We start from the raw sequence: 144,179 nt of genomic DNA, 5'->3' as shown, positions 1-144,179 counted from the left end.
TTGAGTTGTTGTGTGTGTATAATCTGTGTTGAATGTGGGGAGTGTATGATGTGTGTGGAGTGCTTTGAGTATGTAGAGAGAGCATTGCATGTTTTTTTTTAGAGTGTATATTGTGTGTGGTGTGTGTGTTGTGTTCAGTCTATGACGGTGACATGGATTGTCCAAAACCCTCGGCCACATAGTGTATACTGACTGAGGAGTGATCCAAAAACTATCCAAAAACATTTGGCTACAGACTGTTTATTGATAGTTGTCTGTGGTGTATGGTCATGATTGAAGAGCAGTGTCCAAAAACCTTTGGTTACAGAGTGTATACTGACTACTGTATACTGCGGCTGCTATGGTATTATGGTTGCTGCTGCTTTGCAATCCGTATTCACTTATTACTGGGCTGTTTGAGTTAACCTTACTTTGCTGCAAAAGTGCAGATCACTGAAAATTTGAATAAAATTAAACTTATATATAGTTATTTAGGCTTGAACCTGGTAAATAACTTAATTTTTTTTCTAAGTAATAATTTGCATAATTTTAAGCAAAGTCAACTAATTTAAGTTTACCGGTCTGTAGTTAACCCTTTAATTCCTTCTTATTGTGAGATCATACATGACTGTCATCCGGAGTTACGAAGTTATGAAAAGGGTTTGAGAAACTTGTCATCTGTCTTTCACCATGATTGGTGGATTTTTGTGTCCATCTACAATTTAAGTGAAATTGACTAATGGACACTGAGGAAATTACTAAGGATTTACCTATTACGTTGGAAACCCTCCATGCTTTGTTTCGTGGATATCATAGACACATGAGACCACAATTGCTCTCCCTGTGGTCAGCTCGCCCTTTCTGCAGGCACAGTCACCTCCCTCCACCAGTGAACATCCAGGGAAGGGACATTGAGAGAGTGGACTCTTATAAGTACCTGGGATTTCACCTCAACAATAGACTGGACTGGTCAGATAACACTAGTGCACTTTATAGGAAAGGCCAGAGCAGACTCTACCTGCTGAGGAGACTGAGGTCGTTTGGAGTGCAGCGGGCACTCCTGAGGACCTTTATCAACACAGTGGTGGCATCAGTCATTTTTTATGGAGTGGTCTGCTGAGGTAGCAGCATCTCAACTGCGGACAGCAAGAGAATTGACAGACTCATTAAGAGGGCTAGCTCTGTCCTGGAAAGCCCCTAGACCCAGTGCAGGCGGTGGGAGACAGGAGGATGTTAGCCAGACTAGCATCCATGCTGGAGAACAGCTCCCAGCCCATGCATGAGACTCTGGCAGCACTGGGCAGCTCCTTCAGTGACAGGCTGCTTCACCCCAAGTGTCTGAAGGAGTGCTATCGCAGGTTCTTCCTTCCTGCTGCTATTAGACTGTACAACCAGCACTGCTCCCAGTAGACCCCCCCCCATTAGACCTCACACACCCACAGAACATAAACTGTGGAATTCATCACCATTTCCTGTGTACAATATAATTCCATGTGCAATCTCCATGTGAGATTTTAAAATATCTCTATAGTGTAAAGACTTTTTGCTTTTCTATTTTAATGTTTATAATGTTAACTCTTCAGCATTCCCATTTATAATATAAATCAGAAATTCGCTATACTCGTGAATTTCGGATAAAATATCCTTACAGTGTAAAGTTTATATTTTTCATCTTATTTTTTACTTTTAGTATTATATATATTGTCTATAAAGTAACAAGTAACAAACTGTATAAACCTTGTTAAGGAATTAACGAGGTTCATTTTCATAAATTTCAGAAATTGCAGAGGCAGAAGAGAGCAGAGCGAGGAGAGCAGAGGCACGATCTAGCACAGCAGACTGTGAAAACGTTGGCACCTGAAAGCAGCAGAATAGGTTCGTAAGTTGAGTCATTTTCAAGACAAGTGTAAGCCAGCCATTGGTCAGGAGTAATGAATGAATGACATATCATTAGAGTTTTCAGAGTCTTACATTTTGCACAGCTTTTTTAGAAATGAGGTTGTGCAGTAAACAGAAATAACAAATTAAGCTGTAACAGCCATAAAATATCTAAATCAATAAAACAACTAGAAAAAGCAAAATATATAAAACAAGCCCGAAATAACAGAGAATTACACTTACAAGTCTTACCTACCAAATATTCAAAAGTATTTTGAATGGACTAAAAGGTAAGAGTTGTTGTATTATAGCACAGTTAAGAGTTATTACAGACTATCAGGTTCCAATGCATAGTTCATTTGTTCTAGCTGTAAGGAAAGAAGGAAAGATGTAATATGTATATATTGATACACTTATGCATGACGGTAAGCTTGTCATCAATACTTATAGCTTGGAACACAGGCAACAATTATACTATTAAAAGTGTTTACTGTTATATTATTAAAACTATTGAGACCTGGAAAACAACATACATTTTATCTTACCTTCGCTCAGCACTAGTTTCAAAATACGTAAATATTTCTGTAACTAATAACATTTTTTCTGCAAATATTCCATTGCTAATGTTACAGAGGAGGTACAAGAACATATGACAGTATCATCTGCATAAAAAATTCTAGAGGTTTCAATGTGTTTTGCAACTTCCTTAAATTGTAATGTAAAAAGCACTAGCTCAAGCACAAAGCCCTGTGGAACTCAATTAGCAATTTAATTTTTTTTCCCTGAGCAACAACACATTTGTTCAACATGAGTTCTATTATTAGAATACTTGCAAAACCAGCTGAATGCCTCCTGATCAAAGCCAATAGAAAACAGCCTTTGTATAAGCAAATCATGATCAACTGTATCAAAGAATTTGAAAGGTCTATAAAAAAAGCAACACAATGCTGCCCTTTCTCAATACCATTTACAAAAGGAGTTGCTGCAGAAATAGTACTATGGCCTGGTCTAGACTCAACTTAAAATTATTTAAAACATAAACTGATACAAATTGTGCAACTTAGTATTGATAAGAGAGACTTTTTGAGACTTTTTGCTAGACAAGGAAGGAATTTAGGAAGCTTAGAAATTGGTCTATAATTCTTTAAATCATTAATGAAGAGGTGTAACACAGGCTGCTTACCAAGCTCCAGGGATGATACCAGTCTTTATAGTAGAATTATATACTTCACAAAAAAGTGAAGTTATAATAAAAATGGATCTAATTTGCAGTACTAGATTGTTTTGCACTCATATTAATCAGAATGTTTTAAAACATCTATGGCATCTAATCATACAAGCCTGAAAGTACCCGCTCTTTCTGCCATTTGATCAGCAGAACCCAACACATTATCTGCATGGTCTATACAAAATGCATTATTTTTATAACCCTTTACACTGTCATAAAGATAAGAAATCAAGATAAAATTCTTGTGAAAAACCTCACAAATTATTCACTGTCCCCGGATTTTAACACAATCTCATTTGTAAGACCTGTATTGCATGTTCCTTTAAGCTCTCATCAGCTTCCAAAAAGTTGCAGGATTGTGTGCAGAATTTATCATATTATGTAGTAATCAGACTTAGCCTTTATTACAATCAAGCAATCAAATCTGTCTGAAAGAGGTTGAGTCTGAGATAGGCCCAGACCCTCTAGCCTTTGCCCAGGCAGCATTCCTCATTAAAAGAGCTTCTTTAACTCTGAACTAAACCAAGGACTAGTTCTTTTTTTATTCTGTTTCTTAGGAGGAGCATGTTTGTCAGCAGCTCTATTAAACATGAAAATAAATCTTTCCAAAGCTAATTTGGGATCAGGAATAAGAAAAATCCAAGTTAAATCACAATCACGAACATCATGCAGAAAAGCTTGGTCATAAAAATGTTTAAAATTCCTCTTCTTAATAATACTGGAGCCAGATTTTTTTATATCTTTGTGTTTCTAACACAAACGATTGGGCAATGATCGCTTATATCATGTGACAGTATGCCACTGAAGGTATATTTTTGAGGTGTAATAGTAAGTATTATGTCAATTAAAGTAGGTTTCAAATCATATGTGATTTAAATCCACACAGAGTGCCTTAAAATGATCCACCTCAGGTTCAAATTAAAATCACCCATAATCTAAATTTCTGAAGATGCAAAACAGGATAATAAACCAATAAAATTTTCCACAGAGCTAGGAAGGGCTGAGGTGGCCGATAAACTCTTATTTAGTACTAAACCAAAAGTCTGGTTGCAGCAATAAGTTTGTTTTATGCCCTCTTTTAGGACCGTTTTTGATGTCCTTCTCAATTGACAATGATTACAGCTTTATAACCTTTTATGAGTACAGGTTGAACAAATGCTCAATTCCAAGGAAAGGCCCCTGGCTGTGCAACACACTTCCAGTGCTAACCTTGAGTAAGCTGTGCACAAAGGCATGGCACAAATACAGACCGAGTCTTGCTACAACAATTGTTAGCTGTACTAAGTTATTATAAAGTAAAGGAGAACATCTTAGTTTTGCAAGTCCCTATTGATTTTCTGGTCTTATTTTAAAAGCAGTATAGAACCCTCATTGATGCTGTAAATGGACAATTTCGGTAATGGCAAGTTAACCTGCACTGTGTAAATCATAGTTTGTCAATGTTTTTCCTTTAGCCAAACTGAGAATGTGAATTGTGTTCTAAATTTTGGAGTGTATAATGTAAGAAATTCACATTCAAAAAATGAGTTAACACACATTCACCATATGACCAAAAATAATTTGATGCCTGACCATCACACCTATATGAACATTCCATTCCATAACCATGGGCATTAATATGGAGTTGGCCATCCATTTGCAGCCAAATCAACTCCACTCTTCTGGGAAGGCTTTCCACAAGATTTTGGAGTGGGTCTGTAGGAATTCATGCATTTTCAGTCGACTTGAGTTCCTCCACACCAAAGTCATCAAACCAGGTCTTTATGGACTGTGCTTTGGGCCTTTCCAATTTCTTCTATGCTTGCATGCTTGTCACACTTGAATATTTCAAGCTTCAAACTACTTTTAGTATTAGACAAGGATAAACACAAAATCCTGTTTTTAAATAATGATTTCATTTATTGAAGAAACAATTCTATGCAGCCTACCTGCCTCTATGTGAAAACATAATCGCCCCCTTAGCTACTAAATCAGTTAACCAAATTCAATTAACCGTTTAGTTCAGTTTCATTAGCCGCTCCAGTTTCATTAGCCCAGGCATGATTACTACCAGACGTGTTGAATCTAAACATCACTTATTTAGAACCTGTCTGGCAATGTCAAGCAGGCTAGAAGGTCTCAAAATGCAGCACATAATGCCATGTTCTAAAGAGATTCAAATACAGATGTGAAACAAAATCTTTGAAATCTACCAGTCCGGAAGGGATTACAAAGCCATTGCTAAGGCTCCAGGACTCCAGCAAACCATAGTGAGAGCGATTACCCACAAATGGAGAAAACTTGTAACAGTGGCAAACCTATCCAGGAGTGGCCGGCCTACCAAAATTTCACACAGGAGTACCTCAACAACTCATACAGGAGGTCACAAACAGACAAACACTTAGAAGCTGCATTTTGCATTTACTTCTGTTGTCTATTTTATTTTAAAATTAGTTGTATTATCTGAAACATTTAAATGTGACAAATTAGCAAAACTACAAGAAATTGGGTGCGAGGCAAATACTTTTTCACATCACAGCACTGTATATATACATCGAAACTGCAAGGCTATGTGCTTAATTTTATCTATCTCTTAGCAGTGTGTTTGGCTGAAACACCTGAACTCAATAATTAGTAGGGGTGTCCCAATACTTTTGTCCATATAGTGTTTAGAAATATTTTAAAGCTTTCCTCTGTTCTGACAGCTCGTTCTGTGACTCTCTCTCTCTCTCTCTCTCTCTCTCTCTCTCTCTCTCTCTCTCTCTCTCTCTCTCTCTCTCTCTCTCTCTCTCTCTCTCTCTGTCAGTTCACACACCCACACACACAACCTTGGGCAGTCCCTAGCCCTGCTTTCTACAATAAGAGTTAGCAAACTGAACTAAGTGCAATTAAACCTTGAGAACACATAACCTATAACAAACATGCAAAACATTTCCAGAACACACTATATTAAACATCATTTTGTGTAAGCAAAATTTTGTCATGCTAAAAACAAATCTTCTGTTTCTCTACATGTCTTTTCTTTCCTCTGTGCACTTTTGTCTTATTTATGATTATCTGTGCATCTTTTGGATGAAGCTTTCAGACACATTTAATCACTTTATTTTTGGAAATTGCTCTGCGTCCAGTGTTTTGGTCTAACTACCTTTGTGTGTGTAGATAAAAAGTCCATTGTTTCTTCTGTAAGACTGATTGCAGGCTGATTGTATTGGAGAATACATGCATGCAACAGTCCATTTCAGACTGTTCTTCATGCTAATATTCCCACGGGTTTATTCTCAGAGGGTAAGTGGGCACGTTTGGAGAGAATGAGACAAAATGTTATATAGGCACTAACAGACATTATGTGTGAACTAGACATACTCATGAACGTGAACAGACAAACTTGAACAAAACGAAGCTGTTTATTTAGAAATTCTGTAGGCTATCATTATTTGTCACTGCTGCTGCCACTGTGGTAGATAAGGTGAGTAATGAGAAAACAGATGAGTTTAAAAGATTATATATAATATACACATTATGATTTCATATTGATTTTTTTGCCAGTAGCTTTATTGTGAGAGACGAGTTTTTCTTGCACACAAGGGAATGTATTTAATTAATAATCAACTTATCGTCATAATCAAGAAGTTACACTTACTTCCTGGGTTTTGCAGCTAATTATTTACTGTACTCCCAGCAGCAGTACAGTACCCCTGGGAACCAGGTGGTAGTGAGCGCATCTCTGAAAGTAGTCTGGTTTACTTAGCTGACTGAGTGCACTGTGGTGGTGGTGACAGTGATGGATTCACCTGTAGTAGAATGGAAAAGTCAGTGTATACTTGATTATGATTTTCTGAAGAACCATGCTAATTATAATCCTAAATCTGTAGTGAATAAAAGTGATAATTACCTGTGCCTGGAGTCCTGTGGAGAGAAGAGGAGTAGGGAAATGAGTTATTATCATAATAAAACACAAGGCTCAGATGTGACCAGTAACATTTAGCATTTAATTTTCTGATTAGCAAAGCATACTAGTTTCATGTAAATGGCCTTATCTGGACTCCTCCTTTTCCAGGAGGCTCCTGTAGGTTGCGATTTCCTGCTCCAGACGGCTCTTGACATCCAGCAACAAGACATAGTCCTGACCCTGCTGCTCGATGTTGGCTCGCACCTGGGCCAACTTTTCGTCTTGCATGTTAATCTGGTTCTGGTAACCTGCTAGCATAGCACTGTGCTCTGCCTCTATCTCTGCTAGCATGATCCCCAGTACTGCTTTCTCTTTGAAAAAAAAAGGTGGAGAGGTTATGAAAACGGCTAACCTTCTGGTGCTTCCCACTATGCTCATTTTTCATAAACTCACCCAGAGTCCTCAATTCAACATGACTCCAATGTAATCCTACTCCTGTTATACACAGAGAGGAGTGCTTATAAAATTGTCTCCACTCAGATTCCAACACCTCAGTGATTCTATCCTCAGCCTATGTGTCAACTTTCAGAACTCAAGTATCAACATACATGTGACAGACTTCCAAAAGACTTCCAAAGGCCTTTTTTTAACCATTTGGCAAATTTATACTGACAGAGAGCTACTTTGTACTCCAGCAAGGTATTGCAAATCCACACCCAGGTGTCAGAGGCCTTTAGAAATTCTGCCCACTTTCACCTCGTAATTCCTCCTCCACATTCCTTTCTCCTTGACTCTATCAGTTTCTTTTGGAATCTGGACAACTGCATAAAACACAGACAAATTACTCTTGGTTTTACCTCTCATCCCTCACCCATATGCCTGGGTGATCCTCCTCTCATCCATTTCATCATCATTTCCTTTTCTCTCCCTTTCTTTGCCTATTTTGACCTATGTAGCAGTTTTCTTTTGCTTACATATTCCTATGAGCTGCTTTACCCTCATTTTCCACCCTTTTCCTGCCCTGTTCTTCCTTTTCCAATTTCTCACCCTGCTCAGCTGAGACTGCAGTTCGAACTCCAGGTCCTGCAGTGCTTGTCTCTGGTCTTTGATATCTGTCTTGGATGTCTGGATAGTCTCTGTGCTGGTGGCCACCTCCTTATTCAGTGCTGCCAACTGAGAGAGAGGTACAGGTATACATGTGAAGAACAATCCTCTGTGATGAAAGTGATCACATTCTAATAGTCATGAAAAATAAGATTTAGTGCCAACGGTCAGCAGTCTCACCTTGTCATTGAACCATTCCTCTTGCTCTCTGCGGTATTTTTCTGTTATGGCCTTGTACTGGGCACAGATTTCATCTAGAACCTTTGTCAGGTCCTGCTGAGGAGGAGCATCAACCTCCACGTTCACAGTGCCAGTCAGCTGAGACCTCAGAGCTGCCAATTCCTACAAACATAGAAATTCCAAAGACTGAAGAAGAAATTGCATAACTATGCAACCAAATAAGTAGAATTTAGTAACACTATACTGCAGGGGACTGTTCGTAAGGCAACATGACACCTAGATAAGCTTGACAACTGACATAATCCTACATAAATGTTTGTAAATGCTTAATCCAAGAGGCATCATCTGTCATAAAGGCTACTTCAGCTAACTTTGATCAAAATTGGCAAATGTAAATTTTCTAGTTAATGATGCCTGTAGGAATAAATGTTTATAAACATTTATGTAGAGTTATGTTAGTTGTCATGACAAGCTTATGTATCTGTCATGTAACCTTAAGAACAGCACCCTACAGTAATGGCTTTTCCATCTACTTACTGGTCACATTATTGGAGTTTCTGTACTTGGACTGGTCCACAAAACTATTTGTCTCAAGCAAAGTCAGCGTTCTTGCCAAATCCAGAAGTTCAAGTACACTATACATTACTTCTAACTTCAATGGTTTTGCACACATGATTTTGGCAATTGGCTTAAAGGAAAAAATGTAGCCTAATTCATTGCTGCTGTGGTAAGTCATAATAAGGATAATGCTAAGAACCTCCTGATGGTTCTTCTTCAGGTAGGCCAGCTCATCCTGCAGACCTTCAATCTGCAACTCCAGGTCGGCCTTGGTCAGGGTGGCCTTGTCCAAAAGGCGTCGCAAGTTGGCAGTGTCAGCCTCCTCAGATGTCCGCATCATCAACTCATGCTCATATCTGGTCAGTGGAGAAAGAAGACTGGTGGCAATTTATCTGCCAATTACCTGGATTGAATCAGATATTCTGCCCTAGAATAACTAGCTACACTTGTTTATAAAGGTAGAAGAAACCTTTAACCTTCTTTTCATGATTTGGGACCACTTACTTTGTCCTGAAGTCATCAGCAGCCAGCTTTGAATTGTCAATCTATATGATGATGTTGGCGTTGCTGATGGTGGCATTTTTGACCTAAATCAAAGAACATTATTGACTGAGCATACATCAAAAAGTGTATAAAAGGCAATAAAAGTGCCACACCCCATGTCCATAAAGCATCTTGGTTTCACCTTTGATTTCCCCACATGAATTGCTTCTCACTATACCTTGTCTTTCAAGTCATTGATGGTAGCCCAGTAGTGGCTGTAATCTTTCAGGCCAGTTGGTCCTTTCTTCTCATAGTACTTATGAATCTGTAGCTCCAGTTTAGCATTGGCGGCCTCCAGTGAGCGCACCTTTTCCAGGTAGGAGGCCAGACGATCATTCAGGTTCTGCATGGTGACCCTTTCATTCAAATGGATAGTACTGTTCTGCGGGGCACCACACACGATCAATCTGAAGACGCATGCACCGCCGCATACAGTGCCACATCTACCACAGTCAACCATCACTCCTTTGAACTACTAAGGCAGATCAATAGATTTATTCATTGGTAAAGACACCCTTTTCACATATGATATATATTATCAGTGAGTCACAATAGTTTCTTACTGTGACAATGCCATTGCAAAGTCCTGCCCCATTTATTGCAGCTTCCTGCATATTGCCTGTCTTATCTCTAGGAGCTTTATCAGGCATTATTGTTCTCTGGTAGTACCTGTTTCTGCGTCAGCGAGCTTTGAAGGAATGTAAAGAGATAAACACTGCAGTTCTGTTTAAGGATGAATAACACCTTTCATAATAATAATTTAATTATACTCTGTTTTTAAAACTCTTCCAGTACATGATAACCACACTTAGGATTGTTTAAAAGAAGAACAAAGGTTAACACAAAGTCAGCACTGCAGTCAATCAGGGCTTGATTAAGGTTTGTTGCAATCTGTGTCATGGAATCCAAATGTTGATCTCAAGCTCTAACAGTGACAACTATTAAAAAGAAAAAAAAGTCATACAAAGATCTTTAAAACTCTGCTGAAGTTTATGTAAGCATCTGTCTACTGTGTTAATTCATTAGTACAATGAGTTAAATGTAGCCCATGTAGTGTACTGCAGTCTAATGGAAGAAATGGAGAAAGATGCACTGAGTAACAGCCTTGCCAGCTTGAAGGTTTCAGCTTTTTCAAAACATACAGTGGGTTGTAAAAGCCTAAGACTACTATTTAAAATGTATGTATTTTGCACTGTTTTCTAATTTCATACAAATGTCTTAACCACATATTATATTATTAGCATGACAATTGGAGTACAATCTTTAAAATATTGATATGAATTTCAGCATTTCATAGTGTTTGCTCTGTCTCCCTTTTGCTTTAATCACAGCATGCAGTTGAGCTGGCATGGAATCCACAAGATTTTGCAAAAGCCTCTGGTAAGTCAATCAAATCCACCTGACAGTCGTCAGAACATGTGCTTTAATATAAGGGATATAACTAAAAAGAATCAGACCTTTTATGTGTTAAGGCCTTACCAAAGTTAATGTCACACATTTGATTAAATTTAAAAATCCATTTTTTGTCACTTGTCATAACCTTTATTTATTTATTTCATTTTATTTTTTTTTTCAAAAATCCAGGTTTAAATAAAAAATGCCAGACTGACTGGTTGAAGGCCAGAGATGATCTAGCATCAATATTGTTACACTTTTATGCTAAATGTATTACAGAGTGGGTTTTAAAGCACAAGCATTTCCCTCCAATATATGTGTAAATTATAACTATCATCGAACAGCAGAGTAAGACCGTAAGAGACTCTTCTGGTGTCTGTAGTTTCTCCCTTGTCCACCAGAGGGCGGTGAGTGTCTTCAGTCTGCTGCTTAAAGGCTCTTCAACTCCGCTCTGCTCTCGCCGGGCGCAGTGGCGTGCGCCTGTAATCCAAGCTACTGGGAGGCTGAGGCTGGCGGGACCGTTTGAGCTCAGGGGTTCTGGGCTGTAGTGGACTATGCCGATCGGGTGTCCGCACTAAGTTCGGTATCGATATGGTGCTCCTGAGGGAGCTCGGGACCACCAGGTCGCCTAAGGAGGGGTGAACCGGCCCAGGTCGGAGACGGAGCAGGTCAAAGCCCCCGTGCCGATCAGTAGTGGGATCGCGCCTGTGAATAGACACTGCAGTGCAGCCTGAGCAATACAGCGGGACTCAGCCTTTTGTATTCACATCTGTCTCACACTTCATGTTAAACTATATTATATCTTTTAATAATACTAATTTTAAAAACAATACCTGAGTATTTGCTTATGGATCTGTGATATGAGAAGCCTCGACACGTTACTACTGAAAGTTTCTATTGCAGTATTCTGAAAGCAGCGATTTATTAGTCCTCGTGATTTGGTGCCTCAAAAACGCCTTTTATAAACAGGAAAGTCATCACTGCCTCCCCGTGGACAAATACAGAAACTACACTACATGTTCCAACAGTTCACTTCTTCGCCAGAGGGAGGCGCGTTGGGACAGACCTTAGGCTACTGATATTGCTTTTACGTTTGTCCGTATTTGTGAGGGAAATAATTTAGTTTTTACTCAGTTATATTTTTGTCAATAACATTTAGTCACTAATTCCTTTTCTAATTAAATTGTTTTATTTTAGACCAAAAGTGTAACAAAAAAGAGAAGAATAAAACCTTACAAACTTCATTTCTTATTCTGATAGATGCTGGATGCACAAACCCAGTTTCAAAAAAAGTTTGGACTGTATGTGAAATGATAATAAAAACAGAAAGCAGGGGTTTGTAAATTCTATTTGAAGGTCAAAACATTACTCTTTTAACAACAATAATCAAACCAAACACGAATCGTTTGGGGACTGAAGACACCTGACTGATTATGCGGCCATGCTGTAACACGTGTTGTCATTTTGAAATAAGAGTGTCAGATGTGCAAGTTACCAACGTAAACCCCCCCACAGCATGATAGATCCTGGCATTTGAACACTGTGTTCATCAGTTCATTTTAGATGAGCTTAAGCCTAGAGAAGTCGACAGCGTTTCTGGACATTGTTGAAACCTTCACTGTGCATAGCACAGTCTTAAGTTGAATTTGTGGATGCAGCGGTGAACAGTGTGTACTGACATAAAGTATTTCCGAGTTCATGTGTAATATCAATAACTGAAAAATGGTTTTCAATGCAGGGGTCAAAGGTCACAGACATTCAGTTGAGTTTTCGGCCTTGTCTGAGATTTCTCCAGATTCCCTGAATCTTTTGATGATATTATGAGCTGTAGATGATGAAATACTTAAAATCCTTGCAGTCCCTCACTGAGGAAAATTACTTTTAAACTGTTGGATTTTTGCTGATGCATTTGTGGCAAAGGAGTGAGCCTCGACCCACACTCACTCAGAAAGGACTCAGCCTTTCCTGGATGCTTCTTTTATGTCCAAGCCTGATTGTATCACCCGTTTAAGATGTTTTTGAACATTTCACAATGTTCCTAGTCTTAAATTACCGCTGTCTCAACGTTTTTGGAACCTGTTTCAGCATCAGTTTCAGGATTAACTTATAATTACAAACAGATAATGAATTTGATGAGGTAAAACATTACATACCTTATCTTTGTACTGTTTTCATAAAAATACAGGTCAGAGTGATTTTATCTGCATTTTACCTTTACCTACTGTTCCAACATTTTTGAAACTGGATTTGTAGTAAGAAATTCCACTATAGTGCTATAGGTTATTGAGTATATATATATATATATATATATATATATATATATATATATATATATATATATTATTTATTTATTTTTTTTTAAATACTTTCATATTTATTTGAGTCATTATTTCACTTGACTATTAGTTTAGGCTACTCTTCCCACCACGGCTGTTTCTGCAAGATTCAAGATTTACAGCTGGACCACGACAACAATTTCATCTGCATTTCAGATGGGGTTGAAATTCATGATATTTTCTGATGAAAGACACAGATTCTGTCTTAAGAACTTTGCCCTGGCATTTATAAATGTAGTCTGTCTGCTGATGTTGTAATTTATAATCATGGGCAGTTACGACTTTAGTTTCAGGATCTTCACTGCCTTTAAGTCAATCTTTAAAACTCAACAAAACCTTCTTCAGTGGCTTTAACTGAACGGCTTTAAAGTTCTATTTTTAGTCAAAATAAAATGCTATTGAGAGTTTATCAATTGTTCCAGCTACTGTTCCAAATGTTAAGATTAGTAAAAGTGCTAGCATTTAACAGTACTTATTGAAATGACCCTTCAGACATGGAAGAACTCATACCCATCTACAGACTCTAGTAATAGTCCCAGGTTGGAATGTCTACTTAAAATTCAGGCTAACGCCTTCCCAATACTACTATAGTACCATAATTCACTTTTCAGACTTTATGTGGTTTGTCTAAACTGTCCTACACTGTAAGTATATCTTCCCCACTCTTCTGGACACTGCTGTAGGACTGTGTTTGATGTCTCTCTGAACTGACACTGATTACTGGTTTATGACCTTTCTTGAGTCCTCACGGGTTGAACAAATACGCAATACCAAAAAAGCCCTCTGTGAACACACACCCAATGCCAGCTTTTGCCCTTGAGTCAACAGTGCAGTCACACCTAGGCTAGCCATGCCACCTGCAAAATCTTATTAAGTTAATTTTTATTAAGTTAGTGTAATGAAGTTATGACTGAACTGCTATTAGATGCTACCTTCATAGCAGCAACAAACTACTTAAAAGGCATGCCATGTTATCTAAACACAAATGTAAGCACACAGAGCTTGCTTGATGTTACTGGATCTTTGGGACCGGGTTCTACAATCGCATGAGACAAAAATAGTGTTTTTGGGCAACAAACAGTCAGTGTGGGTTTGGCAAAAAAGACGAATGGTTATACAGAAAAGAATCTCATCCCCACTGTTAGGTATGATGAATGACTGGTTATAGTTGGGTCTTCCAGCAGAACAATGTTTCAGTACATACAGCCAAAGCCAAAAAAAGGGTTCAATGACCACAGAATCACGCTTCTAACATGGCCACCCCAGTCCCCTGACCTAAACCCCATCGTTGAAAAGAGGAATCCAAAAGGGAGGACCTAGGACCCTGAAGGATCTGGAGAGATTCTGTATTGAGGAGGGGTCTCAGGTTCCTTGCTCTATATTTTTCCATCTCATCAAGCATGACAGAACACTCATCCCTGTAATGTTGGCAAAGGGAGGCCTGTACAAAGTATGAAATGCAGGGGTGCCAATAACTGTGATATATGTGGTCTGTGATGCATTTTTAATGAGGGTTTCTGTATTGTTTTTGTAATGTTTCTTCTATTGTCAGTGTGAGATTTAGTTAATTCAGTAAAAAGACAATTTTCATTGCCCTTTTTTACCCATGTTTACCAAGAGTAGCAATAAATATGGAGCTGAATACAGACATACTTCAACAAAAGTAACATTTAATTACTTTTAAGGGAAAAAAGCCAGAACGCTCAGAAGTAGAAGAGGAAATGTGAAAATTCAATGTAGATATGATAGAATGAAATAAAAAGAAAGAAAGGAGTATGAAATAATACACAAAAAAGACTGAGTCAGAGAGGAAGTTTCACCTGCAGAGCAAGAAACACACTGAAGTTCATCGTTCAAAGGAACTTGTTTTTACTAATTTTAATCCAGTTCAGTTCATTATTGTTAATTTTGTCAGATGTAATAAACTTTTTGCTATTCTCCATAAGATTTTACTGGACTGCTATTAGACTACAGCGAACCACTTTTCTATAAGCTTAATGCACTGTCCATTGTGAAGACACAGAACTCCACACTGTATCTTCGTGCTGAATATTTACAAACTGATGATGAAGGTAACTCTTCTGTGATGAGGAAGAGAACTCTGTGAAAGAGATGTGTAGCATCTGGAAAACACCAAGCGTTTTCTGAAAAAAAAACTGTCAGAACTAATTCTTTCGTCATACAGCGGAGGGTGCTCTCTGTAAGAGACTCTCCTGTTGTCTGTAATTTTTCCTTTGTCCACCAGAGGGCGGTGAGTGTGTTCAGTCTGATGGTTAAAAGCTCTTCAGATCCGCTCTGCTCTCGCCGGGCGCAGTGGCGTGCGCCTGTAATCCAAGCTACCGGGAGGCTGAGGCTGGCGGACCGTTTGAGCTCAGGGGTTCTGGGCTGTAGTGGACTATGCCGATCGGGTGTCCGCACTAAGTTCGGTATCGATATGGTGCTCCTGAGGGAGCTCGGGACCACCAGGTCGCCTAAGGAGGGGTGAACCGGCCCAGGTCGGAGACGGAGCAGGTCAAAGCCCCCGTGTCGATCAGTAGTGGGATCGCGCCTGTGAATAGACACTGCAGTGCAGCCTGAGCAATACAGCGGGACTCAGCCTTTTACTCTCACACTTTATGTTAAATTAAAACTTATGACTTTTTGTTTGTGAGTTTGTGATTTCAGAAACACATTACACAGCCTAAACGTGACGGTTATAGCCCACCTCTAAACAACACTAGAATTTGTCTATTTTAAAAGATGATTGGTGGGTCAGTGAAAAACTATATATTCAAAGTTATATTTCATTATTTGATGAAGTGGGTTTTAGTTCTGTCCTACTTTTGCTGAACCTGGTAGATAAAGTAGAACACTGATAAAGTTATCTTGGTATATTATAATCATTTATTATCACAATTTTAATTTCTAACATGTAACACGTATCAATGTATTTAAACAACGACATTTCATAAGAGACCACATTATAAATGTATATTTGTACCAACATTAGGCTATTAGTGGTACCTGACTTTTTGTGTCTGTTTTGTGCAGAGAAGCCTACAGGTACTTACATGAACAAAGATCTTTCTTTATATATCTGCAAGCTTTGTATTAAGTTATTGTGTGGAATAATATTGCATATAGACCTGATTTTAAAATATCTAATATTTTATCACTTTTAGCAAAATGGCTCCCAAACCAGAACAGTCAAGGAAAGGCAGAAAAGACAAAGAGAGAGAAAAGACAGCATAAAAAGGAGAGGGTGGAAAATTGATGTAAAAAGGACAGAATGACAGGAATATAGAGGAATGAAGAGAAGAGACTGGGTCAGAAAAGAAGCCTCAGCTGTGCTTCCCCACCAGAGCACAGAACATGCTGAAGTTCACACTTCAAAGTTGCTTGTTTTAAAAGTATTAATCCAGTTCAGCTCATGATTGTTATTCTCCCAGTCAAATACAATGAATTGTATTTGTTGTTCTATGTAAGATTTTACTGCATAGCCAAAAATCTGAATTAAATAAATTTCTGTTTAGCTTAAAGCACTGTCCCACTGTTGCAGACAAAGTGTCCCATTTTACCTGAAAAACCTATCTAAAAGAAATTCACATGATTTTGCAAAATTTCTGTATCATTAAATCATTAACATGAAAAGAAAAAAATAATTTAGTGTGGTTTGTTGTGACATACACTGTTTTAGAGAAACTTTGCAAGTCAGAATTGTTCACAGTGATAGTGATAGGAATCAGACATCTGAAGCGATTAAAGTGGAATTCCACCATTTTTTCACATTTTCTGCATATTTAAATTGTAAAAATGTAAACAAAGTCATGGGTTTATATAAAAGGCTGTGTTCTAGAGAAAATTACAGAGTCAGAGTTGTTCACAGTGGTGCTGACAGGAACAAGATATCTGAAGAGTTTAAAGCCTCTGAAAGCTCCAACACAGGAAGCTGTTACATGAAATGATTACATATACACTGCCTGATGCCTAAGACATTAGTTACAAGTTTTGAGAAAGCTTTGGCCTAAATCATATTTAAAAAAAAAAAAGCAAAATAGTTTCCATAGAAGCCTTTTTTAGTTACCACAATTTTATCATTATTAACATTATACATAAAACACTGAAGACACATGTAGGATCATGAGTCATTTTGGATAATAAAGAATGGCTGTACTTGTGTTGTAGAGATCATGACCCCTGCTTCCTATCATCATTTCAAAGAAATCTGAGTCTGTACGTTTTTGTAAACTGAACCATTTCACATCAAACTACTCTGAAATACTTACATCTCAACAAAGTAGTTGTAGAAATTTTGAAAAATTGGCAACATTCCTCTTTAATGCCTGTTAAAGCCACCATACTGAAATATTATATAAAAATGGTTATAAATGTGCTGTCTGATGCCTGAGACATTGTCCAATAAATGTTTTGAGAAACCTTTGCTTTTAATGTGTTTAAACTACATATAGAGATGAGAGGTACATGCAGAGCACTTTAAAGAAAAACAGAACCCAAATAAAGTTTTCTATCTATCTGTCTGTCTGTCTGTCTATCTATCTATCTATCTATCTATCTATTAAATGATTCATTTATTTATTATGTATTCATTTATTTTTACCAATTTTTTTTACATTATTAACATTACATTAAAAAACTCACATGTGTAGGTTCACAAGCCATTTTGGATAGTAAATATAATGGCTATATTTGTGCTTTAGATGTACAAAAGTAACCATTTCACATCAAACCTTTCTAAATTAATTTACTTACATCTAAATGACTGAATTATGCAGAAATTTGAAACATAAGTGGAATTCCCCTTGCAGTGTAAAAGGGTCCAACAGTGTTCCAGGGTCTATAATATCCAACATTATAATATTCAATAGTTTCTATACACACAAATGTAACACTTTTACATTTAGGAGGCTTGTGCATTTACCAGACTGCCCCATTTTCAGCCTGAGTGCACCCTGTCAGGTCAAAGCATTACTCAAGTTCTAAGCTACCATAAACCACTATAAAAATACATAACTCCACACTGTATCTGCGAATTGAACACTCACTCACTGATAATGAGGAAGGTAGCTCAAAATATGTTAGTCAATAATAATTATATTATCAAACAGCAGAGGGCGCTCACTGTAAGAGACTCTCCTTATGTCTGTAATTCCTCCGTTTCAGGTCAAAAAAGCCGAGTGCTAAGTTACCTTTTACCACTCTGAAAAACAGAAGCTCCACACTGTATCTGCAAGCTGAAGACCATCTCACTGATAAGAAAGGTAACTCTTCTGGAATGAGGAAGAGAACTCTGAAACACGTGTAGTTTCTGAAAAAAAACATCACACTGAAGGGCCTGTAGCGGGACTCAATGTTTTTCAATGGGGCTCTCTGTAATAGACGCTTCTGGTCTGTGATTCCTCTTTTGTCCACCAGAGGGCGGTGAGTGTCTTCAGTCTGATGGTTAAAAGCTCTTCAAATCCACTCTGCTTCCGCCGGGCGCAGTGGCGTGCGCCTGTAATCCAAGCTACCGGGAGGCTGAGGCTGGCGGACCGTTTGAGCTCAGGGGTTCTGGGCTGTAGTGGACTATGCCGATCGGGTGTCCGCACTAAGTTCGGTATCGATATGGTGCTCCTGAGGGAGCTCGGGACCACCAGGTCGCCTAAGGAGGGGTGAACCGGCCCAGGTCGGAGACGGAGCAGGTCAAAGCCCCCGTGCCGATCAGTAGTGGGATCGCGCCTGTGAATAGACACTGCAGTGCAGCCTGAGCAATACAGCGGGACTCAGTCTTTTATATTCACATCTGTCTCACACTTCATGTTAAACTATATTATATCTTTTAATAATACTAATTTTAAAAGCAATACCTGAGCATTTGCTTATGGATCTGTGATATGAGAAGCCTCTATATACAGCAAATGTAAAGGTAGTCTAAACGCTACAACTGATAGTTTCTATTGCAGTTCTGTTGTATTCTGAAAGCAGCGATTTATTAGTCCTCGTGATTTTGGTGCCCCAAAAACGCCTTTTATAAACAGGAAAGTCTGTTGTTTCTTTCCACTTCCGCTGTTAGAAGTTAAACATCGGTGAGCACATCACTGCCTCCCCGTGGACAAAAAGAGAAACTACACTCCATATTCAAACAGTTCACTTCTTCGCCAGAGGGAGGCGTTTTGGGTCAGACCTTAGACAACTGGTAATGCTTTTACGTCTGTCCATGTTTGTAAAGAAAATAATCAACTTTTTAGTGAGTTATATTTATTTCATTAACATTTACTCACTATTTCCTTTTTTAATTCAGTTATGTAATACTTGTTACCGCATCGGGACTGCCTAACACCACATTTTATGTTCATCATTTTATTTTAGACCAAAAGTGTATCAAACAAGAGACGAATAAAACCTTACAAACTTCATTTCTTATTCTGATAGATGCTGGATGCAGAAACCCACTTGCAAAAAAGTTGGGACCGTATGTGAAATGAAAATAGAAACAGAAAGCAGTGGTTAGTAAATTCTACACTATATTGCCAAAAGTTTTCGCTCGTCTGCCTTCACACGCATATGAACTTGAGTGACATCCCATTTTTAATCCATAAGGTTTAATATGATGTCGGCCCACCCTTTGCAGCTATAACAGCTTCAACTCTTCTGGGAAGGCTTTCCACAAGGTTTAGAAGTGTGTTTATGGGAATTTTTGACCATTCTTCCAGAAGCGCATTTGTGAGGTCAGACACTGATGTTGGACGAGAAGGCCTGGCTCGCATTCTTTCCCATGTGCTCTAATTCATCCCAAAGGTGTTCTGTCGGGTTGAGGTCAGGACTCTGTGCAGGCCAATCAAGTTCTTCCACCCCAAACTCGCTCATCCATGTCTTTATGGACCTTGCTGAAAAACAGAAGCTCCACACAGTATCTGCAAGCTGAAGACCATCTGACTGATGAGAAAGGTGACTCTTCTGGAATGAAGAAGAAAACTCTGAGACAGATGTGTAGTTTCTGAAAAAAATTCGCAATAAAGGGCCTGTAGCGGGACTCAATGTTTTTCAATGGGGCTCTCTGTAAGGGACTCTTCTGGTCTGTAATTCCTCCTTTGTCCACCAGAGGGCGGCGAGTGTTCAGTCTGATGGTTAAAAGCTCTTCAGATCCGCTCTGCTCTCGCCGGGCGCAGTGGCGTGCGCCTGTAATCCAAGCTACCGGGAGGCTGAGGCTGGCGGACCGTTTGAGCTCAGGGGTTCTGGGCTGTAGTGGACTATGCCGATCGGGTGTCCGCACTAAGTTCGGTATCGATATGGTGCTCCTGAGGGAGCTCGGGGCCACCAGGTCGCCTAAGGAGGGGTGAACCGGCCCAGGTCGGAAACGGAGCAGGTCAAAGCCCCCGTGCCGATCAGTAGTGGGATCGCGCCTGTGAATAGACACTGCAGTGCAGCCTGAGCAATACAGCGGGACTCAGTCTTTTACTCTCACACTTCATGTTAAACTAAATTATATCTTTTAATAATACTGATTTTAAACATAATACCTGAGTGATTGCGTATGGATCTGAGATGTGAGAAGCCTCGACATACAGCAAATGTAAAGGTAGTCTAAACACTACAACTTTCTGTTGCAGTTCTATTGTATTCTATTGCAAGTTACCCACTAATACCCCTCCCCTCAATACCATGACAGGCCCTGGCCTTAGACCTTCATGCTGGTCACAATCTGAATGATCTTTTTCTTCTTTGGCCTGGAGAAAACAACGTTCCTTATTTCCACAAACAATCTGAAAGGCTGACTCATCACAGCACAATACACACTGTGTATCAGTTCATGTCAGATGAGCTCCAGCCTACAGAAGCTGACAGCGTTTCTGGACATTGTTGAAATATGACTTCCACTGTGCATAGTACAGTCTTAACTTGCATTTGTGGATGCAGCAATGAACAGTGTTTACTGACATAAAGTATTTCCGAGTTCATGTGTAATATCAATAACTGAAAAATGGTTTTCAATGCAGGGGTCAAAGGTCACAGACATTCAGTTGAGTTTTCGGCCTTGTCTGAGATTTCTCCAGATTCCCTGAATCTTTTGATGATATTATGAACTGTGGATGATGAAATACTTAAAATCCTTGCAGTCCCTCACTGAGGAAAATTATTTTTAAACTGTTGGATTTTTGCTGATGCATTTGTGGCAAAGGAGTGAGCCTCGACCCACCCTCACTCAGAAAGGACTCAGCCTTTCCTGGATGCTTCTTTTATATCCAAGCCTGATTGTATCACCCGTTTAAGATGTTTTTGAACATTTCACAATGTTCCTAGTCTTAAATTACTACCGTCTCAACTTTTTTGGAACGTGTTGCAGCATTAGTTTCAGGATTAGCTTATAATTACAAACGAATAATGAATTTGATGAGGTAAAACATTACATCTTATCTTTGTACTGTTTTCATAAAAAATACAGGTCAAAGTAGAATTATCTATCACTCTTCCCACCTCTGCTGTTTGTGCGGGATGCAAGATTTACAGAAGGACCGTAACAGTGATGTCATCTGCATTTCAGATGGTGATGAAATTCATGATATTTTCTGATGAAAGACACAGATTCTGTCTTAAGAACTTTGCCCTGGCATTTATAAATGTAGTCTGTCTGCTGATGTTGTAATTTATAATCATGGGCAGTTATGACATTGGTTTCAGGCTCTTCACTGCCTTTAAATCAGTCTTTAAAACTCAACAAAACCTTCTTCAGTGGCTTTAACTGAACGGCTTTAAAGTTCTATTTTTAGCCAAAATAAAATGCTATTGAGAGTTTATCAACTGTTCCAGCTACTGTTCCAAATGTTAAGATTAGCAGAAGTGCTAGCACAGTACAAGTGCTTTAACAGTACTTATTGAAATGACTAATATTCCCACCCTTCAGACACGGAAGAACTCATACCCATCTACAGACTCTAGTAATAGTTCCAGGTTGGAATGTCTACTTAAAATTCAGGCTTACTGTAATTCCCTCGTAGCACAGGCCGACACAAATGGTTGTCTTGCTACTGATTTATTTGAAGGCGTTTCTCCAAATCCACCGTGAAAACTAAACACAGTATTGACGTGAAAATATAGACCATGTTAGCTTAACATAAACAATAGCATACACAGCATGTGAAATAACATTTTACTAAGTAAAATACGGACAAACAAACAAACAAATACCTCGTTGGCTGCATGCTACAAAAAGAGAATAGGCTTTGAGTCTTCAGAGGTTCCCTTTTAACCGTTCACATCAAATTAAAGTCCACTGTGACTATAAACTTTCACCGGGGCTTGTATGAAGTCATGCTTGCTGTTAACTTGGAGGTATTGATGAAAAGTCGTACTAACGTGAGAGCTGCACAGCGAGGCTTGAACGTTACTTTTAGCTTAGACTTCAAAATAATAGTAGCATTACTAGTGCTGAATGAAATAATGTATAATAATGAAACTTCAATGAATTCTGAATTATGACACTGCTCTTAGAAAAGGTCAACAAATTATATAAATTATATAAGCAATATAATTGCAACCGTTACACTAACGCTTCCCAATACTACATTTACATCATTGTACTACTTTGTACATGATGTATTACAGTACATCATTGTACTGTAATACTACTATAATACCATAATTTACTTTTCAGACTTTCTTTTAAGTGGTTTGTCTAAATTGTCCTACACTGTAAGTATATCTTCCACACTCTTCTGGACACTGCTGTAGGACTGTGTTTGATGTCCCTCTGAACTGACACCGATTACTGGTTTCTTGAGTCCTCACAGGTTGAACAAATACGCAATACCAAAAAAGGCCTCTGTGAACACACTTGCCAGCTTTTGCCCTTGAGTCAACAATCTAAGCTAGCCATGCCACCTGCACAAGAGTCTTATTAAGTAAGTTTTTATTAGGTTAGTGTAATGACATTATGACTGAACTGCTATTAGATGCTACCTTCATAGCAACAAACTACTTAAAAGGCATGCCATGTTATCTAAACGCAAATGTAAGCACACAGAGTTTGCTTGATGTTACTGGATCTTTGGGACCGGGTTCTACAATCGCATGAGACAAAAGTAGTATTTTGGGGCAACAAACAGTCAATGTGCGTTTGGCAAAAAAGACGAATGGTTATACAGAAAAGAATCTCATCCCCACTGTTAGGTATGATGAATGACTGGTTATAGTTGGGTCTTCCAGCTGGACAATGTTTCAGTACATACAGCCAAAGCCAAAAAAAAGGGTTCAATGACCGCAGAATCACGCTTCTGACATAGCCACCCCAGTCCCCTGACCTAAACCCCATCGTTGAAAAGTCGAGTTGAAAAGAGGAATCCAAAAGGGAGGACCTAGGACCCTGAAGGATCTGGAGAGATTCTGTATTGAGGAGGGGTCTCAGGTTCCTTGCTCTATATTTTTCCATCTCATCAAGCATGACAGAACACTCATCCCTGTAATGTTGGCAAAGGGAGGCCTGTACAAAGTATGAAATGCAGGGGTGCCAATAACTGTGATATATGTGGTCTGTGATGCATTTTTAATGAGGGTTTCTGTATTGTTTTTGTAATGTTTCTTCTATTGTCAGTGTGAGATTTAGTTAATTCAGTAAAAAGACAATTTTCATTGCCCTTTTTTACCCATGTTTACCAAGAGTAGCAATAATTATGGAGCTGAATACAGACATACTTCAACAAAAGTAACATTTAATTACTTTTAAGGGAAAAAAGCCAGAACGCTCAGAAGTAGAAGAAGAAATGTGAAATTTCAATGCAGATATGATAGAATTAAATAAAAAGAGAAAGAAAGCAGTATGGAATAATACAGAAAAAAGACTAGGTCAGAGGGGAAGTTTCACCTGTAGAGTATGAAACACATTTATGTTTATCTTTCAAAGGAACTTCTTTTTACAAATTTTAATCCAGTTCAGTTCATTATTGTTAATTTTGTCAGATGTAATAAACTTTTTGCTATTCTCCATAAGATTTTACTGGACTGCTATTAGACTACAGCGAACCACTTTTCTATAAGCTTAATGCACTGTCCATTGTGAAAACACAGAACTCCACACTGTATCTTCGTGCTGAATATTTACAAACTGATGATGAAGGTAACTCTTCTGTGACGAGGAAGAGAACTCTGTGAAAGAGATGTGTAGCATCTGGAAAACACCAAGCGTTTTCTGAAAAAAAAAAATGTCAGAACTAATTCTTTTGTCATACAGCAGAGGGTGCTCTCTGTAAGAGACTCTCCTGTTGTCTCTAATTTTTCCTTTGTCCACCAGAGGGCGGTGAGTGTGTCAGTCTGATGGTTAAAAGCTCTTCAGATCCGCTCTGCTCTCGCCGGGCGCAGTGGCGTGCGCCTGTAATCCAAGCTACTGGGAGGCTGAGGCTGGCGGACCGTTTGAGCTCAGGGGTTCTGGGCTGTAGTGGACTATGCCGATCGGGTGTCCGCACTAAGTTCGGTATCGATATGGTGCTCCTGAGGGAGCTCGGGACCACCAGGTCGCCTAAGGAGGGGTGAACCGGCCCAGGTCGGAGACGGAGCAGGTCAAAGCCCCCGTGCCGATCAGTAGTGGGATCGCGCCTGTGAATAGACACTGCAGTGCAGCCTGAGCAATACAGCGGGACTCAGTCTTTTGTATTCACATCTGTCTCACACTTCATGTTAAACTAAATTATATCTTTTAATAATACAAATTTTAAAAACAATACCTGCGTATTTGCTTATGGATCTGAGATGTGAGAAGCCTCGACATACAGCAAATGTAAAGGTAGTCTAAACACTACAACTGATAGTTTAATTGCAGTATTCTGCGATTTATTAGTCTTCGTGATTTTTGGTGCTTCAAAAACGCCTTTTATAAACAGGAAAGTCTGTTGTTTCTTTCCCCTTCCGCTGTTAGAAGTTAAACGCCGGTGAGCGCATCACTGCCTCCCCGTGGACAGAAAGCGAAACTGCACTACATGTTCCAACAGTTCACTTGTTCGCCAAAGGGAGGCGCGTTTGGTCCAATAGTCATCTCCAGATGAAACACGTGGAACTTAGTACTAGGCCTTGTATTTTTTTTCACGCAGGAGAGGTCTATTCACATAAAATATACCCAAATACGACAGAAATGCACTATTCTGGAGAAACTTGAGTGAGAATTGTTCACAGATGGTACATTTCTGAGGCATTAATGCCAATAAAACCTACTTCAAAGAAAACTACTACATGAAATCTTTGCAAACATGCTGCCTGATTTCTGGGGTATTGTTATACAATAATTTTGACATCTGACCTTTCCCCTAAAACATTTCATTTAAACCTATTTGTGGTGGAGAGGTACATGCAGGGCATTGTAAGGCAAAATAGTACCCACATGAAACTTTTATTTTCAGATTCACCACTACTTTACCATTATCAACATTATACATTAAATAGTATAAAAATAGCTATATCCTTTCACCACCATTGCCAAGAAATCAGAGTTGGTAAGTTTGCTACAGTGCATCATTTCACATCAAAACAATTGGAAGTTAAATACATTACTTCAATCTTTATTTTATTGAAATAACTATACTGTATCTGAGTATTGGTTTAGGCTACTTTACCCACATTTGCTGTTAAAAATCTTTGTGCAAGATTTACAACTGGACCACAAGAGGACAGTAATGTCATCTGCATTTCAGATGGAAATAAATTTCATAGTATTTGCTGATGAAAGACACACTCCCTGTCTCACGACCTTTGCCCTTGCATTTAGACATGTAGTCTGTCTGCTGATATTGTAATCTATAATTGACATTAGTCACAGGCCTTTCCCTGCCTTTAGGCTTTGAAAACTTGCTAAAAGCTTTTACCAAGTTCAGTAAAAATGGTTCAACAACAGTTATAGTTCCTTGAATGTGCCTGAGACTTCTAACTGAAGGGGTATAAAGCTTTATTTTTAGTCAAAATGAAATGCCCTTGAGAGTTTGGCAATTGTTCCAGCAATTGTTCCTAAGACTACCAAACGCGCTAGCATTCAACAGTGCTTATTGAAATGACTATCCCCTCCCTTTATGCACTGAAGAACTCATACTCATTTACAGGAGTCCCTTATAATTCACTTCTAAGATTTCGATTTTGCATTCTTTTCTTGCATCTGGGTTCTTGGTCCTACACTGTAGGTATATCATCCGCATCTCACTTGGCACTGCTGTTGGTTCAATTGCAGCAATAACTTTGTTATATGCCCTCTTTTAAGATTGTGTTTGATGGCTCTCTTAACTGACACTGATTACTGATTTATGACCTTTCTTGAGTCCACACAGCTTGTACAAATACTCGAGTCCAAGAAAAGGCCCCTGCCTGTGAATACACTTCCAATGGTAGCTCCAGTCCTTGAGTAAACAGTGCAGCCACACCTAGGCTACCTATGCCGCAGGCACAGACAGAGCCATATTAAGTTAATTATTAGCTTTATTAAGTTATTATAAAGTTATTATGGAGAATGTCTTAATCTTGCTTAGTCTTGCAAGTATCAAAATGTTTCCTGGTCTTGGGTTAAAAGGAACTTTAAGTATAGAACCCCATTAATGCCATACTTGGGCTAAGTGACAGACTTAAACTGTACTATGGAAATCATAGTTTTCTTAATGTTCTTCCTTTTGAAAAACATTGAGCATGTGAACAGTGTTCTAATTTTTGTAAAATTAGTCATTAATATAAGAAAATGATTTAACTGCACATACACCATACGGCCAAAAGTATTTGGACATCTGACCGTAACACGTATACAAGCTTATTGGACATCTCATAACACCCCAAATCATGGAGCTGCCCCCATCTCCTTTATGGCTGTAACAGCCACGACTCTTCGGGGAAGGCTTTCCACTAGATTTTGGAATGTGTCTGTGGGAATTTGTGCACATTCAGTGAAAAGAGTATTTGTGAAGTCAGGCACTATTGTAGAACAAGAAGGCCTGGCTTGCAATAAATGTTCCAATTCATCTCAAAGGTATCAGTGGGGTTGAGGTCAGGGCTCTGTGGCCACTGGAGTTCCTCCAGACCAAATTTGTCAAACCATGTGTTTATGGAGCTCACTTTGTGCACAGGGGCACAGATATGCTGGAACAGAAAAAGGCCTTCCCCAAACTCTTGCCACAAAGTTGGAAGCATATAATTGTCTTCCAGTAGGTGGTGTTCGTCTGGCATCTGCCAAACCCAGATTCATCCATCAGACTCCCAAATAGAGAAGCATGATTCATCAGTGAAGCAACACCACTCCAGCCGATGTTTGGCATTGTGCATAGTGATCTTAGGCTTCCTCGGCCATGGAAACCTATTTCATGAAATTCCGAGTTCCTGCTTAGGCAGTCTGGAACTCAAAGCAACAGAGGATAGGCAATATTTTTTTATCAATCTTTGCGTTTACATGGTCTGTCGCTTAGAAACTGAGCTGTTTTTGCTTCTAGATGCTTCCATTTCACAATTACACTTACAGTTGACTAGGGGTGGGAATCTCTAGGCACCTCACGATTCGATTCGATTACGATTCAGAGGGCTGCGATGCGATTATAAAACGATTATCGATGCATCTTGATGCATCTTTTTTTCTATACATGATTTCTGTTTTCTTACTGTCTGAGGACTTGGTACGTTTAAAGCTAAGTATTTGTAATGATCCATAATGCATTTATGACCAATATCTTTTACTAATAAAACAAATGGAAGTGATGTGGCAATTGAACTGGAAGGCTCTCATTCACTGCTCGAAACAAGGTTTCGCCTGGCTAGTAGCGAACGAAAAAGGAAAAGAGAAAGACAGACGAACGTTTGGAGATAAATGGACTTATTCGCATTTATAAGCAACGTAGTTGGTTTCCTGATACATTAAATCTGCAACGAGAGGCTGTCAAACAGTAAAAAGTTGCGAAGACGAAGTCGCTTCTCTTTCTAATTTTCCCATTCCACCTTAAATGGTGCCGCATTTACCTTCGGTGCCTCAGTCAGAATTTAAGGTGGAATGGAAAAGTTCAGCAAGAAACTGGCAAATGAGAAGCGACTTCAGCCTCGTTAAACAGCCGAAAGCTGAAAGACATTTTACAAGAAACTATTCAACTTTTGAGGAAAAGTTTTCTGGCAGAGATGGAAGAAAAGCGGCTGTAGCTAAAGTTTAAAGCAGAGCGAAGTAAATCTGCGCTCTCGTTTATATTGTTTAGCCTATACTAGGACATTAACACATACTTAGACATACTGGACATTAAATGTTGTGGCTCCCAAGGTGGTTTGATTTTTGTTGAAAGGACAAAATGGCTCTTCTTATCATTTGGGTTGTGACTCCTGACCTAACCTGGCTTTTAATACAGAGGGAGCCGGTCGGATTTCTCACTCATCCCGTAGTGTTTTTGTTATGTGCCACCACAGACTGTCCGGGCGCTGCATTTCCACACTTCCAAGTTCCGCCCTTTGCGTTCCATCAACATTACGTTATACATTAAATATTTAGAAAATTGATTTTTGACGTTGAATGAATCGATTCAGAATCGTACATGTCCGCATCGCGATGCGTCTAAGAATCAATTTTTTCCCGCACCACTACAGTTGACTATGGCAGACCTAGCAGGGCAGACGTTTCGCAAACTTTCATTATATGACAGTCCCACATTTAGAGTCACTGAGCTTTTCACTGTGACCCATTCTACTGTCAAAGTTTGTCCAGAGATTTTGTTAGCAATGAGTGTGGCTCAAATACCTGAACCCAATAACACTTGAGTGGTGGGATGTCCACGTACATATAGCATGTAATACGCTCTTTAAAAAAGTTTTTTGGAAGTTTTCTTCATTATTTCTTCTGTTATTATCTTTCATGGAAAAATAGCTTCCAATTAAATTCTGAAATTCTCAGCATTTTCACTGCCTACTTCAGTCCGTGACTGCTTCCAAGGTCCCCCAACCAGGACTGCTGCCTGTCTCATAAATTAGGTAAATCCATTAGGTGGCTGTGATTAAAAGCTACATACTGATGTCTTTTATGTTGCCATCCTTCATTCTGTCATCCTCTTACTGCTTGAGTTTCAACTTCCTCATTTCTGAATTCTGAATACTTCAAAATGTAACATGAACTGAACATAGAGTTCATTATTGTATTCTAAATGCATACCAATCCAATGGTCTCGCTCCAAAGAACCCTTTGTGGAACCCTTAATTTTTACCTTTATTTGCTTAAAGAAGAAGAATGTAGTTTCCAAATTTTATTATGAGATTAAGATTAAGATAATAACAAAGTCTTGAGTTCTAAACAGATAACAATGAGACTTTGTGGGGTTCTTCACTTACTCCCACACATTTTTACACACTTTGAAGCCCATAACTTCCTTTTTCATAACTCTTTATGGAGGGCAAAGAGCATTGCTGATAAAGTGACGGTCAACAAGCACTCGGCTGTTTTTACAGCCCAAACTTTGTTTTCCGCTCAGTGTTTTTTGTGATGAATCAGTCTCTTAGCAACAGGGCTGTGGGGGTGAAGAGAGGGGCGTTGGAGTGTGGCGTAACAGCCAGCTCGAATATGTTGTAATGCTGATTTTGGTGTGCCAGGCTGTGGCAAAGATCACAAATACCTGCACATAGAGCAGTTTATCTTTTTTTCTTTTCTGTTGTCTAAAGTGTTAACAGTTCTAGCGCTGTGTGGTGATATAAATGAATGTAACAACTATCTAAAAACTCAAAGAGGCCAGTTTTGTTTGGCAATACATTCAGTCTCTGCTCTTTTGTCCTGGAACATTTCATACTTCAGTCATTCTGTGCGTGTATGTGTCATGATCAAATGAATGCAGATTGCACATCTTAGTAACGTGAGAAAGCCAGAGGTGTTGTATTTTTGCCAGCAGCTTTATTTTCAGAGACAGGTTTCTCTCACACACAAGGAAATGCATTTAATCCATCATTAGCTTTAAGAAGTTACAGATATTTAATGGGTTTTGTAACCATGCTTGATAGTTATTTACTGTAAAACTATCATCAGGGACCCATGGGAGCCATGTGTTAGTGTGCGCGTCTCTGAAAGTAGTCTGCTCTGCTTAGCTGACTGAGCGCACCGTGGTGGTGGTGGTGGTGACAGTGGATCCACCTGTAAAAGAGTGGACAAGTCAATAGATGTTTGCTCATGATTTTTTAAAGAACTATGCTGATTATAATCTTAAATCTTAAATAAAAAAAGGATAATTACCTTGGCCTGGAGTCCTATGGAGAGAAGTAAAAGTAAGAGAGTTATTGTCATGACATACAGCCGAAGGCTCAGATGTGACCAGTAACACTAAGCATTTGATTTTATGATTAGCAAAGCATGTTAGTTGCATGTACGTAAATGGCCTTACCTGGACTCCTCCTTTTCCAGGAGGCTCCTGTAGGTGGCGATTTCCTGCTCCAGACGGCTCTTGACGTCCAGCAACAAGGCGTAGTCCCGACCTTGCTGCTCAATGCTGGCCCGCACCTGGGCCAGCTCTCCCTCTAGCATGTTAATCTGGTTCTGGTAACCCGCTAGCATAGCACTGAAGCGTGCCTCTGTCTCTGCTAGCGTGTTCTCCAGTGCTGCTTTCTGTTAAAAAAAAAGAGGTTATGGAAACAGTTAAGCTAAAGTTCAATGTTTTGCAGTGTTTAATGTAGTTTCCTTGACATTGGACAGGAAGCTTGGATGGCTATGCACTGAAAAGCAGATAACCTTCTGGTGCTTCACACTATGCTCATTTTTCATGAACCCACCCAGAGTCTCCAACATGACTCAGATGTAATTCTACTCCTCTCACATACCAAGGAGATTGCTCGTAATATTTGCTGCACTTAGATTCTGTCCTCAGCCTGTGTCAACTTTCAGAAGTCAAGTATCAACAAACACCTGACAGACTATTTCCAAAGTCCCTTTTTTGAACTATTTGGCAAAGTTATACTGACAGACAGTTGCTTTGTATTCCACCAAGATGGTGCAAATCCACACCCAGGTGTCAGAGGCCTTTAGAAGCTCTGCCTACTTTCACCTCACAATGTCTCCTCCACATTCCTTTTTCGCTGACTCTATTAATTTCTCTTGGATGAGAAACTTAATAAAACACAAACAAAGAACTATTGGTATTGCCTCCCATTCACCCATTTGCCTATTTCTGATAACCCCCCTCCCATCTATTTCTTCATAATTCCTTTTTCTTTCCTTTTCCTGGCCTAACATGTTTTTTTTTTTTTCTTTTGATTACATATTCCTGTGAGCTGCATTACCCTTATCTTTACCCCTTTCCCTGCTTCCTTCATACACTTTCAATTTCTCACCATGCTCAGCTGAGACTGCAGTTCGATCTCCAGGCCCTGGAGTGTTCGTCTCAGGTCTGTGATCTCTGTCTTGGACGTCTGGATGGTCTCTGTGCTGATGGCCACCTCCTTACTCAATGTTGCCGACTGGGAGAGTGGTATAGACATAAATAAGAAAGGCAATCTTCTACTATAAAAGAGATCATATTCATAAAGATAACAGTAATCACTGGAAACATGCTTTAGTGCAAGTGGTCAAACATGTCACCTTGTCATTGAACCACGCCTCTTGGTCTCTGCGATGTTTTTCTGTGATGGACTCGTACTGAGCACGAATTTCGTCCAGAACCTTTTTCAGGTCCTGCTGAGGAGCAGCATCGACCTCCACATTCACGGTGCCAGTCAGCTGAGACCTCAGAGCTGCCAGTTCCTACAAACATAGAAATTCCAGAGACATTACAGAAGATTAAGATGGCCATAAACTCTTGGTTAAATACTTTTTGTCTTCTTTTGCAAAAACTCCAAAGTTAGATTGCAACCAAATATGGAGTATTTTTAGAATGGCATTTTCCATCTGTATACCGGCCAAATTCTTGGCGGAAGTTTCTGTACTTGGACTGGTCTACAAGAGCATCTGTCTCAAGCAGAATCAGAGTTCTTGCCAAGTCAAGAAGTTCATGTGCATTATAAATCTCTTCTCACCTCATTGGTTTTGCACACATGATTTTGCCAATTGGCTTTAAGCAAACAAATGTAGCCTAATTTGATGCAGCTGTGATGTCATGATAAGGATAATGTTACCAACCTCCTGATGGTTCTTCTTCAGGTAGGCCAGTTCATCCTGCAGACCTTCAATCTGCATCTCCAGGTCAGCCTTGGTCAGTGTGGTCTGGTCCAGCAGGCGTCGCAGGTTGGCAATGTCAGCCTCCACAGACTGGCGCATCATCAGCTCATGCTCATACCTGGTCAGCGGAGAGACGAGATTGATGCCATTTCATCTGTCAGTCACCCATACTGAATAGGATATTCTGCTCTAGAATAACTAGCTACACGTGTTTTTAAGGCAGAAGATACAGTATCTTTTTTGTAACTCAGGGCTACTTACTTTGTCCTGAAGTCGTCAGCAGCCAGCTTTGAATTGTCGATTTGCAGCAGGATGTTGGCATTGCCGATGGTCGCGTTCTTGATCTAAAACATGGACAGTTAAACATTATTGACTGAGCACACATTACAAAGTGTGTAAAAGGCAATAAAAGTGCCACACCCCATGTGTCCATAAAACATCTAGCTTACATTATTTTCAGTGTATCCTGCAAATTCTTAAATAAAGAGCAATAATTCTGAATTAAAACATGATTTTCCTAAACATGATTTTGCTTCTCACTGTACCTTGTCCTTCAGGTCATTGATGGTAGCCCAGTAGTGGCTGTAGTCTTTCTGGGCGGCTGGTCCTTTCTTCTCATAGTACTCACGGATCTGCAGCTCCAGTTTAGCATTGGCAGCCTCCAGTGAGCGCACCTTCTCCAGGTAGGAGGCCAGACGATCATTCAGGTTCTGCATAGTGGCCTTCTCATTCAGGTGGATGGTATCACCGTCCAGGGCAGCAGACAGGTTGAAGCCACCTCCGCTGATCCCAGCACCCACGCCACCACCGAATCCAGCGCCCAATCCACCACCATAGCCAGAAGACACGGTCCTCGAGACAGTCGAGGAGATGCGGGAGCTGCCTCTAGGGCCAAATCCATGGACGCTGTAGGCCTTGGGTGCCGAGGACAGTGAGCCTACACGCCGCTGGGAGATCGTAGAGCCCCCAGTGAAGCTTACAGGGCCACTTGAATATGTGGTCTGGCTCATGTAAGACATGCTGATGGATGGATTGCTGCAGAAGGAGTGGAAAGAGGACTCTGGAGGAAACCGTTATGGACTTGCCCTGAACTGGAGTCTCCTGGAGTGTGCAGCTGTTTCCAACTCTGTCCTTTTTATATAGCCTGAGCCCTGGGGCGGGTCCGGCAGAATCAGTGTGTGTGAAGGGGAGGGAGGACATATGTGTGTGCCAGACTCTGCTGAGAGCACCAACCGCCCCAGTGAGGAAAGTGCATTGGAATTTCTGTGTGTTTGTGTGTCCGTGCAATGTCCTCAGAGTTGAGATTACAAAAGGGAGAATACAGTGTGAGTGCACTCCCAGGTTTACAACATACTTTGAAAGAATAAAAGTTTTTTGTGTGTTCAGTTTTGTAAGCATGCCAGTGTCCCTCCCTTTCTTCCAGTGAAAGCTGGAATCTCAGGAATAGAATAGTGTGTGCTCAAATGTGCTACTATTAAGTGCAGATCTTAAGAAACTTTATCTCCTCAAGTTCTCTTTGGTTGAAATAATGGTATTTATGGATCTTATTTTAATTACTGCAAGCGGAATAGAATTGACCGTTTGCAAAATTCAGAGAGTCGTGTCTTCCGTAGTTATTGTTGCTATGCCCATCAAACATTCAGTACAGGCTACTTGGTAGCATTTGTAACACTTGTATCAACAGACTAAAACATTCATTAGTACAAAGGAAAGTTTAGAAGCACACCGAGGAGCACCCCTGAAAAAGTTTTATTATTCAAAAATTGGCTTTACAAGATGTTTAGTGCAGCCATACATGTTTGAGAACTGACTATATGTGCATGTAGGTATGATGCATGTTTGATTAATGGAAAAAAAAATTGAGTTGGGAATCTTGTGTGCATTAACCAAACCAAGATGAATGTTCCAGGCATTATACGTTTCTCAGTAACACCTTTCCACTATTTCTAAGCCTAATAATTCAGACTAATTTACTTCCACCGCTGTTCTTACTGCAGGTTTGTTTTGAGGAGCTCTGTTGAAGTTTTAGCGACAATTGTGATTGGCTGAGAGGCCTGTCGACTATGATTTTGCAGTCAATTCAATTTTCAATTTTCAATTAGTGTTTATGTAAAAAAAAAACTATCTGCATGTGGAAGTGGCAGCAATCACTGTATGATATTTACATGCATGTGTATAATGCAGCTGTGTAAACATCTGTAACAGTAAAAAACCATCATTCTTTTGATCTACTAAGGCAGATCAGTGTCTCTATTCATCTAAAGTGAAGATGCCCTTTAAACAAATAATATATATTATCAGTAAGTTACAATAGTATCTCACTGTAACAATGCCATTGCAAAGTCCTGCCCCATTTATTGCAGGTTCCTACTTATTGCCCATTATACTTTATCTCTACCAGCTTTATCAGGCATAACTGCACTCAGGCAGTACCTGTTTGAGGGAGGGAATATAAAGAGATAGACTTTGCAGTATTTTTTCTTTACATGACTAACACGCCCCATAATAATTTCCTGTGCACAATAAACATATGGATGCTTATGATTGTTTAATGGAAGAACAAAGGTAAGTGCAAAATCAGCACCAAAGTCAAAACAAGGATGATTTAGGTTCACTGCAATCTGTGTCATGCAATCTGACTGAATGTTGATCTCAAGCTCTAACACTCTTAGCAATACATAAATTCCACTGCCCGTTAAGGAAAAAAGTCATGTATACTCCACTGTGGTCAAATAGGCTTAAGTTTATGTAAGCAGTTGTCTAATGTGTTTAATCCATTAGTACAATGAGTTAAATTTAGCCCGTGTAGTGTATTGCAGTCTAATGGATTACATAAATTAGATGCACTGAGTAACAGCCTTGCGAGCTTGAAAGTTTCAGCTTTTCAAAACATACAGTGGGGTCCAAAAGCCCAAAACCACTAGCAAAATGTTTGCATTTTGCACTACTTTCTAATTTCATATGAAATGTTTCATTATTATGTCATCAGCATAACAATTTGAGTAAAGTAGAAACTTTGAAATACTTATGTGAATTTAATTTTCTCTTAGTGTTTGAGATGTCTCCTGTTTGACAGTAATGACAGCATGGACTGCACAAGTTTGTGCAAAAGGTCTCTGATGAGTCAGTCAAATCCACCTGTGAGCCGTCCAAACACGTGCTACAGTAGAAGAGATGAGACAAAAGCAGAGACCTTTTATGCACTATTCTACCAAATAAAAAAAATGAAAAATTACATATTCAGATATTTACAAGGACGATGTTATGATTTTATTTAAACCTAAGGCATTAATTGAGAGAGTAATAAGTTATATATAATAATATATGTTTTTATATATATATATATATATATATATATATATATATATATACAAAATATAAATATATATATATATATATATATATATATATATATATATATATATATATATATATATATATATATGTATACAAAATATAAATATATACAAAATCTTTAATAGGATGCTTTCTGCTGGGAGATGGCTGTCATAAGCCATACTTCCTAAATTTCAACTGGTAAAAATAATCATTGATTTTTTTATGATAGTTTTTATTTATTTTCAAGTGAAGTTTAAATATGTATATTTATAATTAGTTGAACTGTAAATAAAAAAAAACGATTAAAAAATTAGAATACATTTCATGTCACTACCGAAACAAAAAGAGTTTTAGTTCAAAAGCAGAGCCTTATTTTAGCCACAAACCTTCATTTTAGAGCAGGAAGTGAGACTGCATCCCTGTCCCTCATGGCAACATGGTAAGCAGTTAGATTCCATTGTTTTGTAAATATAAGTAAATGTGTCCTGGAGTCTGAAAATCGGTGTGTTAAGAATTGCTACTACCAAAAGAAACAAAAAAATATATTTTTTTGTGTGTTTTAACGAGACATGTTGTGATTTTATGTACAATGGTTCAAAGTCCAAAATTCTGCCCAAAATTAGCTAAAATTGTCACAACCAAAACAGTCACTACTGACATATTTAGTAAAGTTTTGATAGTGTTTCAATTGTTTTGGTATTGACAAAATGGAATGTTTAATCATTTATTTTAATGAAATAAACCTAGTTAAGGCATAGTGTCATTTAAAGCAAAACGATTTTTGTTGAAAGTCCACGTCAATTAAAAGTATGAAATGTGTTTTTAACTCTGACTTTGAACCAGTTTTGTAGAGTGAGCCTTAAACAAAGGTCTTAACATGGTCAATGTCATAGATTTGCTTAGATTTGAATGGTGACCTAGAAATAGTGCAGAATTTTCAGTCTTTCTTTATTTTACTTGTCAAAACTTTTCCTTGTTTTAATTATTTTCAAGTTCTACAACATTCTGTTGTTTATTTTCAGGTTTAAGTAAAAAGAATTCCAGATTTTTTATGTGGTGATCACATTTATTATGTTTGCACAAAGCATGATTTAAAGAAAAAAAGAACCTGAACACTGCATTATCTGTTTCTGAAAGTCAGAACAGGCCTTGTCAGCCAAGGTTAGAGCTTCTGAAAATTACAAATACATTCCTTTAGACAAAGGGCCTCTGTGTAGCACTTTGTCAAAAAGGTTCATTTTAATTCCCTTTATTTGATCTTTTTAACCCACTTTGCGTTCTGTGCACCATTGACTTTTTTACCTGCTTAAAGTTTGTAGGAAACAATCGCTATTCTTTTCCTTTGTTTATTTTTTCCCCTCTCTCCTTTCATTGTTCACTAGTGAAGTATCTGGGTTGATACAGAGTTCCAGATGTGACCGGTGAGCAGGGGGGTCGGAGGAGAAAGGGCTGGCTGGAGGCCAAAGATGATCTCACATCCCCCTGGAGGCATACAACCAGCCCTGCTTCTCCAAAAAAGCAACCACCAACAGCTCTGTTGAAATACATGCAACATTAGCCTTGCTCACACAGGCCACCGCCCATGACTGAAACAGAGAAACATACTCACTTGCTAAATAACAGGCCAAAGAAGACTCTTATGTGCATACACAGGTTTTATGTTTTACTTGCAGGAAAGTAAAGAGTTTCATCTAATCAGTAGGTTTCAGTGCATTACTGAAAAAATGAATGTTTAAAACAGTTAAATGAAAACACTGAAATTTAAAACTGCTTTGCCGTCTCTCATTTGCTGTCTTACATGGAAACTAACTAGGCCTCTGGGTGCATGGTATTTATTTCTGTATTGTTTCACAGTTTAATGTTTCATAAGCTTACCGTTTTGCATAATGTCATGCTTCTTTGCAATCTTTTGCTTCAAAATAAATGTTGTATTTTTTCTAAGCCAAACTGTGCACTCTTTGTGCACCAAGCTCTGAAAAAATCAAACCATTTTAACAAATCAAATCTCAAAGCTACACTATGTAAGTTTTAGGGATTTAGAGCCTCTCTGGCTGAAATTTGTAATTGCACACAACGTGCAAAAGAACATTTTGTAATGTTTGTTGTACTTTAGACCCCCATGAGCAGATAAAACCGACATTTGCGAGCGTGTTGAAAGAGTATCAAAAGAGAACTCAGGCAAAGCTGGGCCTTCTATTTGAGCCTGTCTGTGTGACACATTAATATGTAAAGTCAAATGAGGTGGTCCGAAAAACTGCTGCAAAATCTGACCCGACTCCTCTGACTTTCTGACTTTAAATAACTTTAAATAACTATTTTAGGCTTTACAGGGTGACTTGCAGCAGTGGACAGACATCATATTTTCGCACGCTTTTTCTCCTGACTCAGTAATGGCTGCTTCTTTAAATTTTAACAAAAAAATCTCACATAGTGCTGCTTTAATCTAATGAAACGTTGACCTCTGAACTGAAAAGCGGATCTAAGCTGAAAATGTTTATAGCCCTAATAAACAGTCAAACCAGTAGATTCAAATTCAAAGTGAACAAGTGAGCTCAAAATGTAGTGAGTAACGCCATAGCTTTAAAAACTGGCAACTGAGGTTCAAATCCACACATAGATAGAAACAAAAGTGCCTTTGGAAAACCTCTTAACACTACGTTTGGTTTTATCTGAAACATGATTATACGGTCTATCTTGATAGGAGTGAATGGCAATATAAAGTGAATAATGTTTGTATAATATTCTATGGTATAGGTGCAGCAGCAGCAGTCAAATACATGCAAGTGCACATGAATGTCATAAAATTACAACACAGATCAGCCAAAATAAAAATAATAAACGGCCAACTTCTAATTGCATGTCTGTAGCAGAAATTGATCGATTATTCTGATTGTGCACCACTGTGTAGAACCGTTACATTATGTGAAGGTTCTTCAAACCTTTAAAAAGTTCTTCACACTCACAGCTCTCTTCTTCAAACATGGGCCTTTAAGTAATCAAAAGTGGTTCTTCCATGGCATTGCTCAAAAACCCTGTGTAGCACTGTTTTTTTAGGGGTGTGTGTTATTTTGCTATGGCTCTCATCTTGACCTAAGGGAGACACCTCACAGTGCAACAGACAACTGAACACAATTTTTTACATTTGCTTCTGGACTACCAAGTTTCACGTGAGTTGTAACAGTCAGCTTTTACTCTTAGTCAAACTTAATTCTGCCTTTGTCTGTACTGCATTAGTGTGCTAGGCTTGCTGAGACTCAGTCATGACTCACTGTGTAAACAGCACTCCACCCCTCTATACTTTCTCTCGGGTAGAGGTGTGCTCAAGCACAGGCTGAAAGCGGTGATAAGGGCTCTTCAGGAATGGACCACAGTCTGTTTAAAAGTGGCAGTTTTGTCCGATGGGAGAGTTCTCTGGGACAGGCCTGCGCAGGCCTGTGAACACATGGTCGCTAAAGCAGAGACCAACCTTACTGACCACACCCTTGGCTTCTCTAAATCTCTGCTTTGCTTGCAATGACTCAATAAAAATGATTCCTCTCACATGAAGATGAGGATAAGTCAGTAAGCGCGAGTAAATCTCTAAGGAAAGACTGGAATCTGCAGGCTACAAATTTTCAGCAATATCTGAATACACTCTTGGCAAAATGGGCTCTATATAGTCCTCAAATGGGGTTCTTTCACTCAGAACAATACTGGATCCCTTTTTAATGCTATATTTTTAAAAAAGCGTTCATTAAAGAACCATATACTGGTTTTCCATCATGGAGAAGAACTATTTGACTATACAGAGAACGATTTATGCATTCAAACAGTTCTTTGAGTGTTCATGATTCTATATAGAACCATTGTCTTTACTGAAGAACCCTTGAAGAGTGAAGTGTACTGATAATGTGCAGCATATAACACACAGAGAGGTTTTAATGAAGTCAAACACAGTAATAATTATAATAATAATTATTATTAGAATTTCTTAAACAGCATGTTTTAGTTGATATAACAGTTTCCTTCTCAGCCCTTTCCTTTTCAAGTTGCGAAAACATAGCTGACACAAAGCTGTTATGATATTCCTGATTGTGGCCTTCAAAGAGCGATAAATATGCAGACAAAACCATAACACTAATTATTCTTTTCTGTGTCCAGTGGAACAAAGGGAAGAGCAAACTGCAGTGGAGTGGCATGCTAGCTCAGCATGCTTTCTGACTGCTAGGTTTTACTTTTCTTAACTCTTAAGAGGGTGGCCAAGCCCATAAAACAGTAATATGTTGAAAATTTTATTTCCAAAATATACCAACAAAGTGTAACAATTAACAGTCAAATGCAAAAGTTTGAACATGTTTTGTTCAAAAATAAGTTAACAAATACTTTACAGTGAAAAACATTTTATTTGCTCATTTTAGTGCAGAATTTTTTTTGCTAAGTTTTCGCTAAGTTTTTTAAAGTTTTTGCTAAGTTTAACATACTGGAAAAAATAAGCAATAATAGTGTTTTGCAAGAGTTTTTGGACCATGCTATACATTTTTACATATTATTGTCACAGGCTCAAAAAGAAGGTCTTGCTGTTTAGGAGCTTGATGTTTAGGTCTCAAATGCAAAATCAACATTATAAAGATGTGATGGCAACAGTCGATAATTCACTCATATCCTCAATAGATTCATCTTTCACCAAGGTTTGACTGAATTCTCTTTAATACACTTTCAATGTGCTCGAAAATGTCAGATTCATCTGCTCACGGGGGTCCGAAGCATAACCGATGCATTTTTTTGCATGTTGTGAGCAATTACACATTTAAAGCAGAGAGGTCTCCAAATCTTCAAAACTTTCAAAGTGCAGCTTTAAATTTAGCAACTGAACAGTAATTGCACATTAAAATGTGCAGAAGTGTGTTTTCTGTAGAAGATGTGCGCTTGTTTTCACTTATAAAATCAACAAAACGTTAATTTGATTAGGGGCACCCAAACCTTTGCATACCTCTGTATTTCATTTTCATTGGTCATATTCAGACTAAGCCAAAACAGTAAAGTGATACAGACTAAACTTAGTCAATTAAGTACACCTACCTTGTGCCTATGCATTTGGTAGGCATGCAGTTATTGATTGCAGCCCATCTGTTATTATGCACAATTTGGCAATGTGATCATTGCCAGTGTGAACTCAACATGTAAAGGTGCTGTTTGTGCATGTGAACATCTGCAAAATGAGCTGAGTGTTTCCTCATTACCTTCACCTGCATTGTTTGACTCATGTTGTGTTCATATGCACTGGCTGAAAATCTGTGACATTGTCTTTGTGGTGTCATGGCAACTAAACAAAACAACAAAAATAAATGACCTCGCTCCCCTCCCCTCTGATGTTTCTCTTGTTTATTTTTTTAAACTGATACTATTGTTCATGGCAGGATGTGTAAGATTCCAGCCTTCAAGCTTCGGGCCAGTGTCATAACCTGCACCGAAACATGGAAGCTTGGCAAGCAGCCAGATATCATTTAGTTCCCATGCTGTCAAAGCTTCTGCTAGCTCTCGGCCATACCAACCCCGCCCCCCATCGCTGCTGTCATCTTGTTATCCACCTTTCTGAAAGGTACACTCAGGTATGAGTGTGCAGCACAGGAGATGAACGACGGCATTGTTCCCTCAGCTGGCACAGTTCCCTCTGCACAGGCAGAGTGTCACACTTTCCTATTCAGTCTGGCTGTTTGTGACCTGTTAAATACCATTGCAGCAAGTGTGTGGAAATGCTGCTCAGATGGAACATGGAAGTATTGCTCTGCACAGACTGAGTTTATTAGGTATGCTCACCTTGGACCTACACTCATGCGCCATTTTATTAGAAACACCTACCATATAGGTAAACTTTGTAGGATTACAGTTAATGACTGTAGCCCATCTGTTGCTACACAATTTATCAGCCACCCTCAGCAACCACATACATCTATGGCAAGGGATCACCATATAACCACCTCTGAGCAGTATTTGGGTTGTGGACAATTTAGTACAGCAGTACTACCAACACAGTAGGTTATCAGACATAGCAGCATTACTGGGATTTTTACACAGTAAGAACACTCAAAATATAAGTGTTTAAAGGACACTTCTGCATTCTGCAGGTACACTGTAAAAATTTATATCTTGGCAAGTGATCTAGTCTAAAGTAATAAATCTAGTCTAAATATCTAATATTTTTGTATAATGTATTATTTTTTGAGATTGTTGTAAGAATGTCATTAATGAACTTGTCCACACACACACACATTTTCTAAGCCGCTAATCCATCTGGGTCGCAGTGGGAGCTGGATCCTATCCCAGCGGTCAATGGGCGGAAGGCAGGAAACACCCTGGACAGGTTGCCAGTCCATCGCAGGGTAAACTTATCCAACAAAAGTTGTTCCATTGACATATCATTTGGCTTCTTTTAAGCATTATTTCTTGAAATAGGCAAAATTATTTGCCAATGCAATAAGACATTTTCACTAGATAAATTACTTGAAGCAGGTAAAAACATCTAAAAATAAGTTACCTAATCTTTTTTATAGTCTTACATATTCATATACATATTCTTCCATATACATACAGTTCTGTACAAAAGTCAGAGACCACTTTTCGTTTATTCAATTTCCAGTCAAAACTAATATTAAGTACAAGTAATTTATTTTTTAGGAGATATTTCTGAAGAGATTTGACGTAATATGATCCATTTGCATTAAGAAAATCAGCTTAAATAACTACAAAACTGGAGGTCCAATTTCTGCTTGTAGACCACCAAAACTGTCAGATTTCATGTTTGAGAGACTGGAAGTTCCACTCTTGCTTCAAATCAGGTTTTTCTGTCCATTCATCCAATGTGAGAAGACAACTCAATGCTATGAATCTGAAAATAAATAATAAAATCACAAAGGTCATCAAAGTAATGGTGAGGCAGTCTCTTTACTGTGAAAGAGACATGAGTTTACCACACACGAGGACTGGCTCTGGGTGTTGCTGTTTTTTTGCCTCCTAATACTTCAGGTAATACCTAAAAAGAGAGCTTTGTGTTAAGCTACACCCATCATTCTCCTCTTTCACATTTTTTTTTTTCAAGGACAGGCTGAATACACTGTGTGGGTGGTTCAATGAAGACTAGGTGGTAATAAAAAGGTAAAAAAATAAAATATGAACAAATACAAAAACTGAGCATTTCCAAAAAGAAATTTATGGCACTCCTGAATGTGACTGGTTGATGAATAGCCTGACGATCATTTAACTTTGTATTTACTTTGCACAAACTCCATTCCAGCAAATATTAGTTCTAACATCTTTTCTTGCTTTTCTAGCAGCTTATCATGTGTAGAGAGTGATACATCATTGTAGACAGCTGGGGAGCACATTCATGACCGACACCTAAGAGAAATATAGTTGACAAACCACACATTTAACCCAGTTTACAACTGACAATATTGCATTGTATACAAATGACTAAACTATACTCTACATCGAGACATGTGAGTAGCAGGTAATGGCCACTTATGGTAACTAAACAGGTATATAGTCAATCCAGTCAGTCTCTTTAACTGGAGCTGGAAAATGGCACCCATAGTTTTCTAATGCAAAAGTGTAAGTTCAATAGACAAAGAGGATTGTTAGCATCACCTAGTGGCAACACTAAACAAGACCCACCTGCACCTCTCAGTTTACTGAAACACACCCACTGGATTACTCAAGCACCTCTTTCATTATTCAAGCAGGCTCTACGTGACTGGCAGAAAGTACAGACCAGTCATTCTGGGAGTGGACCGGTGAGACCTACGCCTAGGCATTTCAAACTATCAATCGGGCAGAAATTATTATGCCACAAATTACTATGGTCATAGTTACCTTGGAGGCAAGAGACATTCTCTGAGAGTGACATTTGTAAACCACTGTAATGCCTGCACTTTTGACAATTGTCACCCATTCATGTCAGTATGTAGATGACAAAAGAATAACAAGCACATAAAAACAACACGTTGTGCTTCACTTGCTACTCTTTTATCAGCTAAGTCATCATCTGAAGTGTTGTTACTCTAATGGAGTGAACATTTCCCATATCAGCAGACAGTGATTTATGCCAGTTCTTCCTTTTCAGTCACAAACACAAGGGTTATTCAAATGCTAATGGCTCCCCCATGTGGAAAATCTTCCGTCTGCTTAACATGAGTGAGTGTAAGTTACAAGTCAGGAAGCACTTCACAGATACAAAGTAAAATAGTATAATAATAGTTATTTGCTCATTGACAGCTGGATGGCACAAATTACCAGTGTCAAGGGCAATAGAGCTAAACAGCACAAAACCAATTGAACACTGTTACAATAAGCCTGTTCAAAAGTAGCAGATCACTTAAAGCAACGTTATGTAACAATTTTACCTTACAATAACAGCTTCAAAATCATTTTGATGGTACCCAGACTTATAATAGGGAGAAGACCATTGCCACTCCAGGCCCAGAATGCCTGCTGTAGTGCTATGTAACTTTGAAGGACACGAAAACTCTCATGAGAACTGGATTACGTTTTACAGCTCCATGTCACACAACAACAACTACGGCTCTTCAGCTAGCTATAAGAAGCTTGCTCGATACAGACATCATGGCAGAGGCTGCAAAAAGACTGAAGAAGATATTGTCTGAGGAAGCGAGGAAGAGACTAGAGTAAATCTTAAACTGGCTTTTACTCATTGCTAAAAGCTAAAAGAGATAAAGGGACAAAAGACAGTCTCATGGCTAAGTGTGTCACAGCAGAGTGTAATGTTACATCCCTGCCAATGTTATTTGTGAAAGACTGTGATGTAGGCTGTAACCTTGTCTGTGTCCTAGTTTTCATATTTTGCGATATTTTTCTGCACTGCTGATTGGCTATTGTGACAAGTGCATAAAATCTAATTAAGAGCTGATAGTCTGCCAGAGAACTGTGACCAGCACCTGTTGTCAAAATGTCCTAACGTAGCACATATTTAAAGGTAGATCTCTACAAAAAACTATAGGAAGGATATTTTAATAGCCTAAATCACCTTAGTGGGAAATGCTACCCGCATTAGAACTGTAGGTTGGATATATTGATAGCCCTTACCCCAAGTATATATTGGAAAATGCTACCAGCATTAAAACTATACATAAGGTATTTTGGATAATGAATAATATACTTTAGGTATGGCTGAATTAACATTAAAAACACAATAAAACATTAGAAAAAATAAGATACTATATTATACTAATGATATGCACATGTGCAGTAGGAGTATGGAGTAGGTTTGATGAACAGGACACCCTTGCTGGCTTTTAGCTGTTGTAAATATAATTCATAAACTGGCATTTATTTTTGTTGACGCTCCCTCCAAATTCAAAGACATATTTCAAGATTTTGAGATTTTTTTAAATCATGTTATATTTTTCTTGTTTGTGATAAATGTTTGTCTATTATAGATAATAAGCAACATGAACATGTATCTGAAGTTGAGATATTGTGATGTACTGTCTAATTCGAAGTGTGAAAAACCTTCTGCAACTGAAATACAGTAAGATGGTCATCCATAATCCAAATGCTGGCAAATGATCTTTAATGAGGTGAGATGCTTTCGTGCCATAGGAGTTGAAATGAGTTATAGGACAACAAAGTAGCAGCCCCACATCTATCCATTCTTAAATATGTTATTCTAGCTCTACTTGAAGCAAAAGGAGGTTTGTTGATATTTGCATTGTGTCTATACAATAGAGTAAAAACCTTTACTATTATGGTTCATAGTGAGGCAGAATGGCTATATTTGGAAAATGAGAAGAATATATAGCAGTAACTTCATAATTTCTCGTTGTTGTCCAGTTGTTCCCATAGCATTAAAGTAGGGTGGGGAACAGAGGGCCAGAGTCCAGTACAGTTTGGTGATTTTCCTGCTATAACAAACCAACTAAACCTGGTAACCAACTGAGTTGAGTAAGGTAGCTGATTTGAATCAGGAGGTCCCCACCCCATGCGTTAAACAGAACAATGAAGACTGATAATGGCTTGCACAAGACATGTTACAATCAGTTGACTCCAGTGCTGCCAAATATGCATGCATACCAACTCAAAACTCATTACACATTTGCTCAAAACATTTTACAGCATTTTGGAGCATATTTAACGGCCATTTTAAGCCTGAAATTGTTATTATTGAAAAATCTTACAAGCGAAATAAAAAAATAAAAAACAAGCAGCTATTCTTTTAAGAACTATCTTTGACAATTTACTGTATGTCATAAAAGTTTTTTTTTTATTTCATTATGCTCCAGCACCCCCCAATGATCCAGGAGGATAAGCAGCTTAGATGATAAGTGAGAGTGAGTGAGGTTTTGTCTGTCTGAATGTTTATTATTTTTTAATCATCCCTCAGTTATTTGTTTTGAAGGGCATTTTGGCTCACATCAAATCTGAAATGTCTCCTGGAATGTTGGGTTCATGGTACATGCTGTGCAAACTGAGCATATCTAATGATGCTTTGTTGCAGATAGAAGTATTACGCAAGTATTTTATCATGTCTCTAGATTGGAGGATCTGAGATAATGGGCTTAAAACAGACACATTTTGGTGGCTGTCAGAGTGGTTCCTCATCTAGCATTGCTTTGCTCATTTGTAGCTTGAACTTTCTGCAGGTGGAGTGCTTTCCTTAGATGGACAATGGCATTCAGTTAAAGTTGAAAGTCTCTTAGAAATAAAAATACCTCAAGCTACGAAGTTATACACCACTACTCTGGTACAGCCCTACTGTGAAAACATTCTTCAAGATCCCCAAGAACATTCCAATAGTATGCCTGTGCCCTGCGCTGCTAATCCGTTGAGTAGTTCTGTTCCAAACACTTTGCCCAGGGCCATTAAGTATTTCCTTTGGAAAAGGAAACAAGGTCAAAGTTAGTTTAACGTTTGGACAATGGTACGAACGAAAGCAGTGCCACAGGCTGCATTGTGTACCATGGTGTTTTCTGAGATAAGTTGAATGTTTCCCATCAAACAGGTTTGATGACAAATTTTCTATTGAAAAGCATTGCTAATCTAAAAATCTGTGTTTAAAGAATGACTCACATTCCAACTTTTGATTCACATCTTTTTCATGGTCATGGCAAGTAACGAAGTATGCATTTTGATGGGGTGTCTTCCTTAGAGATAAGCAAAATAGCCCTCAAATGAATGAAGCAGTTGCGGCCTATGAACCGATTCTTGACGATAAAGGCCAGGGCAGGCATCTGAAATATGTCAAACCTTCGATGAGATGAAAATGCAGGTATGCGGGCTCAACTGGTCATGAGGCAGCATGGCCATGGGTGGGAAAGGGGTTGGGGTTGTAAACCGGCCTGTATAATGGAGATGCCCTCCCTCATTGCAGAACCTTAGCAAGTACATAAAGAAGTTCTTCCACAACGTTAATCCACAGGCAAACAGGTGTTTGATTATCCACTCCTCGTTTTCATCTTCTGTTTACTACAACCTTTTACCAGGACAGCATCATGTCCTTCTCAAGTAGATCCTATGGAACCTATGGATCCAGGACTCTCAGCATGTATGGGGGAGCTGGGGGCCAAGGAGCTCGCATCTCAACTTCCAGCTGTGGGTCTCTTTACGGATCTGTTCGGGGCTTCAATCTTGCTGATGGTCTTGATCTTCACATTTCAACCAATGAGAAGGTCACCATGCAAAATTTGAACGATCGTCTGGCTTCCTATATGCAGAAGGTGCATTCTCTGGAAAAGAAAAATGCTGAGCTGGAGAAGAACATCACGGAGTGGTATGAAAGCCATAATATCATCTTCCGTGACCACACTGACTTCTTGGAAAAGGTCAAAGATCTAAGAGAGCAGGTGAGACTGAAAAGACTGGAAAAGGGTTGTGGAGTGACTTCTGAATGTAGAATATGGTAGAATTAGTTTTAACTCTTCAAAACATGAGTCAATGCCGATATGCTATTTTTCATGTACATATCTACTGATGCTGATACATAAATATTTATGAAATGTAGAAATTAGAGCTAAATCCATCTGTATTAGCTTTACAAAGAAAAACTAAGTTTCTCTACAGATTTCTGCAGGTTTACATCCAAAATGCCTTTGTATACATCTTTTGAGTTCAAGATCCTACCAATGGACACAAGCTCACCAACCCCATTGTAAGAAAAACTTGTTCTAAAACCTGCTTTACAGACCTCCTAGTGCAGTCTTGTTAAAAATCTTCTCTAGTTTTAAATGGAACAAAAACTGGGGTTTGGAGCAAGGCCACAGAAGAACCACTTTTGGTTCCCTGAAGAACATTTAAATAGGTATCTTTGTGTACCCTTTGTGTAAATGTGTGAGTGTGAACTCATAATAAACAGATTCTTTTACCTTTTTTTTCCTAGAACTCTCTGTCCAAGCCAGGAACCACTTAGAAACCTTCATTTTTAATAAATATAAATTCATTATCTAATTTTTGCCCGCTATAATGAGTATACAATGTGATATTTGTTCTTATCATGGACCTCAACTACACACACACACACAAACACACACACATATAATCCTTTAAAACACTTTTTTATGCTACACCTTCAATTCTGAGGCAGTAATATTAGGCCTTGGTTAAGTTATTTATGCCTTTGGTAAAGTGAATGATACATGTAAATAGTGAAGGATATACTGTGTGTCTACAGGAATACAATAATTTGTTTTCATCACTGAAGTTGATACTTTTTGTTTGACTTCCGTTTCATTGTCAAAGTGCAGCATAGTAGAGAAATAGCAAGTTTTGCCGGTTCCTGGAGTTGTTCCTTCAGATTAAAGGCAGTGTTGGATAGGAGAGTAAAATACTTTTATTTTTAAGAATAGATACTTCAGCTGTTCTTCATATGCTTGAATTTACTTAATTCAAATGTGTGCATTGGCTCTACATTAAAAAATTATGTTACAACAACAATTCCTTGCAAAAGTAAGTAAAATATACATCATTAATCGTGTTGATATTTGGAACCAATTAATACATTTTAATCAAGTATATTCAAAGCAACATTTTTTCAGTGCAGTTGATTAGGTTCCTTAGTATGAAAAGTTCCTTAGTATAAACATCTTTTGCTTTCACTAACGAGAATGCCTCCTTTCATCTCCCAGATTGAGTACATCGCTAAGTGTAATGCCAAGACTGTGCTTGACATTGACAATTCCAGACTGGCTTCTGAAGATTTCAGAATGAAGTAAGTAATCTTTTTGTGTGGGTTTAATCTACTAGTGTGCTGCATCTAAGTAGCTACTTTTCCAGATTTAACTGTCTACTTCATGACTTCAGGTATGAGACTGAGCGAAACATGCGTGTGGTGGTGGAGGAAGACACTAACTGCATCAGAAAGGTTCTGGATCAGATGACCTTTTCTCGCTCAGATTTTGAGCTGCAGTATGAGAGTCTGAAGGAGGAGCTTGTCACGCTCAACATGAACCATGAGCAGGTATAGCATAGCAAAAATTCCTCCATCCACTGGCTTTGTTTTCTCTTATCACCTCCAGTAACATTTGCCATCAAGATATGCTGAATTGACTGGGACATGATCTGCTTTTGATTCTAACTATCTGCAGCTTCTTATAATAAAATATTTATTTGGAGTTCATAACCATCACAAGATGGAAGCACTTGACTAGACACCAGAGGGTATTTTTGGATGTTTTATAGAATGCTTCAAATATTTTTTACAACTTCCTATTGATTATTTGCATCATAAAGATTAGTATTAGTATAGTATAATAGAATCATTTTATATACAATACCAGTCAAAAAGTTTAGATTTACCTGACTGAATGTTTGTTTTTCATACTCCTAAAGTCATTTTGATCTGCATTTCTGTTTAAATGCTTAGTCTGTTACTTAAACAAGCCTAAATTATTCAGGGCATTCCTATGTATGAACGTATTAGACAAAATGAAACTTACTTAAGTTATTAACCTATTTATTTTTCTGGATGGCCCCCGAAGTGCATTTCAGCAGTCAACAAGTTTGCAGCATGTGTGGTATTTCTTCAAGCCTGTTAGAAATGTATTCCAGGTGGCTCTTAAGCTGCACGAAAGCAAGACAATAGTATTTAAAGCTTATATTAAGAGCAAATGGTCTCTGGTACAATTCAATATGTGACATTTTACAGTTTGATTGCATCACTTTTATTCTACAACAAGCAAAATAGTTGGCTAGGTAGTTGTGTCTAAACTGGCTGGTAGCTTATGTATCTGCAACCAGACTTAATAATGTTGAAAATGTTCAACATGATTCCAAACTTTGGAACAGCAGTGTAACTTTACGCTGGAGGTAACACACAGTTATTCAAGGTGTGAATTGTACTTAAATCTTTGGATGCTTGTGAATTGTACTGTAAAGTTTGGTCACTATTTCCAGACACCTCTGTTTCTCTTTACAAGCCAGAACATTTTGTAGCATTGGTGAAACCAGCTAAACATACAGCAGCTGGAGAAAATCTCCAAGACAAAACTGGCATTCATTACTTTCATGCAGGCTGTGTCAGGTTCTACCATGACTCTGCCCTCTAAAAAGGCTCCTTTAATCCAAGAGAAGAGAAAGGTGGATCTTCCCTGGCATTAAAGCTCTATCTCTTAACCACACGGATCCACCCTGGAATGTGGTGTGCAGTGGATTCATTATCATGAATTCTGAACCAAAAGCGTTGAGTTGAATTCCAGCACAGATATAGTCTAATCCAAAACTATTCCAATAAAAGTGAGGACCCCTAATGAAATTCTGTTAAAAGTGTGGAAGTCTCAGTGTCAACTAAGTCACTAAGACAACCCAAGCATTTTTTTCATACATCCGTGAAAGATGAGGACTAGCAACAACAAATTCATGAAGATGCCTTCTTTTGTTGGTGTCTATGTTAGTAGGTATGTTAGTTACTGTGTACATAAGAAGTGGAGGAAAATAGGAGGTTCCTTCAGTGTATTGCAGAAACTAGAACTATAAGTGAAGAACAGCAGAACATGCTAAAAAAACTTGAATTCCACTTTTCTGAAATGAAGCAAGGACATTGTGCTCAGATGATTTGTGTGACAAGCTAAATATAAATCACACTCAGTTATTTCTATGTTAGTTAACTTCACATGTGCAGTACAGTGCAATCACTACATAATTGTAGTTATATAACTACCTCATTTTTTCTGCACAAGCAGTGCAGAAAGTGTAAACTGTGAATAAATATGATTTAGCCACTACGTTTACTGGTTTTAGTCTAGTTCTGTTCTTAGATTCAAGAGGAAAACACGATAGTTAAACTCAAGTTAACCAAGGCACTGTGTCTTTGATATAACAGTGAGGTTTTCCACAGCAGGGGCAATGAGTGTATTACTAATGCGGTGTTTCTTCCTTCCAGTCCTTTTAGCTCTCTTGTGTTCTGCTTGCAGTTTTCCCTTCCATTAGCTCATTTTGAGAAACTGCAGGTTATGTAACTGGGCCTCTTTCACACACATGCACACACTCAAACTTGTAAGTCCCTCTAGAGTCAAATGCCCTTTTAACACAAATACTTCTTGATTTCATGTCAGTGTGCTTTTTTAGCCTTAAAGTGATAGTTTGAGGAGGAATAAAATCAAATCTACCCAAAGACATTGTTAGTATCTGAAGTTTATTTCTTTAGTTATTCTCTGGAACTATGAGCCAACACAGATTTGACCATGGAATATCTGGCTAACAAGTAACGGAAGCTTATGACCACCAGTTAGCAACGTGCTAGTCTCAGATGCTCGATGATTATCGAGATTGGCCACAGCTAAGATAGCAACAATTCTATAATAAGTGCTTTTTGACCTGTAAAAACACCATGTAACTTTAGAATAAATGGAAGCAAACATTAATGCAGTAAAATAACAAGAATTTCTTGCTTCTTTAAAAGTAGTTGATATCTTTTGAGTTAGTTGGAACTTCAGAGGTTGGTTCCAGACTCCCCTTGATGCCTCCAGCAATTGCATGGATTTATTATATTCCATCAGCAGCACGCCTGATTTAGTTTAATGCAGCATTGTTTGATTCCAAAGCAGTTATTGGATGTTAACTACAAATAATATTGCTCTTCCTTGATGAGAGGCCTGGAAATGCTCAACTGGAAACACTGACATACTTAAGATCAATACTTTTTATATTAATGTAATATGTATTTGTTCTAATATTAGTGTTTTTCTGAGCAAATGATTGCATACTGCCCAGATAGAAAATATCTTTTTTAATCTCATTTGTACATGTATATATCTTTTGCTAAAGCTGCATCGGCTTTGTCTTTTAGGAAATGGCTGAGGTACGTGAGCAGGCTGCCCAGGTGAACGTGTCTGTGGATGCAGCGCCCTCTACGGACCTGAACAAAGCCTTGTCAGAGATCAGACAGCATTATGAGGCCCTGACTGCCAAAAACCGCAGCGACCTGGAAACCTGGTACCAGAGCAAGGTACACCACAGTTAAATTAAAGTGACTAGACAGAATAGTCCTGTTTTTCACCAGAATTTTATCTGTCCATTATGTAGATGAGAATGCTTTTTTAATTGCACAGAATCTTCAGTGTTCACACTCTGGCACACAATACACGTGCACACATGCAGCATACATGTAGTCACCAATGGGATCAGTCCATCGCATAATTGGAGGTAACTGACTAGACAAAATAATATGTTCTGACAGGACTATGAGTGAGTACTACACTTTAGCACTTTCAGCGCTATGCATGCTAAGTTAGTGTTCTCCTCTATGGGAAAAGGGTTTACAAAACTTAGCAAAAATTGTACAGTTGCAGTCTGAGACCAAGCAAGTTATTCATTCTTCAGGAGATATTTCTGAGGATATTAGACAAAAGATTATCTACTTGAATTAGAAAGGAGAAAGTCAAAACAATATAAGTGAAAAAACAAGTTTCCAAAATTGGAGTTGAAAAATATAAATACATATGAAAGTTACACCAGGGGACTCCTAACAACCATGCAAGGCCTGCTAGACCATCAAAACAGTCACCTTCAGATAAACAGTACTTAAAGCTTTCATCTTTAAGAGAGATTTAATGCTACAAGTCTGAAAGAATGTGTGGTGGTCAAAAAGCTGTTTCTGGCTATTTTTTCTGACACTGAAAACTGAATAACTTGTACTTTATGGCTGTTTTGATAGGACATTAAATAAATGAATGGTCATCTCTGACTTTTGAACAGTACAGCATATTTGTCCTTTCAGGCCCTCTGTCCCTTATTAGACCATGGACTATCTGGCCACCCTAATTATAGAATGACAACTGTTACTTCCAAAGACAAATTCTACCCATATAAAAAAAGATGTTGATTAATCACAGATGCAGAGGCCAGAAAGTGGTTGTTTTAGCAGATTTGCTGTGTTTTACAGATTTCCACTGTGGAGCAGGACGTGGTCACACACTCAGAGGAATTGCACTATAGCAAAACGGAACTCAAAGAGCTGAAGAGCACCTTCCAGAGGCTACAGATTGAACTGCAGACCCACCACAGCATGGTGAGCACACACCCACACATACAAGCACGCTCAACCGCATACTTGTAGTCCTAAATTATGTGCCATTATGTACCCATTTGCACTGTACAACATATATTCACATATATATACTTAACTATCCAGATGAGGTAACACTAAGCGTCTAACCTTTCTTTAAGAGAGCTAGCGTAGTCATCTACCAATATATTTTCTATGTGGAATCAGTCATTTTCTTCTATTAAGGTTATTTACTTTTCATGGTTGACAGAAAGACAGACAAGGCCAGCTTCACCTCATCTACCTTGAAAAGAAACTCTATGTTTTGCAATTTGTATATGAGTAGAGTTTTACAAGCCTGCAGCAACATGTCAAGGCATAAAATGCTTATGGCTTATAAAGGCTTATGAGTGGTATTTTATAATAGACCAGTTCCAGCCCTATTCTCACCAACCTGTGTGCTGCCAACTTTCTGTGACTTGGACCAGTAAGGGGAAATGTTCTCCATACTTACATGCACAGTATAAGACGTATACCTTGTTTAAGATGGAATTACTTAGATTAACTGTCACATTTTATGTAATTTCCAGTTTTTTCCACCTTCTAGTGACTCAAACAGCAAACTAACAGTGGTTGATTGTGAAGTTGAAATAAACCATATGTTTGTGATTAAGGGACATAAATAGAGGCCATGCAGACTAACAAAGATTCTCATTGTGAGACAGAAGCAATCTACTGCCACTACAGAGTTTATATCTATGATGAAGTGAAACCAGTCTCAAACTGCCATCCTGAAATTCATTCAGTTTTTGCCCAGGCCAGTGTTTCTCATCTCTGGTCCTTGAGGCCCACTGCTCTGCAGATTTTAGTGTGGGCCATTAATGAGCTGATTAGTTGGATCTGGTGTTGGGATCAGGAAAAACACTATAATGTGCAGGCCAGTGGGCCTCTAGGACCAGGGTTGAGAAACACTGGCCTAGGCATCATCAGTTTCAGCCGAGGTTTCTTAGTTTTCTTTAATACAAAAAATCACCCACAATAATAACTTTTCCAATGTTGGCAACATCCTAATTTTACACACGTGGCACTTTCACAGTGTTGTGTTCACATTTAGCAGGCTAAAATTTCTCCTGAAAGGGTGGCCTGGGGGGAAATTTGCATGCAAATTTCTTTTGTGTGAGTCATTGGAAGGAAAGAAAGTGACATGAATCCACACAGGTGGCATGTGTATTTACAGTCACAAATTTTAAAACTGTAAGTGAAATCATTTATTGCCTAGAGGGGCTAATGTGTTCAACATTACATCAAAGTATTTAATATGTACATTTCATTGAATGAGTGAATTCTAACAAAGCATATGGGGTAGGAATGCAGGCACATGAATGCCATTGCACAAAGTGCCTATGCCAGGAACTGCTAGACTCAACCTTAAATGCTTCACCCACAGAAGTACAAACCATCCGGAATCTATTGCACCCTAAGCTGGCCACAACTATCAGGATTTTACTTCCATTCTGATTGGGTATCTGATCTGTTTTTAATCTGTTTGATTGGAAACACAGTTTTGCAAACAGTTGCTCACTCTGCCCACTGTCAGGAGTCTTTTTGAAGCAAGATATGGTCGTTGGATTGAAAAACTTATGTTCAGTTCACAGTATCACATCTCTACAAGTAACTTAAGAGCCAGAGCCAGCTTTAGCCTTTTAAGGGCCCTGGGTAGGATTTTCTCGTTAGGTGATGTCTTGTAAAATAAGAGGCTACTGATACTAAAACACAGTGACTACCACAAGCTGTCTAATTTGTGTGACTAGTTGCTTGATTGGTGTTTTAATAAGTTACAATTTGAACCACAGACCAATTTAAATCTTTGACAATTTGAATCACATTCTCAGCATTGTAGATCTAAGGCTCTGTCTCATGATCCACTATTTTTTGCTTACAGAGGTAGCTTTTTTACCGTTATAAAGACTTTACTTTCTACATATGTAGATCATAAGATTTCTTTTTCTTCTTTGGTGTCTCCTCCTCATGTTTTACACAATTGGCTGTCATAAACATCACACTTTTATGTGTGCGTGCATAAAAAAGGACAACAGTATAACAACAGTATATTATAACAGTATGACAGTATGTTATATAGTGTATACCGAACACATGTAAGCAAGTTTTTTTTTTTTTTCTTAAAAACTCAATGCTATTTGCAGCAAGTGTGATTAATGACACTAACCTTGTAGCTCGCAAAATTGTGTAAATTGCCAAACTATTGCTTTCACAGTTTGGCTAAGTGGTATGGTATATAGTAAAACCTATTTACCCCTATGCTAATCCCACCATTCTCACACTCATGCTTTCTCCTGATGTTTCTCCACAGAGAATGTCCAATGAGGAAAGTCTAGCAGAGACTGAAGCTCGGTATTCTGAACAGTTAGCAGAGCTGCAGAGGACCATCAATAACCTGGAGCTCCAACTCTATCACATCCACTCTGACATGACCTCCAACAAAAGGGAGTATGACATACTCCTGGACCTCAAGAATCATCTGGAGACAGAGATCACAGAGTACAGGCTACTGCTGGAGGGAGAAAACAGGTGAGGAGAGTATTGCAGTGCTGTAAGGGAAAAAAATATTGGCAACATATTGGTATGCATGCAGTATAAAAGCATGCATGGAAATTACTGATATACTAACATAAACTACTTGAATTTGTAGATAAGCTGTATGTATGTAACTCTTTTTAGAAATACATATGTTTCTGAAATCTTGTAAGAGTTTATCTTCTAATTGAAAATATTTTATTCGGTAAAAATAAAATATAACTGTACATTTATAACTATAAATATAGTTTGTATACAAACTGTATTTCCATTAGGCTTGTGTAGAATTATGATAAAATAAAACATACTGGCACATATATTTTAGACCATGCTAATGTTATTTTACACAAGACAAAATATAGCATCTTTATAGCATATTTCTTCATCAGTGTATATATTTATGGTCATATAAACATCTAAGCAAGTAATGCACAAATTATATAAATCTGTTGGATGATGTTGGTTGATGTTTGTCTTCTCTTTGTCTCTTTCTCTTTTTATTTTACAGTGAGCACCAAAGTGAGTGACTTCCTTTCAGTCTTGATGATTTATGGTTGTCATGGGCTGGAGGATCCCTCCTTATTCAGAATTATCTGCTGCAGTAGGCAGTTCAGCTACACTACATGGCCAAAAGTGGACCCCAGCACATCACATCCACACATCTATGTAGCTGTTGAAACCATGGGTATTAATGTAGAATTGGTCCACCCAAATGATTTGTTTCCATTCAGCCACAAAAGACTTAGTGAGGTCAGCACTGGAAGATGGCTTGCAGTCTCAGTTCCACTTTATCTGAAAGGTGTTGGATGCTGTTGAAGTCAGGGCTCTGTGCATGCCAGTCAAGTTCTTCCACACCAAAATACAACAAACCATTTCTTTATGGACCTTGCTTTGAGCAAGGGAACCCTGTATGTCATGCTGAAACAGGAAAGGGCCTTCCTTGCCGATTCGGAAGCACAGAGCTCTTTTGAATGTCATTATTTGCTGTAGCATTAGGATTTCCTTTCACTGGAACTACAGTGTTTAAAGCACAAAAACAGCCCCAGACCATTATTCCTCCTCCACTAAACTTTTCTTATTATGCATTCAGGCAGGTAGTGTTTTCCTGGCATACACCAAACCCAGATTAATTGATCAGGCTACCAGATCACTTCAGAGAATATGTTTCCACTGCTATAGAGTCCCATGATGCTGTACTTTACACCATTCTTGTGTGGCCTGCAGCTGAGCTGTTGTTGCACTGCTCAAAAACAGCACTTACAGTTGACCGGGGCAGCTAGCAAAGTAGGAATGATATGGTAGTCTGACTTTTTGAAAATACACAGACCCACCACAGCATGGTGAGCAATTGATATACACTTGATATTATACAGCCACATATGAGTGTGGCTGAAAAAGCTCCACCCACTAAAGGAATGTCCACACACTTTTGACCAGATGCATTTTAAAAGTTCTGTTATTGTTCTTTAATGAGACCTTTAGACAACCAGAGCACAATCTTTTATCTCTTAGTCTATAAGCTCAAAGACATGTTTCACATCTCTTCTAAGATGATACAAATAAAAGCATACTTTTTTAGTTGAAGTCTATCATGCATTTAATTACTTAGAATGTTTATAGGGAATGGAATGTTGAGATAAGGCTTGTGTGAGTGAACTAGAAAATAACCACATCTCATTTCCTGTTTTGTAGTTGTTCACAAGACAACCACCGTGGTAGAGACACTTGTGGATGGAAAGGTGGTGGAAAGCACAGAGACAGTGATGACGGACGAATGACAGATTTGTTAATTGAGCTGATTGACACTGATTTATTATTCAAATCAAATAGCAACTTCAAAATGTCACCTAAAAGTAGTGTTCAGCTTTGCACTGAAAATATTGCAAGAATTGAGTTAAAAAGTAATTCTTGGTTCTTGCTTTTCTTCTGCACATACCTTTTTGCAAACTGTATCCTGGTCTGTCTCTTCTTGACACTGGTGTGTTCCTCTCTTTATGGTCTTTGACACATCTAAGCATACATCGTTGTTAGTATTCTAAATTTGTTCCATAGTTTAAAACAAGTAGGAGTATAGCCACTGCTTTCCACAGCAGAAAATGGGTTCCTTATGATTGAAAGTATTTTTCAACCATCCACTACCATGAACTTCTGTGGCCTACCAGACTGTTTGCTATTGCTAAGCTTGTCAGTGCATTCTTGGGTCTTGACTATGTACCAAATAGCTTTGACACACCTAATGATTTACCTGTGTCTATTCTTGAAGATTTAGATGTTTCAACCTCCTATTCTGGCATTGAAAATCAACAGAAGCAGCCTGCAGATGCAAATCCCACATCAGTACTTGTTTTGTGCACCAATGTCACACACATAGTCTAAGAAATAGCAAAAGTAATGTTTGTAAAGAACCCTTCAAAACATTAAAAGCTGAGGCACCAGAATAACTTTCTTTGCTGATGTTGTCTCTTTGGCTGTCTAACAGTTCTTGTCAGTTCTTGCCCAATCTGAACTCTCTTGTTCCTTGCACCCAATCACAATGTCCAACCACCCAACCTTCCATAATTACAGTGCCTCTATCTCATTCTCCACAGCTCAAGCCCACATACATTGCTCTAATTGCAAAGAAAAAGGAATTTTTCAGAAAATATATAATGTTGCTTGAAACACTGCTAGCTTAATTAAGAAGTATTCCAAACTGAAACAGAGACTTTTAGAAATGGATGACTGTATGGTAGACAAATGTCAGTATAGGCCATTACACCTGAAAATGAAAAAATCAGCTGTATGCGAAGTCTTGAAGAAATAGAGGGTACAGAAAATACCCAAGTAAAGAAAAGTGCAAGTATTCCTGACTTTCTTCGTTATTAAGGATGACATGGCCTGGCTTCATGCTTTTAGAAATTGGCAAAAGGCAAAACATAGGCCTACAGGATATTCAAATCTGCAATCAAAGCATGTGTGAAAATACTGTTGCTAGGGTAGTGTACCTCTATATGTTTATATACTTGTACTTTGCATTGTATACAGTGTACCATGCAGTAAAAATTCATATTTACAGAGGATATTTTTTCCATAATGAATGAGACCTTTTTCTTTAATGTCATTTCTGACATAGTTGTACTGTTCTGTGGTAGGCATGTGTGTGTGTGTGTATATATATATACATACATACATATTCAACACTAATATTCCCTGTGATATAGTGTGATTCTGAATGGAAATATGGCTTTAAGAAAAACAAGAGGCATTCTGCATTGTGGACCATTTTATTTTCTCATTTCATTGTAAATGATGCCATAGATGTTATGGTGCTATGGTGTTTAATTTATCCAGAATGGGTTTACTCAGTTTTGGAAGACACCACCTTGCCATCAACCACCTCTTCCACAATGGTCTTCACCTTCACGCTGCGAGTGGGGCCACTGCTGACACTGATACTGGCACTGCCACCGCCACTGCCAATGCCAATGCCAATGCCACTGCCACTGCAAAACAGAACTTAATATTAACGTCTGTACAAGCTGTGAAAAACAGCATGAATATGAACTGCAATGAACTATGACTATGATTGAAGCATGAGCATTCGGTTGAGATTGGAGCATTCCGAAGAGATCAAAACAACTACAAAAATGTCTCTTACCCGCCAGCCTCTCCATCCAGCAACCTCCTGTACTCAGCAATCTCCATCTCCAAACGGGTCTTGATGTCCAGCAGGATCTTGTACTCCTGAGCTTGCCTCTCCATATCAGCTCTGAGCTCCATCATCTGCTGCTCCAGCCCTGTGACCTGAGCCTGCAGCCCAGCTAGTTTCATGGAGTAGCGTGCTTCTGTGTCAGCTAAGGTGCCCTCCAGAGACGCTTTCTGTAGAGAAGTGGGGGGATTAGGATTATAGAGGAAGAAGAAATTAAATTGGAGAACAAATGAACTGAAGTAATTAATATAAGTACCTAATTCTAAATACCATTCTTATATTAAATATCATATGTATAAATACCATGCTGAGTTGGGATTGTAGCTCAATCTCCAGGCCTTGTAAAGTCCGTCTGATCTCTGTGATTTCTGACTTGGAACTTTCAAGGTTCGCTGTGCTGCTGGCCACCTCCTTATTCAGAGTCTCTGACTGCAGAGAAACAGCACTTTAAGCTTAGTTACATGCTCCTTTGGTGTCAGTATGATCACATTGTTGGAATCTGAAGTTATGGTGCATCAGAAGGTTTGTTGGTCTCAACCATAACATATAATGGATAATGGATAATTTCCTGGATAATTTCTTTACCTTGGTTTGGAACCAGGCCTCCAGGTCACGCTGGTTCTTGGCAGCCACAGCTTCATACTGCTCACGAATCTCAGCCAGGACGCGGTTCAGATCTTCTCCAGGTGCTGCTGCCACTTCAACATTCACATTACCTGTCATTTGAGTGCGCAGAGCTGCCAGTTCCTAGATAGTGAGAATGAGTCAATCAGTATTAACCTTACACTGACTGCCTTTTAAAAAGGATATTGTTCACATGGACTTTGTTTTTATCATGTCAACTTGAAAAAACTACAATATGTATGTAACTATGATGATGTGTTCATGAGACTTGATCAGGTCAGTATAATCAGTATAATTCACATAATCAATGAATATAGGGTTGGTTTTTCAACCTAGATTATGCTTAAGCCCTTGCCTAAAAGGGATAGTGATCTGCCATTGACATTGACTAGGCTTAATCTGTATCTGGGAAACCAGACCATAAATGCTTATGACACAATTTGTCAAATGGGGCTCACCTCCTCATGGTTTTTCTTGAGGAAGATCAGCTCCTCCTTCAGGCCTTCAATCTGCATCTCCAAGTCTGACCTGGCCAATGTCAGCTCATCCAGGAGTTTCTTCAGTCCAGCAATGTCGGCCTCCACTGACTGACGCATGGCCAGCTCATTCTCATACCTGACCAGTAACATAAAATCTATCAGAAACACAGTAGTGGTGGGGTTGTCATACGCCAGCACCACATTTTTATATGCAGACTATATGTGCCAGTGGTTGCTTACTTGGTTCTGAAGTCATCTGCTGCCAGCTTAGCATTGTCAATGCTCAGATAGATGCCTCCATTCACTCTGGTTGCATCCTGGATCTGCAGGCGTACACCATGAAAGTCTTAGCATGCACAATACTGAAAAATTTGAAGCATATAGAGAAATGGTGTCTCCAGTCCTGGAGGGAAAATTTCCTCTACTCAAACACACACACTAAACCGGGCAAGTCAGATCAGGAGTATCGGAGCAGGGAAAGCACCAACTGTGTTGAACATCCCTGATACAAAGTGATGTAATCAGAATGAATAAATATAGTCCATCTTGCAAATTTCAAATTGAACAAACAAACAAGTAATAAATTCTTAGTTGGAGGTCAGTTGCTCTTTATAGATTTATACACACTACATGAACAAATCAACTTAAGCGACACCATTACGTTGTTTCCTAACTCACTCCTCATCCCATGTGGACCCCATCCACACATTTGGTTTCTCCTAGCTTCCAGCCAAGCAATCACAGGAATATGGTCTGAATGCAAGTCATCACAGAAATAGGTAAATTGTGGACCTTCTGGTGTTCACTAATGTGTGGACTGGACAACAATACAATTTGTTAATAGTACCTTGTCTTGCAGATCCTTGATGGTGGCCTGAAATGCAGAGTAATCTCGGGCAGATGGGGATGTCTTGTTCTCCAGGAACTGTCTGATCTTCAGCTCCAGTTCAGCATTGGCTTTCTCTAGGGAGTGCACCTTCTGCAGGTAGGAGGCCAGGCGGTCATTCAGGTTCTGCATAGTAGCCTTCTCATTGACTCCTACTTGAAAGTCTAGGTCACCTCCTCCAAAGCCAAAGCCTCCTCCACCTCCACCTCCACCTCCTGCTCCAAAGCCATAACCTGCTCCCCCGGCTCCAAGGCCAAAGCCGGCACCAAGACCCCCATAGGAGCTGGACACGGTGGAGATGCGCACACCAGACCCTCCTGAGCCCCCATGCATGCTGGGAGCACGTGTAACCAACCTGCTGCGGCTGCCACCGCCACCGCCACCCGAGATGGAGAGGCGAGAAGCCCCACCCAGACTGGGACCCCGAAAGGAGCCTCCACTCGAGGAGACAAAAGAGTGGCTAGTGAAGCTGGTCATGGTTGGGCCAGGGAGTGAGGAGACCAGGCTCTTTCCTAGGAGAGAAGGAGAGAGTCTGTAGTCCTAAGACAAAGGACAGGGTTTTATATGTTGCCTTGCTGAGGGGAGGAGGAGGATTGGAGTTGGAGAAGAAATAAAAAATATATCACCTCCTCCTCCACCCAGTAAATGGCTGGGGGGCAAAAGACCTGGCAAGGTGAAGCTGCATGTCCAGGAAAGAAGGAGAATGCACTTAGGATTGTGCAATTAACCCCTAAAACCACAGAATTTAAATCAGTTATTAATCCTAAGACTTATTATGCAGTAACTATTATGAATTACTCAGTAACTAGCATGAAACTAATATGTAAAGTTTATAGGTTTTGGCAGGAATTGAAGAATATGCCCACCCCTTGTAGTTTAAGGGGTTAACAAGCATCTGACATTCCATAAGCCCTCTTTCCCAGATGCTTGCAAAGCCTAGCATTAACAGGAGATGTGAGTACGTGCCAACATTCCTGCAGTCATAAGTCTCACACCCACCCTTGAGGCATGGCTGTAAATGAGAACACACCAATGTATTGTTCCTGTAGTGTCTCCTCAAACACATAAGAATATGATTTATACAAGCATTCTTCAGTACAAACTAAGTTAATCACACACAAGCACATCCCCATTTTCTTGCTGCTACAGCAAGATACCATTTTTATGTGATATAGTGCCCACCTAAAGTTTGGGGACACTTAACTTAAAATGTTTTTATTACAAATGTTTTTTTACAATAAACTTGTTTTCTTTTCTGTTTTGCAGTAAGTTAACACACAGCCATATGCAAAAGTTTGGGCACCCCTGGTCAAATGATGTGTTTTGTTGATTTTTATTTTTTTTGCTGAACATTTTGGAAATTAATTTAAAACATAAAATGTGGCTTGTGTCAAAAGTTACAGCACATTTTATGTCTTATTTTTTCCAATATGCTAAACTCAAAAAACTGTCACACTGAAGTTCCCTGTAGAAGATGTGTTAACTTATTTTCGGTTAGAAGATCCACAAAATGTAATCTGACCAGGGGTGTCGGGACAAAGCCTTGTATTTAATTTTTTGTCATTTCTTGTTTTTGTACAGAATTCAAAAATGCCTGCTGCCTTTTATAATGTTTTAGAATTTCATGGCAACTAGACCAGTAGACATGGTCAAAAAAAACTTCCATTCAAGGTTAAAAGTTTTTTTTCACTTTTCCTGTAAAATTGCAATTTTGGAGGTACACGATTTTGTTCCAACAGCAACAAAATAGCAATAGCAATTGTAGCAACATTTGTGACACTGCAACTTGTGTCACAAAGTTAGCTGACTTAACAGAACTGGCAGTTAGCGTGCTCCTAAAAGCATGCTCAGCTGTTTAATGATGTTGCATTAGTGGCAGTTCGAAAAGGTACAGTGGCTGGCTTCACATGGCTCGGAGGAAGCTTGTGCTTGCCTTTGCCCTCCTAGCGCTGATGGTATTGTGTGACTGGGGGAGTCCTAACTAGTGGGTGAAACTGAATACTAAACTGGAAAGAATCCTTTAAAAAAAACTCTTCAAGAAGACCTTTAACCACAAAGTTGAGTGTTGCAATGTATCCCAGGACATTTGGTTAATAGCTTTATTAAAAAATTACTAAAAGTAGCAGTGAAAATTAAACTGTGCCATTTCTAAGCATTTGAGCGCTCTAAACAGCATCCTAGTTGGGCCCACCACTGCCCCACCACAGACATTTTATTTTGTATGCAGAAAGAGAAAGGATAAATACTTAATTAGTGTTGTTTTGATTAACTTGTTACAGGCAAAAAAACATTTCCACTCTTTAACCAAACTTTAACCCAATCTATTACATGAATGACCCCAAGACTACTGTTCCCATAGAAGGGTCTAATCTAGCAATTTTTTTTTTGCCTAACACCTCGACTCACTGCTTTTTGCCATTAGACAAAAAAAAAACAGCGCCGCATACTTGCGGGGCTCCCTATTGGCTTGGGACATTAAGTGACTCTTTAAACCACTTATGGCAAGAGACAGCCTTGAAATCAAATATTAATCTGCAAATTTTAAAAGAAGACAAGGTGTCCTAAAACTTTTGGCAGTTAATGTATGGTGATGACATAGTATGTTGATAAAGTGCTGAGAGACTATTGCGTGTGCACCAGTTATGTTTCTAAGACAACTGAAAGCTGGACCTGATCAACACTCATAAACAGTGTACTGCTCTGCTAAATTGGCTTTTTCGCCTGGAGCCAAGTCAACATTTACAGAACAGACCTCCTTTTGTGTTGCGCTCTGTTCACTTTCCAATGCAAACTTCTAAAGTGTACAGCTTTAGAGGCATACATTTGTTTCCATTTATTAGCAGTGTTGCAGAGTATTTTGTCTATAAATGCACTTTCTAAAAGGCTAAAGCAATGACTCAGTATTGCCAGTCCAGTAGCAAATGAAAGCTCTCATTATACTACACTGTTATGTTTAGGAATCAGACATTCACCTTCGGCTGGTGCACAGCAAGAAAATGCTTGGGTTTTCACTGCTGAGCTCCTTTTCGGAAGAACCAGTTAGCAACATTTGGTGTACATTTCTGACAAAAGTCATAGACCACCTTTCATTTCTTTAATTTCCAGTCAAAACATCCATTAAGTACAAGTTATGTATATTTCAGTGTCTCTAAAACAGAAAACAGGATAAAACCTAAAAAACACAGTATCAATTACAGCTTCCATTCTTTTCAGACTTGCTTCAGTTTTTCAAAGAAATCTGTGGGGATATTTCTTTACAAATCTAAAGGTTAGTCTTAGAGGTTGGTTGCATTTTCTGCTTCTCACAATCCATGTAGTCCCAAACTCAAATTTTCTTCTTTTTCCTTTTCTCAGTAACAGCCTCTTGACAACTATACATTACTGATGACATATGGACATATATTTTTTAATATTTTAAATATTTTAAAATTAAAAAATTTGAATTTGTTTTAAAATGTTTGGGACACTATACAATATACACTATACAATATACAAAAATAAATGTATGTAAATGTATTAATCAAATACATTTGAAAATGTATGAAAAAAGCCAAAATACTTGTCTAATGCACTTTACTGTTTGGAATACCTTTTGAAATGCATTTGTATTCCAGTATCTTAATTTTCAGTATTAATAAAGTGCAAATGAACTTTTAACATGGCAAAAGCACGTATTGTAGGTCCTGATATACTATGAAAATGCAGTTATTTTATATCATGTTTAATTGAAATACATTTTGTGTGAGTGCTGTCTTACTGCATACGCACATGGCTAAAGCAATGCAATACACCAAAGTCAGTGCCATTCATTCAGTTTATGTATATTTGGTTAAATCTATAAGCTTTGTTTAAATTACATACAATTAAAAAATAACAAATACAAAAAATTGCGTTTTAACAAATATATTTTTGGCCATTTTTTATGTATTACAAAAATATATTTGGTAAATACATTTGGAATGTATTTTTTTTCTATATGGGGAATAACAAACTTTACTGGCATTTTGACTGGAAATAAATCAAGGGTGGTTTTGCAAAGTATTGTATAGAAGCTTGCTACTTAAGGAAAGGTGGCAATCATGTTATGTAAGCATTTTTATGCATGTTTATAAGGGTGTGTTGTGCAGTTTGAACAGAGAAAGTATGAGTCAGATTGTGTCAAGGCCTCTGAAGTCTTCTCAGTGCAGCATGGCATCCTGCCCCGGTGAATTTCCACACATCTCATCGCATTGGCCTAAATTGCATAGCTATGTGCTCAAAGCACACTCTGATTTTACAGGCGTGCTGTAGCCTGCTGCTTCTTTGTATCATGCACACCAAGAACGCTTTTTCATGCCTTTTGTGCTCACAGAATGAATTGTGTGCCTGTGAGAAAGCACATTATAATCACTTTGTTTAATAGAGAAAATGAATCTGCATACATCTTAACCCTGTTGTGCCCACATTTTCCCCTCTGCTGTTCTCCGGGTACTCCGGTTTCTTCCCACAGTCCAAAAACATGCAGTCAGGCCAATTGGACATGCTAAATTGCCCCTAGGTGTGAGTGTGTGTGTGGATGTATATGTCTGTTTGTCTGCCCTGCGATGGACTGGCGACCTGTCCAGGGTGTATCTTGCCTTCTGCCCGATGACAGCTGGGATAGGCTCCAGCACCCCACCGCGACCCAGAAGGATAAGCGGTTTAGATGATGGATGGATGGATGGATGGATAGTGTACCATATTAACAGTAAATCACAGTAAAATTGCAACTATATACTGTATGAGAATACAAGATTACTGTGATGTAATTTATAGGGGGGTGTGGGGGTTTCAACAATAATTATAACTTGGCCATGTGACCCCCAACAGTTCATTTTGAGTACAATTAGTTGGTTATAAAACACAACAAATATACTGGATTTACTGATATGGATCATTCTACCAATTTGATGTAAAGTCAGAGTTGAAAATATTTTAAACTGACTTGGACTTTAGACTAAAATCCTTTTGCTTTGAGGGAGCCTATACTTTAAGTTTGTTTAGTTTATGAAAATAATAACATTCCATTTTTCTCTGACAAAACATTCATAACATTACTGAAACTTTACCAAATGTTTTGGTAGTGACAATTTTATCTTATTTTGAGCCTACTTCAAACACACAAGTCAGTACATGACTAGAAAACACAGTTTTGAACAGTCACAGATAAAATCATATTATTTTTCATTAAAATACAATACATTTACTTTATTGTACCTAACAGGCTTTAAAAGCATTAATATTAACTTGTCACTATCAAACCCAGTAGAAATCACAGACCACTGTTGGACTCCTCACTTATATCACTTGAGAAAAGTTTTTTTTGAAACACCAGGCTAGAATTTTTATTGCAGTTCAATAGCTCCACCCAAAGTTACACCCTTGGTCATTAAGGACAAGATTTATAGGTATGTTTTATTAGATTAAGAATATTCAGTCAAGGTGTGAAACATCTCTGTCATGCTGTAGAGCAGCCGTACATGAGCCTAAAGTCACCATGCCCAATGCCTAGTGAACTAGTGGAGTATAAAGACCTCCAGCATTGAACTGTGGAGCAGTGGGGTTGTGTTGTCTGCAGTGATGTAATTACATACACAAATATGGAGATAAGATGTGTCACTTTTGCAATGCTTTTATTTGTGGGGTTTTAATGCATATTAAACGAAAACATTATATAATACAACATTTATATTACGGTAGCTGCCCTGCGATAGACTGGCAACCTGTCCAGGGTGTATCCTGCCTTCCGCCTTATGACAGTTGGGACAGGCTCCAGCACCCCTCCGCGACCCAGAAGGATAAGTGGTTTAGATGATGTGTGTGTGTATTATGGTAGCAACAAAGTACTAAATGTATGTGTGCATGATCATGATGTGGATCAAGCTCATGTAGTTATGCTGATCATAAAACCACTGATGAAATTGAATGTGATTCATTCATGTGGTATAACCTGAGAGCACTTCGCTCTTGTTGAGACCTGAATGTCGTTCTCAAGACGATGAAATCTCTGCCATGGTGTGAACTTTGTTGAAACTCATCCTCGAGTAACTGTGTCCTTTTCAATCATTCTGAACTCGTCTTTCATGAGTATCCAGTAACTTTCCTGATCACAGGCCTACCCAGCAATACACTTTTTGTGTTTGCAAAATTCACTCAAAAAAAAAAAAAGAGCTAACAGGGTTGTTTGATTTACAAACTGATAATATGTCAGTATTAAATACATTATATGTGTAGTCTTTAGGTAACTTATGTAAAGTAGACAAAATAATGAAAATACATTACAATTAATGAAAACTTTGTTTTGATCCGAGGAGAATTCCATTCAAATGAACTTAACTTTGAGGTGAAATAGTATGTGTATATCGACTCTGCTCTATTTGATTGAATAAAATATGTTGCATAATTGAATTATGTGTGCCCTGGGGGTGTTTACACCTGGCTTTTCATGTGTATTTTAATGCAAAGTGTAAACCAGCCTGTTAAAGCTGCACTATGCAAGATTTGCTTGTTAAAATTGAAAGAATTTGCATTCCTGAGTCAAGAGCAAAAAATATTGGGTTTGTGTTCTGCAGTGAGTCTCCCTGTAAAGCCTGAAATATTTATTCGAAGGTCAGATTTGGTGGGAGCTTTTCATAATACATCAGACGTCTTTACATGTTGACTTTATATATGTCATATGCACGATTTCGGCTTGTTACCTGAGCAACATTGGTGGGGGTGTTGCTCACAGTGCTGATCTGTACAGTACTGAATGTTAGCAAAAGAAAGGAGAGAGATATCACTAAGTATGAAGACATTGGAACAGTAAACCCAGATGTCCTCTGCAGCGTCACCCATGGTCAAAGCAAAGAAATGCAGAACTGAAGAAAGCTGGCAAGCTGAAAGGGACAGCGACAGAGCTTGAGCTAAGACCAAAATCAGCATTGGCTTTGCTTTTCAGAGGTGGCGACAGCTGGAGTGATGTTTGGCTTTTTTATTGCTAGACAGATAAGTTATGTTGGCTGTTTGCTTGCTAGCTTCCAAAAAAGGCCAGCCAGATTATTACTGTTGTGAAATTTAAATAAACAAGCTAGCCATCATTTTTAGATCATTTCCAGTGCTACCCTCTGTCTCCTTTGTATGAATAGTAATGTTATAATAGCTATCAGTTATCTGTGGTGAAGCGGGTAACATATCCATACTTTTACCATCAGTTCAGAGCAGTTCAGACTAATTCGCTCTGGGAAGGGGACCGCAGTACAACCCACATTACAAAATGTTCATCCACACGCTTTGGACAGTTATGCATTTCCACCAAAGAGGTCACCAATTCCCCAAATTTGCCAAATGTACAAAATGCAGCTTTAACAATACATGCAACAATGATGTAACTACTGTTGATGTATATACAGGTACAGCTTATGTACATACACATTTATCAACATCAGTTCTTACTCATGTAATTGCACACGTGTCTCTTTCTAGTTGCAACATCATATTTTCTTTTATGCAGTTACACATGTAACAGGGTGAGCTGCTGATTTTCAGACAAGATTTCTGTTGGACCATTTTTTAATGTGACTGTACAATAAATGTCCATTTATCCTTAAGAGATTCATCTTTGGATGTACTGAGATTTCAGGTATTACTCCATGTAATTTGATCAAGTTAACATGTTACAACACAAATATTCCACAGTAACTATTTAAATGTTGCATTTTAAAATCTTGGTAGGGACAAGGCCGAAAAACAATACTGGATGGCCATGATCTTCAGGCCCTCAGGTGGCACTGCATTCAAAACAGACACAAACGATTAATGTTGTTAAAAGAAAAGGTGATGCAAAGAAGTGGTAAGCATGCCCCGTCACAACTTTTTTGAAAAATGTTGCTGGTATCAAATTCAAAATAGGTATATATTTTTCAAAAACAATAAAATTTCTCAGTTTCGACCTTTGATATGTTGTTCTTGTGCTATTTTCATGTAAATATAGGGTTTAAATGATTTGTACATCATTGCATTCTGTTTTTATTTACACTTTGTATGGTGTCCCAACTTTTTTGAAAATGGAGCTGTGGAAAGAACAGAAATCACAAATCTAATCTGGCCTCCCTATGCCTGCATGACGGGCATGCACAAGAAGTGGAGCCGGATTCTGTGGGGAGGTGGGATTTAGCATAACAACAGAAAAGATTTTGGTGACTGTTGGCTACTAGACTTCTTGTTTTGTTAGCAACATTAGCTTCATAAATTCAGTGTTAAACTAAAGAAGCAAAATTTGGAAAGTAAACATGTTTTGGCTAATTGACTACATCTAGGGTAAGAGTAAAATTGGGTTTGCCTTTCAGGCTAATAATTCAGGCTAAATTATACACTCTTGGTCTGTTCTAAAGACAGAGTTTTTCCTCTGCTCGATGGAGGGAGTTGTGCATAGAGACAGTTGTGACTGGCTGAGAGGTGTATCAGTCATTATTTTTGGAAATGGTCAGATAGACAGAAAAGATTACAATGTGCGGAAGGCATAGTTGCTATTATTTTCATGGCATCCAGTATAACAAGACTCTTATTTTGGTAGAATACAAACATATTGACGCTGTCCAAAAAACCTCCAAAATAGTAACTTTGCAGGAGAAAGCAAAAACACTCTTTCCTTTTAATGTAAGTCAACAAAATGCATTTTTTTTCAGGTAATATTGGAACATTTCTGTTTTCCCATTCAGGATGTAATTGACAAGATGTAAAGCTTTGAGCACTCACTTTTACCATACAGATTGGTATGCAACATCTACACTCATTCATATTCACAATTTCAATTGATTAAAAGAATGCAGAGAAATAAATGTGCTACCTGTTCAGTCTTGAACAATATTCACAGTGTAGACTTATAATTATTGTATTATTATAGTTATAAACAACCCCTCCAGTTATCTTTGTCAGCACATTCTTGTCAGTAAAAGGGTTCTACCCATTGAAAAGCCTACGACTCAGCTTTCTGCTTTGTCTCTCATTCTCTTTTATGAGCAGAATATTGAAATTCAGGATAAATTAACTGAGTTTGCGTTCAGTGTACTGCTGGTACATTTGTCAAAGTACCACACTTCTTTGGTGCATAATTGTATTACAGTGAAGTTCTGCTTTTTAGAAAATTCGACAAACCCAATTCCAAAAAAGTTGGGACTGTAGGTAAAAATAAAGAAATAAATAAAGAATAAAACAGTGATTTAATCTGCTTTGAGCTTTATTTGAACAGAAACAGTACAAAGACAAGATTTGTAATGTTTTATTTCATGAACTTCATTGTTTTTAAATACACTCATTCTGAAATTGATGCACATTGCAAAAAAGTGAGGACAGAGGTAGTTCAAGACTAGGAATGTGGTGAAATGTTTAAAAAAATATTTAAACACATTATGCAATTATTCATGTATATGAAAGAAGCACCTAGGAAAAGCCTAGTCCTTTGTGATTAAGGGGTATGGGTCAAGACCCGCTGCTTTGCCAAATTGAATTTGTAAAAAAATGACATTCTTCAGCAGGGATTGCAAGCATTTTAGGTAGAGTTAATTTTATGCCAAACGTTTCAAATAAAATAATAAAATCCACAATCAAAATATTGGGTATCAATATGTCCAAAATATGATTCAAATACAAATAATGAGAGTTAAATCAAACTTAATTTTTGAAACAGATTACTGCTCATTTTCTCTCATTCTGATATAAATTTATTACTCATTTTGCCAGTCTTTTCTTTAATTTTTTCTATTTGCTGATTTTGCTGATATATTTTTCGCTTTTTGGAATCGTTCTTTTGTTTCTGAATTTTTTCTTTTGTTTCTGACATTTGGCACATTCTAACAGGGGTCTTAGAAGAGGGCGTTCGCCTGCCATTTCTATTAATCAACTGATTTCGAGTGACAGGTCTTCTGAACATGTAGCCACTCAGCATGGACCACCCCCAGCATGGCAGAACACTTACTGGCTTCTGTTCAGGTACAGTGTTGTACTGGCATATTAGGCATTATGAGCAATGTATGTCATGTTCTTTTTAAATTATTAATGTAACACATGTTTATGGGTCCTGTGTTGACCTGTTTAAAACAATATAACTTATCTGCAGCATAGACGAACATAAACTTAGTATGAATGAACAAAGGTGTACTACCCAGTTTGCAGATGATAGCGCTGGTACTGGAATTAAACTGCTTAAATGTCTAAAGCAAATTCACTGTATTAATATGAAGTTTTGGAGCAGCAGCTTTCTGTAAACTGGTGTACTGAGAAAGAAAGCCTGTTTCAGTGACTGACACAGAGGGATTCTGTGGGTAGAAACAAGAAGAGACCAACATAATAGCCTTCATAACCCCCAGAACGGCACAGCCAACCAAGAGCCTTTATCCCCTTTTGTAGTGATTAAACATGACTGTCTATCAGCTATCTCACAGTAGCAGTAACTCTTAGCTGGCAGTAATTTTCCTCTTTACTGTGTTCATGTCAGTGCTACGTTATTAGTAGCACGAATAGTTGAAACTGTGTGCAGCTGCAGGTCACCAAAAGCAGTGTTAATAAGCACCGATTTAAACAGCTGCAAAGCCTGCTTAGTTAGGCCTTTAGCGGACACTGCTAGGCTAGTTAGTGCAAACAGCTACAAGCCCGAAAGATGGTACAGCTTCAATCAACAGCTAAGTTCACTTAAAATACTTCAGTTTCCAAAATATATATTTCACCCATCTTGACACAGGACCGTGAGCATGTGTTGCATTAGTAAATATCACAAACATAAGATCAGGGAGTGGACGTGTATGTTCAAAAGACTTGTCACTCCAAATCAGTTGACCAATAGAAAGTGCAGGTGAACACCCTCTTCTAAGACCCACCCCCTGTCAATAAATGGAAAAAGTCAGAAGAAAAAGAAAAATTCCAGAAGCAAAAAACTCAGCAAAATCACGGCATCAGTATTGTTTTTTGATGATGCCACTATAGAAGATAAATACACAGGATTAACAAGATGAGCCTATGAAGACAAGCGCTATAGGAGAGTTCAGTAGAACACTGTTAGACACTGTTAGCTACAGTCAAAGAAACCTTGCTAATGTCAGCTTAGTTGATTAATGTTAAGCTATTTGAAGTTAGCTACCATTAAGCCTCTGGTAGGGAACAAATGGCCGAGCTACCAATGTTAGTTAGATTAATACGTTATTATTTATGACAGAGTATTACTGATAAATCATTTCTATGAATTTGATACTAGAAAGCTAGAAACCATCTAGCTAATGTCAAGGCTACAAGCACACTAGCCGACTTAATACCACAGCTACGAACGTACCTTGACCAATTGGCATAAAGCTGCTTAAGAAAAGACGCCATGATTGGTGCGCTGACAGGAACCGCCCCTCGGCAGCTCTGATTGGCTGGAGTTTTGGCACAAACATTCAGACATTTTACAGCGAACAGATGTGAAAGTTGAGCGCGCGCTGTGGAGCTGAGAGCAGAAATGATTTGTGCGCACGTGCGAGTTTTGAAGGTGAAGAGCATGATTGAGCAGGTTTTCCAGTTTTGAATGAAAACCGGAGTGTTTTGCACATACGAGTTCTGAGAGGGAAACGCATTGTTGTGCAGATTTTTAAGTTTTGAATGAAATCAGATTGTTTTGTTGAGCAAATTCGAAGGTGTTCATCTGCGCACTTCGTGCTGACAAGTGCATTCAAGTTCATTAGCTGCGCGCTCAGAGCATCGCTGTCCTCTCAAACCGTGACATTCCTCTCTCAAACATCAGGATATTCTCTCAAACATTTTGGCACAAAACTAACTCCATAAATGAGTAATAAATTCATACCAGAATGAGAGAAAATGAGTAGTAATCTTTAACCTCATATTTAGGTATTTCACTCTCTACTGTGTACAGTAACATCAAAAGATTCAGGGAATCAGGAGAAATCTTTGTGCACAAAGAAAAAGGCCAAAAACCACAAATGAATGCTCATGACCTTTGGTCCCACAGGCTGAGACTGCATTTAAAAAAAAACACCATGTTCCTTTGATGGACATCACCGCATGGGCTCAGAAATGCTTTGACAAACCATTGTCAATAAACACCATCCATCGCCGCATCCACAAAAGCAGGTTAAGACTGTACTATGCACAATGGAATTCTTATGTTAACAGTGTCCACAACGCTGCTGACTTCGCTGGACTTGAGCTCATCAGAAATGATGCTCAGTGGATACATGTTTTGTGGTTTGATGGGTCAACCTTTCAGACTGTTTATGGAAATAATACATATTGTGTTTTCTAAGCCAAAGAAGTAAAGAACCATCCAGACTGTTAGTAGCATATAGTTCTAAACCCAGGGTCTGTCATGGTAAGAGGGCTGTATTAGTAGGTAACCTGTACATCTGTGAAAACACCATGGATGCTGAACATATTTTGGAGCAATATGCACTCTCAGAAAAAAAGGTACGAAACTGTTACTGGGGCCGTACCCCTCTTGTCACTGGGGTGGTACCCTCAAAGGGACATCTCAGTACCTTTAGTCACAAAACATAATTGCACTATAAAACCATTGAAACTACAGTTTCTAACTTGTATTGACTCTGCACACCTTATCTTGTCTCCAGGCTTTTTATTTCATTGTTCTGTTTTAAAACATTAGGTTATGAAAAGGTACAAATACATACATTTCCACCAGGAAAAACTTATTTAAGGTACACAATTCCACTTTAAAACCACTGTTGTACCTTTACATTGTTTGTACCTTGATGAATGAAAAGGTACCTGCACAGTACCTTTATTTCTAACAATGTATGATGCCTTCTAGACATCTTCTTTTTCAAGGACATCCATTCTTTTTTTAATATGACAACACCAAGCCATATTTTGCATGTTACAACCACATGGCTGCAGAATCAGAGGCTTTGGGTGCAAGACTGGCCTGTCTGCAGTCCAGACTTGCCTCCCTCTGAAAATGTGTCTTATTAAGTTCATTATTTAACTTCAAAGGTCCTGTACGGTTGCACACCTGAAGACTTATATGACAGAAGAGTGGTAAAAGATTCTGCTTTCAAAACTGGATCACTTTGTGTCTTCAGTTCCCAAACATTTATTGCACGCTGTTAAAAGGTAAGTTGGTGTAACACAGTAGTAAACATGCCCCTGTCCCAACTTTTTTTGGAATATGTTGCAGGCATCAAATTTGGAAAAAGCATATATTTACAAAAAACAAGGAATTTCATAAGATAAAACACCAAGTACTGTATTTATGTACCATTTCAATTCAATACAAGTCAAATAGATTTTACTAGTTTCATTGCTTTCTGTATTTATATGCATTTCACATACCCAAAACATAAGTTTTTTCAAACTGGTTTTGTAGTATACCCTCACCATTCACTTTATTGGAAACTCTGGCTAACCCTAACCTTCTTGCTGCTTCCCCTGACCTCTACATTGGTCAGTTTCTGATACCAGGATCATTGTTACCTAGATATTTTTTTTGGGTGATGACCCATTCTTAGCAGTGATACTGACATGGTAAGTGAAATGGTAGAGTGTACGCTGCTGGAATGAATCAGGCAGTATGCATGGCACAGCAGTGTGAGAGTGGAGCGCCACCCAAAAATATCCAGCCAGGAGCTGTTCTGTGGTTAGAAACTGACCACTCATGAAGGGATAGAGGATGGCTCACACAAATTGTGCATCAACAGGCAGGCTACAGTTTCTAACTTTACAACAAACAAAGTAGATATTAGTTAGGCCAGTGACCTTAGTTTGCCAAAGGCTCCATATCCTACATTTTTCTTGTTGCTTATTTGATTTTCTTGTTTCCTTATTTGGTTGTTCATTATTTGAGATCCACTTATGACATTTGTGTGTTGGCTGCCTTCTATTGTGCCTCATTCAAGGTGCAGTCAAGTCTGAAATACTGCTTATAACTTCAGTATGAATGGGTGGAGCTAAACTGCAAAAGGCTAAACGCATGGAAATATGGAAATGTGTTTGTTTCATGACATCAAACAAAACATAATATTCAAAATTAGGACTTTTTAGTGCTGCCACTGACGTTGTTGGATTACGAGACATGGGGAAAGCAAAAGAATTATCAAAGGATCTGCAGGAGAAGATAGTTGAACTTTATAAAACAGGAAAAGGACATAAAAAGATATCCAAGGAATTGAAAATGCCAATCAGCAGTGTTCAAACTCTAATTACGAAGTGGAAAATGAGGGATTCTGTTGAAACCAAGCCAAGGTCAGGTAAACCAACAAAAATTTCAGCTACAACTGCCAGGAAAATTGTTTGGGATGCAAAGAAAAACCCACAAATAATGTTAGCTGACATACAGAACTCTCTGAAAAAAAGTGGTGTGGCTGTTTCAAGATGTGCAATAAGGAGGCACTTGAAGAAAAATGGGCTGCATGGTCAAGTTGCCAGAAGAAAGCCCTTTCTACACCAATGCCACAAAGCAGCCCGCTTACAATATGCCAAACAGCACAGAGACAAGCCTCAAGATTTCTGGAACAAAGTTATTTGGAGCGATGAGACCAAAATTGAACTTTTTGGCCACAACCATAAACGCTACATTTGGAGAGGAGTCAACAAGGCCTATGATGAAAAGTACACCATCCCTACTGTAAAACATGGAGGTGGATCGCTGATGTTTTGGGGATGTGTGAGCTACACAGGCACAGGGAACTTGGTCAAAATTGATGCCAGGATGAATGCAGCATTTTATCAGAAAATACTGGAGAAAAATTTTCACTCATCAGCCCGGAAGCTGCCACTTTGGGGAGATCTCAAACGTGCAGTTCATGCAAGACAGCCCAAGAATTTACAGGAACTGGAGGCATTTTGCCAAGAAGAATGGGCAGCTTTACCATCTGAGAAAATAAAGTGCCTCATCCACAACTACCACAAAAGACTTCAAGCTGTCATTGATGTTAAAGGAGGGAATACACGGTATTTAGGACTAGGGTATGTAAACTTTTGATCAGGATCATTTGGGTAGTTTCTGTTGTCATTATGATTTAAAAAAGGGCAAAAACAATTTTTTGATAATAAATGGCTTGACCCAAGCACCAACCATGAAAAGGAGAATTTGAGAATCAAATTCTGCCAGGATATGTAAACTTATGAGCACAACTGATCAAGAGCAAATTGTTGTAGTTGTAGTGGGTGATTAATTAGCTTTTACCCAGACAGGAGATGAATATGTGTCATCTGTGAGCACCCTCCCCTGCCTGCAGCTGCATCTGAATCACACCATGAATAGAATATTTTAATCAATGATATTGTGCCTAAAGCTGTTGAGGTTTTCAAATCCACCCTGTTTGAACCTGCAGTAGCATTGAGAATATGACTCATAACCCTTTCTATTTTTTCTTTCTTTTCCTAGCCAGGTTTTTGTAGATTCGTCTCTATCTACTCTTTTACATCTGAAATTCGAATATATAATGTTATTGTTGTAATTTTAGTAAAACTATGAAGCTACATATAAGTGGCAGTTTTTTGCTCATAATTAACATTCTTTTGACTGTCAATAATCAATATATGAACTATATTGTATACATTTGAAATTAAGTTAAAAGTAACATTTTCTTATAGTGGCACTATAAGTGGGTGGACTGTCCTATTTCTTTTTTTTCAAGGACAAAGGTTAAATTACTCTAACATATCGAACAAGGTCAATTAAATCTCTTGACTGAATGCATGTCTCCACCCTCACATTCACACCAGGTTTATACAAACAGGTGTGTCTTGTTAATTATTTTGTTAATAATTGTGCATTTAATTAAAGGCTACTACTTTTTATTAGTGTTATGCAAATTTATACTTATATTAGGGATTTTCTGATAAATAATTACTGCCCAGATAAACAGCTTTTTAAATTGAATTTTCTGCATATATCTTTTACATAGCACTGTATATAAATACCACATTCAACACTGCATAATTTCAGTGGTTATAACTTACAAATGAATCAAATGAATGTCTGACTACACAATAGCAAACTAGAAAATTTTCACATAATATTTCCTCAAAACTAATGTTGGAGCACTAATCCAAGTGCACAAGTTCAAACCAGTGATCCCCAGTGCTACTCTTGGAAAGCCTCCATCACACCTTACTTAATTTTATTAACATTCTGAAAGATATTGCTGAATGAATTGTCAAATGTCTGACAAAATATCCATGAGAAAGGATACAGATACATTGTAAATTCTAAAACCAAGCACAAAGTATGTACTCAAGTTGTGGAAAAAGATAGGACATGTTCAAAACATGTTCTAGCCATTCAAAAGAGAACATCCAATAAGCCTGGCTAAGCTTCAGTTGTGCAAAGACTTCAGCTGTCGGCCAAAAGAAGAGACATGCAACAATATACTAAGCTAAAAATGCAAAACACCAACCTACATAAATGAAAGAGATACTAATGTTTGTCCCAGCAATGTTTGAGCACTTTTACTTCTTACTTAAGTTTTCAATGAATTACCGAGAACATTTTGAGTTTCAGTTAGTAAACCTGTTTTTTATTGCTGGTTGTTGTAAATTTTCGGATGGATACAAAAGAATAAATCATAACTTTAAGTTGGAGATTATATATATATATATATAAACTAAGCATAATTTGTATTCAGATTGTCCCAAGAGTACTTTTGAGCACTGTAGATGTATATGCCCTCAAATGAAAGGTGACACTCATGATCTTTTTAAAGCGCAATGTGCTGGAGCGCAAAACCAAGATAACAAAAACTGTGTCACTGTCCAAATACAAGCAGATTGCCATGTGGACAACATTGAACCTCACAAGCCTGTATTGACCATCATACTGCTGCATTTGAAAAAAATAAGCCATGTTAAATTTGCCATTTGATGAGACAGGTTGAAGTTTTTGGCCAGAATTCTAAAAGTATGACAACATAGCTCATCAACTAAAGAACATAATACCTACTGTGAAGTACAGTGGAGTCCAAAAGTTTGAGACCACATTAAAAATCTGTTTTTCCTTTATTTAAACCTGGTAATAAACAAAGTTTTAACATCTTGAAAAATGTATGAAGCAAATTTGTGAAATTAACCATGTTAAGGCCTTTGTACAAAAAGGTTGTAGCCTTATTCCTTCCACCTTTCACTGAAGCTTGTGTTTGGACTCTTTGGTGGATTTAAATCTAGGCTTTTGCACAAACCTTTGGAGTCTATGCCAGCTTGAGCGCATGCTGCCATTAAACTAAAGGGGGGAGATACCAAATACTAAGAATTTTTAAAATTCATGTAAGCATTCAAACATTCGACTATTCACTCAAATTGTTATGCTGATAATATCGTAATGAGAAACTTTGTATCAAATGTGAAAGGCTCAGACTTTTGGACCGCACTGTATGGTGGTGGTATAGCATCACGTTGTGGGGCTCCATGTATAATCGCTAAGACCAAGTGTGAAGGCATATTTGCTTGAAGACATTATGCTGAAACAAATAGAAAACGTACTGCAAATAGTATTAGATGTTCACACACTTATGCAACCATGGTATGGTATGTTTCTTATTTTCAATTGTTTTTCCTTATAATCTAGTAATCACAAAAAATGTAGACTGTGGATGTTTTTTAAACACTGCAGTTACTGTTACACTGATAGCTCACAAAAAGGTAAAATACTCTGTTAAATTCTGGGATGATCAAGCTGTGCCTTATTATCGAGTGGCATTATAGCTTTAGTTTTGACATAATATTGAAGTAACTGTAATGCAGTATTGTGCTGCTTGTTTTTATGCTTATGTGCTCACGTTTTGAATTTCTTGTGGACGTAACTTTCCTGTGTGCTAGCTCTTCCACAATAACCTTGACCTACTTATAGATGTGAATTTTATGCTCATAAGAACATCCTCAGGGACTTCTTCAGAGCGCTCCCATACTAAATTACGTCTCACCTTACAGAGAGAGGTGGGGTGATTATAATTATAATGTGTTAGTGATACCCAAATGACTTTGCCAATGCAAGACCAGACAAATAGGCTTTTATGCCCAAGATAAAGTCACAATGTCAGTAAGCTGAAAATAAGCATTGATAATATGATCGCAGAATCTCGCTGATCATTCCTCATTTTCTACAGAGTATCCTGTGTATTTATTATGGGTGTGCCCTGACAGTTGGAGTCTCTGTACTGTTCAGAGAGCATGTTCCAAATTTGACTGAACTTGACTGTCTTTAAGTGAACATAATTATTAAGGGAGCAATTAAAGCTCAACATCTGTCAGCAAGTAGTTCCGCATTTAAAAGCAGTTTAGTTTGCCCAACTGAAGAAAAAAATTCCAATACTGTTAGATTATGTGGGTTTATTAGAACAATATGTGTTGGACTCTACATATGTATCATCACTGTTGGATCTCCATTTTTGCCATTATCTACTAAGACCAGCTGGCCTGAGTGAACATGTTAGGATGAACCATCAATAGAAATCTTTTCCATTCAAAGTAAATCTACCATCTATCATTTTGGAGATACAAGGTTTTCTTTCAACTGTCTATTTTATATATATTTTATATATATATATATATATATTTATATATAGACAATGGACAGAAAGCTCTTTGTTTCATACTACATATACTGTTGTCCTGTTGCATCAGTTACAGGATTTCACCTAGCTTGTGCATGTGCGTCCTAAACACGCATGAGGATGACAATAATGACATCTAGTGGCTGAACACTACACATTCAATGGTTTGGAATCACCGCCCAGTGTTATTCTTTATGTTTCAAACAATGTTGTAAAAATAAAAACATTTTCAATGAAGAATGCAGATGATTCTATAATAACTGAAAATTTGTACAGCATTAATAATGAACATATAATAAAATTTATGAGCCTCGATGTATCTTGTATTTTCTTTTTTTTTTGTACTATATCTTATATTTTTCTGCATTTTATTTTTATCTCCAATGTCCACTTATAACATTTGTGTGCTCTCATGTGCCAAAAACAGAAATTACTATAAATAAATCACTACAGTGCACTGTTTAATAACCTGTACTACTTTTTAACCATGTCATGGCTTTCCATTCTTCCAAAAATATTTAAACTGTGAATACACTCAGTTCGGCGGCACGGTGGCGCAGTGGGTAGCGCTGTCGCCTCACAGCAAGAATGGCCTGGGTTCAATTCCCGGCCGGGCAACCAGGGTCATTTCTGTGTGGAGTTTGTCTGTTCTCCCCGTGTCTGTGTGGGTTTCCTCCCACAGTCCAAAAACATGCAGTCAGGCTGATTGGATACACTAAATTGCCCCTAGGTGTGAGTGTGTGTGTGACTGTGTATGTCTGTCTGTCTGCCCTGCGATAGACTGGCGACCTGTCCAGGGTGTATCCTGCCTTCCGCCCAATGATAGCTGGGATAGGCTCCAGCACCCCACTGCGACCCAGAAGGATAAGCGGTTTAGATGATGGATGGATACACTCAGTTTACACTTTGGTGTCTCATAACCGTATAAGTTGTTATTCAATAACAACTTAATTGATAAATGATTCCAAACTTTTGAATGGTAGTGTACCTCACCACACATAGAGGAAAACAAGGTCCCACTTAGAGCCCAAATAAATGATATAATATTACGGAAGTTGCTGTATTCTGGAATGATAAAGTTCTGCATTATTATTTTGATCACTGTCTCTATGAATATAATATTGTAGTAATATGTGTGAAGCACGTATCATAGTAATATGTGTAAAGCTGTTGGATCCTCAACTCAGTTGCTCAGTTCCTGAATTTTCTCATCCACTGAAGTGGACACAACTTTTCCATCCACCAGCTCCTCCACGATAACCTTCACCCGCCTCTGGACATGAGGATTATGCTCTATAGTGACATAATACGCACAGAGACATCACACAGTTAAACTGATTTAAAAGATTCTTGAGTTGCTTATTCAATAATAATAATAATAATAATAATAATAATAATAATCCCTTGGGAACCAGAAAGACAAAATTATGAATGGATAGAGTTTTGAAAAAAATGAAAGGACAGAGTTGGTGAATGGAATATGCTGAAAAATAATAAGAAAAAAAATTAAACATAAGAATGGACAAAATAAAAGTAATTAAGTTTTTATTTACCCTCTTCCACCTTTTCCTCTATTTTCACTGTTTCGGTCACAGTCTCTTTCACAGTTGATGTCACGACACTTCTGCATACAGTGCAAGAAAATGATTAATGATAAACAGTATGCTTCTATCTTTCTACAGGCACATACGGTACTGTACAAAATGTCAGAGGCCAGACTAAATTTATTTCAATTTTCCATCAAAACAGCTACAAAGTACAAATTATTAATTCAGCATCATTGAAAAAATACATGGAAAACATATATATATATATATTAGAAGCCTCAACAACTACATATAATGTCAAATTTTCAGTATTTATGTGTCCATCTTTTGTCTTTATTTCAGCTCAGGGATGCAGGCAGCTGTTTTAAGTTGGGGTGCTGAAATTTTAAGCAGTATATACATGATGCAAACGGTGTCGTCATGCAAAATGATTTGCCTTTTTTATTTTATTTTAATTTTTTGATAATTTACATCATACATAGCATGTCATGGCATGCCATATGTGGCGAGAGATGACATAAACCCACATAAACATAATATACCCTTTTCTCTGCTCTCTCGTTCGTGACGCCCAATCTGATTGTTGATATGTGGCACATATGTGTCACACACTTCAATGCACCTTAAGTGGGAAATATAACAGTTGATAAAAAAGAATGTATCGAAAGCGGACATCATTAGGGTATTTTTAATAAGTTTTACAATATTAGGCCGCTTTGGGGCTCAGAAATGGCACAGCTCTGTACACACTTTCCCTCTTTGCACCTCAACCTGCTTGTGTTTTGATGACATGTCCCCAAAGTGGCCAGGAGTGGGGCAAGAGGAGCAATTTGGTTTGCTTTAACTAATTGTTAACGTAAACGGTACAACTATTGCTGGTTTTTAACATATATGAATAAAACACAAACATAGTAACTCCTAAAACAAGCAGATATGGATATTTACTACGTTCAAATTTGTTTCAAGTTCAGATCTTTTCTTTATTTTTCGCATTTGCAGTTATCCAACCCTGAAATCTAGGGGTGCGGTTGTACCCTCAGCACCCCCACATCCCACGTCCCTGTTACAGCTCCCATTCTTTTCAAGAGACTTGCTTTTAATTTTTCAAAGAAATCTGCAGGGATATTTTTACTAGAACTTGGTTGCTCTCACAGCTCAAGTAATCCCAAACACATTCAATGATGCTGAGGTCTGGACTCTGGAGTGGTCAGTACATTGTGTTGTTGTAAGAACAGCAGCAGCTTCTTTGCTTCATTTTAAAAATTGCTTTTTTGTCTATTTCCTTTTCTCAGTAATACTTGTCAGCTACACATCCTTATAGACCCATAGCATAGAGTTGTCTTCTCATAGTGGAAGGATAGACAGAAACAGCTGTGGATTTTTTCAGATCTGAAGCAAGAATGGAGTTTGATTTTCTCTTGTCCCTCAAAGATGAAAGCTTGAAGTATTGTGTATCTGATGGTGATAGTTTTGACGATCTACCAGGTCCTGCATGGTTGTTAGGAGTCCAATTTTCTCAATATAATTTTTTTTTAACTTATATTTCTTTGACTTTCCCCTTCCTAATGCAAGTGGATTATCTGGAAATTATATAAATTAAGAGTGCTCTCTTTGTAATCTTTGCACAGTACTATAAATGCATAATAACACTAACCACTAACCTCAGTTAAAACATCTACAACAAAAATCCAACCACCTTCAGTATCTTCAGTGTATACAAAAATCCAACTACCGTCAGTATGATCTCAACAACTTTACACCAACAAAAACCGAACACAAAGCCTTACCCTCTCGCCTCTCCTTCCAGAAGCCTTCTGTACTCAGCGATCTCCAGCTCCAGCCTCATCTTGATGTCCAGGAGCAGCTGGTACTCAGTGGCCTGCTGTTGGATGCTGACATGAAGCTCCTGGAGTTCCTCCTGAAGATGGTCTATTTGTAACTGAAGTTGAGTTATCTGGGCACTGTAACGCAACCCCGCATCAGCCAGGTTCTTCTCTAGGACTTGTTTCTGTATCACAGAGAGGTAAAGGAAGTCTTAGTAAAGGGAAATATGATATGCACTGATGTAAAGGATAGTCTTTCAAATCTTAAGTGTTTGAGTTCTTCACTGAGAGGCATAAGCTAACAGCTAATAGTGCGTACCTGCATTAGAGCTGCATCCAATTCTATCTGCAGGTTCTGGAAGTTTCTCTTCAGGTCAGTGAGTACTGTCTGAGAAGTTTTGATCTCAGTGTAGCTGCTGGTCACCTGAGACTTTAATGTTTCTGCCTGAAAATAGAGAATTAAATAACAGACAATTGCTGGATCATCATACCTCTGAGTTCAAAATCAATACAACTCTTTATCATTACACTGTACTGAACTCATTCTGAAAGGCATAATTACTGTTTATTCAACACCACATCTAAACAAAAAAACGTTTAAATTGCTATACATCCTGCAAAGAATTGCTGTAAATGTACAGCAGAAACACTGCAGTAATGTGCTGTGTTCCTCTCATCAAATAAATTAAAATTTTTCAATAACTGGCTGTTATGTTCAAAGCATATTAGAAAAGTGTACAATAACTTATATAGACTTAAGCAGTCAACTGGTATAAGTGCACGTAATTGCTGTAATGTGATGTTCAGTCCTAAACTGTTATTAAATACATCATGATCATTCTCTTAACTACGTAACAGCATGCATGAAACTTCAAGCATTTGCTATTATAAGCCAGCTATCTGTGTTGTTTGCCTGTATCTTTACATGCTGTACTACACAATGTAAGAAAGAAAATGAAAAAAAAATAAATAAAAGGGATTATTTTTTTCTTTCTTACTTTATCTTTTTAAAGTTCAAGGTTAAAACTTCACACAAAATGGAAAGAATGTGGAAATAATGATGTTACTCTTTCACACCTATTTTCTTTTGTCAGAGTAGCATAACAGGCATAATTACAAGCTTCTTTGCAATACTGCTATGTGACATTATCTTCTTAAGCACTGCCACTTAAAATCATCATAATCCACATGCTTGTCACTTTTTCTTGGTTTCTAATCATTTAATCTACACCCTTGTTGAAATTGTCAGTACAGTTTGTTCCTTTTGAAAGCATTTGTAAGGTCAGCTTAGGACAGCATAGGAAGATTTGTTGTTGTCTTCTGGTTGATAACACTTAAGTGTATATTAAAAGTGAAAGAGAATGTGCCATTAAGCACTATGACATGAAATCAGTGTCTCCAACAGATGGCACTAATTGCCCCAAGAAGAGTTATATAACAGCATACTGCCAATAGTTACTGAGTGAAATCATGTTTTTAAAAGCAATGTTTAAAATAGTGGTAACACTTTATATGAATACCATGTCTAAAAGAAGCTACGAACAGATCCATAACACATTATAATGCATTCATAAGGAATCATGAACATGGCTATAAATACTTATAAAAATGCATTACACTTCATAGCCATGCTTATTATGCATTATGAATTAATATAATGCATTATAAATAGTGTTCATAACATTTTACAAGAGCTTGGTACTTGGTTTGCTGTGATGTAATGTAATTTTTACAGTGAGAGCACTGGTTAAGGGAAACACATTGTATTAATAACTCTGGGATAGACAGCTTATTTGGGGTTGACATCTGAATATTCAGGACAAGCCCTAAAGGTCCAGCCTTAACAACACCCTTTGTGAAAAATAAAGTATTAGGAATGCTCTTGTGTAAATAAACTTATTTGTCTCACTTTACACTCTGCAAGCTGGGACTGATTCTATGGCACTGACAATATAACATGTTATTAACATTACTTATGATGCATTATGTTAGCAAGTCATAATGTATAATATACAATATAACTTTGCACTTTGGCTCCCCAAGACAAAAAAGTTACTGAAAAGTTACTGAAGGCCTAAATCAGCTAATGAAGGAAGGAATAAGTTAATCTTTGAAAATTCATGGAAAATCGTTCCAGCTAAAATCTGGTCCACAGGTGAGTAGGCATGTGTTGCTTTAGTGGTTACAGACCCTCACTTTACATTTATCCTGCTTACTGTCATCTGCTGCAACCCACATACTGTTAACTGTCCCACTAACACACCTTGCTCTGGAACCAATGTTCAGCCTCTCTGAGGTTCTTTTGGATGAGGGTCTCATACTGCTCTCTCATCTCCTGCAGCTCCTTATCAAGGTTCACTGAGGGGGCACAGTCAACCTGCACATTCACTGAGCCACTCTGCTGTGTACGAAGCAAGTGCAGCTCCTGTAAATGAAGCAGAAGAAGACAGAAAGGCCTATGACTCTTGGGAAACACAGGCAAAAATGCAAGCGTGGCTTTAATCTTAATATGTTAAGCTGGACAGATCAATAGACAGATAAACCTAAATGCACACGAAAGAAAAATAAATCAAAAGTGGGCTAACCTCCTCATGGTTCTTCTTGAGGTACACCAGTTCTTCCTTCAGCCCAGGGATCTGGATCTCCAAATCTTTACAGGCCAATTGCAGCTCCCCCAAAGTCCCCCGCAGACGAGCCAGGTCTGTTTCTACAGCCAACCGTATGTTCATTTCCATCTCAAACCTGCACAAGGGCATTAGAAATGGATCACAGTGGATGTATTTGTGCATCATGATCTAGTGGTGAACATTTTGGAATGTGAACATTCTAATGGAATATAATAAATGTAACCATTTATAAAACACAAACTGTAATAAAGGATAGGCTTTTTTGTGTAAAAATGAAATTATTGTTCTATCTTCAACTGTAATTTTTTTTTTAAATAATTCTCAGTCAAACCAAAAGAATTTAATCAAATCGAATCAAGGCAAAATGTGAATTTTTATGATGCATTGATCGTTTATGTCAGTGTTACGTAGCACCAACGCAGCATATCCGTATATACTGCTGAGACAGGAAGAAATGCTAGAAGCTTTTTACATTAGATCAGTTCCTGGATAGTTTATTTTCTTATTAAATAATTTTATCTTTCTTTTTTTTTTTTATACTTTTGCTCTGTAAAGCTAAACCATGTCCACCCTGTTTTTTTTTGGACAATGCTTGGTAAACGTGCAACAAACAGCAGACACTCAACTCACTTCATCCTAAAGTCACCAGATGCCAGGCTGATATTGTCCAGCTGCAGGTGGAGCTTGGCATTTTCCTTGGAACGGGCAAGAATCTTTAACACAGCAGAGAAGAAATACATACAATTAGACAACACAATGTCTTCAAAATACTTTGATGATAACACATACAACACTTTTACAGTTTTATTGGAAAAACTGAGACTCTGAAAAGCTGTTAAACTGGTGTACATGAAACTAAAGCTCACAATCCTTAATCCCATAACATTGCTTAAAGTCACTGGCAGAAACAACAATGCTGCTGTGTGTTTTTACAGGACAAAGCATGTTTGTGTCTACTTAGTATTCAGCTTCAACAACTAATTACTGAATAACTACTTCAAAACTAACGTGTGTTATGGAGTCACGAGAGCGAGGCACTGAAGAGTAGACCATGTACTGGCCCTTAGGCCTTAAGGAATTAGGCAGCTGAAAGACTGAAGATGTCACCTGTCACCAGAACTGGCATAACCTGTCAAGTGATGTCTGATGTTAGATGAAACAACTGAGCATTAATGGCATCCTGAGTGTTAATGATATTCTGGTATTTTAAACCTTGACAAGTGGATTTGCTGTTCTCAAGACGATAATGGTTTTCAGGCGTGGGCTTGATGCGTGCTTGCATGCTGCTGCTCTACCTGTTTGCGGAGATCTTCAATGGTGATGAAGTATCCAGACAGATCTTTGTGGTAAGCAGGGCCCCTGCTTTCATAAAACTCTCTTATTTGCAGCTCTATCTTCCTGTTGGCAGCCTCTAAAGCGCGCACCTGAGAGTATAGAACATCAAGAAAATACATTGAGAAAAAAGAGACAAAAAAATTACATCTTGGCACGTGAAATCATCTTAAATCTAATTTTTTTATATATATATATATATATATATATATAAACTGTAATTTGTGCTTTACATTCTATTAACTTATTAACTCACCATTGTAAGGCAACCAGGTTACTTACTTTAAGTTAAAACACTGAATAATTTTTTACAGTGTGTCAACAGAATAAGAAAATTTCTCTAGATAAAACTGACGGTGGGGAGGTGGCGGGCCATGCCCACCCAGTGAGAGTAAGGCCAGTTATGCACTCTTCAAAGTCCAACTGTGGCATCACCAAAGAGCCCTCCAGGTAATTTATTATTTTTTTTTTTTTAAAAGTTGATATCTACTAGATTTAGGGAGTTTAGGGAGATGTTGATATTTTGAAAATCTGGTATGAGTTGAGAAAGCAGCTTTACTCATTTGAATATATGATTTGAGCTACTTAAATTACTTAAAACAGGTAAAAAAATATCTAGAAATATGTTGAATGATCTTATAACATTCTTACAACAATCCTGTGATAAGAAATATGCAAAATATTGGCTAGATTTAAGATCTTATCACTTACCAAGATATAATTTTTGCAGTGCAATGATTTTTGGTACTATGTCAGGAAAGGCTATTGTGTAAGCATCAATCTAAAATGGAGAATAAAATGGGATCATACTTTTATTAAAATTCTGAGCTTGGATTAGGTCTTTGCAACAATGGAAAGACATATATATGTCACATTTTCTTGACTTGAAAAACCTATACATGATGATCTGAGTAATATTTTAGATTTCTAAAAAAATTTAGATATTTTTAGATAATATTTTATTTTAGTAATATTTTAAACTTTTCTGTCAACATGCATGCATAAATATGTAACATTGCAGCATTAAAAAAGCATACTTCACCTTCTCCAGATAGGATGCCAGGCGGTTGTTAAGATTCTGCATGGTCAGCTTTTCATTGGCACCAAATGTAACCTCATAGGCGGGTCACCACCAAGGATGAAGAACCGGAGATGCGGCTGCCATAGCCACCATAAGATTCAAAAACACTTAAATTACCGTTCAGACCGTTCAGCACCATGCTTCCAGCTGAGTCGTGGAGTTTTGACCCGACAGCACTGTGCGCGCTGAAGGAAGAACTACGCTGGACTCTGACAGGCATGGGTAGATGCTGATCCTCACTGAAGCGACAATGTCCTTCACGAACGAAACTCTGCGTCTGAGCAGAGCTTTCTCACGGAGAAGGTCTTATATAGGCTTGGATGCTGGAGAACAAGGTCTGCTAAGTCCCATCCCAAACCACATTCAGTACAAACACACCCGCCTTTCCAAAGAATGGTTTCTTCTTTCTCTTCTGTCCACCGAAGAATGTTGGCATGCAGTGCATAAATGATCAAAATGCAGTGACTTTATGCCACTGTTTACACTGAAAAACAACACCCTTCTAAAGATTTTACTGAAATGATAATGATCTCTACACTGACATTCCACTATCACTTTTTCATCTGTCAGATTATTGCCCTTTACCTACTCTCTATGGACCTAAACAGCTCACTCCGAAATACCTTGTGCTGTATTTTAGTTGAAATGTATAGGGAGTGCAAGCCCATCAAAAATGACATGTTTAATTTTCTCACATTGTGGTTACTTGCTTTCATCGTCTTTCATCTGTCCATTAATTATCTTTATTTTGTCCTCCTTTCTTGCTGTCAGGCTGGATAATAGATGGCCTAACCGGCACAAGCATGACCAAAGGCTTCCATACTCTTAGCAAAAATCATAAGACTCTTGAAATCTCTTCATGTGAAGTCATGTGACAAAAAACATACGTATTTCTTAAGTAAACTCATCTCTCTCAATGCACTCCTCGGCTTTGTGCTTTAATTCTCAGTCTTAGAAAACTTATCTTTTAACCCCTTGAAAACACAGGCTTATTACGTACTAAAGCGTATAATTCAGTAAATACAAGGACTTCAATGCAAACTGGCTGAGCTCTTTTTAAGGTTATAGAAGAGTGTAATAAGTGGCCATTTAAGGGGTTAATGTAGCTCAGATAAAACAAAGATACAAAAGTTTCTATTCATTAGCAAAACTCAGCTTCAAAATCTGTGTGAATAGGTGGGATTTGCATTGAGTTCCCTGAGAAAACAAAAGTACTGCTTTCAGTGCACAAATGCAAATAGTGAATCCTCCGCATTCACTAGAAGTATTTAAGTGAATGTTGATGTTTCAGATAACAAATGTTTTTTTAAATCTGGGTTTAAAAAGAAATGGGTGTGTTCACCTTCTACAAATATTAGCCACACCTAGATAACAATCTCAGCCAGAAGACCTGCATGATAGCTTGGGTTTCTTAGTTATTTCATTTATTTATTTGGATGCTTTTTTTTAGGTAACAGTGTGTGACCTTCTCCTGTTACCTTTCCCTTATGCTACATGGGAAAATATTAAGGTTTTATGCAAAAACCTGGCACTTCTGAACAGGTGGTGAGGGACAGGTTACTGCCCACGGTTTAGCGCTGACAGATGCTTTTTCCACTGTGCATTTTTGGACTAAATACTTTCAGCTTACTTGTTTCATGAAGAAAACAAATAGGTTAACAAAAAAGAAGTAAGCTGTAAGTTGCTATAACATTTGTTTCTTATTTCTTTGATATACAACCTATAAAGTACCCTTCCCAAAATACAGTGTATCTGTCCCAGTGTCCGTGTATTGTGATCAGCAGCCTTCAGCTTTCAAATGCCAATCACATGGAACACATCAAATTGATTTCAACTACTGCGGCTGATTTCTGTGAAAAGTTGTGCAAGCTGTATTGAATTGTTTGCTCTTGGCACACACTGAGGCCTACAGTCCCGCACGGACAGACAATCATCTCTGGCTAAAATCTTTATGTACATACAACAGAGTATATCTGTAGGACGAGATATGCTGTCCATTTTGCGTAACACAAGAATGATTGCGTCAGCAAAGCCACTTAATCCTTTATTTTGGCTCGAATCAATCAATAGCAATACGCTGTCATTACCAAAACCTTGATGACACGTAAGACATAAGAGGCAAGATTGCCAATCATTCAAAGGTGCACTGCACCGGCACTAATGGGATACACAGTACACACAAGGGCTTGTTTCTAGTTCTGCTAAACTCAAATGTGATTCTTTGCAAATAACTTTAGTTCAAATAAAAGTTTAGAATCAATGTGTAATTTAGACAGAATTACTGTAGTGTTTTTTAAGGTTTTTTGATTCTCTATGGCTCTTATTGATTTATGGACTTCCCAAAGGTCAGGTGACCGATTTACAGTTAGCAACGTTAAGTTTGGCCGTTTATTGTGGCAACGTTTTCATTTTGAAGCAATGAGAAATTATTGACTGTTACAGTCATCCTTCCATTATGAATCGGCTATATATAGCAGACTAAACCTGAACAGGTGTATAGATTTAACTTTTCAACACTGCAGCTAACTTGTCGCTCCTGCTCCTGAACTTTTCAGGTAAATTAGCATCAATGCTAAAAGACAAAATATCTTAAATGTTATTTTTGGGGGGAATGATACTGGGCTACCCCTAGGGTGATATATACAGGAAATGGCTTCAAGTAGTTGTAGGTTACACAAACCTAAAAGTTTTTAAAACTACTCAGTGTGGTTTATGTTGTTTTTTTCTGAAGAATAACTTATCGCCTCAGGTATGAGTGCTACGTTCACAGTGCTAACGTTCATGGCGGCGCTGGCGCTGGTCTGTGCGGGCTCGCCGCTCTCACACTCACAGAGGGCCGCGGAGGAGGCGGAGAGGACGGGGCATCACCTGGGCTCTGCCGCCTCCGACCGCATAGAGGAAGACCTTCAGCCCCGGACTGCGAGGACAGAGCGCCTGGCAGAGGATCAGCGCGAAATCATCTCCAAACAGATCCTACAGGCGTTATCAGGTAAGGGTGGGGAATAGCGATGGGAAGTTTGATTCAGTCTACCGAACCGATTCTTTCGAACTGCCTATTTATTTGTCCTGAACATCCGATTCAACGATTCGTCGATTCACGAGTGAAGCTAACTTTATTCTAGTCAGCGACTGATGCTGCTTACTACTTACTAATGGCACAAACACATAAGTTTGGAATCGTTTGCCCAGACATTGCCCAGAAAGCAAACATATATTGGTCCGTTGTCTTGATAAGATCGGCACCCCGCCGACTGAATGCCACGCTGGTCCACTACGACCCACCGAGATTAAGTTATATCCTGTGAGGTTTAACTAGTTTTTAATCTGCACAAAGCCTTTTTACTTTTACAACTAAGACAAATATCAAGAATTGAGACAAAAAAATAATGACAAGGCCTAAGTGATTTTGTTGGAAATGTTGCTGACACTGTGCTAGATTGGTTACAGCTGTAAACCTGGCTTTATTTGTGATATTAAAATTATTATTAACTAATTTTATTATGTAGTAAACTAATTTACAAATGATAATGAAAGAAAGAAATGAAGGAAAAATAACTAAATTGGACTGTGAATGGAAAATGAGCAAGGAAAAGTGGCATTTGTTCTAATACTCAACTCCCAGTGGGCCACCCGGATAACACTGAACAAAAAAGCCAGTGGCTGACCAGCTTTGCAGTCAACGAGCCAACAGTGGCCCCCTATCCTCTTTCTATCTGGGGACACAGTGTGTACCTTTTGTAGTAAATACCCAGACCCGGTTGTTGACTTATTTTGAAATTGTCAAAATGTAATGGTTAAATTTACGTTCATAAATGTAAATTCTCAGGCACACTTTTGTTGTGTATCAGTCCTAGCACATTTTTGTGTGTGTGTGTGTACTGCTGTATGTACCTTTTGTGATTTACTGTCCATTGATGTTGCTATTTATTAGAAAAAGAGCAGTCCATAGAGAGAACATGTAGGAAAATTCAAACACGTTACAGATATTTTGGTCACATTTTATTTGGATGGTCCCCTATAGGTGCTTTACAGATATTCAAATTAACAAACTTTCTGGTGGTTGTTGATTATCAACAACATTAAGGTTAGGGTTAAAGTTAGGAGTATGTGTAGGTTTTGTACTGAAGTTAGGGTTAGGGTTAAGTTTCGGATTAGGCATAGATTCAATATAATCTTTTACACAGAATTACAAGTTCAGTTGGATTTAATAGATATTTAGTTGAATGTTAGTTAAAAATAGACTGAGCATCTACAAAACATCTACAGTGGACCATCCAAATAAAGTGTTACTGATATTTCATCTTTCATAAGTAGCCTATATATTCAAATTTTATGTTCAAATTGAACAGTATTCGATTCAGTTGGACCAGTTCAAATAATGACTCATGAGTCGGACATCTTTGCAGGAGCAGGAGGAAAATAAAAAGTTTTTACCCTCAGTGTAATTTTGTGATACATTTTATTTTGACAGAGATTATTCAACGTGAGGACTGCATATCAGACTATCAGGGCTGGGTGGATTTCGGGCGCAGGAGCACAGACTGACGTTAACCCTCACTGTGACAGTGTGCACTACTCTGCATTTCATTAAATGTTCAATGCACCTGAAACTTGTCTTTTGCTTTGTTTACTGATGTTTGTTTTAAGTCATATGAGGCCAAATAAAGTGTATGTTTGCATCCACAACAGGCAAAATTTTTTTCAAGTTTATGTGTAATCTTTTCCACAACTTATTTTAAGGCAATACAATAGACTGCCAAAGAGGTTGTTAGGATATATCTAGAATGAATTATTTCAGAAGCAAAACATGCAGGGCAAATGCTTGTGTTTATTGAAAATGTACAGAAACATTCATTTACATATGCTACAGTACTGTACATAGCACTCGTTCAAACTCACGTTGTATCATTACATAAAATGGTCCATTTAATCACTGACAAGCAATAGTGACCTTGTCTTTACAGAGGACACAATAACACAAAAAGTACATTTATAATAATAATGATAAAGTACATCATTATTCAGTGCTGGCCAATTTGATCCTTTTTCTACCCATGTCAATTACTGATTACTTACAGAAAATGATAATGCAGTGATAAGGTGTGGCTTGTGAGTTTTTTCAGTTTACTTTCTTTTCTCCTATAGTGATATAAATGTTTCACCTTTATATCCTTTTCAAAACCACATTATTCTTTCAGAGCTTCTCCCCTCTGTTACTTCTCATATATTCCATCTTACAAAAGCAAAATCATTCACACTCAATCTGCAACCTATCATTTAGGCCAACACCTTTTTTTGCTTTTACTCTCTGCTTGCTGAATTCCCATATTCCAAATCTTTTTATCAAAACTCTTTCACATCTTATTTGAATGATATGTGTACATATAAAATATTATATGAAGCAGAGGGAGAGGGATTTGGGTGTGTAGAAAAATGGCAAAAACTGTGATGTCCAAAGAATATCTTTGATAGTATTAAAAACACAATTTGGTTGTAGAACCCTAATATGTAATGCTTCATTTAAGGGTAGAGTTGCATGTAGTAAATCTGGCACTTAAAGGGGAATTGTACTGCATAATTAAATCATTACGACTTATTTGGAGTGATTTGGTATGAAATGCGACCTTCTAGAGAAACATACAAAGTCAGAATTGAGAACTTGCCAAGTATAGTGATAGGAACCAGATGTCTAAAGCATTTAACGCCTCTAAAGGTTACTCACAGAAAGCTTTACAGTTTTGACATAGGGTTCTGGTCTAAAATGTAATGTTTGTTTTTTTCCAATTCGTTCATGGTGGAGATACATGCAGTCAAAATAGTAAAAAAATACTTTTTTCAGATTTACCACTATTTTTCTAATTATCAATATTACATATAAAAATTACGAAGACATGTAGATCCAGTAGTCATGTTGGATACTACAAAAATGGCTATATTTGAGTTGTAGACATCGCAACCACTAGTTCCTATCACCACCATTGTAAAGAAAACAGAGCCTGTAAATTCTCTACAAGTTTCTTGCACCATATAAACACACTCTGATTTAGCTTGCTTACATACAATTGCATTATACAGAGCTTTTGAAAAATTGGTGGAATTCCCCTTTAACAGCAACTGACACAAGACTTATCTGCAGTTACTTCTACAGAGCATTAATACAGAGAGCCCTGTAAAGTACTGCATCATTACTAATGGATTTTGGTGCGAGACAATCACTTGACTGCACAGCGCAGACAAACCAGACTGGCAACAGTGAAAAAAAGGTGCCTTTTGAAATGGCATGTGTCATACACAGACTTAATACAGCACTCAGTACAAGTACAACTGTTCAACTGGAGCAAAATGAACAAGGGAGCATGTGACTGGATGAGGTATTTAAAATGCTCCAATACAACGAATCTATTGCTGAATCTGCATGTGCAAAACATTTGACATGGTGCTAACAACTGTGATAAATCTCTTCATGTGTGTACAGCATGCCATTATACAGCAGTGTGACTTAAATAGCAGTGAAAACAATACAATCACAAGTTTCTGGTCAGTTATAGTAGCTTCAGGTATACTTTGAAGCACCTTTACAGTCTGTGAACAAGCTTTGTATGTTATGGGGAACTTAAATGGGTTCTAAAAGCCGCTATATAAAATATTGTGAAATTTCCAACTAGACATACTGAACAATATGCTCAGAAGATCCAGCATTTCTAAGAGCAAGAATACATGCACAGATTGTCATGAAAACAGCTAATAAGTAGCTCACAAGCAGTCACAATTCATTTTCTGTACAAAGACCAATCAGAGGTCACTGGCTTTAAAGGTAATGCAGTACATTATGAAGATTCAGCATATTTCTCTACACTGACACTAATAAATAATATGTAGTGCTCATATACGTCAAGACACATGGTGATATGATGGTGGTGACCAGTACACAAAGTTAAACGAACAACAAAAAAGCTCTTAAATAATAATGACAGAACAGTTATTCCCTTTTGATGAGTGTTTAAAACACGCAAATTAAAACGGCAACATAAAAACATATCTTATATGTGTCTTAGAATATTAAAATGCCTTGAAGTTGGATCTCCAGATCCAAATCAGTTTTTGTCAGCACTGCATATGTTCAGCAGGACATCCTTGAAAAACAAATGTTCTCCAATTAATTCATAATCTAAAGTAGAGGTACCTACTACAAGTCTAACTCCACATGTCTATGGCTTTTAACGTGTCCAGTGAGGAACAGGCTGGATAAAAAACTGGATCTGCAGGACACGACATGGAAGACGGGTACATCAAGTAGAGGTTACGTTGGATTCCAGCTTTTAGTGTTATTTCGGGGGAGGATTTTTTGACTGTCTTTCCTCCTTTCCTGAGTCTATGAATCCTCTGGCCACCACTTTATGAAGACCAAGGCTCTGAAGCTTCTCAACCAGGTTGAAGCTGAAAATGTTCCTCTTGCGTTCCTCTTCTCCATGTCCCTTATCCTTTAAAGCTGTGCTGGTAGGATGTCCCCCTAAGATGGAAGGTATGCTGGGTTGAGTTAAAGCAGAGATGCCTCTGTCATTAAGCAGCTGGAGGAGACCAAGTGAAGGTGTCGTAGACATGACGGTCCTATGAAAGAAACCAGGATACGTGGAGCACTGTTGGAGATCCGGTGAGGTCTTTACATGCTCACAGCTCCCACAAGCGGACACGCTGTGAGGGTGAAGGCTATGGAAACACACAAACACCAAATAAACACTATGAGAAACACTACTAGAGAATGAGTCTGTGAATAGTATGGTAGTTAGTATCACCAGCCCAAATGCTGCAACTGAAAAATAAATGTTAGTTCGAACCATTGAGAATGAAGCACAAAATTGCTGTCGTAAGAAATACTGTATGTCAAAAATGGTAACTTTACATGAGAAGGAAAAATCTTAAAGGGGAATTTTTAAAAATTCTGTATAATTAAATTGTTAAGATGTAAACAAAGTCATTTATAGTGGTGAACCTATGAATGTGAAACCTACCAGTTTAGAATTGATAGGAACCAGACGTCTGAAGAGTTTAACGCCTCTAAAAGTTACCTCACAGAAAGCTATTACATGAAATGTTTAGGGATATATTACCAGATATATTACCTAATACATTCTTTTGAGGTTTTGAGGTTTTAAACAGATTAAACAGATTTAAACAGATTTAACAGATTTTTTAAAACCTGTTCATAGTGAAAGGGCACATGCAGGGTGTTGTAAGGAAAATAGCACCCAAAGAAAACTTATTTTTTACCACTATTTTACCATTATCAACATTACATATTAAAAACTCAGATGTCAAAGTTTCTTCACTGTTTGTTTTAGATTGCAAATAAAATATATTTGTGCTGAAGGTTCCCATGACCACTGTTCTAAAGAATTCTGAAACTATTTCACATCAAACAACTCTAAATCACATAACATCCCAACAACTGAACAGTGCAAAAATGTTTTAAAGTTGGTAACATTCCCCTTTAACTTGTTAATGTAGGCTAATAAAATTATTATTAAAATATTTCAAATAAAGTAATAAAAACCGAAATACAGAGTTATGACGTTTTCTTATGACAGCAGTGACAAATGAGTTTAGCAGAAGGTGACTAGGATTGTCCCTATGAACATTTATTATTCAGCACCAGAAAGCAATACATACATTTAGGGTATTTTATAAAGCAGCAGAGTGAAATATTAGAAAGAAGAGCGAGAAGAAGTGCTGTATTCTAGGAATGCTTCATGCTGATTAATTCGATTGATGATGGTTTAAGAGTTCTAAAGTTAAGATAATCAGTGCATCTGAGGTAGTTCTGATGCAGTGTTTCAGTGCTTTTCCAGCCTTGACTGGTGGTTCTTACTTTGCAGAGGTAGGTCAAATTACAGCTGTTGGAAGGGCCTTGACCAGCGCTTCCTGTCACTGAGAGAGTACATTAAGAGTCGTTGAGGAAGAGGAAAAAAACAGAGAAGGGCGAAGAGTTGAGGAGAGATCTGCAGAATCCCAGTGGCAATGTAATGAGCAGAGCCAACAGGCATATGGATTCTACTATTACCTATTTTCCAATTTGCTGATGAAAGAACAACAAAATTTCTCATAACAATTCTGGAAATGATTCTTTGGCAGGGAATCACAGTTTGAGCATCAGCTGAGGAGAGAACATAAAATGAAGGTAAACTGGAGATGAGAGTGATAGGGAAAAATGGGGTAATGACTCAGTGACAACATGTCTATTAGGTATCTAGAGTTGTGGTTCTCAATCCTGGTCCTGGAGTATCACTGACCTGCAATGTTTTAGTGTCTTTCTTGCTCTAACAATGCCACCAGGAAGGGCTTGGTATTTAGTTAAGTATTTGCGTCAGGCAATGCTGAAGAGGGTAATTGGTAGAGTCAGAAGAATCTGTGGTCAGACGGTAAAAGTTTGGCATGATTACTGTGGGCTAACATATATATACCTATGCATACAAACACAGGAATGCACAGAAATACCATAAACTTTAGAGGCAAGTCTATATTTGTAGTAATGTCAGAGTTAAAACGCACCCCCCCACCTTTTAAACAGTACAGCCCCAGTATGCTAATTGTAACTGGTCAGCTAACAAATCTCTTAGAGTGGGCAGAGATTAACCTGTAGTGATGGGCATTCTGGCTCTTTACAGTGAGTCAGATCAATTGGTTGAGCTCAGAAATAAAAATTGGCTCTTTTGGCTCCTAAATGGCTCTTCATTCAGTAGCACTGTCAGTTTTGTTTCTGTTCCTAAAATGAGCAACTCAACTTGAATAAAACTTATTAACAAAAATTGCTTTATTTTAGTTCATTTCACTAGATGAATTTCAAGAACTTACGAGGCACACCTGGAAACATGACAAAGAGTTACATGAAAACCGCCCAGTACAAAACCAGACATGAACGAACAGAACAAGCAGCAGGTTTAGGGATAATGACGGGGCAGAGCCAGAATGTTCTAAGGAGATACTGTAAGACGGGGTGGTGGGAGGGGCCTTGGCGAGGGTGGGTGCGGGGGCTGTCTTACTTTAAAAAAAATAATAAAAAGCTCTTCAACGTGAGTCGTGTTCCAACGTTCACCTAAAAGAGCTCCCCCATTCTAATTCAATGGTACAAATCTGAAGCTGGTAGTACAGTCAGAGTACATTACTTTTTGCATTGCCTACATTTGCATTGCAAAGCAATTCTCATACCAAATCATAAGAAGATGGACAGCAGTGATACAGTACTGAGAAGGAAAGGAAAAATAACACTGGAAGAGGATGCAGTGAAATGCCTCTAATAAAGGGATTTATCCATGCAGGTGAGCAGTGAGAAATGCTGAAAGGAAATGATTTTGCTAGCTTTAGTTTTTAGCATATTAATTATTATGATTATGTCACACAAGATAAAAGCTTTCTGCAGTTTTCGCTTTATCACTAGCTGACCAGCTCGGTTATCTCATTACTCTAAAACTCTAAAATGCACAGTTCAGTGGTTACTCCAGGACCAGGGCTGAGAACTACTGATCTACAGTGATGCATGTGGGGCATCTGTACAATGGTGCAATGAAGTGCAATGGTTTCTTACCCAGTGGAGAAGGAGGACAGCAGGAGAGAGGGATGAAGGGCCTGGCAGTTGGTAATGGTGTGGGTGGGACAGGTGTGAGGGAGGTTGGGACCAGGTGAATTGACTGAGGTAGACACACAAAAACACTCACTAAAACACACTACTTGCACGAGGCATATACTTCAAAACACAAACACACATGGAGGGTGAAACAAAATAAAGAAAGCTGATGCAGGCCGGTTTATGTAGAAGTCTTGAGAAACTTCAATCAGGTATGACAGTTATTTTTCTCATGATTTGAGATATAAAAACTTAAGTCTCAACTATTCCAATATCAAAGTTTTAACTAAAAAACCTAAACTAAAAGAACAGAGGAAGGGCTGTGGTCCTTACCCATAGTGTGAAGATTGGGGTTGGGGAGTTTGGACATATCAGGTTCGTCCTCCTCGAGGTCATTGAGGCTATAAACATGCTGGAGGTCCACATCCAGCTCCCTGAAGTCTTTGGTGAGGATGCCTGGCCGTGGGTGTAGGATGCCCCCCAGGTTGGGCTTTGCCAGCTGCTGCCAGTGGTGCAGGGTGACTGAACCTATAGAACAAAGAACAAAATATGTACATACTTGGAAAGCTCCCTTTCCAAGACCCCTTGGGGCCTTGTAGGCCTTCAGAGAGGACATAATGAATACATTTCTGTAATTTTTTAAATCAGTTTTATCCAATAGAATAATAATTTTTGTTGTATTTTAACTCGGCACCGATTGTAGAACTACTGTTATTAAACTGTTAAGTTTTGGTTGAAAATAAAAGGTTTAAAATGTTGAAATTCCCAGTGTAAAATCGTTCAGTGTTTTTCCCTCTGGTCTTATACTTTAGATTAATTATAAAGATAATATGGAAGTGACAGAGGAATCAGCCTATTGTCTTTCAATGGATTGGAACAATTTAGTGAGAAAAACATCGCTATACGCCTTCTGAAAGATGTGTCAATATCCGGTATTCACAGTCAGTGGCAGTTCAGCTCTGTGTGGAAGCTCTTTACTGAAAGAGTCACTGTAAAACTAGCATACAAGGTACAATATATGTTAACGTATTTTACAAGTACACAATAAAACATACAAAATGTCTTTTACAAGCTTTAAATGTCTGTGTTAATCTAGAATGGCAACAAAAATGTTCATGTAAAAAATTTTTTCCTCTGTTAGCTTAGTGCTAACATATAATTAAAAACCCCGTTAGTGGCGCTAGCAGAAATTAGCGTTTTTTTGACCATGTATTGGCCCAAACTTAAGACTTAGCTGTAATTGTCACCCTTTTTTGCGCATGTAATGCTTCTGTGTGTGTATGTGTGTGTGTGTTTGTGTGTTTCCTCACCCTCCAGTGGTTTGACTATCTGTAGACGTTCGGGCAGGTAGGAGCGGGAGCTGGATGAGCCGGAAGAATGCTGGGACCTGCCTGAGTAGTTGGTTCCCGTGGAGCACAGGCTGTCGTTGGGTGTGAGGAAGCCACTTGATCCACCTGTGCTGCCACTGCCACTGCCCCCCAGCGCCCTCAGCTTTCTCTCCCGCTCCACCTCAAAGAATGGCCGTTCAGAAGAATGGCTCTCCTGTCGTGCAGAGAGTGTACGAATCGCCTCTTCCAGATCCTGACCACCTGGAGTACCCGGCTGCCCCAGACGCTTGGATTCCACGCTGCTGCACAGCCACAACAACAAATGTAGCATGATTCCTAACATTTATTACTAATCATCAAAATCAGAAACTAGGCCTGGAAAAAAAAACTCTCTAAATAATATCTATCAGTAATTATTACTTGCATCAAAATCTTATTTTGAACCCTGAAGAAAACTCAAGATATTTTCCACTCTACATAACTTGACAATGAAAACAGCTACCTAGTTAGCTAGTCAGCCAACTCTCCCACTGGTTTGTCCTGTTATGAGTGAAAGGCTAGACTTCTTTCCCCATCCAGCAAGTAAAAAATACACATGTGGCGCTTAGTGTCCCAAAAGTAGCAAAGGTTAATGGTAATGGCAACACTATATTAAGAAACAGGACAGCATGACAATTCTAGAGAAAACACCTCAAACACGCATTATTGATAATTATTATTATCGTTTTATTGCCAAACTCTAAAAGAAACTTTAACTACTGTTTTATTTAAGGTTTACAAATTTACACAGGCATTATATACTTATATAAAGTCATACAGGCCTCACCTCTGCTCCTGTGATGGTGTTGCAGAGGGAGGTTTGTCCTCCAGGTTGAGGCTGACTGAATCAGAGCCGTAGTAGCTGGTGCGTGGTGTGCTGGTTCGACTGGACCGTGAGGAGGCAGAGTTAGAACCAGGAACTTGGGGGGACTGGCACAGAGAGCGCAGCCGAGCAGCTTGGTTGGCCACTTTCACCGTTTCAAACACACGCCAAGGATGGGTCCTACAGACACAAGGGCAGTCAAATCATGAGCTAACATTATGGACCTGATGATATGTTATGTAAACCTATCGTTTTATACAGTTTTTACATTCATTAATGTAAAGGTTGGAAACAAAACTGACTTTAAAAATAAAGCAAAAAAAAAATTATTATTTTTTTTAGTGATAATGGGCAGTTGTACGTTCACCATATATGCCTGATTTTCCAATTTAGATCCTGCTGAAGCCATGATTAATTGAGTTGGGTGTGTAAATTTAGAATTTGTAAGAAAATAAAGACTGATCCACATGTTTTAATGTTATCAAAAAGATTCTGTTGGCCCATGTAATAAGTTAGAGTAAGACTGCATTACTGTAAACCAATGGTATGTTTTGAAAAAAACTTCTAGGGTTAAATTAGATATTAAAGAACTGTTGTTTTGCATTGGTTATTGGTAAACTGACTTAATTGTAAAATTATTTTTGTGACTTTTGAGCATTTGCCTATGTTTGGCCAGTAGTGTGATTTAATAAGCTGAGAAAGCTACACATATGCATGACTGACTTGTACTCTGAGGGAGCAGGGCTGTCCAGGCCTTTGCGGAACGTTCCTTCAATCTCAGCAGCAAGTGAGTCCATGGGAAAGACAGCAGCCAGGGAGCTGTAGCGCTGCACTGTGCTGTTGGGCAGGCTCTTGTTGCGTAGGTTCTTTATGTCCTCTCTGGCCTCCCGAAGCATCTCTTGACACTCCGAGTACCTCTCCTGCAGGTCCTTCAGCTGCAGGCAGGGGGAGACAGAGTGCAGAGTCAAACATGGACTTGAGCAGGGACCCATTAGCCATAAAATTCCTATAACTGCTGCAATTACAGCTGTAGTGATATCAGTTTTAGTACTTTATTAGCAACAATAATGTTTAGAGCTTAGGGCAAAAATAGAATCCAAAGGGCAGGAAGTGTGAAAATCTGCTGAAAAAGGGTGATAAAGGCGATTACAGCAGTGAGGATGGCAGGTCATACCTCTGTTTTGAGCTGTGACTGGCTTTCTCGCGATGCATTCAAGTGCTGGGTCAGTTCCTCATTCTCTCTCACTAGCTGCAGACAGATGAAAATGACAGAATGAACACTTAAAATCATACAGTGTTGTAGGATAACTATCTAAATAACTAAATATTGACTACCGACAAGAGACTAGCATAGAGACAAGGTTGGGTGTACCTAATTAAAAGGCCAATGAGTATGTCCTTCATATCTTGAATGTTATTTGGTCTATAAATTTACATATAAAATCTGTGAATCTTAAGATTACCCAATGCAATAGTAAATAAGTGTTTTCTGATTCTTAAAATAAGCAGAGGTAAATGTCGCCTGTCCATGCTTATGACTCTCTCTCACCCCTTTACACCGCTGCTGCAGATCCACAACCTGCCCCAGCAGAGAGCTGATCTCCTCCTGCTGCCGCAGAGAGTCCTCCACCTTACGGGCCAGTTCCTCCGACAGAGCCACCACCTGCTTATTCACCGATGCTAGAGAGGCAGAGGAAGACAGTGAGAGAGACTAAACTACTGGAAGTGTCTACATTACACATACAACCAAAATTCAACATGATACTGCATGCAGAACCTCAAAGAGAAATTAAGGTTTACTTACAGAGCTCTTCAACACACACCATCATCAGCTGCTGCTCCTGCTCTTCATAGCTGTTGGTCTCAGATGTTAGCTCATTGGCCTGAGGTGGAGCAATATACAATACAACTCAAAGCTCTTACAACACTGCCCTCAGGTCTATAAGTTACACACTGCATGTCAAAAAGTACACAGATGTAGCTGCATTAGCTGCATTATGCAAATGTTAAGGCAAAAAAATTCTCTAGCCATAATTAATATCTTGTTGATTTTTGAAGCGAAAAGAAGTAAACGTCTGTAGCGAACCATTTAAACAAATAACATTTTCTGCAAATGTGAATGCACAGTTACTTTACATCTGATTAACTTAAAAAATAGATAGTTATTGTGGCATGTGCAAAAGTTTGGACATCGTTTCAGTTGTAAAGTCTCGGAACCTAAATAAATTGTTAGGCCTTAACTGACTGGTTAGGCAGGTCAAGAATTCTCATAAGGAAATATCAGCTGCTAACAATTGCAGAGTGTAACAAATTCTCGTCAAACCATGCTAACACTCAACAACCATGGACTCCTCTTAGCAGCTATCTGAAAATTAAGCTAACTGATACATACAAAGCAGGGGAAGGCTATAAAAAGATATGAATGCACTTCCAGCATGCTAATTTCACTCTCCAAAATGTCAATAAGAAATGGCAGTTAAGAGGAATTCTGGCAGTCAATTCACGATCAGTAAGACCAAGGAAACTCTCAGACAGAACTGCCTGTATGCTATACAGAAAGGCAAAACAAAATCCCATATGACAGCAAAGGACTGGAGGGAAGGTTTAGCTGAAACAGGAATGATGGTGCACCATTCTACTGTGCAGAATTGTTTGCACAAACGTTATCTGCTTGAAAGAATTATTAGAAGGAAACTTTACGTGTGACCTCATCACAAGTCTGAAATACACAAAACATCTAGATAAGCCAGAGGAATTTTGGTAACGAATGCTGTGGACTGAACTGTTTGGCCACAAACACCAATAGTACATCTGAGAAAAAATTAGCAGCATTTGATGAAAAGAACACCCTGTCAACTGTTAAGCTTGGTGGTGAAGCTATTATGCTTTGGGGTTGTATGGTAGCCAAAGCATGGGTAGATGGAGGATGGATTCCACTAAATGTCATCAAATTCTGGAAGCAATGTTGACACAGTCAAGAAATTGAAGCTATAACGAGGCTTCTACAACAGGACAAGGATCCAAAAAATTACCTCAAAATCCACTATGAATCGCTTCAAGAAATGCAAGCTGAAGCTTTTGGAATGGCCCTGTTAGTCCCCTAACTTGAGAATCGTTAAAAAATCTATGAGAAGATCTCAAACAAGCTGTATGCAAGACGTTCCAAGAATACTGCAGAACTGGAAGCATTCTGCAAGGAAGAGTGTATAAAAAAATCCTAAAACAAGAATAGAAATGACTTCTTGTTGGCTATAAAAAGCATTTGCAAACTGTGGTATAAGTTAATCAAATATAAAGTACCTGTGAATTAACCTTTGAAGAAAAATGTTATTTTTAAAAATAATTCGCTGCAGAGCACTTATAATCTTTTGACTTCCAAAAAACTGTGCTGGACTGTAGCCCTCTAGGACTGGAACTGCGCATCCCTACAATACATGCACATCCTAATACCTCAGGCTGACTGAGAGAAAATACAAGCTGTGCAGTGACCTCAGTGCGTAGTTTAAGGTTCTCTTCCTCCAGACCCTTGAGTTTCTGTTGCAGGAAGTCGTAATGGATGTAGTTACTGAGAGAAGAAGTTGACTCATTGCGTCTGATCCTAAAAGAGCGACAACAACCTCCATCAGTCACTAAAATGTTTGTCTATGCATGTATGCATGTGTGTTTATGTGTGTGTGTTGTACTCACGGTGAGCGTGACTCTGCAGCAGTTTCTATTTCTTCAGAGCTGGCATACAGATGCAAAAGGTCATCTCGCATGGAGAGCTCATGACGCAGCTGAGCAATCTACATGCACAGGGCCAACATTAAATAACTTCATTACATACCACTCAGGGTGTATTTATATCAGCTATTTTCCTGAAAGTAAGCTATAAAGTACAATCACAGTAGCCTTTTTTACATTATAATTTATAACTGTTGCAAAGAAAAATGGAAGATTATAAGTGCGTGTTTCTACACTAGCTGGCAGTAGCAGCAGTAGCAACAGGAGCTTTGGCACAATGAGGCAACAGTAGATCAGAGTAGGGCGGATGCAATTCAGTAGAAATACACTGATAATAAATATTGTTAGGTTACTCCAAATGTGCAAAACACTTTTATTCTATTCTCTGTAAGTCAGCTCAAGTTCTTAGTAACAAAGCAAAGCACCGCAAGATCGTGACTGTGATAATCCATCTGTGTTAGTGCATGCATGTGGGTTTGGACTGTGTTCAAGTTTCAGATTTAGCAGCACCAGTCAGGCCTGTTCGGGTGATGTCTCAAAGTTGTGGGTACAGGCTTCAATTCCATACCCGTGCAGACTGCTAGTTCTTACTACATTCTCTGCCATCAGAGATTAAGTACAAGCCTCCAATGAAGTCCATTTAACATTCTAACCTCTTCCTTTGCAATCTCCAGCTGTTCATCCAGCAGCTCGTTGCGTTCTGTCAAGGCTTTGTTCTGTTTGAGCAGTGACTGGCCAATTCTTGCTGCTAGCTCCAAGTCCCGCTCTTTCTGTGGAGAAAAGACATTTAGCGAAATTAAAACTTGCAAACTGCTTACAAAATAAAGAGCAGATTTACAACGTCATTATTCATTTCTGAAACCTAGATCCATTATAAATGACTCATGGTTTCTCACCTCCTCCAAAAGATGTGTGACAGCTTCAATGTCATGGTACGTCTTAGTGACCTGGCCCACTCTCTCTGAGCACAACACTGTAGAGACACAGACAGACAGAAAGGTGGAGTAATAGAGAGAGAGAGAGAGAGAGAGAGAGAGATACAGACAGAGAAAGAGAAAGAGATAAATGGGTTACTTTCATTAAAAGTCACAAAAAGAGGGTTCATTGAATTTCCAGGTGAAACTGCTGTTAAGTACAAGTTAAGGGAGATATTTCTGAGGATATTCATTATAACATAGGATTACAGTGCATAAGGAAGAGTAAAGTCAAAGAAAAATAAGTGAAAAAACAGGAATTTCCAAAACAGGAGCTTAAAAAGTATTAAATATTTTGTGTAATTTTCTGTTAAATAGATGTTTCCTGCTTTTTTCCTGATGCCAAAAAATGAATATCTTGTACTTAATGGTGGTTTTAACTGGAAATTAATTAAACAAAGGCCGGTCTCTGACTTCTGCACAGTACTGGTTGAATGTATATATACTATACAAGTGTATTTATAACTGTACACATACTGGTACTACTGTGCAACTTCTATGAGCACAACTATACTGGTGCATCTACTGCAGTTATAATAAAAACATTTACATTTATCCATTTCGTAGATGCTCCTAAACCAACTGACATACAAAATGTGTAAACAGTCATACTGACCCAAAATGCCCAGAGAATCTACAAGAATATATGACCTAAAAACAAAGAGCCCTATTATAGCTTGATCTTGTTAAATAAATACAAATGTTGATAGTATAATGTATGGGATCCTCCTGCATTCTGGGCAGGATGGACACACACAGACACTCTGGTGGACCACTCGGAGTGCTGAGCCTCTTAGCATGATCTTCATTAGCAGATTAAGTCTGCCATTCTCTGTCCGTCTGATATATATATCCGTGTGCTAGATCAAGCCCTCAGTTGACAAACAGACTGGCGAATGAACTGCAGTGCCAGGCTAAAGATACAGCACAGGATTAGAACACCGCTCCAGACTGCATAGCACTTTATAGGTAGACAACTAAACATTATTTACAAATGAACACAAATAAATAACAATTCATATTTTCTCACACAAGGAGTTTAAATTTCATTGCGCATGTCCTAATGAATTGGTCAGTGGGCCTGTAACATGTCCACATAATGCCTGTCAAAACTTTGGAGACATATATGACCATATCATTGGCTTGTTTACTTATTATTGCTGGGACTCAAGCAAGTTGGTGTTGTAATGTAAGCTTATGGGTACAGCAAGGTTATTTAGGTGATTAAGTTATTTTTCTCACGTTTTTGTGGCAGGCAGATTATAAGAAGACAAACATTTTGCCTTTTAAATTATATTATATAATGAATCATGCTCAATATGACCATAGACATTAATTAACAATTACGTTCATATACATTATAATTTCTCTGGGGCCAAAGCTTTTCAATATGTGCTTTTAACAACACTCTGGAAAAGAAAACTGTCAAATCATTATTTAGACAAAACCTACTCCTCACATCAAGGAAGACATTTTGATGAACATCAAGCTGTGTGCTACAAATTATTAGCAAATAGCTGTCTTGTGTTAAAGTGTTCTTTTTAAATTGTAGCTGCAAGAATAATCACATTTTAAAATTAGACAAGGCATCTCCAATCATCTGACATGCACACAGGACAGACATACAAACCTCTGTATGCCTGTCTGTTTGTACACTACACATCTGTTTCAGGACAAATACTGTTGTGTTTCCAAATCGATGACATGGCAAACGTGACCAGTTTATCATCAGCAGCAATGAATAACACTATGTGACAGCACCAGTAACAACACTCAGCCCAATAGATTTTATAAGCAATTATCAAATGGACCAAAGTGCCAGTGCTTCAGGGCCTGGAGAGCTCCACTTTTTGGCAGAGAGCCAAACATCAGTGAAATACAGTACTGCAGAGGCTACATTAGTGGAAAATTTACCCTTCAGTTGAGGGGATGCAGAATAAAGAGGAGAGAGAGGACAGGAGAATAAAAGCTGAGTGTGCACAAGAAAGAGGCCATGCTGTCCCTAAAGTCTAGCCAAAAACAGCAGGCGGTGACAAGATGCCAAGTGTTTTTTTTCCCTTGATCATGTCAGCTCGGTGGCAGGATTTTATGATATGAAAAAAATCCAAAAGATCCAGCACAGATCAATGTAAAGCTATCAACTGAAATATCCACAAGTTTTGATTCCAGCAAAGCAGGAACACACATGATTGGCTGTTTGAAGACCAATTGATTAAATAAGTGGAATCAGGTGTGCTCCTGCTTGTTTGGAATGAAAACCTGCAGCCACATCGGCCCTTTGTGGACAAGACTGGACACCACTGGCATAGAAACACAGCATATATGACTTTGATTTGTTTGACTGTGAACTATATTAGCTCAGGACCACGAAAATATGATTGAATAAAATGAATAAATGTAATTAGATTGGCAAATGGGCATAGAATCAGAAGGTTACAACAATAAACGTGAGCTAGACACTCGTTCTCTCAGTTCAGTGAGTGATCCAAAACACGTTAGACTAAGCTATTGCAAATTACACAGCAATTACTACCTGCTTTCCTATTTTCATTCAGGGGGATTATGTTTTGGCTGGACAAATGAACAAGTTTAAATTTACTGAGTGCTAGGGGCTTTATAAAATGTGACCCCCTGTACAGGATTAACTATAACAATGTCTGTACAATGAGAACAAAGGAAAACCAGATTAAAACAGACTGTCACATGAGGCCTGGAGTAGTTATATGAAATTTCACCTAAATATTACCTTCCTCAATGGCTCTGAAGTGTAAAACTGGTAGCTTTGAAATTGTAATCTCTCTTTCTTTCTTTCAAATACTCATGCTGGCATCAGCGAAAAGTAAATCTTGAATCTTTGTACAATAACGGAAAGAATGTTTTCAAGAGATTACATAGCACATAGCTGACTATAAACTGTTTGGTAACTGCATGGGATACGTGAGAAGATAAGGCTACAGGCTGAAAAACTCTAGGGTAATTGTAGGGGCTGCATGAGAAGATAACAGCATGGACTATATGAGAAGGTAAGAATACAACTTATAACACTGCAACTGCATGGGCTACCTGAGCAGGTAAAACTCTATGGTAACACATTGGCTATATGACCACAGCTTTGTAACATCATAGACTAAGTGAGAAAGCAAGAATATAGGTCATAAAACTCTACGGCAACAACATGGACTATACAAAAACTCTACGGTAACAGCATCTCCACAATCCCATTAGCTACCAGTACCACATGCATGCATTAGCAGTACAGTAGCTTCTACGCTCTCATTCAACATGATCTGGCCCTATTAAGATCATCTTAACTGTAACAGGGCCAGCTTTCCATGCCCAATTAAGCACAGCCCCAGATAAACTGACTTTATGACCTCTCTAGATTGAGAACGTACTTGCCCTGGTTGAGTTTAGCAACGTCAGATACAGTTTGGCTACGTCACTCAGAGCCTGACACAACAGCGACTCCCAACACTTAGACATGCACAGGTGAAATAAAGTGGACAATGTTGACAGTGCACAGATGAAGGTGAAGGATTATCACACTGAGAGGTGTTTGGAGCAGCTGTAGAACCTTTAAAAAAGTTCTACATTTAAAAAATAGCCAAGAAGTAAAAGAGCAGTTCTCCTACAGTGTGTGTCCTTGCTTGTTTGAGTTTGGCTGAGAGTCTGGTTTCTAATCTATAATTCAAAAACCGCACTTTCTATGTTTACATGCTGCACAATGACTGTGGTCTCTCAAGGTTAAACAAACCATATTTGTTCAACACAGAAACTGGCAGTGCTTTTATGTGAAACTGACCACATATCTCTGAGTACATTAGTGTGATTAGTTATGTTAACAGCCTCATTTTCTAAAAGGTCTTACATCCTTCAAAAGATTCGCAAAAGGGCTCATGGGATGCACAGAACTCTTGGGGTGCAATCTGCCCAATACTGCCTAGAGCAATTTATAGTGGGTCGCATCGTCCTGTGGAGAAAGTTATGCAGAGACCCTTGAATGAAAATGTGTTTTCATTACAGGCTACCCAATAAGCGGAAAGCGTCCTTCAGCAGCAGCACTGACCTACACACAAAAAGACCCACATAGCCCTGCACAGCAATATTAACTGTAGTCATGCGTTTGAGAGGAGGTGTAGACTGCCATTTCAACAGGATAGAAGAGGACAAATAAAAATGGTAACGCTTTCTATGAATGTCACATTTGTAAGCATCTATAAACACATTTATAACATGCTATAATGTATTCATAAGGCATTATAAACATGGTTATAGATATTTATAAAAAAAGAATTACGCTGAATTACACTTTATAGCCATGTTTATTATACATTATGAATTGCTTATATAATGCATTATAAGTAGTGCTAATAACATGTTATAATGTCAGTGCCAAAGAAGTCAGTCCCAGCTTGGAGAGCATAAAGTAAAGACAAATACCAAGCTAACGGTGGTGTACACTGACTGTCCCACATTGGGTAAAACACTGATGGCAGCAATAGTTTAAAATCTGATATTTGAAGCCTGTAATGTGCTTTACTGTGAATGTTTTAGTGTTTCAGTAAATTCTTCAGTAAATACTTCAACTTGAAGCCTCACTCTTAACACTGGAGGTGGCTTTAGTAGAGTACGCTTCACTTTACTTAAAGCATAGTATGAGCTGTTATAATTTGTTATGATCAGTACTTATAATGTATTATGTTAACAATTCATAATGCATAATAAACATGGTTATAACGTATAATGCATTTTTATAAATATTTATAGCTATGTTTATAACGTCTTATGAATGCATTATAACATGTTATGAATGTGTTTATAGATGCTTACAAAGGTGACATTCGTAGAAAGTGTTACCATAAAAATAATGTTAAAAAGCATTATTATTATTATTAGTAGTAGTAGTAGTAGTAATAATAGGCGCTATTCCGTTTTTCCACTAACTGAGCTATAAGTGAACTCAGCTCTAGCTCAACAACAAGTAAAAGTAACATAGACCGACTACACTGTACAGGTGAACCAACCTGAAATGCAGTATTACATCAACTCCAAAAGGTCTGTGTTTTCTTAGAAAAACAACTCTTAACCTGACCAATGTGTCATAAAACTTCCTAGTGTTTGTGTCCAAAGTATTCCTCTTTTTTGGTGGTTGAACAAGCAGCAGTACTCATCCTCATTCAGTGTGTTACAAAAAAGTAACACACTGAATATACATCACAATATCTTCAATATTTTTATTGAACAGTAACAATATGTTGGTATTTTCATATTCTCTCAGCCACTTTCTACAGTCATCTGTTTCTATTCCAGCTGATAGTGTTTCCATTGTGGGAAACTGATTGTACTTTTATTTATTACAAATTCTAAATTGTGCCAGATTGGTGTGAATTCACATGGTAATACATGGTTATTGGTGGATTTAATGGCTTTCCACCAAGCTGTAAGCTGTAAGGGCTGTTGCTTTTACAGATTTGTTAAATAGAGAATGCTGTAGTAAAGATTTGCCAAGAAATATGCCAAGAAATTGAACTTATTATCATTATTAATATTATTGTTGTTGTTGTTATTAATCAGCCCATCTTTATTTCTCTCCAGTGCTGCCTCTGTCAACATTCCCCAAAATGGTTCGGTCGTTACCTTGCACCAGCTCTCTGCACAAACCCTCCGTGCTCTGCTCCTCTTCCTCCTCAGGCTCCTCGTCTTCCTCGCCCTGACTGCTGCTGCTCTCTCGCTCACTGTCCTCCGTGCCCGAGCTGCTCCACACCTCCATGTTTACTTCCTCAATCCCTGCTCTTCTTTTGCTTTTCACTAATTCTGTTCTCTGCAGTCTTCCTCTTCTCTTTTCCCTACAGCCTAGACTTGGTGAGTTAAGACAGGAATCTGGAGATCTGTCTATACTGATGGACACACTTGAATACTAAATGACTCTTATACTGTCCAACACACACCTGCACGCTCTGTGGCTGTACGTGTAATGTCGTTAATGATAAATCCTCTCAGTGCTTCAGTTGCAGTTTGCCTGCTGACACTCACCTGGCTGCTCTGAGCCACGGGTGAAGATATGAGCAAAGCCAAAGGGGGGGCCAAGCTAAAGGTACAGTCCAGACGCCTAATAACATTAAAAGAAAATTATGGATTCTATTGGTGGTTTAACGTATGAGGTAAATCATAACAGTTGGAGGTTTTTTATAATAATGTTCTTAAAAGATTAGAGTCATGTTAGAGAGTGAACACCCCCACTCTGCAGCAGCTAATGGTATGCTCCAGTCTGCTGCGCTTTTTTGTCCATCTGAAGACGTAATGCTGCTGCAGAGGACGTAACTGACACTCCCCTCTACTGAAGCAGACACATAGTGTGCTGTGTATGTGTTTGGTCCTTCAGTACAATACTCAGTTTCACGTCTCACTGACTCAAATTTATATCTCCTTTTATAGCACAGTATATCTGCTGGGACTGAGCGGAGTTTGCATATGTAGTGTTGATTATGCCTGAGATTTCATAATGAAAGACAACACACACTAGACCTCTGAGGATGTCATATTTTGTAACTTGCCTTCAGCATTCACAATAAGCTCTTTTTTCTTTGAGAAAACTAATCATCCCTATCATGATTTGTGGTTAACCTATGAATTCCAAAGCTGATATGTTTCATCCTTAGACTGGCAACCTCACCAAAATACTATGAATGTGATAATATAACATATATCAAAGTGTATTGCAGTGGATCATATTGTACTGTATCACATTATTATATCAAGACCACTACGTTAGCCTATGGCTAGTGTAGTAGCTTGGGGCTAACACATTAGCACAACTTTTGTTTCAAATATTGTACTTTTATAATATTGAATGGTCTAATAAACTAGGGCGACGTGGTGGGTAGCGATGTTGCCTCACAGCAAGCACAGGGCCTGGGTTCAATTCCTGGCCAAGGCGACCAGGGTCCTTTCTGTGTGGAGTTTGCGTGTTCTTCCTGTGTCTGCATGGGTTTCCTCCCACAGTAAAAAAAGACATGCAGTCAGGCCAATTGGACATGCTAAATTGCCCCTAGGTGTGTGTGTGTGGATGTACATGTATGTCTGTCTGTCTACCCTGTGATGGACTCGCAACCTGTCCAGGGTGTTTCCTGCTGTCCGCCCCATGACTGCTGGAGTCGGCTCCAGTTCACCCCGCAACCCAGAAAGATAAGTGGTCTAATAAACTTACATATTAAAATATTAATGTAAGACATGTTTTAAGCCACTACTTATTTTTGCTGTATTGAAAAGTGTATTGAATCAGGCATCACATCGAATGGAATATAAAATTGTGTGAATGGTTACACCCCTACAAAATATCCCTCTCAAACCAGCAAGCCTCATCATGTATGGTAGTCAAGTGGTTTTGGCAGTAACGGGCAACAAGAGCGGGTGTTGTTATATGATATTGTTATAGCAGTGTTATAGAAGTAGCCTTATTTTGATGCAACAGTGACATCATTTCAATGCACAGGAGTGTTAGCTTGCTTGTAGCATGCATGTAGCAATGTATTTTGACTACATTATTACCTTGGTATTCAGAGGACCCAGGGACACTTTGATAAAAATGTGCATACAGTTTTTACAGCTTTGGAACACTGTTGTGCGATATGGGCAATTTCCCAAAACACAATTCATTTTCCTCACAGACAATGGCTTTGACCCAAAGTCTATATTTGGACTACAGCACTTTTGAGGTCTATAATGCATATCATCAGAGGGCTAAGCTTCTCTAGATTAAAGCAGTAAGTAAGTTTGGAAATTTCATGTAGACCTCCTTTGCCATAATACATAATTACAAGCAACTTGTTGTGGACAAATGGTTATCATTTTGATATGTTCCATGAGTGACTTACAATGGTAGGTGCACATAGCATTAAACGTCTGGCCCAGCGTTAGTTATTGGTATAGCATTGGTGGTCCAGCACTGACAAGGAATCCAACCTTCTGCCTTGCAAGGTGATGGTGTTCTCCACTATGCTATCACTACACTGTCACTCACAGCACTGTGAGCTATGCCTCTGGTTTTGAAGTATCCATCCCAGCCAGTCAAACTTCCTTTTGACCTTGAGATTGTCAATCCATACAGATGTATGCCTAACTTCAAAAAACCAGCACCAAATCAGACCCGACAGCTCTAACTTCTGAATGAATATTTTAGGCTTTACAGGGTGACACACATCAGCACAAAAATGTCAAGTTTTAGCCTATTTTTCCCCTATTGACTAGTGTAACTTTAGCATGGAATTTAAAAAGCAATGGGTGGAAAGGGTTTTGTATGTCAAACAGTTGTAAAGTTATTTAAGTTTAAATTCTTAAAAGTTGATAGCATGACAGTGACAATCATGTCTCACCTGTAAGAACACAGTACTGTAAGTTTCCAAAGCCCTCTTCAGTGTGAGGGGAATTACACATCTGATCCCAGTAGATGATTCTTTACATTTCTGTGGGACTTTTATACCCTACACTGAGGTTTTCAGCTACTGTTTCAGCACTGACCCTGCACTTCCCTGTCAGACAGTCTAACACACACATTCAAGGATCTGGGAGTTGGGTATGTTTTCTACATCAAATATTAACTTTGTGCCATATAAATTTTTCAGCCCCAGACAGTCAATTCCGGGTCAGGTATACACCAAAGTGCTCAAAGAATCTGACCAAGGGAGGGATAAAACTCAAAGCACTGAGTAGAAGTCTGAGATGCTTATTACGTCGACCTATTTCTGCCTAAACTTTGTATAACAAAAGGCAAAACATAATTTAAACTGAACAAAACATGGACAATAAAGCATCCAATAAAAACCTACTGTCATGTACTGTTATGTTGCATTGCATCTACGTTCTTTTGTTCCAAGAGGCTGCTATTCAGAATCACTAAACCATGTACGTAAAACTGCTTCATATTTGTTATCTAATATAACTGTGATTGTACAGTGTACATATTTTATATCTGCATTTTCTTCAATGAGGTGCATTTTACAGTGTAATAAACATAGTCTGGCTCAAAACAGCAACTTCATATTTGTTACCTAACATGCAAAATATATACTAAAGTTTGAAAGATCTTATGTACTTCATTGTGAACATACAGATGGCTAAAGTTGCTCCACTATATTTTCATCTCAACATGCATCTCTGTATAATCTGTTTTTGTAGTTTAAAATATCCCAATCAAAGAATAACCTCTGACAAATTACTGCATCTAGGATCAATAGTAAAAAAAAATACTGACCTATCAAACTTAAAGGGGAATTCTGCACAGATTTTCTGCATAATGACATTTTTGATATCTTAACATAAATCAGAGTACTGATGTTAAATGGTGCACTGAAGAGAAGCTTACCAATTCTGAATTCTTTAAAGTGGTAGTGATAGGAACTAGAGTCTACAAGTCAGATGTACGTATTTATTTACTATCCAAAACAAACCTGCAGTAGTGAACCTACACGTCTTTTGAGTTTTCAAATGTAATGTTGATAATGGTAAAATAGAATTAAATCTAAAAAACAATACATTTTCCTTACAGCACCCTGTATGTACCTCTCTGCCATGAATGCTTTTAAAATACATTTTAGGCCAAATGTTTATCACAAAACTATCATAAAATCATTTTGTCTAGCAACTTTCTGAGAGGTAAATTTTAGGGGCAGTAAATGCTTCAAATTTGGTCTGGTTCCTATCACCACCACTGGGAATAATTCTGACTTAGTAAGTAACAACGTAATTGTGCAGAGATTTTGAAAAAAAACAGCAGAATTCCTCTCTAAGGCAAAAATAAAGAACACACCCACTTTTACAGCCTCTGTTTCTAAGAACCTCATGAAGATACAAGCCTTAAAATTTGCACACTATCACACTATTTGCGCACATTTTCTCCAAGTATTAAGCCAATTTGAGACAGTCAGTCGGGAGGATTTAACCATTTATCAGTGACTTAACAGCTTCAGTGAAAAACATCTTTCTTATCTCTAGAGTCATTATAAGCAAGTGGAAAGCTGTCCGGAGCTGCTCCCAGGTGAGTCTACAGAAATAAAGGCTAATGGTTAATGTGTAATGTGGCTCAGCTTATGAGACCACAGCCCAATCACTTTATGAGTGAGCTATGGAATTCCAGATAATTCCAAAGGTGAAAAACCATCAGCAAAGCTTCATCTTGTGTGTTGTTTGCTTACATATAATGATAAACACAGTCTGAGTTTACATACGTTTTGTGTACAGGTAAAGTGTCTTTCACTGGGCGTACAAAAAAGACAAAGATAGCGAGAGACATAAGGAGTAAGAAATCAAACCAGTGCGCTGAAGGCAAAAACACACGGAAGTTTAGGTGTATTTGGGTGGTCAGCTGTAACAAGACCGAGCAGATGTGTGTTGGCTGGAAGGTAAGAAGATCACTGTGAGAACAGCCTGTCCAGTATTAACCAGAGTTAAAACAACAATCCCTGAAATCCTGACAAACAACACACAACTTAATGCTAAACGAGCAACAGTCCAATTAAAAAGGCCAGTCGACAGAAGGAGAACATTATCTTTCAAATCATTGTTGGATGAATGAAGTAAACAGAGTCAATGTCATTGCACAAGGTTTTTGATAAGGTACAAGTGTCCAGATGTCAACAGTACCTTCCATAGCTCAGAGTTCATAGTTATGAAAGTTTATTACAACCTTTACGATTCTTAAAGGCACAGTAACAAAAACAAATGTTTTAAGTGGACCTCAAGGAAAAAATAAAACACAAAAAAAAGAAAATGTAGGATATGTGGCCTTTAAGTTCAACTCTTGAAACAGGACTGATAAGAGAAGGCACAATAGCACTTTTTTCCTTTCTGATACCTGTACTGAAACTTTAAGTATCAACCTTTATCTATTTTCTATTTTTATATAAGAACATTTACCACTTCTATCTAAAAGTAGGCTGTCATGCTCAAACTACTCAAACATTTTACTACCCTACAAGAAAAAAAAACACAGCTAACAACATCTCATCACACAATGTGAGTGAGTGCTATTTCAGGGTAGATTTGTTAGAGGACTGGATCAGATTCATTCTTTTGTTCTGTCCAATCAAGCATTTTAAGCTGATATCAGCCGAATACTGATACCTAGTATCACGTCAGTGCCATCTCTCATATTAGCCCCGTTTACACCTGACATTAACATGTATCCTGGGTTCTCCAATCATATATGGAAAGCCCTAAGTACATGTGTCAAAAGAGTCCAGTGCATCTCAAGGATGCATTGTGATCTGATCACCTAAAATACTGTCGGAGGTGGACAGGGACACATATGACCACAAAACATTTGTAGTGTGAATGCCAGAGTGTCCTGATGCGTTGCAGACTGCATCAAAGGACCATTTTAATCATCCACATAATCAAAGAAGAGACAAAAGCAGATGCATAGCTTATTTTTTTGTCTCATCTTAAGTTTGTTTACAAGTTGTGTAAGGAATCCAATTTAAAATCCAATCTAAATGTTTGCAACAGCCCGTACATTTACACAAACAAGGACAACAAATGCAGCAATAAATTAATGCAGTAAATATGTATGGTACCCTTTATCTTGTCTCAAAATACGATCACATATGGTTACTGGAGACGCATGTGAGACACATCAGATCTCTTGTGACAGATGTTAAATAAAAATAAAAGTGTGAAGAGGGCCATTGTTACATATTGCTATTGCAATATACCTTCCTAAATACTGAAAACACATTAATGAACCCCTGATATGATGTAGTTAAGGATTGATCTGCCTTATTCTTTATTCAAACACTCAAAGTACATCTGTGATTGGTCAAGATGCTCAAATTGTTGTGAAATCAGTATTGTGCAGGCTAATGGTGCACTAATGATTAAGGTATGATGCTTTGTGCAGACCTAGAAAAGACCAAAGGCAAGACCAACCAGAGTAAACTTACTGTTACTTCTATTTCAGTGGATTCTAAAGATTTGATTCTAAAATCCCCTCAAATCTTATAAATAGCCTGTAAGTGTGTACATAAAACCCACAAAGCCCATCTCCCACTACCCTAACAGACTAGACACAAGTGCTAGTGCAACAGCTAAATCCAATCCACCTAAGTATCGAAGGGATCCGGCCACATCGAGGTGAGGCGGTGACCTGTCCATGCTGACCTGGCCAAAATGACGTCAGCACGGCCGAAACAAGGTCCAGGCAAGGTGTTGCTTGGCCGAGAGAGGCCACAGGGAGCACCAGAAGGGGCTAATTATACTTAAAAAGCATCCAGTTAATCGGCTTAATGGTATTTGGCATCTGTTGCCACGCGGAAGGGAAGCAATCAAGATTAAAAGAAGGGGCGGGGGGGGACCAGGTGCAGCCCTAGTGGTGAAAAGTAGTACTGAAGATAACTACCTCTAAGTGGTTCAACAGGAGTCACAAGGGGAACTTGCTAATGGTTTAGTGCAGTTCACCAGAAATTGCATAAGGGGTCAACCTACTTGGCTAAATCCTTCCACAGTATTTAGGGTCATACAGGGTGTGTAGGTAGTAGTTAAACTTAATTCCTGGAGAGAAGGAGAGGTATAGGGAGATGGTTTAGGGATAGGGATAGCGCCCTGTGCTGTAAACAAGCTGTTGCACTGCTATATACAGCTAGCTTCTTTTCATTCTGAAACCTATAACTGGAGTTTATTCATTCTGACCAAAAAACTACTACTGCACCAATTTAATAGAAAAAAATTAAAGATGTCAGAAATTTAATAACATACAAAACTGTAAGGCTGGCATGATTTCTTGATTAAACTTGATCACTCAGTTTCAAATTTACCTTTTCCATGAACTGGCAATGATAGGTTGCCAATTTGCATGATGACAATGCATATTTTATATTCTTCTCTCTTACAGTAAGAAACAGTATTTTTGCCACATAGTGTTTTCAATGAAAACTTTTTAAAGGCTTCCTAGTCTTCCAGTTCTTCATCAATCTGTTTTGGAGTGTTTGAAATGCTATAGCCGGTTTATTACTGCTTCTTAAAGTCCTTTTTTTGTTTTACCTTTTTAAAACTATGATTAGCCAATTAACCCCCCAAATGCTCAGTGCTCATTTACTAATTTAAGATCGTTACAGACCTCCTTAATTGTAGTCAGAATACACTACATTTAGCAGCACCCATCAACTAATGGACATAGTCTTGATCATACAATTTTGGAAAGAGAAATCTTGATGAATGTTGCCCAATCAAATCTTAATAAATTCAGTCACACTTATTTACACTATCTTAATTCAAAGTCATTGCTAACTGGTCAGAATGACAAAGCAGGAAAAAGATAAGAAACCTAATCTTTTCTACTTTAAAGCAGTGTCATCTACTGTACATACTTACTAAACACATAGCCTTTAACCTTACATACAGCTTTTGACTTTGTAACCTTAGCTGTCATATCTTCACATACATTCAGGACAGATAATGAGGAAAAGGTGAAAGGAGAAATCTCTCTGGGTTTAAACTAAAATAGTCTTTCTCACAAAGATATGAAGATGTCAAGAAGAAAATCCAGACGGAAAAGTTCAAGATATTCATGAATGATCTTGCAATTTGTGAATTAATCACAATCCAAATATCAAAATGTTGATCCACAAAACTTGAGCATTAATGGAATAAAATTTCTGCATAATTCAATCAGTGAGATGTAAACAAACTCATTCAAAATGAATTTGCGAGTGATTTGGTTTATGAAATGGCTCATTGTAGAGAAACCTACCGACTCATATCTTTACAGTGGTGGTGATACGAATCAGCTAAATATGGCCATTTTATTTACTATCCAAAATGACCAGTAAAACTACGCAAGTCTTCTGAATTTGTGTGATGTTAATCATAGTGAAATAATGGTAAATACGAATAATTGTTTTCTTTAGGGACTATTTTGTCTTACAATGCCCAGCATGTAACTTGCTGCCGTAAATGGGCTTAAAAAAAATCATAAAACAATGTTGCATGAGACAGTGCAACCATTTCATATTACAGTTTTCTATGTGGTTGCTTTTAAAGCTACTAAACTCTTCAGATGTCTGGTTCATATCACCACCAGCAATTCTGACTTTCTGTAGACAGAAATATTTCATATCAAACTACTCTGAATGGTTAATTTACACAGACATTCTTTAAAAATCTCTGAAATAAGGTTTGCATGTGTTAGGCCACTTCAGTCATGGACTGAGTACAACCACAAAATGGCTATTTCTCACTCTGTTGATCAGACCTGGCTGACAGTTGGACAGGTGCGCTCTGAACACACAAGCAGCTTTAATGTACCGGCTGTGGAACAGTAGTGGACACCGAAGGAGGTAGAAAAGTGCAGACTCACAGAAGTATTTGAGGGTTTCGTCAATCTGCTCGTAGGTAAGTCCCAGAGCGGCCTCTGGTGGCAGCAGTGGAGTGTGCAGCCAGTCATCATGCTCATACCCAAACACATAATCTGCCCGCAGAGTGTATCTGGGTAACTTCTCAGTCAGCAAACTCACAATCTCCACCTCTGGCAAATCCGCTCCTGAACACAGATCTGTAACAGACAGAGAGTGAAAAGCGTGTTTAGATGTTTAAAGTTCCCATACTTCCTTTTTTATTTCATATTGTATTTATGAACTTGATAAAACTTGATTAGTCACAATATCACCATAATATACCACCATAACAAAAGTACTAGTGTTGTGGTCAAGAATACTAGAGCATGAATTAATGCCCATGCTCTCCATGCTCTAGTAGTCAAGACTGAGACCTGGACACATCACAGCACTTTGTCGTAGTCAAGTCCAAGTCAAGACTGAGATTAAGAATATAAAAATAAAAAGAAGAAAGGGGAAAATATTAATAATAATAATATTATTTGTAGTTTACTGTATAATCACTGAAATATACTTAACATGATATATATTAATAAACAATATTATATTTTACAATATATTTTCTAAATTATAACATTAATTCATGTATAACCTAAATTATTAATAATTATTATTAAATTATATACCTAAAGAACTGCTGGAAGTAAATGATGGTGAGGTTATTCTCTGTCTTGCCTTAAACTTATTCAGAATCACCATCTAAAGTCAATCTGAATATAAACCAAACAACATAGACATTTTATTATTAAACAGAAACACAGTAATAACAACATTCTGATATTTGAATTTTGGAACAAATGAACATCAGCAAACAAACAATACCCACTTAAGCCACCATGGAAAGAATCAATTTAATCCTTAATAGGCAGCAAACAGATTTTATTTAAACATGTAGAGAAAGGACTGTTTTATTCTGGTTTTATTTTGTTTTATTATCAATAATAACAGAAAAAAGTTCAGTTTCTAATGACCTCAGACAGAGGCACTGCACTTGGCTGGTCTCGAGCACAATTTCCAATTTCCTGAGACTGAGACAGGGCTGAGGCCACTCCTTTACAGTCTCAAGACCAAGACCAGACTTGAGTACTGCGACATTAAACAACACAGTGTACATTTACAAGAATCGATTATGGAATTCTCACTTTTTTGCTCAATCCGTATACTTTTCATATACACATCTGCCATGTTAATGTCAATACATAAACATTTATAAAATGTAGAAAGTAGGACTACATCCACAATTACTGAGCATCACAGCACTTAGCATTACAGAGAAATATAACATAATACATTTATTTATTTAGGCTTACAAAATGCAGAAAAATGAATAAAGTGAAGACATTTTAGTGCAACTTTAACATTCCACTCTTCTGGAGTGTAATAAATACATCATCAAATATTGTTTTGAAGCCATGGTTGCATTCATGTATAGAAGAAAATGAAGTGAATTTCATAACTATGTAAGATAAGGACAAAAACGTATTTGAAACATTAAACAATTAAATGTAGGTTTACACTCATTATAATTATGTCAGTATTTAATACCTTTTTGTCAGCATCTAATACCTTAAACAATAAAGTGTGTATATTGAATTCATCTTGTCCTCAATGGTACGCTGAGGGTTGAACTGTAAGAGGCTTTGAAAAGCTCATCTGTGCTGCACTCTACTGGACAAAGATGGTAATGCAAGTGACAGGAACAACTGGAACCATTATTTCCTGAAACACATTTGTTCTTCTCCCTGTTTAATTCATTTTACATGTTTTATTCAATGCCTAATCTGTCTCTGAATGAGAAAATTATTACTATCATATTTCTGTTTCTATTTTTCATATTAGTTTTGATTGTCCAAATAAGCTTAATTAACACTACCTGGAATTAGGTACCCTTATTAAATATGAGTAAAAATTAACACACTGAGAAAAGATGTTTCATTTTTTATCTTGATTTTGGCAGAAATAAGGTGGTTAGTTTAGGCTTAACTGTTCAAAGAGAAAAAGACATTCTTCAGAATCAAGCATTTCATAAATACTGGGACCAGAGCTGTAGCCAAGGGATGGACAGACGTGGCCAGTGCCGCCAAAGCATAAAGTATGGCCACCCTCCCGGCCACCCCAATTATGGCAAGTGAAACAGTCAATGATTATCAGTCAGCCATCATCAAAAAAGCATCAATTATGCTTTATAGTGAAAATCTGCATGTGAGATGGCTACTAATCAGGCATTAGAGTATGATGACACTGCATTTTAACAATCTTGCTCAGCAAACAGGTGAGCAAGGCACTGGGTCCCTTTAGCAGTGCTGGTCTGGGAGCTACATTATGAAGTATCATATGTGAAATATGATATGCAACGGTAACGAAACTATCATAAAAAATAATCAGATATTATTGTTTACTTGCTGAATTTAAGATATCTGGGTGAAAAAACATACTATGCGGCCTTTACAAAAGTTATATTTTATTCCAATATGTTAAACTCAAAATTGAAACCAAAATTGTAACCATTTTTGTAACCATAAATATTCATTTCCACTGCTGGGTCAATTAATAGCAACTGGGACTGTGATTACCCTGCCTATGCAAATGAAAAAAAAAACAAAAGAGGAATTTGGACTGGAAAGATTTGGAAAGTAAAGCACTTCTACGCTGTGAAGATGTAGAAAGAACATGTGATGTGGCAGATATGTGAGAGGATATAAGATGCTGTAGGGCTGTTCTGCTTCCAACTCTTTTCAAATTCCAGGACATTTTAGAGCATAATACAGATGCCAAGAGCAAAAAGGGCGGTCACTGGATCCTGTAGAGTGAGATAAGCCTTTTCAATAGCATCCCAGTGCCCTAACCACTCTACAAAAAAACTGAAAATCTGTGCCTGAGCTGGAGAGGACTGCAATGAAAAAAATTAGGACATATTCAGCATGAACTTGTGGTATTAAATTCTCCTTCTGCTTCATCAGATATTAATCCATAAAGCTCAGCACTGACAAATGACAGCAGCACCATCTTAAAACCTGAATTTTGTCTGTTTGCTTTCCATTTTTATCGATAACAGACTGTCACACATTATCAGAAACCACATTAACAAGTCTCCTTTGAGATTACTAACCAACTTATGAATTCCGAAAGTGACCACCACAATCACACCTACATTAATAGTTGCAAAATTCTCTTACCTGTGAGAGTGGACACATCCTGGTGTGATTTATCCAGGACAGGGCCATGCCTCAGGTTTCCAGGTGCGAGGCAGAGGTGCTGGGAGAGGGAGCCACATCCCTCCTCCTGCTCCCCGCAGAGGCTGAAGGATGCCCGGGGCTCCAGGAGGCCCTGTAGGGGACAGTCTGAAGGAGAGGGAACAGCAGCAGGGGAAAGCGGTAGAAGATGTGGGCTGATGGAGCCGGTGGGATTCAGGATTCTGTGCGCTGAAGGCCCAAAACAAGATAGCTGTGCCTCCCTCTAGTGGATCAGAGAAAGAGGAAAGGATTCAGACAGATGTAGAGCACTCTTACTTACTCATCTGACAAAAACAAAGAACAGACATAAAAGATAAAATATGAAGTGTTTTCAATTAGGCACCAGCTCTAAATACCATTGCAAATACTACTAATAATAGAAGTGAATACTAATAGTAGTAGCAGTCAGTTCCAACAGCAGTAAATCCTGGCTGTCATATCAAAACTTTGTAACTTTATGTTTTTCTGTTTTTTCTGGAAAACACATTTATATTCCTCTGATAAAAGTTTTATTAATCTTAATATAGCATTGATATTTCTCATGTTTGAAGCCCACTCACAACAATGAACATCACAAACAGAAACATTTCAAAAATGGTCTATAATGCGTTTTGCAACAAAACTCTTCATACATATCATTTATGTTTAATATATAAAAAACGTATATTTCTCTAAATATTGCATGTAGAATGTATAGATTTAACAGGAATGTTGAAATACTACAGAAAACAAAAATGGCAAAAATAATTTTTAAAACTGACAATTATTAAATTTAAAACATAGAATACAGCATGTATTTATCTTAAACTAGCTCATTAAAATAAAATATTACTCTTGGAGCAGTACATATCCCCAATTTATGTTTCAACTCAGTTTAGTCATCCTGGAAAAGCTAAACTCAATATTTAAGATGCAATTTAGAAATTTCTTACAAAAAAAATAACAAAAACTAATTGGAGCACAACTGTGCACAAGTGTGCAAATAGATCAAGAGTAAATGAATAAGAGAACAGTAAAAAAGAATCAAATAAATGAAACCTAAAGGTAGTAAATAAGTTTTGTTTTGTTTGCGTTTTAAACTGTAAACAGAAGGTGCTAGACGGATCTAAGTAGGAAAAGAATTCCAAATCTTTGGAGCATACAAACAAAAAGCTGCTTCACCACGTTTTACAACAGGAATTACCAGCGAGCCACCATTCGAGCTTAATCCAACTTGAAACATAGTCCGATAGACACTCTGCTGTATGTCTGAGGGTGTCATAAACCATTTATTGCTTTAAACACTAACAGAAGAACTAGTTGTTTTAGAGCAAACAGGCAGCTAGTGCAATGATGCTGGAATAGGTGTCATGTTCTCTCTACAAAATCAACTTCATTGTTAATATCAGTTTAAACACTGCATACTGGCATTAAGCATTAACATTAATAAACATTAATAAAAAAAATAAACAGTGAAAATGTAGCGCTTTTTGATGAAATGAAAAAAATATCTCACTGTTTTCATTTGGAGATTCTTTTCATTTTGTCTATGACAAATCTGAAGCTAACATATAGACAACCAGTAAAATGTCAAATATTTACAGAGCAACTTTGTTCACTTGATTCTTGCTTTTAAAGCGTGGGGAAAACGAATGCATGGGAAAACAACAGTGACTCTTTTGTATAACCCCATATCACTTTCTCCTAGGCAGGCCAGCTTGCACTGTGGCATTGATCTGAAAGAGGATAGGCCCTCTCTTAGCTGCAGCACTGCATTCATCTCTAGTGCATGAATAATAATGCTTTCTCATATTTAATATGTCATGATGATTTGATATATCAAGATGTTACTGTCACCTCCTTTGTATCTCCAGATGCAGCAATTTTTGGAGCTTAGATATTCTGCAACTTTCAGGAGAGAATTTAGCTCTTAGAGCTAAAAGAACATTCACTGCATGGTATGTGTATATATATATATATATATATATATACACATATACACATATATATATCTATATCTATATCAATATCTATATCTATATATCTATATATCTATATATATATATATATATAGATAGATAGAGAGAGAGAGCGAGAGAGAAAGAGAGAGAGAGAGAGAAAGAGAGAGAGAGAGAGTAGTTTCAAGTACAACACAGCTCACTTTCTCACTTTGTGGTTGTGTCTTTCAGGAATCTGTGTTTTTAGTGGTAGCAGTGGAAACCATTCTAATGGAAATGTATGTTAGTATATCTGCTGTCAAACATACTTTTTGTATCGCATCAAATCTGACTAGGGCTGGCGCCAATAATATGACTCCTTGAGTATTCATTCAATCCTTTGCTTTTTGTTTCTCTGTCTAACATTCTTTGTCACAAAAATAATAAAAAACGCTGATTTTTGTTTATTTTTGCTTTTAACAATCACTATGACTATATCGATACACTCAGTACAACTATTGCATGTACTTTGAACTACAATACCGAACATGTTACTCTGGCAGAGGTTTTTAGGGACTCATTAAGAAATATCAACAAGCATTCAAATCCTGGAAAATGCTGTTAGGGCCAACTGTATTCGATGCACAGCATGTACTGTCTTGCCCCCATATCAAAGAATATGAATGCAGTCAAATGCAAAAGTTTGATCACCTCTTTTTAACATTTTTTTTGTAGATTTTCTAAGTGAAAGTAAGTTAACACAATTTCTACAGGGAACAAACTTAAATATGGCATTTTTCTGTGAGTTTCTTTGACATATAGAAAAACAATAAAATATAAAATGTGCTATCACTTTTGAACAGGTATATTTTATATATTTTTTTTTTCTGAATATTTTAAATTCAGTAAATAAACAATAATTGTGCATTCAAATGTGCAGAAGTGTGTCTCTGTAGAGGATGTGTTAACTTATTTTCACTTAGAAAATCAACAAAACATGTCATTTAACCAGGGGTGGTCAAACTTTTGCCTACAATGGTGTACGTTCTAAAGAACATAAGTTCGGTTTCCCAAGTTGGGAGTAATAACGTCAACTCTATAAACGTCAAAGCTGCAACAAGCTGTAAAATTCAGTTTGAAGGCCGGAAGCTTTCAGGTACATTTCAGTGGGTTTACAGTAATTAAGCAACATTATTTCTGGCCATAAGAGTGAAGTCACTCTCACAGCGGTCACATGAGGAGCAAAGTTGAAGTGTAGGATATCTCAAGGCCAGCCGGCACCCACTCAGCCATGCTCTGTGCCAGCCGTGCTGTAGCAAGAGGGTGTGTGTACGTGTGTATTGTCACACAGGCCAGAGAGAGTGAAAGAGGGAGGAGGGGCAGCGGGAGAGAGTGAGAGAGAGAAAGAATGAGACAGACTGATAGAAAGGACAAAAGGAAACATGATGAAGGGAAGCACTTGAGATAAATCCCTTTTTTCAGCCTGTCAAAACCATACTGAACAACACTTGAATTAAAGAGTAAGCACTAGGGGGAGGGGCAAGCTCAATGTGAAGTGAGCATCTTGTCTGTGGTTGGCTGAAAGGGACGTGCACCCTGAACGGTTTCCTAGGAAACCAAAGGACTATGAACTGGCTTGGTCACATGATGCGTCCATCAGTGGGGCTTTATGAGCAAAACTCAAGCACTACTTGGAACAAGCATACAAACACCTGAAGACCCCTGACATACAAACAACATTCAGCAATAAAAAACAGTGATTTCAGCATATTTAAGTGGTGGCCCGCCACTTCACTAATGCAAAACTTAAGAAATTAGTTAAAAATATGTGGTTCTCTGGATTGGAAATTTATAGAATTTGCACAAGCCAACTTACATGGAAAAATTTGTTTAGGTCAGTTTTAGGTGTAGTGATCACATCTTGATTGATTGGTTGATTGATTGATTGACTGATTTTGTTTGTTGATGAAAGCACATATAACATTTTTGCACAAATTACATTGATTTCTTAAAGGCCTAAAATACAACAAAGCCTTTGAAGCTTACAGTTGTGTGAAAAAGTTTGAAGACCCCCAGTCAAATGACATGTTTTGTTGAAAATAAGTTAACACATCCTCTACAAGGAACAGACTTCAATCGCAATTTCTGCCAATTTTAGTGCACAATTTCTATGTATTTACTGAGTGTAACATATTGGAAAAAACATAAAACTATTGCACAGGACACATTATTGTTTTATTTTTTCAGTAAATTTGTTAAATTCTGCAAATAAACAGTCATTATGCATTGAAATGTGCAGAAGTGTGTTCTCTGTAGAGGATGTGTTAACTTATTTTCACTTAGAAAATAAAAAAAAAACATTGGCGCCCAAACTTTTGTATTTATCCATATTCCTATTATGGTCCTTGTCACATAAAACAGAAAGGCAGAATAAATATAACACAATACAATAATACAACACACACAGGGTGGATTCTCTGTTCAGATCATTTCTGTAAGATGCTCTCAGAACACATGATGAAAAATAACTCAGCTTGTTATTATGTTGCCAAATAACTATAAAATGTAGTTTAAATATCCTTCTTGATGCATGCTGTAGTTTTGTACATTTATGTCATAGCAAACTCCCAGAATATGAAAATGTATTCTTTCTTCATTAGGTTTTAACCCTTTTTAAATAATGACTATGAGGGTTTCTAAGCATCAGTACCTTCTTAATATAAGAAACTCTACAAACAGTTCCACTGTTAACAAATGCAGCTTTCTGAAATGAACAGCCTCTAAATGTGTATGCAGGAAAAGTTTAGAACTCTTAACACTTAATTATGGACCTTTTGTAATTTGCTTTTGGGTTTCTATGATTAGCTTAGTCAAAGTGACACCGAGCCAGAGCTCCTGCAAGCATTTGTAAAAAAGAAAATAATCATAAATAAAAATTCTACAATATTGTTAATTTCTACTAGTGCCCCATGGGATTTTACTAATATGTTAGCACTAAGCTAACAGTGTTTCACTTTAGCATTTTTTGGCCGTTCAAGATTAAATGCAGACATTTGAAGCTTTTACAGGACATTCTATGTTTTATTTGTAACAAACATAACATGTATTTTACCTCTTTAATGGTTTAGCAGTAAAGAGTCCTGACACGTTCCAGAAGGATAAGAGTGATGTTTTTCACTCATTGTAAATCAAACTGTGAATGGCTGACTCCACTGACTGTTCCTAATCATGTTAGTAGTTAATCTAAGCTATCTTGGCTGTATCTGCTTAGACACCACCAGAGCTTCTCTAAAATACCACTAAGAAAAAAATTCTGACTAAATAAATCTCCATTAGGTGTTTCGAAAATGTTACTCTTTTGTTTCCAACCTAACGAAATAAGAGAACTACTACAATATGTACAGTGATCATGATTATACTAAAGAAAATCAACCAAAACTTAAAGAAATGCATTTTTTTTCACAGAAAGCATGAGAAGACCCTGAGGGCTCCCCACTGGCTTTTAAAGCCATAACTTCACCTTCTAATTCACAGCCAAGGTAGTTTACACTATTAGTAATAACATCCTCTCCCACTTTTACAGGCAATTTATCTAACTTTACTTTAGAACTAAAAAGAATACCCTCTGTTTCCTCTGTAGGGATGATCTATTATCTCATAGCCTTTTGCTTACACTTTGAACTTCTGTGCTAAGAACATTTTCAATTGTTTTATCCTCATGAGACACTAAAAGAGCAGCAACATCACCATATAAAAATATTACAAGCTTTACTCGCAGCTCTGCCTCTTTGCTGATCATAAACCCTATAAAATCTTTGTGAGTTAATGTAGGATTCCCCTATTCAGGAAGTAGGAACTGTCTTCAAGAATAAACACAATATTATACAGTCTTAACAATAAAGACGCCATAAAGGGTTCTTTGTGCAAGTTCTTAGTATTATGAAATATTCACCAATAATGTCATTCAAAACTTAAAGGTGAATTGAATGAATTGATTAAACCTACTAACCCCTTACATGGTCAGGCATTGCCAGTGGGCCCAATGCCTGGTTAAGAATAATTTAACCAGTTTGCAATGAATTCGCTGTAGTTACTGAATAATAAGCCTTAGTATGTAATAAGTCTGAGATTTTAAGAGGTTGAACTATTGAACTTATATGTAGATTTGATGTCCGACTTTGAAATATGATGAATCAATTCCATTGCAATTTAATTCTCAATGTTATACAGCTTTCTCAGTTATTTTACAATCATCTGCAGCTTTGTTCATCATCCTGGACACATCTAACATTTGTTTATTTCTATTTTACAGCTGCCTAGTGTCCCACTAATTACTTGAAACCTGATGAATAACATATTCAAACCCTTTTAGAATTGATCTGCAACCACATTATCAAAAAAGTGATCACAAACTTTTAAACAGTATCATTTATTCACACCTGAGCAATCTACTGAATATTTTGGCACTTAATTGACAAATCACAGATTTTGAAACAGCGCAAATAAAAACAGACTTAACAATACCAAACCAAGCCTTTGAAAGATTCCAAAATACCCCACTGGTAAATTACTTTTTAAGACTTCACTAATGAAAATAAAAAAAAACATCTGGTAAAAATGCATATACATGGAAGTGTCCATCAGGCTCTGTTTCTTATTTAAAGAGTGACCAGTAAGACAATTTAAAATATCATCATGCGATTGGCCAACTAATCTGTGCTGATGCAAAATTTTATAAGTTTATATTTTTAATCAAGTAAACAAGTTTAACAGCCCTTTTAACAGAAAAAAACATACTGTGAGAAAAGTTTCACAATGTCTATAATAAAATCTATGACTGCAAATACTTTGCCTTTCAATTCTAACCTTCACAAATCACATCTCTATACATTCTATACTCCACTGTATAACACCTTACACCAAAGAATATAACGCTTCGTGTCCTCTGTTAAAATGAAAAAATAAGCCACAGTTTACCATAGTCTTCACGTCCACACAGCTGACCTGCTGCCTCCCTCTCTCTCTGTCTCTGTCTCTCCACGGCAGCACCACAGATCGCTTTCATCAGTGGTGTATCTGACCTTGTGCTCATCTACTGTTTTGTGAAATAAAGGATGCTGCTGTTTCAAGCTCTTAAATGATGATTACGAGAGGGACGGTGTTAACGTTCTATCCGTCACATCCACATGGAAACAAATGGGATTCCAGACAAGTTCCTACATTAGAAGGAAACAGCCCTTCCCAGCCAACTCCTGAAGTAAATAACAGTTTATAAGAAGGAAGGCAACAGGCACTAAGAAGGAAGACAATGTGAAGTTTCCCATTAGTGGTTCCCTTTTACTAGATGCATTTCCTGATGTCTGTAAGTGATCAATAGTTTGTACAATGCAGCAAAGGTGTGGTTGAATTTAGATAAGGAGAAGCAGTAAAGCAACCATTTCAGCATTTACAACCAAGGCCACATCACCTAATATAAGCAAATAAGAAACTGAATTAATTTAGTCGCAAAGTAAAACACATTGTAAGCTATATGAACGACAATGTTTTTTTATTATTATTATTTTTAGAGATGTGCCCAAGTACTCTAGCACTCACTTCCAGCATTTCCATTCTAATATTTTACTATTCAGGTATTTGCAACTTACCATTACAGGAAGACTATGAAACACTAATGTTATATTTTAACAGAAAAGTGAAATGTGGTAAGTCTATTTTGCAAGTAAGCATGCCAAAAACTGCCACTCAGTAATGTCCTACGAGTTTGTCAGACATTTACATTTCTGGCATTTGGCAGACGCTCTTATCCAGAGCGACTTACAATTTGATCATTTTACACAGGTAGGCAAAGGTAGTGTTAGGAGTCTTACCCAAGGACTCTTATTGGTATAACGTAGAGTGTTTACCCAGGCAGGGATTTAACCCCAGCCTACAGCATAGAAGGCAGAGGTGTTACCCACTACACTATACCAGAAAGCCCAAAATGAATGGGTTCCAAAGGCGCTTTTGTGCAAAATGCTTAATCTTTTCTATTAGGGCTGGACAACATGACAAATTGTGTCACAATATGCTTTTTCTGAGCTTTTCTGAGTACTGTGGATATTATAGTACTTAAAAAGAATTCCTAAGTTCCCATTCGATTAAAAGGCAACAATTTTAAATACAAATCAATGGATTGATAGTTCAAAATGTGGCTCTATTTTGTCCATTCCAACTCATCAGATGTCAGAATAATAAACACTGTGACATATCGTGCATCACAAAAGCATCTTGATATTACATTTCTTCCATATCGCCCATCTCTAATTTCTATACAGAGAAATGCACTTGTGTTCTGAAGACAGATCATCATAAAATATTTTAACACTGCTGTCATATTTTTAAGCACTTTTGAACCCCAGTTACAGGAGTTTCTAATGGTGCCTCATGCACATTCATGACGTCAGTGAGCACAAACCGCTTCACAACTACAGCCAATGAGCTGATCAGCTTGCCAACCAATCAGCACTCACTAGCAGTAATGCCAACCAATTAGCACTCATGCTGGCGTTTTACCACCCAAAACCTTTCTACTGTAGAAAAACAAAAAGATACTAGTAAGTTTTCTTTTATTTTTAATAGGATACTTTACAAAATTAAAGGAAGGCCCAAGATAATAGCTAGAAACTTTTTTAATTCTTAGCCATTTAACTCCATTCATCCACTCATTGAGGATTCGCTCTCGGACACCCTCTAGCATTTTTCAGTTATTACTTAATACAATGGAAAAACAGGAATTGGGGCTCCCCATAAACTGGCTCAGAGAAGGCAGACATAGTGCAGAGGCATCGCTAACTATGCTAACTACTGTAGCTGGTGTTAGCTAGGTCCAGAAACAGTGAAAATATATTTCTCAGACAAACTAACATGTTGGCACATTGTCCACTCAGGAGGAATGTTAGACAAGAAGTGAAACATTGCACTGGTTAACTCTGTTAGCTTATTAGCTCATCTGAAGAGCCTTTTAGTACTCATCCAACTCCATCAGTCATCTCTTGGCTTTTTTTAATACTTTAATACTAAAACATGCTTTCAAATGAACACCAGCTTGGTTATCTGAAATCCTTTTTTTTCCTTTCTGGCTGTTTTTTTTGCACTTAACCAGTTATCCATTCATTAACTCTTACAGACACTCGAAGGAACATCCTCTTGTATACTCTGCGCAAATAATAGTGAATAGTATGGATTTCATTTCACGATTTCATTAAAAACATAATACTTAACTTTCTGTTAAATTCCAACGAACAGTGGAAGAAAACCCACCTTAATAACACACATTATTTTAAATTCTAATTTTAGCTCTATGTTTTCATTGTTTTTATTCATGTTTTGAGTCTATTTTTTACTTTAATTTCACATTATTTCCGTTTCTTCTCATTTGGTATTGCTTATTATTTTATACCTATTTCATAATTATTCTTAGACTTAACTATAATTTTTTATCAGATACAGTATTCTGCAATAATTTTTGTTTTTGTTATAGTGCTGGTAGTAATTGATACCTGTAGTTTCGTATCTAATTGTGGTGTATTCGATTACAATAAACACTGAGGATGTCTTCAGGTGCTGTCGCACAGTACAGAGATAAGCCTTTACCTATCAGCCCACTATCTCAACAGTGTTGGCTAACAAACAGTGCCCACTGCCTACATGCTATCCTGCACGCTCTCTCTAGCATTATAAGGCAAGAACTGCCAAAGGGGTTCAAGGACAAATAATTACACAAAAAAAGCCCAAACACAAAGCATAGTAGACACTCTATCCTAGCTTTTCTGAATAGGATTATACTTTCAAACTAGGGCACGTACAATGAATCATGAGCTTTTTTATTTTAAGTTCAAACAAAGCAATTCTGGTGTGATCTCATTAAAAGCTTCCAAGTACCTTTTCCAATAATATCTGTGAAGCTTCTGACAATAGTTCCTGTTTCCCCCAAAGACAAATATCTGTAACCTCTGAACAAGTGATGACTCACACAGGTACACATGTTAACAGTGGCACTGTCCATCTAAAATAAAAAGTCATAAAGTGATATAAGTGATGCAAACTGATTTGAGGACATGCCTCAGATGCATGCTTCAGGCCTAGATAGGTCAGAAATAGTCTGGACAGGGTTACCACTGCAGCCAAAACAGAAGCTTCTGTCATGTGCTTTCATTTGCCAAGTTAGGGAATTCACATACAATACAGTTCACATAAGGTATTGAGACAGTGGAGTCATTCTTATTTTTACTGTCCTCAAGTAATTTGGACTAAAGAAGAGACAAGTGCTGGTTAATAGTAGAGAACAGCATGTATGCCTTGGCTGGAGTGAACGAGCATAATCTTGGCCACCCTTAAGGCCAAGCTTTCCTTAAGGCCTTAAGGAAAGCATTTTAGAGTCCTTCAGGTGCCAAACAATTAATATTAAGGATGTAACAATACACACATTTTCAGATTTGATGCCTAGTTTTGTTCTTTGATAGTGGTTTCTATGAAAGACAGAAAATAAGACCCTCTCCGAAGAGGCCAAGAGGCATAATCTGTGATATGGTGTTAATTTCCTATACAGGTTCCAAAGGGTTTTTGTCAGTTTTTTTCAATCCTGTGTTGGAATCATAATTAGTGTAACCACACTGTACTCTTTATCTCGGTATATGCTAATGCTAAAAACTAGCCTCTATATCCATAACATCCTCTGTTTTTGCACCCATAATGGATCATAAGGGTACAATCATTTCAGTGAACAAAGTCACTCTCTTTGTGGACCTTCTGTTTGGCCTTATTTTAGAGTGGACCCTGACATACTTGCTAAAACTCAGAAACAAATTCCCAAAAAATCCCAGGCCTAGCATTTAGCCTAGCCAAGGAAAAGAAGCACACAGGTCACAAAGAAAAATTATGCAAAGTAATTAATTTTACTGCCTTGAGCAATACCATAATACAACATATCAAAACAGCCAATGTTGCCATCTAGGCAACTGACTTGTGACAATTACTGTAAAGAACATTACGTCATTACACGCGGTCTCCTCCTTTCACCTTTCACAGATTGTTTCAACATCTCCAAGACTGAATCTCAAATGGTTCCCTATTCCCTAAGTAATGCACTACCCACATGGTGCATAGCTCCTTTGGACCTGCAGTGTACTATTATGGTGCTGAAGCCATTGTTTCATGAATTACATTACAGTGCACTACATAGGGAGTAAGGTGCTATTTGAGATTCAGTCCAAATCAGCATAGCACATCAAACCACAGTCATGGTTACACATTAACCTCAAACTGCTGCCTCTCCCTTATACACGTCTTCCATTTCATCTGCCAGTATACAGTGAAACAGTACAGTGTATTACAGTGGTACAAATATGATCAAAAACTATGAATATGACCATTCTTAATCAACATATCACATACTGTACTGCACTAAATCCAATTAAAAAGGATTAATTACCTTCTCTTTGTAATGAAACATGCCACTGGTCAGGACTCTTTAAGAATTGACGATACCCACCACACTGCCCACAATCTCAAAAAAAGGTCACTGGGGTGGTGCCCTCATGTCATTGGGGTGGTACCCTCAAGGGCTGATTTGGAAGGTTTAGCCTCATCAAATTATTCGCACAGCTGTAGCATGTAAATTGCTTGCTCACTGTTAATAAATTCAAGTCCATTACATTAATGTGAAATTTAATATTATAAACAAGTAAAGGCTAGTAAATAGCTAAACTCTAATTAAACAAAGTAATGTTGAATATAACCTCACAAAGAGTTCCGACACTCTCCTTGCTTAATGTTAAGTTTTCCGTCCCTCACAATTGTAGTCCTCAGTGGTGTGGGAACACCTTACAGTAGGTTACTAATATTGCATAACACAGTTTGCCAGTAAATACCTGTCAAATGATGCTATCGAAAGTTCCCAACATTATTATAAATACACTTTGAAACATTGCAAGCTAGCAACCAAGCTCTGCCAAGGTGCAACAGGTCAGGAGATGCATGGAAGACGTGAGATAATAAACCCACTTAAAGACGAAAGGCTTTTCATAGACAAAATCTCAATGAAAGTATAAACTGCAGAGGTCACGGTGTAATGATGAAGGCCCATGGTACTGTGGAAATGTCAGGGCCCACTCTTCATTTATTTCTAGTTAACACCATTAAGTACAATTTATTCACTTTTTAGAAGATATTTTAGAAAATATTACATATAAGATATCCACTCTCATAAGAAAGGTGAAAGTCAAAGAAACACTACAGCCACAAAGCTCAGACCTCAACATCATCAAATGTGTATGGAATTAGTTGAAGATGGTGAGAAACATAACATGAAGCACGGAAAAATATCCCTGCAAATTTCTCTGAAAAACTGAAAGCAAGTCTCCTGAAAAGAAAGAAAACTGTAATAAAGGAGCAAAGGTTGGACACGTTTTATTTTGAAAAAAAAAGACATATATATATATATATATATATATATATATATACACTCATTTAGTTGTCTTTAGTTCTTTAGTTGGGGCTTCTGTGTAATGTTTTGTTAAATATATACTTTTTCGTTTTTTCCTGACACTGAAATAAAATGAATGGTCTTCTCTGGGTAATATAAGCTACATAGGTAGGATCTGGTTAACAATTTCGTAATGCTTTCATTTTCATTATAAAATGTGTAAAATAGTACAGTTAAGTTCAATTAGGTGTGTGTAGACTTTTCAATGCTACTATACATAGTCATAGTCATAGCCATACTACACATACTGTACCATACTCAGTTGGGATGTACTACTTTTCTTCACTTGCTCTCTGAACAGTGAGACAGAGAGCACAAACTGTGAAGCTATCAAACCCTAGCCCCTTTCACCAACGCCTTGAAACAAATAATGAGCCTAGTTAAATTATTACTTGTCACACTGTGGGTAAATAGGAAACAGCATCAACTTTCAAGCTGATGTGATCAAGCTGATCCTTATGTCACTCACTGACTGTGCCTTAAAATACTGATTTGTAGATTACGAAGGTCTTCATATCATTTGTGTGTTTCTGTTTTCTAAAATGTTATAAAAAGTAGGAAACATTAACAGTAGTGCTATTTAAAGCTAACACATGTTTATAGGGGGTTCTTGTACAAGCTCCCATGTCTTCCTCACCACAGGGGCAGCCATTTCCAGACAGGGTGAATGCAGTTTAAATTCTTCCTAACTTCTACTAACTAAGCTTGAAACCACAGTAACCATGACTGTAATGTAAATATGAACTTTCACTGATTAAACACAGTACACAATACAAACACAAAAGCAAAGAGATTTTGACAATAATTTCAGCAATAAATGTGTAATCAGTAACAATGTCCATGTAAGAACATTTTGACATTTCTATAATGACTGCAATGACCCTGCATTATGATGAATCAGGCATTGTCATATGTATGTAGTGTATGCTTTGTGCTCATGCCAACTTTTGGCTGTTAAATGGGTCACATGTCCACAGTAGAAGATGCTACTTAGCTTTGATATATCTAATATCGGACATTTTACTGCTTATTATCCGTGTCACACAAACATATCATCACTGTAATGTCAACCCCTAAAATCCTTTTGTTTTTTTTTGTTTTTTTAGTCCTATCTGAAAACGTGAGCTGAACCCTGAACACTGCGTGAACATTTCATGATGAGTGGACCAACAGAAAGAGTCTAAAATTAGTCAGAATTAAATCTTGTCATTAACATACATTTTTTTTCAAGTTACTATTTTGAAGATTCAATGGTTTTTGATGACAGCTATGATATGAATCAAATAAGTATCTACAGAGAAGTCAAATACCAATACCAAAACATTCTCCCACATTTCTCACGTAGCATAACTGGACTCGCTGTCAGGCAATCATTCAATAAGTGAGATTTCATATGAAGCTCTATGCAAGCTGATATAATAACTGATACAGCTGTTTCTGCCCTCTAATATGAACACAAAGTAGACTCCAATGCGGGTAGAAAAACTAACCAGACTGCAGCAACAGCACCCTACACAGATTTCCAATGTTTAAAATACACGGCTTGTGTAAATGTTCTATGAGGTTACTTACTCAAATGAAAGACCCCCGCATTGGGTTAAAGGGCAAGTCTTTCCTCCGATGGTGACAGCCTAGAAGTCACGTTCAATAGCTTCGGTCGTGTCCTCTGCACATTCCCTGGCTACATTCTCTCTAGTGTCCCAAGCAGTGAAAGCACCTCCTGTTTAGTGAATGGGAGGGAGGAGGGGAGGAGAGGGCAAGAGGGAGGTAACATAGAAGGGGGGGGGAAATAGGAGGAGCAACAAGGTGGGGGGGAGGGACGGAGTGTATGAGAGAGGTGGCGAGGGCCAGACGGTGAGAGAAAGACCTAAAGAGGGGAGGGAGAAAGAGAGAGAGAGAAAGACTGTGAGTCAGCACTCATATGTCGATGCAGCTGCTGGCATGGTTTTCCTCACTATTTAATCAGCTCCATTAAATTGAACCGGCGTACCGTTCCCTACTCTTTATTTATTCTGTTGACTCCATCTCTGCACTTTATTTCATCAACAGAAATCTAAAGGTTAATAACAAATACCGTACTTAGTCAACATATTAGATAACTCACAATCACTTTATTCAGTACTGAAACAACACATGGAAACATTAGCTCAACTCTACAGTCTTAAAAATAAAGGTTTCTAAAGGTTTCTTGGCATAGATGTGTAGTTCTAGGAAAAAACAATCAGTATAGACCTAGGGCCAACCAAAATAATTTGAATATCTGAATATTCGTTTGGTATTTGAACAGTTAATGTTAACATGAGGAAAATGTTCCAAATAAATAAATAATTGCTGGTTCAATTGCATGCATCATATATTAATGGCAGGCATCCATATAGCCCCACCTCGGAGCAAACAAACTGCACAGCTTTCCACGTGGCCACTGAAGCTAAAAGAGCAAAGATGGCTAAGAAATCACACGTATGGGAGCACTTTAAATTATCAGACAATAAGAAAAATGCTCTGTACACCTTCTATGGCATTGTTCCAAACCTCATTTGACACCATTAGTTTAAAGAGTGTATTGTGAGTTATCACACTGCTGGTAACCAACCAACTAAACCAATCAACTTATTGTCGCCTTAAAGTGTCAATCGGTTTTCTACTAAAAGAATCTCTGCAAACAACTTAGACGCAGATGCAAAACAGGGGGTTATTTGATTTTGCATTTGCAGGCCGGGGCTCTTTTCACAAGCGCAGGACCAACCACTGAGCAAACTAAACAAAGGTGCGGAAAGGCCTGAAAAGCACATAATCTCCTCTAATTCATGTTGAAGCACAGCATGTGTTCACACGTACCAAGTCTTTCTGAAATGTTTCAACATGAGTATGTCTGCCACTTTAAAGATATATACTGGATACGTTCAGCCTAATAGTAGAGGTCACGTTCCTGAAAGACCAGAGACAACTGATGGAGTTCAACAAACTGGAATTGAGTAGCCATGTGATTGTGGTTAAACAAGATCATTAAAAAGAGTTTATCTAAAAAGCAAGATTTAGTGCCTCTACACGTACGTGCCTTTTGCACGTACTGAGATTAGCTCACACTGAATATAAAAGCCCGATTTAAATACAATAACACCCAGGGCATTCACTAAAACAGTATTTTGAATAGCAGTCTGCAAGCACGTAAGGTCCTTAACACTGCTAAATCCTGTATTACGCTTTAGTGTCAACAACAAAGAAACTCATGTGAACTGCTTTAAAAGTGCTGTGAGGTCTGTGGTAGTTTATGGATGACAAATGAAGCAACTGTGGAGAATCCAGTTTTATTTGGTCCAGTTGAAAGTGAGGGTGAAAAGGTTTCTCCAGAGACATGGTCTTATGGGTTTAGTATTCAAAGTAGGGCATCTAAAAATATGTTTTTTAAAAATGTATACATTACTATAGTTCCATTATTGCATAAGTAGTTAGTAATAACAGCTATCTATGTTTTCCCCCTCAATCTTACATGAAAAAGAGCAATCTAAACATGAGATGAAATTATTCAAATAAAAACACCAGCATTGAGCAAATTCAGGGACCACCCTTCATTTATTTAATTTCCAACCAAAATGGCCATTTCATTTTTCATTTTTCAGCATCAGGAAAAAACAGAAACAAAGTTAACAGAAATCCACCCTTTGCCTTTGTTACAGCTTCCATTTTTTTCAGGGAGGGTGCTCTCAGTTTTACAAAGAAATCTGTAGATCTGAGACATATTTCCACACCTCCAAAATTCAGTCTTAGAAGTTGGTTGCATTTTTGGCTTCTGACAATCCAAGTAATCCCAAACGCATTCAATGATGTTGAGGTCTGTAATCTGGGCTAGTCAGTCCATTGTTCTGAGAACACCAGCAGCTTTTTTTCCATTTGCAAATGCTTTTCCTTTTTGTCTATTTCCCTTTCTCAGTAGCAGCTTCTTGCCAGCTACACATCCTTTCAGACCCACAGTGTTGAGCTGTCTTCTCACAGTGGAAGAATAGACAGAAACACCTGTAGATTTTTCAGATCTAGAGCAAGAGTGGAGCTAAATTTTCTGTCTCTCACATATGAAAACCTAAGTACTGTTTATCTGATGGTGACAGTTTTGGTTGTCTACCAGGTCTTGCATGGTTGTTAGAAGTAATATTTTCTCTGTCTTCTTTTACTCATTTTTGGAAACTCTTGTTTTTCCACTTATTTTCCTTTGACTTTAGCCTTCGTTATGCAAGTGGATTATTGTCCATCTAATACCCATGTGTCAAACACAAGGCCTGCAGGCCAGATCAGGCCTGTGGCACAATCTGGTCCGGCCCTCGAAATTGTTTAGATTTTTTATTAATATTTGTCCATTTCACAATCGACAGCACTACAATCCCCAGCAAGGACTGCGGCGTAATTTGCACTGACACACCACTCCCAACAACAATCTATGGGACAGCAGTTTTCTACACAATTGCAAACATCATATCACCAAACACACCAGCTGCATTTCAGCTGCAGTTCAACCAACATAAACACTATAAACACTCAGCAGCTCAGAAACTGATGAAGAATTAATGAATGAAAGAAAAGATTTCAGGTGTTGAGATCAAGCACACAGGTACGTTTAAAAGACCTAGCTTTTAAATATGGACCTTTTTAATATTGCCCTCTTAGTGGTTGCGTTTGATACCCCTGACCTAATGTCATTAGAAATATCGTCTGAAAATGAACAACTACTGAATCGCTGTTTTGACTGGAAAATTAAATAAACAGAAGGCGCTCTGTGATTTTTGCACATTTATTCTTTTGTGGTCTCTTTTTGTTCCACCGCAGTGAATATATGAGGTGACATGCAGGCTAAACATCCTTAGTCATCAAGCAACATGGACAAGATCTGAGGATATATAAACACATTTGTATAGCCATTGCAGAAAACATGTAAACCAAATGGGGAAAAAGGGTTGTTGATAAAAGGTTGTGAAGCTATGTTTCAAGCTATTTTTGTAAAGTCATTTGTTCCTTCACGGACGTAAGACAGGATCCTCCACAATGGTTATAAAAATAGCATCACTCTTGACAATAGAAATTTCAGTACTCAACAACTAGACGTTAAAAAATATTGTTCTTTAAGGGTTCTTTAGTAAAAGCAATGGTTCTATTCAGAACTATGAATTCTATATAGAACCATTTCATGCTTAAATGGTTCTTTGCATGGTGAGATGGTTCTTCAAAAAGTTTGAAACAATTAGAGTGGCCTTGAGGAGGATGCAAGTGTATTCTACCCCGACACACAGTGAGGAGGATGGTTCTCAAGCAAAACTTTCTCCAAGGATCATAACTGCACAACTGCAGGAGCTGGTGGGGTCACCAAGTCTCCAAAACTACAATTAGATGCCACCTCCACACCAACAAACTATATGGAAGGCTTATAAGAAGAAAGCATATGCTGTCATTAAACCACAAACATAAACTTCTGTTCACTAAATATTACAGAGTTTGAGGGTCAAAAACAGACAAAAATAGAGTTGCAAAAAACACAAGAAGAGGGTTTGGCCAGAAAAAGTCAAAAAGAACCCCCACTGTAAAGTATGGAGGTGGATCAGTGATGTTGTGGATCTTATTAGAATAAGCATGATAGACTCATGGGCCATGGTTGAATCTTCAATAATTCACAGGATTCCACATAATCCACAAATAAATTGGTTTACCAACCACAGAACCAAGCCTTTGCAGAGGCCATTTCTGTCTCTTGACCCAAAGCCCACTGAACCCTGTGGGGCAAGCTGAAGAAGAGAACCCAGAATACCATGAATTATGTAGAATCAGGAAACATCTTATAGAAAGGAATGGTCTTAGCTTTCTTTACATATGCTTTATTAGAAGAGAGAACTTATTATGGCAAAGGGAGGGTGTGCAAAGTAAATGAAGCGCAGAGGTGCCAAAAATGTGTGGTATTTATGCCAAAATATTGTTTTTTATTGTAAAGCTGTTTCTATAATAATTTGAAACCATTTCTCTTGTGATTCTCTTGTAAGATCAAGTTGATAAATGACTAAGACAAGAGTGGTAGTAATCTGTATGCATTTGTATGCAAAGTATGTATTTGCACCCATAAAAATACACATTTTCTGAAAAGCAGATCAGAAGAGTTTCATCTAAACAGCAAGATTCAGTGGCTTTTTGAAAAGCCGACATTTATTATAAAAGCTCAGTTTAAACACAATAACATCAGAGTTACACAGTACAAAAGCAGTACTTAGAATACTGTCTAAAAAAAACACGTAAAGTCCTTAAAGCGCCCATATTATAGGAAGATGAATTTTCTTTTATTAATAGAGTTTGATATATAAGAGTTTATATATAAATACTGTCAAGCTTTCAACATGCACCGTTCCCATCCCAGTCTACATAGTCCATTTATGGAAACTAATCTGTAAAAGCAGTCTATTTTGAATAAACTGTTTTGTGATGTCATTGTCATCTAATCTACATATATCCACCTATCCAACCTACAGCAGTTTAGCCCTGGCCGCTCATGCAGAAGCTATAAGGCGTGTTTCAGCCCAGACTCATTTTGAATGAGATACGATACAGGATTTACATATACCAGTTTAACAGCACAGTAAGAAAAATAGCATGATTAACTGTAAGGGATGGAGAGAGGTTAGAAAACAGAATTTTTTGATACGTACTTTTTGGTACGTACGCCCACACAAGCGGCTCTTCAACAGTGCTAAACTTTTATTAACCAATATCAAGACTACTGAACATGATCCTAAGTTATGTTTTAGTTTTAACAGTGAAGAATCCCATGTGAACAGTTTTAAAAGCTTTTATAATAAGGAAACCGTAGCCATTGAAACCACTGAAGCAAATGTTCAGGACCCAGTCCAATCCAAGCAATCTGAAGGCAAATCTGAAAAGGTTTAATGGTTAATGGTTCTGCAATGGTTTTTAGTTGTGGAAATGGTTCTATATAGAACCAAAAGGGTTCTTCTATTGTTATAAGAAGCTTCTAACAATAGAAGAACCCTTTTTGGAGCTATATGTTTTTCAAAAAGGTTCTATGTAGAACCATATACAGCACATTCGCCATCAAGCTGAAGAATGCTTTTACGATGCAAAGAACCCTTTGATCACGCAAAGGGTTCTTTGAGTGTTCATGGTTCTATACAGAACTGCTATCTTTACTGAAGAATCCATCACCATTTTCAAGTATGTATACTCACCAGTTAAAATCCCAGCAAAGCTGTGCTTAATCTGAGCCTGGGAAACCATCCATTTAACTTTTATTATTTCCTTGATACTGATAACTGTCAGTAAAACCAGAAAATAAGCTATTACAACTAATCTATTCATCTCAAAATACAAACTGATGCATCAAAGTGCAGGTGGTCATGTCCATTCAAAGAGTGAATGAATATATCATTGATAATGCACTACTCACAAACTGGAGTGAAGTGAACATAATCTCAGTGATATATTGCTATCATGGCATATGAATTGATGTTATCCGTCACACAACTTATTCTATCTTCTTGAGACGCAAAAAGCACGGAAGCACTGGAAACAATGAACCTCTCATATTCACACCAAACTCCCGATGACTCAACTGGACCTTATTTGGAAGCAAGGAAGTAAAACAGTCTTGTCTACAAAGAAAACTTAGCAAATAAAATCCTATTAGGACATTTTCTTATCCGGAATGCTGCAATTCTGAGAAAGTTTTGCTAGTGCTAAACATTCGCTGTGATATTGTCACATTAATCGCTGGTCCTCGGTTAGATGCTGGATAAAAGCCGACCAAAATACACTGTCCCACCCTGTCAAGCCCCTCTTGTGCCGCTTGTTGACAGAGACCACATCGTCTAAGTATTTTAAGCGTTTTACACATACGAAACGCGTGGTATTCGATTAACATTGGATTTTAAAATAGAGAAAGCTTACTTTAACATCGGCTTGTGCTGTCTTTCCACGCCGTCCCACTTTCTGTCCTTTTCTGAGCTTCTTGCCTGAGGGAACTTTTTCCACGCCGCCTTTAGCGGACTGGCTCAACAGCCCGCTGAAGCACAGAATTCTGGGATTCGTAGTCCACAAGAGGGCGCCCTCTCACTGACAAGTGAAACCAAGCGTCCATGTTTGGTAATGAAGATAACAGAATAGAGCGTTTTAAAGGGCCATTTGCTGTTTTCTATCTCTCTTTCCTATCGATATTCTTAGACTTAAACACTGTTTTTGTTTATGTACCTTTGCTGCTATATGTAAATGACCTCTGTTCTGATTGGCTGTGCTGTATTGCACTCAAAATATTAAATTAAGTGCAGTGCAGCCAAACACTCCTTAATTCAGTGTGAACTGGTGGGGCTGCACTGCTGTAGGCCGAATAGGTGGATATGTGTACTGATTTAACTGATACACAAAAAAATTTTGAAAAAAGAGGCCATT

The 144,179-nt window shown here is 37.9% G+C and overlaps 7 protein-coding genes and 1 long non-coding RNA gene across 12 annotated transcripts; 2 read left to right on the top strand and 6 right to left on the bottom strand.

The window, feature by feature from the left end:
- Positions 1-7,097: 7,097 nt before the first annotated feature.
- On the bottom strand, positions 7,098-9,702 carry LOC118818841 (keratin, type I cytoskeletal 19-like). Its single transcript, XM_036586342.1, is given in 6 exon segments — positions 7,098-7,322; positions 8,001-8,126; positions 8,238-8,399; positions 8,995-9,151; positions 9,300-9,382; positions 9,517-9,702. Coding segments are annotated over 6 exon segments (924 nt in total). The 5' UTR covers positions 9,688-9,702.
- Positions 9,703-29,881: 20,179 nt separating this feature from the next.
- Positions 29,882-33,296, bottom strand: LOC118818752 (keratin, type I cytoskeletal 19-like). The gene is made up of 8 exons (XM_036586131.1): positions 32,699-33,296; positions 32,415-32,497; positions 32,115-32,271; positions 31,578-31,739; positions 31,331-31,456; positions 30,388-30,608; positions 30,240-30,253; positions 29,882-30,140 (listed from the first exon to the last, which is right to left on the bottom strand). The coding sequence occupies exons 1-8, from the start codon at positions 33,170-33,172 to the stop codon at positions 30,091-30,093; spliced, it is 1,287 nt and encodes a 428-aa protein (XP_036442024.1). The 5' UTR covers positions 33,173-33,296; the 3' UTR covers positions 29,882-30,090.
- Positions 33,297-41,180: 7,884 nt separating this feature from the next.
- On the top strand, positions 41,181-58,059 carry krt98 (keratin 98). The gene is made up of 9 exons (XM_036586328.1): positions 41,181-41,278; positions 46,967-47,326; positions 48,605-48,687; positions 48,780-48,936; positions 51,763-51,921; positions 52,858-52,983; positions 55,331-55,548; positions 56,063-56,073; positions 57,247-58,059. The coding sequence occupies exons 2-9, from the start codon at positions 46,976-46,978 to the stop codon at positions 57,330-57,332; spliced, it is 1,191 nt and encodes a 396-aa protein (XP_036442221.1). The 5' UTR covers positions 41,181-41,278; positions 46,967-46,975; the 3' UTR covers positions 57,333-58,059.
- A 739-nt stretch (positions 58,060-58,798) lies between these two features.
- Positions 58,799-61,785, bottom strand: krt15 (keratin 15). Of its 2 annotated transcripts, none has more exons than XM_036586327.1 (7): positions 61,193-61,785; positions 60,586-60,668; positions 60,325-60,481; positions 59,828-59,989; positions 59,546-59,671; positions 59,192-59,412; positions 58,799-59,030 (listed from the first exon to the last, which is right to left on the bottom strand). In XM_036586327.1, the coding sequence occupies exons 1-7, from the start codon at positions 61,706-61,708 to the stop codon at positions 58,892-58,894; spliced, it is 1,404 nt and encodes a 467-aa protein (XP_036442220.1). In that variant the 5' UTR covers positions 61,709-61,785; the 3' UTR covers positions 58,799-58,891. The 2 variants fall into 2 exon arrangements, with proteins under 2 accessions (XP_036442220.1, XP_036442218.1); XM_036586325.1 differs by having other exon boundaries at positions 58,802-59,036; positions 61,193-61,783.
- Positions 61,786-80,645: 18,860 nt separating this feature from the next.
- krt99 (keratin 99) lies at positions 80,646-88,442 on the bottom strand. The gene is given in 10 exon segments (XM_036586456.1): positions 80,646-81,072; positions 81,333-81,403; positions 83,114-83,334; positions 83,469-83,594; positions 85,413-85,574; positions 85,735-85,891; positions 86,407-86,489; positions 87,072-87,200; positions 88,151-88,231; positions 88,233-88,442. Coding segments are annotated over 10 exon segments (1,317 nt in total). The 5' UTR covers positions 88,410-88,442; the 3' UTR covers positions 80,646-80,962.
- A 2,259-nt stretch (positions 88,443-90,701) lies between these two features.
- LOC118818908 (gastrin/cholecystokinin-like peptide) lies at positions 90,702-92,875 on the top strand. Its single transcript, XM_036586454.1, has 3 exons — positions 90,702-90,744; positions 90,939-91,178; positions 92,661-92,875. Exons 2-3 carry the CDS (start codon positions 90,941-90,943, stop codon positions 92,732-92,734), a joined length of 312 nt encoding a protein of 103 aa, XP_036442347.1. The 5' UTR covers positions 90,702-90,744; positions 90,939-90,940; the 3' UTR covers positions 92,735-92,875.
- Positions 92,876-92,997: 122 nt separating this feature from the next.
- Positions 92,998-111,741, bottom strand: si:dkey-28e7.3 (trafficking kinesin-binding protein 1). 4 transcript variants are annotated; one of them, XR_005008122.1, is made up of 16 exons: positions 111,332-111,740; positions 105,617-105,693; positions 105,374-105,490; positions 104,685-104,782; positions 104,487-104,595; positions 102,802-102,880; positions 102,547-102,677; positions 102,172-102,246; positions 101,721-101,932; positions 100,962-101,177; positions 100,118-100,437; positions 99,141-99,335; positions 98,769-98,871; positions 97,248-97,340; positions 97,056-97,114; positions 95,805-95,896 (listed from the first exon to the last, which is right to left on the bottom strand). XR_005008122.1 is itself a non-coding variant. In XM_036586451.1 (14 exons), the coding sequence occupies exons 1-14, from the start codon at positions 111,462-111,464 to the stop codon at positions 95,515-95,517; spliced, it is 2,247 nt and encodes a 748-aa protein (XP_036442344.1). In that variant the 5' UTR covers positions 111,465-111,741; the 3' UTR covers positions 92,998-95,514. The 4 variants fall into 4 exon arrangements, 2 of the variants coding, with proteins under 2 accessions (XP_036442344.1, XP_036442346.1); XR_005008121.1 differs by having other exon boundaries at positions 95,802-95,896; positions 97,056-97,340; XM_036586451.1 differs by lacking the exons at positions 97,056-97,114; positions 97,248-97,340 and having other exon boundaries at positions 92,998-95,896; positions 111,332-111,741.
- Positions 111,742-120,099: 8,358 nt separating this feature from the next.
- LOC118818909 lies at positions 120,100-143,794 on the bottom strand. The gene is made up of 4 exons (XR_005008123.1): positions 143,682-143,794; positions 137,322-137,616; positions 123,255-123,534; positions 120,100-120,236 (listed from the first exon to the last, which is right to left on the bottom strand). It is a non-coding gene; the product is annotated as an uncharacterized LOC118818909 (long non-coding RNA).
- Between the last annotated feature and the right edge of the window lie 385 nt (positions 143,795-144,179).

Source organism: Colossoma macropomum, unplaced genomic scaffold, assembly GCF_904425465.1.
Source record: "Colossoma macropomum unplaced genomic scaffold, Colossoma_macropomum, whole genome shotgun sequence".
Lineage (NCBI taxonomy): Eukaryota > Metazoa > Chordata > Actinopteri > Characiformes > Serrasalmidae > Colossoma > Colossoma macropomum.
The sequence above is the reverse complement of the archived record's forward strand: the minus strand, read 5'-3'. Positions and strand labels throughout refer to the sequence as shown.

Coding starts and splice junctions, on each gene's coding strand:
- LOC118818908 (XM_036586454.1), top strand. CDS start 90,941: ATGAGTGCTACGTTCACAGTGCTAACGTTCATGGCGGCGCTGGCGCTG. Junction 91,179..92,660: donor GATCCTACAGGCGTTATCAG/GTAAGGGTGGGG, acceptor TTATTTTGACAG/AGATTATTCAACGTGAGGAC.
- LOC118818752 (XM_036586131.1), bottom strand. CDS start 33,172: ATGTCTTACATGAGCCAGACCACATATTCAAGTGGCCCTGTAAGCTTC. Junction 32,498..32,698: donor TCAATGACCTGAAGGACAAG/GTACAGTGAGAA, acceptor TCCATGTTTTAG/ATCAAGAACGCGACCATCGG. Junction 32,272..32,414: donor GCTGACGACTTCAGGACAAA/GTAAGTAGCCCT, acceptor TCCGCTGACCAG/GTATGAGCATGAGCTGATGA.
- krt15 (XM_036586325.1), bottom strand. CDS start 61,708: ATGACCAGCTTCACTAGCCACTCTTTTGTCTCCTCGAGTGGAGGCTCC. Junction 59,413..59,545: donor TACAATCCCAACTCAGCATG/GTATTTATACAT, acceptor ACTTCTCTACAG/AAAGCGTCTCTGGAGGGCAC. Junction 59,037..59,191: donor CTGGATGGAGAGGCTGGCGG/GTAAGAGACATT, acceptor TCTGTTTTGCAG/TGGCAGTGGCATTGGCATTG.
- krt98 (XM_036586328.1), top strand. CDS start 46,976: ATGTCCTTCTCAAGTAGATCCTATGGAACCTATGGATCCAGGACTCTC. Junction 48,688..48,779: donor TCTGAAGATTTCAGAATGAA/GTAAGTAATCTT, acceptor TCATGACTTCAG/GTATGAGACTGAGCGAAACA. Junction 48,937..51,762: donor TCAACATGAACCATGAGCAG/GTATAGCATAGC, acceptor TTTGTCTTTTAG/GAAATGGCTGAGGTACGTGA.
- si:dkey-28e7.3 (XM_036586451.1), bottom strand. CDS start 111,464: ATGGAGGTGTGGAGCAGCTCGGGCACGGAGGACAGTGAGCGAGAGAGC. Junction 104,596..104,684: donor GCTGCAGAGTCACGCTCACC/GTGAGTACAACA, acceptor TCGCTCTTTTAG/GATCAGACGCAATGAGTCAA. Junction 99,336..100,117: donor GATAGTCAAACCACTGGAGG/GTGAGGAAACAC, acceptor TTTGTTCTATAG/GTTCAGTCACCCTGCACCAC.